The 144,179-nt window shown below is 35.1% G+C and overlaps 3 protein-coding genes, 1 non-coding gene and 1 pseudogene across 9 annotated transcripts; 4 read left to right on the forward strand and 1 right to left on the reverse strand.

Annotated features, from left to right (window-relative positions):
- Positions 1–12,071: 12,071 nt before the first annotated feature.
- On the forward strand, positions 12,072–58,822 carry EMB2771 (E3 ubiquitin ligase). Of its 3 annotated transcripts, XR_005482799.2 has the most exons (38): positions 12,072–12,407; positions 12,583–12,646; positions 13,168–13,252; positions 14,069–14,355; positions 15,460–15,565; positions 15,651–15,811; positions 15,981–16,168; positions 16,263–16,332; positions 19,663–19,830; positions 19,932–20,422; positions 21,204–21,663; positions 22,068–22,406; positions 22,962–23,045; positions 23,396–23,488; positions 23,618–23,677; positions 24,006–24,104; positions 39,777–39,917; positions 42,808–42,888; positions 43,046–43,117; positions 43,269–43,340; positions 43,568–43,661; positions 43,739–43,821; positions 43,938–43,988; positions 44,094–44,171; positions 44,283–44,404; positions 44,489–44,649; positions 45,006–45,082; positions 45,160–45,273; positions 45,356–45,457; positions 48,172–48,312; positions 49,292–49,465; positions 49,714–49,777; positions 49,942–50,081; positions 50,153–50,310; positions 56,468–56,546; positions 56,788–56,886; positions 57,688–58,415; positions 58,499–58,822. XR_005482799.2 is itself a non-coding variant. In XM_039036221.2 (37 exons), the coding sequence occupies exons 1-37, from the start codon at positions 12,181–12,183 to the stop codon at positions 58,072–58,074; spliced, it is 5,472 nt and encodes a 1,823-aa protein (XP_038892149.1). In that variant the 5' UTR covers positions 12,072–12,180; the 3' UTR covers positions 58,075–58,822. The 3 variants fall into 3 exon arrangements, 1 of the variants encoding a protein (XP_038892149.1); XR_005482800.2 differs by having other exon boundaries at positions 50,153–50,334; positions 57,688–58,822; XM_039036221.2 differs by having other exon boundaries at positions 57,688–58,822.
- Positions 19,294–19,398, forward strand: LOC120082292 (U6 spliceosomal RNA). Its single transcript, XR_005483123.1, has one exon. It is a non-coding gene; the product is annotated as a U6 spliceosomal RNA (small nuclear RNA).
- Positions 24,479–24,631, forward strand: LOC120082277 (U1 spliceosomal RNA; annotated as a pseudogene).
- An 831-nt stretch (positions 58,823–59,653) lies between the features above and the next one.
- On the reverse strand, positions 59,654–70,452 carry LOC120081772 (2-oxoglutarate (2OG) and Fe(II)-dependent oxygenase superfamily protein). The gene is made up of 2 exons (XM_039036932.2): positions 69,522–70,452; positions 59,654–60,183 (listed from the first exon to the last, which is right to left on the reverse strand). The coding sequence occupies exons 1-2, from the start codon at positions 70,368–70,370 to the stop codon at positions 59,848–59,850; spliced, it is 1,185 nt and encodes a 394-aa protein (XP_038892860.1). The 5' UTR covers positions 70,371–70,452; the 3' UTR covers positions 59,654–59,847.
- A 46,439-nt stretch (positions 70,453–116,891) lies between these two features.
- LOC120081378 (transducin family protein / WD-40 repeat family protein) lies at positions 116,892–136,877 on the forward strand. 4 transcript variants are annotated; one of them, XM_039036202.2, is made up of 24 exons: positions 116,892–117,334; positions 117,866–117,990; positions 118,599–118,683; positions 119,182–119,235; positions 119,389–119,480; positions 119,593–119,696; positions 125,548–125,623; positions 126,126–126,555; positions 127,347–127,679; positions 127,870–128,070; positions 128,212–128,310; positions 128,397–128,469; positions 129,455–129,582; positions 129,987–130,278; positions 130,384–130,619; positions 130,702–130,823; positions 133,221–133,341; positions 133,878–133,933; positions 134,065–134,155; positions 134,247–134,436; positions 134,516–134,584; positions 134,660–134,763; positions 134,847–134,909; positions 136,272–136,877. In XM_039036202.2, the coding sequence occupies exons 1-24, from the start codon at positions 117,269–117,271 to the stop codon at positions 136,377–136,379; spliced, it is 3,318 nt and encodes a 1,105-aa protein (XP_038892130.2). In that variant the 5' UTR covers positions 116,892–117,268; the 3' UTR covers positions 136,380–136,877. The 4 variants fall into 4 exon arrangements, 3 of the variants coding, with proteins under 3 accessions (XP_038892130.2, XP_038892131.2, XP_038892132.2); XM_039036203.2 differs by having other exon boundaries at positions 129,473–129,582; XM_039036204.2 differs by having other exon boundaries at positions 127,900–128,070.
- Positions 136,878–144,179: the final 7,302 nt, after the last annotated feature.

The following is a 144,179-nucleotide window of genomic DNA, read 5'->3' on the forward strand; positions in this document are numbered from 1 at the left end:
GGAGTGAGATGTAACTACAGGGACAAAATGGTAAATTGGCCCAACTGTACTTACGAGCATTTGTGAAGGGTCATCGTACTCATGATTGGTTATATCCGATGGACACAGAAATATATTTGTGGTAAGAAGAGTTCAATTGTTGGTCTTTAGTGGCATGCCTAACAGTTAATGGATGGTGGATCTCGTGGCTAAAGGATTTAGTCAGCTATTCACGTACCGTTGAAGCTTCGAGCCACAGGTCCATCAGGTCCCCTAGGTAGCTTGGATAAAGTCGAGAATCAGTTTTTGGGTCAGTTTGAAATGTCTAAATTGAAAAGAGGGAGTTCGATTATATAATTGAACTGATTAATTATATATGATATAATTGACTAAATGTATGAGATACATTTTTTGGAGAAATTTAGATATAAATATGATTTAAAAATGGAGGAGAAATTACTATAGTAGATATATGATATTAAACTATAGGGTAAGAATATAATATGATTATATTCATTTATTAATTATCTGATAATTGGCTGGAAATATCTCCTCAATCGTGCGTTAGTGGGAGAATCCATATTCGGTTATTGTAACTGAAGAATAAAATGATTTTTTTTTTTCATTTTGCAAAGGGTTCGAAAAAATCGCAATCGGTGTGAAAACGTCTTGATCGCTTAGCGAGAGCCTATACGATAGAGCTTCATTACTTAAATGATAGCACACCCGTGTCTAAATGATCGCATGCTTTTCTCTAAACGATTGCCTAGCATGCCGCATTTTCTAAACGATCGTTTACCTATTACTAGATTATCTAAACGATGAGCATCCCCGCTATACGATAGCTTTCTCTCCCACTTGCTTATCGTCTACATGATCAGCCCATTCCTCCAACCTCTACCAAATTCAACAAAGACCACGCTTTGAATCCTCACTCTGAGAATACCAAGGTCTCCAAGTGGTGGTGTCATCCCCATTCTTCCTTGCTCGTGCTTGTTCATGTTGCTACCGTTCGTGTGAACGATCGTGATGTCATAGCCGACTGTTTTGCTGGGCGATAGAGAACGTAGAGGTTGCTTCCGCTGCATTGAGATCGAAATTGAAGAGAGTCTTCAACTGGTATGTGAACTCAATATTTTTTTTATTTATTTATCAAAGCATGTCGTTAATTAGTGTAAATTGCATAACTGTCTATTAGAATGTTTGTGTTGTATTTCAGTCATAATGAAATCGGAAAGATCTGAACGTGCTCATGGATGCTTTTCGTAAAGAGTTCCTTCAGTTTAGTAGAGCATGCTATAATTTCGGTTTTGCGCATAGCTTGTTGTTTTCGTTTGTGTACTGTTTTGTTTGTTGTTCATATACAAATGAAATTTGGAACGAACCTTCCGCTGCTCATGGAAATCCTCATGTCTGATTTCCTTCAATTGGTATTAGAGTCAGATTGTTCTGATTTCCAAATTTCACTTATGTTTTGAACTTCTTTTACAGTCGTTGTGGGTTTTCTGCATTATGTTTAATGGTTAAATGCATTTGTGGATGGCGTTGATGAATGTTTACGGGTCTAATTGCCTCTGTTTAAAGCTTTCTTTAAATTACGAAGTGTTAATTTTAAGGGCCCATGTGTTTTTGGGCATAATTAACCTGCAATCGATTATGTAGTTCAAAGTGTTTGAGTTAGTCGAATCGTTCGTGATGAAGTTTCAAAGCATGAAGATGCGATTCTCAGCGAAAAAGAAGGTAAACGATCGTTGGGATTTATCTAAACGATTGTGTATATTTTTCGATACGATCGTGTAGTATTTACTAAATGATCATTTAGCTAATGCTAAACGATGAGGTAAATCGTTTACTTTATCGTGTAGCGTTGGTTGCCCGATTGTGTAGACACTAGAGGTAGACGATCGTAGTGGGAGCATATGATGCTTATCGTTTAAAATAAGGTGTGCGCTAAACGATCGTGTAGTGAACATGCTCATCGCATAGCTACTGACTACACGATCACGTGGTATACGATTCAAAGGTGCTCGCTCAGCGATTGTTAGGACGATCTTGCTTCATCGCATAGTCGTCATTTAATCGATCGTATAAGGCTTGTGTTATGCGGAGCGCGCTGCACGATCGCGTACCTCATGCTTCATTGCATAGTAAAAGGTACACGATCATTGCTAAACTATCATTTAGCTCTGGAAGTGTAGGTAAGTAATAGAGCAAAACGTTTGTTCTTTCATGTAGACAGTCGCGGGGAGTATGGTACATGATCAGTGGAGACGCATTGCTTCGCCCGGACGGTTTAAGACCTGGTTCGATTGTTTGAATCGGAGACTCCTTGTTTTGTAATAGTTAGCTTTACTTTTGAGGATTTGAGGCAATTTTACCTGGTTCATCAACATTTGTTTATTATACATATGATGTATGGTGTTTATATGGAAAAGTGTTTGAATATAGTTTGAAACCCACCTTAGGTTGTGCACTTATTCATGCATCATGTATTATAAGTGTTATAATATTGCATGAAGAAATTATATGAAAGCATACGCATGCATCATGAAATATAAGAGTTATATTTTTGGCATGCAGTGAGCATATTCATGCATCGTCTTTATATAATAAGCGTTATAGTATAAGGGTGAATGGAAGCATGTTTTGCTTGATTCATTGCTTGTTTGTACAAGTGTTATATAAAATAAATAGCAATGAATGAACAATTTATGGAGCATGATACTTAGGTTGTTTATAAACGTTATGAATGTCTTGTTTGTGTTAGCTTTGCGTTGTGGTTTTGGTTGTTTTCGTTATAAGTGTTATAAAGGAAATTAGAACTAAAATCAATAAGAAAGAGTTGCATGCGGACTTAGGGTGATCTCATGTTCTAAAAGGGTTTTAAAATTGGATTGAGATAGACCTAAGTTCACAGGTTGTAATGGAATTAGCAACCTAGATTAATCTTTTAAAATCGGTTTAATAGGAATAAATTGATTGGCATAAAAGATTAAAATTGTATTAAATCTATGGGATCTTTTGTCTAAGGCGGGTTATGTCTAGACTGGGGTTTTTAAGCTGACGAAAACAGAACACCCCTACCTGGGAACCTACTGAAAAAGTGAATTAGATAGATTTTCTACAATCATGCGAAAATTGGTCAAAGACTTCGTTGAAGAGTTTAATGGATAATGATCAAAATTTGTTTCAACTATCCAAGGTAAAAGTTACTCTTGGGCAAACCTAAAAAGTGATTTAGTTAAAATTATTAGTCGTGTTTTTCCTAAGTAAACTAAACCCTAGGTTATAAAGTACTTAGTGAGAGGAAGAGATGTATTTGATATGTCAATGATTCTACTTACGTTTCTCCCTGAATGTTCACACCGTGTGATTCATGCTTGGCCTCGTGGTGCCCTGGGAGCATCCCCCTTCAAATGGTGTTTGCATGAGTCAATATCAAGGTGGACGGAGATAGTGTTTATAGTAAGTGGGTGAAGGGTGTGTGTCAACACGTCCTACAGTCTTTGTCATTAGTTCACATCGTGAGATCATTCTGTACTCCCTCATGGCATCTTAGGTACGTCCCCCTTCGGATGGGTTTTGTGCAGTTGGTCAAGATCAAGGTGAACTCTAGAAATGGATAGGGTCCCCTTAGGTTTTGACCCAATCAGACTTTTTCCTTTCGAATTGGCTGCTTGGGGCGGATCTCTAGGGCCTAATATGGCGGATCACACTTACTGGAGATTGTTAAGTAAGTTAATGATCTATTGATCAAATTAATGATGGTTAGTCGTTATAGAAGCAAGAGTTGTTTTGGTATTAATGACTGGTTGAGAACTTCTCAATTCAGAGGAGGGATAATTGACCTTCTTCAGCGACTTTTGTCCTAAACCTTTGAAGCGTCATTGCAAAACTAGATGTCATACGAGGTTCATGTTAGTTTTGCTAAACCTTATTGGATGTTGTATGTTTTTCAACGGGTATTTGCTTAAAACTTAACATAGGTCAATGTGTTTGTTTATATTTCCGTTTAAAGCCTTTAATTTGATCGAATACATATAGTGGAAAGAGTCTTGTAAAATGTATTTCGTGGTAAACGACCTCGAATTTGTCATGGTTGAGGAGTGTCCTCAACTCCCGACTCTTGATGCACCGTGAAGTGTTGGCAATGCATATGAGGTGTGGATGAAGGCTAATTCATTGGCCAGACTTCACATTTTGGCTAGCATACATGATGTTTTGGCCAAAATGGTTGAGAACATGGTCATTGCATGCGAGATCATGGCCTCGTTGTAAAATTTGTTTAAATGTTAGTTCTTACTTTTCCAGCACAAAGGGATGGATGACAAAACCACTAGTGTCAGTTCCCAAGTTAAACTCCATGAAGAGGAAGCAATTGTTGCTGACTCTGTTGAGGTTTATAGAAGAAACGTGTTATCTAACATGCAACTTGAAGCCTATTTAGGTTTTGATACAACTCCCATTACTCTTCAAAAGAGAAGGATGTCTAAAGACAGTAAAACTGATTTATTGGTCTTGGAGACGTGTTTAGTAGATAATGATGATTCTGTCTAGATCCTTGATTCGGGTGATACCAACCATGTCAGTTCCTCTTACCAAGGATTTGGTTCCTGACAAACGTTGCCATAGGGAGAAATGACTCTTCGAGTTGGTATTGGTGAGGTTCTTTCAGCTGTTGCTGTAGGCAGACTGAAGTTATTTTTGGACAAGAAATGTTATCTATTATTGCATAATGTTTTCGTAGTTCCTCATATCAAGAGGAACTTAATCTCAGTTTCTTGTCTCATTGAACAAGGGTATATTGTCTTCTTTTTTGAGAATAAAGTGTTTATTTTCAATAATGGAATGGAGATTGGTTTTGGTTCAATAGATTGTATGTACTAAGACCGTTAGTCATAAAAGCCTTGTTTAATACTGAAATGTTCAGTACAACGACCACAACTAAAAGACCAAAGGTTTCTCCTAAGGAAAACACCCATATTTGGCATCTAAGGTAAGGTCATATCAACCTCAATAGGAATGAGCAATTGGTGAAAAGTGGACTTCTAAAGAGTTTAGAAGAAAACTCTTTGTCGATGTATGAATCATGCCTTAAAGGTAAGATGACCAAACGACCTTTTACTGGAAAAAGTTACAGAGCCAAGAAAGTCTTGGAGCTTGTACATTCTGACCTTTGTGGTCCAATGAGTGTTAGGGCTTGAGATGGATATGAATATTTCATCTTTTTCATAGATGATTATTCAAGATACGGGTATCTCTACCTAATTCAACATAAGTGAAGCCCTTAACAAGTTTAAGAAGTATAAGGATGAAGTTGAAAGCTTGTTAGGTAAAAAGATAAAAACACTACGATCTAATCGTGGTAGAGAGTATATGGACATCCAGTTCCAGAACTATATGATAGAACATGGGATTGCGTCCCAACTCTCGGCCTTAGGTACACCTCAGCAAAATGGTGTGTCAGAAAGGAGAAATAAAACCTTGTTGGACATGGCTCGGTCTATGATGAGTTGTGCTCATCTTTTAAACTCGTTTTGGGGTGTTGCAGTGGAGACTGCATGTTACATCCTGAATAATGTTCCCTCGAAAAGTGTTTTTGAAACACCTTTTGAGTTGTGGAAAGGCCGTAAAAGTAGTTTTCGCCACTTCAGGATTTGGGGGTGTCCGACACATGTGCTTGTGACTAACCCGAAGAAGTTGGAACCGCATTCGAAAGCTTACCTCTTTATAGGCTACCCCAAGGAAATGAGAGATGGGTACTTCTATGATCCAAGCGAGAACAAAGTGTTTGTTTCTACAAATGTTATCTTCTTGGAAGAAGACCACATGAGGGATCAAAAGCCACGAAGTAAGCTTATTTTACGTGAGATTTCTAGTGAGACTGGGACTGTTGAGGGTTCAACAAAAGTTGTTGAACAGGCTGATAGATCAACAATAGTTGTTGAGGTCGGTGCATCTGGTCAACCAGCTCAAAAGTTGAGACTGCCTTGACGTAGTGGAAGGGTTATGAATCCACTGGATCGCTACATAGGTTTGACTGAAGCCTAGAAATGTCATTTCTAATGATGAGGTCGAGGATCCATTGTCTGTTAAGAAACCAATGTAGGATGTTGACAAAGATGAATGAATTAAAGTCATGAACTAGGAGATGGAGTCTATGTACTTCAATAACGTCTGGGAGCTTGTGGATCCGCCTGATGGGGTAAGACCTATAGGGTGTAAGTGGATCTATAAGTGAAAGAGAGGTGTGGATGGAAAGGTGTAAAACTTTAAGGATAGACTCTTGATAAAAGGTTATACCCAGGTCGAGGGAGTTGACTATGAGGAAACTTTCTCACCTGTTGTCATGCTCAAGCCTATCAGGATACTCCTGTTCATAGCCACATTTTATGATTATGAGATATGGAAAATGGACGTCAAGACTACCTTTCTTAATGGTAATCTTGAGGAGACCATCTATATGACTCAACCAAAGGCTGGTTCGTAGTTCCAGATCAAGAGCAAAAAGTTTGCAAGCTTAATAGATCCATTTATGGGCTGAAATAAGCATCTAGATCATGAAACATTAGATTTGACACTACGGTCAAGTCATTTGGCTTTGATCAGAACATTGATGAGCCTTGTGTATACAAGAAGATCAACAACAACTCAGTAGCTTTCTTGGTATTGTATGTGGATGATATCCTATTCATTAGGAATGATGTAGGGTATCTGACTAACATTAAGAATTGGCTAGCTGCTCAGTTCCAAATGCAAGATTTGGGTGAGGCACAGTATGTTCTAAGGATCTAGATCATTCAAGATCGTATGAACAAGAGGTTAGCCTTGTCTTAGGCATCGTACATCGATCAAATGTTGATCAGGTACAGGATGCAAGATTCCAAGAGGGGTTTGTTACCCTTCAGGCATGGAATCGTTTTGTCTAAGGATCAATGTCCTAAGACACCTCAAGAGGTTGAGGAGATGAGACAGATTCCCTATGCTTCAGCTGTTGGAAGCTTAATGTATGTAAGACCCCACATTTGCTATGCAGTAGGGATTGTCAATCGATATCAGTCCAATCTAGGATTTGATCACTGGATGACGGTTAAGATGATCCTCAAGTATCTTTGGAGAATGAGGGACTACATGCTCGTGTATGGAGATAAGGATCTGATCCTTACAAGATACACGGACTCTGACTTTCAGATTGATAGAGATTCTCGCAAATTGACATTAAGGTCAGTGTTCACTCTGAATGGAGGGGCTGTAGTGTGGCAAAGCATCAAACAAGAATGCATCGCAGACTCCATTATGGAAGCCGAATATGTAGCTGCTTGTGAAGCAACTAAGGAGGCTGTTTGGCTGAGGAAATTCCTTACAAATTTGGAAGTTGTTTCAAATATGGATTTGCCTATCACTCTCTATTGTGATTACAGCAGGATTGTGGCAAATTCGAAGGAGCCTCAGAGTCATCGTCTGGGCAAGCATATAGAGCGGAAAAACCAATTGATCAGAGAGATTATGCATCATGGTGATGTGATAGTCACGAAGATTGCATCGGAGCGCAACGTTACTGATTTTTTTATAAAGGCTCTCACGACTAACATGTTCGAGGTCACCTGAAGAGTTTGGGTCTGCAGGACATGCGGCATCTTGTCTAGGGCAAATGGGAAATGATACTGGAGTATGCCCTAGTTTATTACATATTGTACAGGTATTTTTTCTTGTGTTGTACATTAGTCTCCCAAGGCATTAGAACAAGTGGGAGATTGTTGGGATTGGTGTCCTAATTCTCCTAGAGTCTCGTTGTTTATAATTATACACGTTGTTTATGAATAAAATAAGAGTTATTTCATTCTGACATTTACACATATCCAATAAACAAAGCTCCATGGTTATCATATATAAACTTAAGCATGTATATGAGATACACAAGTAGATCATGCCTTAAGTGATAACCTAAATAGGTATGTGGTATAAGGATTAAGGTGGATACTTGATCCTAGTGACACTACAGATACGGTCCATTTTGTAGAGGTTTACAAGTGTTGTAAACTACTACAGATGGTAGATCCTGACCATTCATGTAGAAACATGCGAGCGGAGGTGTCCTATACAAAGATTTTGTATAAGATCGGACCACGAGATGATTCGTCTCTATATATAACGTTGTTGATATTGGAGACTTACAACTCACCTAAACGACCATAGGTGACATGACCTCAATCCTGAGTGTTTTGGGAACTTCTACCTTTAAGGGCGGTCCTTTGATTAGTATGGGTGAGAGTGGCCAAATTGCCAACTCAACGTGCCTACCTTTTTGGGGATTTGTCTGATTTGGGAGCTGGGAACTCCGTTACACAAGATGAAATTCACTTCTTCCCTAAAGCAGGGGTAAGTAGATAGATTACTCCCTTAAGGGCTGATTCTGAGGCTTGAACATAGTGGCCATAGCTTCTCTTTGGAAGAGAGGACTCAGTCATAGTAGGACTATGACTTATGTTCATTAGAGGGACCAATGGTACTTAAGGAGTTAGATGTAACTACAGGGGCATAACGGTTATTGGCAGAGCTGAACTTACGAGCGATCTGTGAAGGGTTATCGCACTGTTGATTGGTTAAGATGGACTCATAATATATCTGTAGTAAGGAGAGTTCGACTGTTGGTCTTTAGTGGAGTGTATGGTAGTTAACGGATGGTGGATCCCGTGACTAAAGAGTTTAGTCACTTATTCACGTACCCTTGGTAACTCAATGGATTCAAGTTGAGAATCAGTTCTTAGTGTTGATTTGAAATGTTCAATTTGATAAAAGGTAATTCGATTATATATGATATGATCGGTGTGGTGTATGAGATACATCTAGTGGAAGGTTAATGTAAATGAGATTTACATTAAGTGCCATGAAATAGAAAAATAGCTATAGTTTGTATGTTTCATGAGATGAAATATTAAAACTATAGGTTATAAATATAGTATGATAAGTTGGTTATTATTTATATTTATAATAATATTAATTATTGGATAATTATCTTTTTTTCTCTAATAACCAATGGAGTGAGAGGTTATTGGTGGTTTCATGATAACTGTGAGATAAAAGGAAAAATGTTTTTCTAATTAAGTAATGTTGATTTGAAATTTCCACTCTCGAAAATTATTCACGGAAAGGTTGTCAGGTAAATATGATTTACTAAACGACAGCTTGGAGAGACTAGACGATCATAGAGTGTTTCTACATGATAGACACTCAGCTAGCTGATGAGCTAAACGATCGAATAGGTTTTGATAAGCGATTGGGCATCGTCCTATACGATAGGCTTTGATATCTCCCACTTGCTCAATCGTTTACACGATTGTTCTCCTCCGGTCTCATCCTCTAACCAAGGCCACACAGAGCCCACACTCTGGATTCTCACACCAAGAATATCAAGGTAACCTTTTTCGTGGTGTCATACTCAACTCGACATAGTCGAGGTTCTGTGGAGGCCATTGGTGGCGTTCGCTGTGTACGTGATTTGGGTGAACGTTGTGTTCGAGATCACTGTGATCGTGTAGTGTAGCGGTCGAAATGTTCGAGCATTCGAGTTACAGTCTTGCTGTTTGTTCGAGCGTTCGTGATCAAGGGTGTTGAAGATGAATCTTCAAAGGTATGTTAATTATATCCCCTGATCGTTTAGTAGAGCATGTTGTAATTTCGGTTTTGCGCATAGCCTTTTGTTTTCGTTTGTGTACTATAATTGTGGTTGTTCATATATAATTGAAATTTGAAACGATCCTTTCGCTACTCATGGAAATCCTCATGTCCGATTTCCTTCAAAATAATATTACCATTAATATCAAATGCTACAAATTCTAGTTTTGTAATATTTTCACAGTACCATTATTACAAAATATTATATTTATATTAGAGATCTAATATATATCAAATATATGTAAAACAACATTTAATTTATTAATTATAACGAATAGAGAGAAAGACCAACATACCGTTAGGACATACCTTTAGCAAGGAAAATGATAGGAGCTCGTGCTGATAACGTATTGTAAATTTGAGGTGCACAACGAGAACATAGATATAAAGAAAATATAATATAATAATAATATATAATAAAATAAAGAGATATTAAAATAAATAAAATATAATATATAAATAAAATAAAATAACAAAATATGAAATAAGAAATTTCTCTAAAATCTCCCGCTTTTCCAATTTTAATGGATTTTGCCCAATGTATGTCTTTCAAAATCCACTAAATACTACATGGACATCACTTTGGGAAATGAGGGTATGACATAGACGCTAAACATGCCCATCTAATGGGCATCTATTATTGTAATATTTATAATAATATAATTATTTTAAATCAATTTATAGACCTAAGCACTTAGGGGGTGTTTGACAACCAAGAAAAGTTGGGTTGAGTTGGTATTTTTTAACCAACTCAATATTTGACAACCAACTTTAAATGTTGGTGGGGTTGAGTTGGTTATTTTACCAATTCACCCCAATTCTCTCTCCCTCCAATGTTTTTAATGGTTCCACCCCTTGGTCTCTGTTGGCGATTATCGCTACCACACTCTGATGACCACTTTCGGGTGGCCAACTCCGGCGACTAACTCCGAGCTCCGACAACCACCTCCGATGACACACCGGCAACCAATTCTGATAACCACCTTGATACAAAAAAACTCTGACTTTCACATTCGCACGACCAACTTCGACGAAGAACTCTGGGCTCCACCAACCACCTCTGATGACAACTCGGGCTACTAACTCCAACAACTACCTTTGCACAAGCAACTTTGGTGACATACTCTGTGTACTACCTTCATGTGCCCAACTTTGACAACCACTGATAAAAATAAGACGGTGGGTTTAATTACCCACATTTTATCACTCTCACTCTCACCGTTTTTCCCATGCATTTTCATCACTCTCCCAACTCCCTCAATTACTTTGTCGTTTCTCTCTTTCTCGTGCTCTCTTTACATTTACTCCCCTCATTTCATCTTCTCTCTTCTTTCGCCGTCGGGTTCGTTTTTCTTATTTTCTCTCTTCTTTCTTTGTCTTGCTCGTATGAGTTTTATTTTCCCTTTTCTTTCTCAACTCTTTTCTCTTTTTTTATTTTCTTTCTATGACTGTTCTTTTAGATCTAATTATTCTTCTTCTATTTCATTTTTTTTCTTATATCTAAAAAATATTACACACGACGTCCTATTATTGTTTCACTAAACAAAAGTTCAACGATATGTTTTTAAACAACTCATCTCTTTGTTTTCAAATATTACATAATTCTAATGAAATAGGGGAATTTAAAATTATGGCTCAAGTTTTTTTTTTTTTTTTTAATGGTTTGTACACTAATGCAACATAATAGTAGAAAAAATAGACATCAATATTTCTAATATCATTTCATTGGTTTTAGAAAAAGATAAATTCATATTCCACAAATTGGTAGAAAAAGACTATCTAATAGTTGGTTTTATGATTTAAATTGTAAGATTATGTCAATAGTTTCATTTGATGGCACTAACCCTTTATTTTTTTTTTAATTTTTATGATAATTAATGATTAATTTGGGTTTTAGAATGGAATAATAATTTCTATTTGAGTGTTTAAAAAATTGAATTCAAAATTTTGTATTCTGTATATGAATACTTTGTAGAGAATTTCTTATGTATTGTGAATGGAAAAGAATTGAAAGTTTTTTTTGTTTTTATCTTAGAAAAATTAGAAAAATATATGTATAGTTGAAAATTAAAATTAATAATAATAAAAAAAGAAAAAAAAAAGGCAAAATCAATTTTATTTACAAAAATAGTACCAGAAACCCCAACTCAACTTTGCATCCAAATGCAGATAATAATTAACAACTCAATACAGACAATCTCTACTTTTATCTAGTGTCAAACACGCCCTTAAAAAGATATTTAGAAGATTTTTTAAGCATAGATATTTAGTAAAAATATAACATTTAAAATTTATAGGTCAAAATATAAATTTTGTGAGGGATAGAAGTATAATAGTGTAGAAGTTAAAAAGGACTAAATTAAATTTAAAAGTAAAAATTTGGTGATAAAATTGTAACGTTTTAGAACATATTAAAAACCAAAATCAAAATTTAGGGAAACGAAAACAAATTTTCCAGAACGCGGGAGAGAAGACGACACTCCACTCTAGCGGCCATTGTTGCTCTCAACGAAGCTCCACAAGGAAATGTCGCCGGGCGTTCGCCAGCTGACGGTGCTTGGCAACTTCAAGCCCTTTGGTCTCATCGCCGAAGCCCTTGACGGAAAGCCCGCCCACAGCGTTCCTAATCACTACGATTACTTCCTTTTTGATCCAGAGATTGCTCGGGAGCGCGATGAAACTGACGGTACCATTGCTTCCTGCCTTTCCACCAGCAATCAAAGTGATCACGAGCTGTTTATTAGAGGAAACCGGTAAATTTTTTACTTCTATTCACAGTTTAGTTCCTGGCGAATTGCAGTGGAAATGTAGAATGCTGAATTTGTTGCTTTCGTGAATGATATTTGTTTGACTAGCTGTCTTATGTTGAAGTTCTGATGAAATACTGTTCGTTATTGTTTCTTCATTTTTGGTTCTTGTTCATGGCAGAATCATTTGGTCTACTGGTGCGAGAGTGTTTAAGAGGTTTACTTTACCGTCGCCAATTATCAAGGTAATTCTTTTTGTTTTGTTTTTTTGGTTCTCTGTTTCTCCCTACTCTTGAAATCTAATACAGATTTTCTACTGGGCATTGATTTTATTCCCTCTCAAATTTGCTATTCTTGGACGTTCCTGACATACTCTGTCTTCTCCATTCCTTTTCTCAAGATACAATTTTGAACGGGATTAGATTTTCATTTTTGGTGCCTTGAGTTTCTTCCCTCTCTCTTCTCCTTCATCTTCTCCTTCATTCTCCTGCTTGCTGTGGGATCAGTTCTTATGAGGTCATGTTTCTAAGACAAGGGCCTTTACTTTACCTTCATGGTTGTACTTTAAGGCAACAGGTTCAACATTTTGTGCTAATACTTAAATATATTTCTTGGAACTGACGACAGTGTCACACGTTTTCTTCTGATGTAATATAATAGTGAGGCAATGATCTAAGCCAAATTTCCTAGCTGCCTGATTTTATACCTCTTATAAATGCTTAATTTTCTTCACACCACTTCTCTAATTTTTTGCTCAAAATATTAGGTTTGCTGGTGTCGTTTGGGGGATTTGACTGAAGCTCTTCTTTGTGTCCTGCAAACTGCTTCTTTAACTATTTACAATACTTCAGGTGAAAAGACCAAGAGACATCCAAATACGATGAATGTTGCTTAAGTTTTTGATGTATCCTTGAGCATTTCTTTTTATATCTTATCTAAAAAAGAAAAACTATACACACACACGCATTTATTGATTATAAGTGTTTATAACTTTGCTGCATTTTTATGGCAACATAATATATGGTTTGAATGGAATTCAAGAACGATGACAAAATTATGGGTGCATCAATATTCAACTCGACATCCTTGTACTTAAAAGTGCTTCTTGTATTGTGTGTGACGGTTTTTTTAGGTTCAACAAGAGTCCTTGGCATTGAGCTAAAATTCTTCTGTCACCTTACATGCTAGTTGTATTTGTTCACGCCAAGATTGGATATTCTATGCAACTTTTATTGGATCTCATTCTTTCGTTTGGAAAGTTCCTGTTTTATCCTGTTATCCTTTTTTAATGTTAAAATGAAAGTCAATTTACAGCGGTTCTTTCTTTAATTATTCTTTTCCTTATTTTTTTAAAAAAATTATAGAGTCAAGTGATAAAATCTCACGGGAATTGTAATACTGATGTAGCAAACATAGAGTTAGATCCTAGAAAAAAACAGTTCTAACGTTGTATGTCTCGTGGAAGAAGAAAATTTCACCCTTTCTGCATGGTAGGTAGTCCAGTCCGGCAGTCCCTATATAATAAGGGCACCGTGTTCCTATATAATAAGTTATAAAGTGGGAACCTATCATTCTTTTTTATTTGATTGGTTTTCTTCACTCTCTAAAGTTACTAGGTGAAATCTCAATGACAATGAAAATGAGATGCTACCTTCTTTTTTTGACAGGTGAAGTTGTAACCATTCCTGTTTCTCGTACCATTACATCAATATGGTCATTTCCATTTGGTTTATTGATGGAACAAGCAGTTGAAACAAATTCACCTGTTCATGTTCCATTTTTATCCTCAAGCCCGTTAGTAGGCATACGTGATATAGCTCGTGCTCGAAGAGATACTGGACATAGTCCACAAAGCAATGCTTGTTTTACTAGTACATTTGAACATGTTTTCAAAGGTGACACAAGTTCTGTATCCACACATCTGATCCTGAAGGATCCTTTAGAATCACCACAGGTCTCTTACAATGGCTATCCTTTTCTACTTGAAATAAATTTATATTATTAGGGTTTTCTTCTCTCATTTGGTGATTTTCTTTAATTTTTATTCTATTTTTGCTATTTTATAATTTTTACATTATAATTGTTTATATTTTCAAGATTTGAAGTTACTTGTCGACTTATACTCCCAGGGATTCATGGGTTTACTATCTCCTCTTATTTATCATTATTTCTTAATAATTTATTGTATGTGATCATGTTTGCAAAAAATATTTATTCATTTACAAGAAGATTAACTTGTACCAGGCATGAGGAAATTCAATTTTTTTCGTAGAAAACTTAGGTCATTTAAAAAATTCTTTCACTAATGGGAAACCTACTTGGTCAAACATGCATGGTGAACCAACTCAATCTTGCTTGAATAGGATCTTAGTGTCAAATGAGTGGTCTTCTTGTTATGGGATTCAATTTAGCTTGGGTCCTTCCCATTATCAGTATGTCAACACGTGGCTATAAATCAAGAAATTGGTGCAAGTGGTAAGGGTAGGTGGCTAATAGAGCACTAAAGGTGTGCTTACTTGAAAATTTTGTGGAAACTGAGAATTTTGAAGGGTCGCATTAGGGGGTGAAACTCAGCCCTTGGAAAAGTAAATATTAACAGGAGAAAATTTTCAAAGATGACTGGTAGTTATGGAAATTAAAGTGCATGTGAGTTTTATTATAGAGGAAAAAGTACTAAGAAAGATACGAAGGAAAATCTCTCCTACACTCAAGAGGGCTGGATTATTGCCATTAAAACAACCATTTTGGTGTTTTGATATAGAAACCAAAGAATTTTTAAAGGAAGGTTTTCTAACGTGGAAGGCAACTTGGGAAGGATAGATACTGCTAAATTGTAAGCTCCTTCTCAGTGTGTGTTTCCTAGTAAATCTTGTAATTATACTGGGTTTCTTTGTGTAAGCTTTCAACGTGATTACTTTTGGTATACATACTCTTATTGTTGGTTACTTGTTGTGCGGTTTTTTGCCAACTCCTAAAAGAATATGACTTTCTAAATATCACTGAAGTTGTTTCCTGTTCCAGAAAACAGCTTCCTAATCAACTTTATTGATTATTGCAGCCAGCTTACATCGAGGAAAGAGGAAAATTGAACATCATGAAGGAATTTGATGAAAGAACAATTTGGACAAGTGATCAGATTCCTTTAATGGCATCTTACAATAGAGGTTTATTAGTTTCAAATGGTTTATTCCTTCCAAATTGTAGATATCTGTGCTTATGTATACCAGTATATTGTCATTTTATGTGTAGGAAAAATGCAGCACTCTGTATGGGTTGCTCATTACATGAATTCTAACCACGTAACGGAAAATACTAGCTCATCAGATGCAGTCCCTGATGGTGTATTACCAAAATATTTATCTTTTCAAAGAATATGGCAAGGGAAGGGTGCCCAGACTGCTGCTTGTAAGGTACTAATTAACTTAGTACATTCTCTACTTAGTTAACATATTTTACATAATGGCCTCCATATGTGTATATTTTTTTATTTCAATGCTCGATCTCTATGTGTGTATACTTTCATTTTTATAATTTTGTTATCCCTTCTTGCGTTGACTTTTTGTGCAAATTCTCAACTAGGTCTTTTTGGCGACTGACGATGACACTTCTCCTATTATATGTTTTCTTCATAAAGAACAAAAGAAATTGTTTTGTATAAGGCTTCAAAGCGCTGAAATAAATAATGAGATTCCCTTCGACATTAAACCTGACATCAGTTGGAGCATATCTGCCGTTGCAGCTGCATCTGTGCGTGTAACGCGTCCAAGGTAGAGTAATTACTCTTTTTTGTTTATTTTTCCTGTAACAATTTGCATTACCACTATGTGGAGATTAGATTCTTCATGTTTCTTCCCTTTTCAGAGTTATGGTGGGCCTTCTACCTTATTCAGACGTCATCGCTTTGGCCCCGGACAATTATCTTTTTCTCTATGTAAGTTCTACTAGTGCTTATGATACTGGATAGTTTGGAACATTTTCCCTCTCCTCTCTCCTTTCCATTATGTCCTTTGATTTAGTCGAAGCAATGTTTTCGGTTATTTATTTGTATTCTACTTGCGTTGCATCTACTGTGTTTTTTTTCTTAATGAAAATTTTTGGAAAAATTTCTTCATCCCTACTCGTGCTTTGTTGTATGTTAGGATCTCTCCATTGCTAAGATGGAAGCATATTTTTCTTTCCTTTGATACAAGGAAGGAAGGCCATCAACCACCATCTCCACGCATGTTCATTTTTTATTTTGAGACTAAGATAGCCTATTGGAAAATGGCAGGCAAGAGATGTTGGAAATTTCTTCTAGCTAAAACGAGCATCACAAAATTCTTGGGTGGGCTGAAAGTTGGAGGCAGGAATGTCATTGTTGTGACTAGTGAGCACATCTTAAATTATGTAGACATTGATAGTATCAATGTGGCGGATCTAGAACTTTAAGTCGGGGGCTTAAATTCGTACCCATGAACAGAATTTTAAACACACGATATATAGTAGACAGATTCAAAACTTCAAGCACAAATTTGTATAAAGATAATTTTGAATGCATAAATTTATAATGATATTAATTTAGTCTTTACAGGTAAAAATACCATTTTTGTTCATGTGCTTTGGATTTTGTTCCATTCTAGTCCTTGTACTTTCAAATGTCCAATTATGGTCTTTGTACTTTTAGTAAATCTTAAAACTGTACTAGTTGTCAGTTTATTGTTGATTTTTTTTGGAAAAAAGTTTAATTTCTATTAGCACAACCTTTATAAATTTTGGAAATATATTTACATTGTATTTTTATATATTAAAATTATTATTAATTTTTAATGCATTTTCTTGCATGAACATTATTATTATTATTATTTAACTAATTTCATAAAAATTAACTTTGAAGGACTAAATCTAAAATCTATTGAAACCACATAAACTAAAATGGAATGAAACCTAAAATATAGGGACCAAAATGGTATTTTAACTTTCTTTATATTAGTTTTTTAGTACTAAAAAGGACTATTTCTACTAAAAAGGATGCTGTAATTGCGGATTGTTGGAATAGTTTGAATCAGGCATGGGATTTGGGGTTAAGGAGGACTTTTTAACAGAGAGATGGGTAGCTCCATTGCTCTTGCCCAGTTGCTAACCGATTGGGTGCTAAGAGATACTAGGGACAGTTTGCGTTGGAATCTGGAAGCCTCGGGCAGCTTCTCTACCAAGTTCACCTTCCTCAAAATGACTATGGGTGTCTCGAAAACTAAATTGCCATTGGTCAACCTTATTTGGAAATTAAAAATTCCTAAAAAAGTGAAGATCTTCCTTTGGTCCCTTGCCTATAGAAGTCTAAATACTCACGATAAGCTTCAGAGGAAGTTCTCTCATTGGTCCGTCTCCCCTTCCATCTGCCTTCTTTGTCTTAAAGAGATGGAGTTTGTGGACCATTTGTTTTTACATTGTGATTTTGTGTCTAGAGGTTGGAATTGTCTTCTTGCCACGTTTGGGGTGCTTAGTTGCCTCCCTAAGCAGATTGATGATTGGTTTATAGATGGCCTGAATGGTGGAAACTTTTATGCTAAAGGTAGAATTCTTTGGCAATGTGTGACCTACGCGTTTTTATGGCATTTGTAGAATGAGTGGAATAGTAGGTTGTTTGATGATAAGTTTACTACTTTTGATTCTTTTTGGGCCCAGGTTCAGAACACGGCTTCTTGGTAGTGTACAAATTACACTAGATTCTTTTGTAATTATAGCCTCCTTATGATTTTAAACAATTGGAGGGTCTTCTTGTTTGATTTCTTTTCTTTTTGTTTTTTTCTTTGGGGGGGGGGCTTGCTGTTCCTCTCTTTCTTGGTTTAATGGTATTAATTTGTTCACTATAAAGTATGATTGGTTTTTCTACATATATATAAAAAAAGATAATGTTACTTGAAATAATAAGTAGATTTTCCTTTTGTTTATGTACCCTGTAGTTTTCGAACTCGCAACCTCGTGTATGTTGACATAACCACCCACCAACCCAGCAAGTACACCCTATAGTTTCTTCCTAAAAATAAGTAACAAACAAATTAACATCTAAATTTGTTTTAATTTTCATTTATATTTGATATCAAGAACAAAATCCAATTTAAATAAAAAAAAAGTATAGTTTATAGCATTATATATTTGCTATTATCAGTACTAAATATAATATTATTTGCTATTCTCTCGTACTTTTAGAGAGTTTAATTTTTAAAAAATGGGATAAACAATATGAAATTCAAAATTACTTAATTTAAATTAAAATGATATTTCTAAATAAATAAAAGTAAACCAATTATTTTCAAAAGTATAATAAATAAAGATTGTCCCCATTTAGATGATTTCTCTGTAGCTAAAGTCATTGATATCTAGTCTCTCCCCCATCAATGAGGGGGGAGTTATCGATGTGAAACAGAAAATAAAATGATCTGGAGGGCCGGGGATGTGTTAGACCTTTATGGCACAAAGAAGAAACTGCAAAAGGCACATCCTTAGACTTGAACTCGGGACGTCTGGGGGTTGCTGGTGTATAAACTTAGGTCAGCAAGTTGGCTCAATTGGTATCATAATAAGGGAAAGAATGATTTGGCCGATTAACTGGAACGAGAACTTATCTTGAAAAAAAAAAACAATTCCCTCTCAGTAGACATTTTTGTGCACTTTAATCGTTTAGAAATTGTCTTCCCTCCCGGTTCCTCCTTTGTGTTGAGTAATCAGTAGGTGATTCCCCCAGGTTTATGGGGAATGAGTCACGTGTTGCAATGACTTCTGGTTGAAATTTTGGTTCAGTTAATGCTAATTATTTCTTCTTAAACTAAAAGAAAGAGATTTAATAGTGAGATTTAATAGTATTAAGTTTTTTCAACATTTAAAACCCGCTTTTCAACATTTAAAACCTCTTGTCCCCTCGGGATATCCGATAAAATTGGAACGATACAAAGTGAGTTAGCATGCCCCCTGTGCAAGGATGACACGACACGCACAAATTTAAAAATTCAACATTTAAAACCTGTTTGCAATAATGTGAGTTTTACTTAAAAGCTAAATGGATAAATGATCAGCCTTGTATTGAAGTACTCGTTTTTCTTAAGAAGAATTTTCTGACCACATAAAAAAATACTTTTCAAGCAACATTTTTTCAAATTTACCTCATCTTTTGATAATCTTTTTCCCATCCCATCTTTCTATTTTCTTTTGTGGATTTTCATTTCTTTGTGGGTTAAGGTTTGCATTGAAGTGAAGCTCAACCAAATGTGTTTGCAATATGCAGTCAGGGAAGCAATGCTTGTGTCGTTACATGCTACCTCCTATGTGCAAAGGACCGTTAACACACATTTCAGAGCTTCCTGATACAGCATCTGTTTCCCACGAGTCCAAAATAATTGGATTGACTGATGCTGTCGAGGAGCGTCTCAACATAGTAACAAACAATGGTCAGGTAGGCTGCAATGTTTTTAACTTTTACTATTTTTATCATTTCCTTTTCCCATTTCTCTGGGGCCTTTGTGACTTTAGAAAATCAATATTTTTGTTTTCCAGATATTTAGGTGTTCATTACGCAGAAGTCCTCTGTCTTTGTTGGTCAGTGATTGCATTACAGCGTTGGCTGAGGGGCTTACTACTTCCCTTTACAACCACTTTTTTGGTCTTCTTTGGGAAGATGGAGAATCTTCCAGTTCAGCAGAGGGAAACTCTATTTTAACCACAGAATGGGACTCCTTTAGCAGTGTTATTATGCAAATATGCAAGAAGTATAATGGTCTTCAAAAAGATCTTTCTAATTTGAAGCCACGCACATCATGGGAGTTTCTTGTGAGCAGCAAATTTCACAAGAGCTTTGGGGAGCGTAATTTTATTGATAGTACATGGCATGAAACGTCAAGTGATACACACAAATTGGAGCCTTCTTACAAAACTCTAGACACTACTCAGATTTCAGAGAAATCATTTTACTCTCAGTTATTGGCAGATAGTCTTGATTGTTTGCATGCAGTGTATGAGAATTTGAAACTCGAGAAGCTTCGCAAACGGTAACTTTTTTTTTGGGTGAATGTTACTTCTTTTACTGACTCTCCTCTCTATGCATATTATCTGTCTAGTTGGGTTTTTCTTTAGTTTAATATTTGAATAACCTGCTATCCAGTTAATGAGAGGGAGTCACTCCCGCAAAGTTTTATTCATACATTACAGTGCATGACTCACAGCTTCTCGTTTCAGGACTATCAACATAAAGCACTAGTTTTGTGTGATTTCTTAGTTTGGAATGCTAATAGCTTCAAATCAAATCTTGTTATTAACTACAGTGAGTTGGACTAATGGTTATTTCTTATGAGAAATGAAGCTTTTATTGTGAACAATAAAAATAAATACAGTAGAATACAAGGATTCATGGCCACTTATCTAGAATTAAGATTCTTATGAGTTTTCTTGGGAACCAAGTGTTATAAGGTTATGTAGTTGTCCCATGAGACTGGTTGAGGTGTGTGCAAGCAGGCTTGACCTTGACTGCTCATGATATTTGATTAAAAGAGAAAAAGTTCAATGTTTGTTATTAATAATCTGAATAAACTGGCTATTTTATTCATGCCTAGGATGCTGGCTGTTATCTTTGATATGCGCATAAATCAATTTTTTTCCCTGCATCCATATAATTAGTCATTCTTGCACCAGCAAATGAAATTAGGGTTTTGTTCTTTTAAAGAATTCTAGTTGCATTTTTATTGGGACCTTTTATATGCACGAGTCATAATATTTTTTTTTAGTTCCATGCATTTGTTCTATTTCATTTTTACCTAATTATTTCTTTCGTAGGGATTTGGAACTTCTGTCAACATTGTTATGTGATATCTCATGGTTTCTCGGTCAGCAAAGCTATTTGGATCACTACATTCGTGATTTCCCTTGTCTTGCTAGACGAGTTGGAGTCTGCATAGCCACAAATTCTCAGAAAAAACCTCCTAGTTTATTCAGATGGCTGGAGAATTGTTTGCTACATGGTCATTGTTCTGCTAAATTAATTGACCTACCACCTTTAATTCTTAATGAGGAAAGTTCTGTGGTAAGCTGGGCAAGGAAAATAGTCGTGTTCTATAGTTTGCTAGCTGGTTCAAAGCAGACAGGGAAAAAACTTTCTACTGGTGTTTACTGTAATATTGCAATGGGATCACATAGCACAAATGAGGAGCTTGTGGTTTTAGCAATGGTTGGGGAGGCATTTGGGCAGCAGCAGCTGGACCTATTGCCTTCCGGTGTATCTCTTCCCTTGAGACATGTAAGTTCTTCAATAGGAGCAGCTTCTTTATAAGAGATTTTCTTACTGCTGTTTTATGGAAATTTATGCATTTAATTGCTTTGGTTCAATGATGCTGTTAATACATAATGCATTAACCGAAAATGGCGTGTAATGCTGTCAATGGGATTTTAATATTTGTCATGTATGCATGTATTTATTCTAGGTAACAAATGAAAGATGAATTTCTTTTGGCATTAGTGTTCCCACCCACCCACCCCCTCCCTCCCTCTCTCTTTAAACGTTTTATAAGGTATGTAGTGTAGTGTGAACTCTATATCCTAGTCTCTATTGAAAAAAATTGAGTTTTGTTCCCAATTGGTTTCTTTATTCTCTTCTATCACAATATTTTACTTATCTGAAGTTCTTGCTTTTAAATTTCATAGGCATTGGATAAGTGCCGGGAATCTCCCCCAAATGATTGGCCTGCAACTGCTTATGCACTTCTTGGTCGGGAAGATTTAGCCATGTCCAGTTTGGCATGTTCTTGCAAACATAAGGAATTTGAAACACAAACAAATATGAATTTAATTTCTATGTCCACTCCATACATGCTGCATCTACATCCTGTAACAATTCCTTCAGCAGTCTGTGATACAATGGGATTGGATGCGGGCAAGATTGAGGATGCAGATTCTATTGAAGGATCTACAACCGATGGTATGGAGCATATTTTTAACTCTAGCACGCAGTTGCAATATGGTCGGGACCTAAGATTAAACGAGGTATGTGTTTTAGTCTCCAATGTTGGATGCATTGTGTATGAGCTCTTATAAGAGCTCCCCAATTTGTTAGAAGCAAAGTAAAAGGATAATTAATTACAAAATGATTTTTATTTGAGAGCCCACACAGTTGTAAAGTAGTTAACATCTTCCCTAAGTTGATCAAAGGAGTCCTCTATGCCACAAAAATCGTGCCTATTTTTTTTTGAGCCAGATAGCCCAACGAATAGCAGCAATTGAAAGGAGCTACAAAGTTTGCTTCTAGTCTGACTGAGAAAAAGAGTGGGAGAAGTTCTGGAACAGGGCAGTCTTACTCTGTGCTGGACCCAAAGAATATTGAAATCTACAGCAGGAAGAACAATTGCTTAGGACTTGGTGGCCACTTAATGTTTATTGATGCGATAATGTTTGTGTTACTTTTCTTGAATTAACGTCATTCTTGTATTTGTGGTTACCAACAATTCCATTGACTAGTTGGATTGAATCTTTCTTGGCATTGGAATAATATTCCAATATCATGATCTCTTCTTGGATTTTCATGGCTGTTCTTACTTCTAGGTTAGAAGACTTCTGTGCTCTGCAAGGCCTGTTGCAATTCAGACATCTGTTAACCCTAGTGCTTCCGATCAGGACCTGCAACAGGTAATTCTTTGTTTGACCATTGATCTCTTCTTTTAATTGATAGAACTCTGCATCAGGTATAATGGAATATGATAATTAAAGTGCTAAAATAATCAGAGAGTTATTTATCTGTCAGAGTATAGTTTTCACTGTTGTGCATAGGTCTGTTTTTCATTATTCTGAAATTAAAATTAATTGTCATTTGTTGATCCTTAGTTATATTATTCAGCAGTTAATGATTGCTGAACGACTTGTAAATATCTCTTGCAATTTTTAGGTTCACCATGATCTTTTCGATTTTTATGCATGCATTGATGATATCACCATCATACTATTTTCAGCTTGATTTTTATTCTCCTTTGTTTCTAAAGGCTCAGCTTTGGCAACTTGCACAAAGAACGACTTCCCTTCCATTTGGCCGTGGTGCATTTACTCTTGCAACCATATATACTCTTTTAACAGAGGTTTTCCCCTTTTCCATTATGTATAAGCTTGCTTGGATGGATGTGTTTTTGTAATATATGCGAAGCTAAATTTGTATTATGTTGTTTAAGATGCATATTTCTCATAGATCTATCAAAATATTTCTGTAGGCCTTTGTAGTCCCAAAGCTTGTATTGGCAGGGAGGCTGCCTGCACAACAAAATGCAACGGTACGAATATGATTATCTTGCATCATGTTATTAGTTTATCCTCTGCTTGAATTATATGCCTGGGCAATTAAGAGTAACTACAAAAGTTACTTCTACATCAGTATGATAGGCATTACTCATAAATTGTAAATTTTCATCCGCTACATTCAGCGATTTTTCCTTATAAGAAACGAGAGAAATATATTGTGAGAAGGAATCCTCTTTACCTTGCATTTATTTCTACAGGTGTTAGTCATATTGACATATTTATATTATTTATTTTCCTTTTGATTGGAATATTTTACAAACATTTTTTGTCAACATATGCTTCCACCCCTGTCCTCGGCAGGTTAATCTGGATCCAAATGTCAGGAATGTAGCAGAGATCAGAACATGGCCTGAGTTTCATAATGCCGTTGCTGCTGGGCTAAGATTGGCCCCTCTCCAGGTTGAAATTAAATCATTTAAGAACTTAAGAGTAAAATTTCATTTATTTTCTACCTTCCATTGTGTTTCATATTTTACCTCATTGTGAATACATTACATGTAGCACTTGCTGAGGACTAAGAAATTTGTGCCTATTAGGCGATTTTCTTCTTTCCTCGCCTCCATTTATAATTTTATATATAACTGTCCCTTTGTGAGAATATTAAGAGACAATTTCCTTTATATTATTGAAGTTACTGCATATTCTTCTATTCGATAGAATATCTTTTATGCCAGTTGGCTGGACTTCCAAAGATGATTGGCAGATTTAACTTACCTATGGTCAATTTCAATTGCAACGGTAATTTAGAAGGGATAAAAAATTTGAAATAGAATATGCTTAACTGGATGGGGATTTTGGGTGATCAAGAAGGCCCATGGCCTAGGTCGGTGACCTCCACTGCACATTTGGAAGGGGTGTCTTGTTCAATGTGGCAAGCCTACGTCATAATTTATGGCAGTGGGTGATGTAGTATGTTAGGCCTCTGTTCCTGCTGGAATCTTATTTGTAAAGATTAGTTGTATAGATTAGTTTTAATATTGTAACTGGCTGCCTAGGTCATTAAACCAAATTACTGGTTTAGCTGGTCACTTTGTTATAAATAGGCTTCTGGCCTTTCCATTTAATGAGATTCAGATTATTTCTCTTAAACTTGTGGTGTGTTGCATCATTTTGGTATCAAAGCATTGTGATCCAAAGCATGCATTCTCTTCATCGGCTTGTTACCTCAATGGATGCGGAAGCTTCCTCATCAGCCAAAGCCTTGGAGAATAGAATGGCCTCGGTAGAATCGGCCATTGTGGACACGAAGAATGAGATGAATGACCCTCGAGTTACCCAAATTCTGCAATGATGGGACATTCAAAACCCAGTGGAAGTTCAAGGACAGCAAGCTCAAGGAAATCGGAAAAACAAGAATGCCTTGCAAATCAATGAAAATCTTCAAGAAAGAGCACAGAAAGAGTCCAAGAACCTTTCAAGAACCAAGGAAGAACTAATTCGGGTGAACAAATCTGGGCCGACACACATAATTCCCCTTCAAGAAGGTGTAATTGGCAACCAAGATTGTGGGCCCCAGATGCTCAAATCACAGGATACATGATGCAAGACTCAGACTCCTCGGATGAGGATGAAAACTGCTACTTACCAATTCAAGAAAGGAGAGGATTTCATCAAGGCAGACCATAATACCTTCACGAACATTAAGATTACAGGATGAAGGTGGATCTTCCTAGCTTTGATGGCAAAATGGATGTAGAAGCTTTCTTAGATTGGATCAAGAAGGTTGAAATTTTTTCGAATACGCCAATACCCCTGAAGATAAAAAGGTAAAATTGGTTGCATTTAAGTTTCAAAGAGGAGCTTAAGCTTGATGGGATCAACTCCAAACCAACCGAAGGTATTATGGCAAGCCACCAATCAAGTCTTGACCCAAGCTTCTAAGACTAATGAAGAAAAGATTCCTCCCCCTCAATTATCGACAACTCTTGTACAACCAATACCAACTTTATAGGCAAGGGGACATATCTATTCTTGATTACACTGAAAATGTAATCAAGAATAGATATGCATTGGGCTTATAATCAAGAAAACTCATCTCAAGATTCATCCTTGGCTTATAAGAAGATGTTAAAGTTCTCAAGTTACATCTAGTGGGCTATTTGGCTGATGCCATTACCTTAGCCACCACCATTGAGGAAAGTCAGGATGCAAAACACCAAAAAACATAACAAAGAAGACAAAATTGGAAGCGACAACAATCCTCCTTTTGTAGAACTACAACAAAGCAATCTAAAACAGCTGATCAAGCTTCTTCTTTGAGTCAACAAGTCAAGAAAGATGACACAACTTCCAAGCAATCGAAGCCTAAGCATGTCGAGACCACCTCAAACAATAAGAACGCGAATCCTTACAATCGGCCAACACTGGGAAAGTGCTTCCGATGTGGGCAACAAGGCCATCTCTCCAATGAGTGTACTCAACGAAGGACTTTAGCCATTCAAGAACATGATTTTGTAGGGGATGATTGTGCAGATGACAACGACATTGAACCTGCTTACATTGACCCGACAATGGAGAACAATTATTTTATGTTCTTCAACACGTTTTCCTCACACCTAAATCTGAAAGCCTCCCCCAATGCCACTCTTTCTTCCACACTCGTTGCACCATCAATTGTGCCAAGTAATTGTTGACAGTGGGAGCAGTGAAAACATAGTGTCAAGAAAGTTGATTGCCGCCCTCAATCTAAAGGCTAAGGTTCACCCAAATCCTTTTAAAGTCAATTGGATTAGAAAAAGGGGGAAGACAATAGTTCAAGAAATTTGCACATCCCTCTTTCAATAGGTAACATTTACCAAGATCAAATCACTTGTGACGTTTTAGAAATAGATGCCTGTCACTTACTTTTGGACGGACCAAGGCAGTATGACAACAACACCCTTCACAATGGCCATGATAACACCTACGAATTTACGTGGATGGGCAAGAAAGTGGTCCTCCTCCCTCTCAGTAAGAATGAAACAACAGAAAGGTATCTTCTAATCTCAAAAAACAACTCTTTTTCCTGATGAATGGTAAAGATTTCATACAAAAGAATGATAACCATCCTGTAGCTTTCATAGTTAAACAGGATGCTTTTGATACCCCCAACCCTGCCACTCTAGATCCTCGTATTTCTAAGCTTTTAAAAGACTTTCCTACTATGATAGAAGAGCCTAAACCCCTCTCTCCCCTTTGCAATATACAACATCACATAGATCTTATTCTTGGAAGTTCATTACCAAATCTACCCACTATAGAATGAGCCCAAAGGAGTATGCAACCTTAAATGAACAAATCCAAACTCTCAAGGCCACATACAACCAAGCCTTAGTCCATGTGTCGTCCCCGCCTTTTTAGCACCAAAAAAAGATGAATCTTGGAGACTATGTGTTGATAGTCGGGCCATTAATAAAATCACAATCAAATATAGATTCCGTTTATTCAATCTATTGGATCAACTAGGAGGAGCTACACTTTTTTCTAAGATAGATCTTTAGGAGTGGATACCATCAAATACAAATTTAGGCAGGAGATGAGTGGAAAACAGCTTTTAAGACCAATGAAGGCCTTTTTGAATGACTAGTTATGCCTTTTGGTCTTTCCAACGCACCTAGCATGTTTATGGGACTTATGAATCAAATTTCGTTACCTTTTTTGATTAAATTTTTTGTCATTTACTTTGATAACATCCTAATTTATATTCCTAATTATGAGGCACATTTAGAACACCTACATTCTGTTTTACTGTTTTAAAGGAACATGTCTTATATATCAACCTAAAGAAATGCTCTTTTCTTCAAACTGAATTGTACTTCCTAGGCTTCTTCATAAGTTCACATGGTATTCAAGTAGATCTTAGGAAAACCCAAGCTATTGTTGATTGGCCAGAACCTATATCAGTCAAAGAAATCCAAAGCTTCCTAGGATTAGCATCATAAAAAATTTCAGTACCCTTTCAAAAAACTAATAAGCCTTTTACTTGGACTGATGATCAAACATATTTTTCTACATTAAAAGAAGTTCTTAGTTCCACACCAGTTTTAGGATTTCCAAACTTTAATAAACCTTTTGAAGTCCCAGTAGATGCATCGGGGATTGGGATAGCTGCTATTTTAAGCCAAGACAAACATCCCATAGAATACTTCAGTGAAAAATTAAGCCCTTCTAGACAAAAGTGGTCTACTTATAAGCAGGAACTTTATTCTCTTGTTCGGTCCCTAAAACAATGGGAACACTATCTTTTGGGTAGAGAATTTGTACTACTAACCGACCATTTTTCTTTGAAGTTTTTACATTCTCAAAAAGGGGTGAGCCGAATGCATGCTTGGTGGATTCAATTCTTCCAACGTTTTGATTTTGTCATAAAACACACACTAGGTAAGATCAATAAAGTGACAGACGCTTTAAGTAGAAAAGGTACGCTCCTAACTCTACTTCAAGGAGAAATCCTAGCTTTTGACCGTTTACCTGAACTTTATGCAAATGACTCGGATTTTCAAAACATTTGGCAAGCATGTTTAAATCATATTCCAGCTAAAGATTTCCATATTTTTGATGGGTTCTTATTAAAAAATGACACTATGCGTTCCTCAAACCTCCTTTCATGAATCTTTATGGAAGGAAGCACATGAAGGAGGCCTTGCAGGTCATTTTGGCCAAGATAAAACATGGGCACTCTTATCTTCAAAAATTTTTTGGCCCCAACTCAAAAAAGATGTAGCTAATTTTGTCAAAAGATGTTACATTTGTCAATCGTCGAAAGGATCAAGTTCTAACCAAGGACTATATGCCCCATTACCTATACCCAATAATATTTAGGAAGATCTCTTTATAGACTTTGTCCTTGGTTTGCTGAGGACCCAACGAGGTTATGATTCGGTCTTAGTAGTAGACCGCTAGTAGACCGCTTTAGCAAAATGGCATATTTTTTGGCTTGCAAAAAGACTAGTGATGCGTCTATTGTTGCAAATCTTTTTTCAGGGAAATTGTTCGACTTCATGGAATACCTAAAAGTATAGTATCCGATAGAGATGTTAAGTTCATGAGTCATTTTTGGCAATATCTTTTGAAAAAAATTGACCTCCTATTTAGCACAACAAGCCATCCGCAAACTGATGGCCAAACAAAGGTTACAAATAGGACTCTTGGTAGTCTTCTAAGATCCTTAAGCAAGGACAAACCACGTCAATGGGACATTTCCTTAACCTATGCCGAATTTGCATTCAACAACATAGTCAACCGTTCAACAATGCTGAGGTGAGCATAATGGATGATCGGATTAAAGCAATTCATGATGAAGTTCAACAACACCTTGAAACAAGCGACTCAACATACAAATCCAAGGTCGATGAACACAAACGAGCTATTGAATTCCAGATTGGAGACCTAGTGATGGTTCACTTGAAGAAAAGCAGACTTCCTACAGGTTATCATTCCAAGTTAACAAACAAGAAGATCAACCCATTTCCTATCCTAGAATGACTTGGACAAAATGCCTACAAGATCGATCTACCTCCCAATATGAAGATTAGCAATACTTTCAACGTATCTGACATATTTCCTTATCACACTCGAGACCAATTTCAATTATCTCAGTCAAACTTGTAGCGAGTTTGATTTTGGGTCGGGTAGAACTGATGTAGTATATTAGGTCTCTGTTGTAGTAATATTGCTGCTGGAATCTTATTTGTAAATATTGGTTGTATAGATTAGTTTTAAGATTGTAACCGGCTGCCTAGGTCATTAAACCAAATTACTGGTTTAGCCGGTCACTTCTTTGTGTACAAATAGGGTTCCGACCTCTCCATTTATTGAGATTCATATTATTTCTCTTAAACTTGTGGTGTGTTGCATTAGTGGGGACATTCGCTTAGTTCCTATATATATATATATATATATATATATATATATATTTGTTGAAATACGTTAAATTAGTCCTAAGGGCATTTTTGTCTTTTTACTATATTTGCTAAATTAGGGTTTCACATTATTCTATTTATATCTGAGGTTGGGTCTATTGTAAAAATGACATAAAAATAATAAGTTCTTTTCTACCGTGGTTTTTCTTCCCTGAATTAGGGTTTTCCACGTAAACTCCTTGTGTCATCTTCTTTTCCTATTTCAATATGGTATCAGAGCAAGGTGATGAAACCCTAGCCCCGGTAGAAGAAACTCAGTCATTAAACTTGATAGGTGAAGGTACGCTGACTAATGAGGCTGTGATTCAAGCAGCGGTTGACCGCTATCTCCGAACCATCATCCCAGGTGGCTCAGCCGAACAGCAGGTGGTGGGATTGCTCCAGCTGGCGCGCCGATTAGCTTCCAGTCTCAACCGTTCCAACTGAAGACCATCGATCGGACCATTCCAGCTGAACAACAGGTGGTGGTGGAAGGTCACGCTTTCTAGCCGGCGCACGCGAACGGGTCACAACCGATCGGACTCTTGACTTCGCTCCAACCGACGCACGCGAACGGGTCACAACCGATCGGACCCTCAACTTCGCACACAACCGTCTCAGCCTCGCACGTTCTCCAGCTGGCGTACGCGATCGATCTACAGCCGGTAGGTATCTCGGCGTCGCACAGAATCGGATCTACACCAGACGGTCATGGGTTTGCTCCAGCTGCCGGGTCGGGTCAGATCGGCGCGATTTCTTCAGCTTCGCAGTAGATCGCCGAGCCGTTTGTCCGTTACCCACCATCACAGTTGTCTGGGAGCAGCGCCGGTCACGGGTTGCCGAACTTTGCCGCTGGTGGACTTCTGGCAGTAGCTTCTTCACAGTATCATGGTGGACAGCCTCTTCCTCATGTATATCCAGTTCAGACCCAGTTTCGAATGGGTGAGTCCATTGAAGAAAATCCTAGATCTGAATCTCATGGGGAACTCCAACAACAATTAGTTAGTCTTCAGCAACAGATGGTCGCCCTGGGAGCCAGATTGAATGGCCATGATTCTTCCCCGATGTATTCAGAAAATCCGGTGTCAATGTTTCCTACTCCTCCAACTTCTAATCTTTTATCTGGAACAATTGGAAATTCTGCAGGAATGATCACGGGAGAGAAGTTGAATGGGCAAAATTACTTCTCTGGGTCCCAAACCATTAAAATGGTTCTTGAGGGACGCCATAAGTTTGGATATTTAACTGGAGAGATACCACGACCGAATCCTGGGGATCCTCAAGAGCGTGTCTGGAAGGCAGAGGATTCTTTGCTCCGCTCAATGTTAATCAGTAGTATGGAACCACAAATCGGGAAACCCTTACTCTATTCAGCCACTGCCCGAGATATTTGGGATGCAGTCCAAAGGTTATATTCGAGGTGTCAGAACGCATCCCACCTGTATACTCTACGTAAACAGGTTCACGAATGCAAACAAGGGAGCATGGATGTAACGTCATACTTCAGCAAGATGTCATTGTTATGGCAAGAAATGGATCTATGTCGGGAGATCATCTGGACCTGCCCACAAGATGGAATTCAATACTCCAAGATAGAAGAAGTTGAGCGTGTGTATGATTTTCTTGCCGGGCTGCACCCCAAATTTGATACAGTTCGCAGTAGAATACTAGGGCAGAAACCAATTCCGTCTCTCATGGAGGTATGTTCAGAAGTTAGATTGGAAGAAGATAGATCGAGTGCAATGAACGGGCCAGGTGTTACCACTGTAGAGTCAGCTGCCTTCGGGGTGAAGTCCGCTGGAGCTGATGGTGACAAGCAGAATAGTAAAAAACCCCCAGTTTGTGAGCATTGTAAAAAACAGTGGCACACGAAGGATCAGTGCTGGAAATTGCATGGTCACCCTCCAAATGGTAAACGTCGCCCTCCGAATGACAAGTCGAAATCTGGGCGTGCTCTAGTGGGTGAATCAGTTGAGGGGGCTGCACAACCTCAGACACAGCCTCCAGTGACTAATCCTGGTGATTCAGGTACCGTAGGAATCGGAACAGTTGCTCAATCAGGTAACCCTCAATCCTTTAGTTTCCTTGCTGAAGGGAATGAGTTATGGATTCTAGATTCAGGAGCAACCGATCACTTGACTGGCTCATCCGACCGGTTTCTCTCATACTATCCAAGTGCTGGAAATGAGATGATTCGAATTGCGGATGGGTCCTTCGCTCCTGTTGCTGGAAAAGGCAGACTGTCACCATTTCAGGGATTAACTCTGCAAAATGTCTTACATGTGCCCAAAATTTCTTACAACTTATTATCAATAAGCAAAATAACAAAAGATTTGAACTGTAGAGTTGTCTTCTCACCAGATACTGCTTTGTTTCAGGACTTGAGCTCGGGGAGGACGATTGGCACTGCCCGATATGACAAAGGCCTATATTTCCTTTCTACAGATGCTTCCTCCAGAAGCTTGTTTAGGACTAGTCTTTTATCTTCGTTTACTATATCTGAAACAAATTATTTATTGTGGCATTTTCGTCTTGGACATCCTAGTTTTCAATATATGCGATATTTGTTTCCTCATTTATTCCATAATATGAATGTTTCTTCATTATCTTGTGATGTCTGTATACGTGCTAAACAACCTCGCGTGTCATTTGTTTCTCAGCCCTATAAGCCTACCCAGCCTTTCCACCTGGTCCACAGTGATGTTTGGGGTTCCTCGAGCATCGCTACCCTGTCTGGTAAACGGTGGTTTGTAACTTTCATTGATGACCATACCCGACTTACATGGGTATATCTCCTTGCTGATAAGTCCGAGGTTTTATCTACCTTCAAACAGTTCTATACCACTGTATTAACACAGTTTAACACAAAGATTGCCATCCTTCGAAGTGACAATGGTCGTGAGTTTGTCAACCACACCTTCCAGGAATTCCTAGTGTCAAAAGGGATCATCCATCAAAACTCGTGTGCATATACTCCACAACAAAATGGGGTAGCTGAACGGAAAAATCGCCATCTCATTGAAGTTGTTCGTTCCTTGATAATTCCAGCGTCTCTTCCTTTGTACCTGTGGGGAGATGCGGTTCTTACCGCAGCTCATCTAATTAATAGAATGCCTTCACGAGTTCTAAAGTTTCAAACCCCTCTTGAGTGCTTCAAAGAGTCCTATCAGTCTACCCGTCTTATTCCTGAGGTTCCTCTTCGTGTGTTTGGGTGTACAGCCTTTGTTCATACTCATGGTCCACACCGGACTAAGTTTGCTCCACGAGCTAAAACATGTGTGTTTGTCAGGTATCCCCTTCATCAGCGAGGCTATAAATGCTTTCATCCATCTTCCAGAAAATATTTTATCACTATGGATGTCACGTTCCTTGAAGACAAATCGTTCTTTCCCGTTAGTCATCTTCAGGGGGAGACCACGAATGAAGAGATTAACAATTCCACGTACTCCATACCCATTAGCCTCAACCTTGAGCCTAGTCCGAATATTCCTGAACCTGAGCTTAGTCCCAATATTCCTGGACCTAGTCTACCTAGTCTTGAACCTAATTCTGCTCCTGTTGTTCCTGTGTCGGTTCTTCCTACTAAACAAGTGCCCTGGATAACATATTATAGGAGGAATCTCAGAAAGGAAATTCAGGAAACCTCTGGTGTTCCATCGGAAAGTGTCCAAGCGTCGGAACCAGCACAAGTTCAAGATCCCGTTGTTTCAAAGGAGAGTCTTGAAAAAAAGTCTGGGAACATAGAAAATGACGAAATGAGCTCAGAGAAGGTTGAAACTTCAGGAAGGGATGAGATGCTGAAAGATCCTCAAGAGGATGCAGAATTGTCTCAAAAGTCTGATACTGAAGAGGGACAGACGAAAACTGACAACTATGATACCACTCTGGATATGCCAATTGCTCTGAGAAAGGGAACCAGGTCATGTACAAAATACCCTTTGCATAGCTTTCTGACCTATAGTAACTTATCTCCTGTTTTTAAGGCTTTTACTACTCAGCTAGATGCTCTAACAATACCTACCAGTGTACATGCGGCCATGGAAGTTCCTGAGTGGAAAGCAGCAGTAATGGAGGAAATGAGAGCTCTTGAGGCAAATAAGACTTGGGAGTTAGTAGCTCTCCCTAGAGGTCACAAAACAGTTGGTTGCAAATGGGTGTTCACAGTGAAGTATAAGTCTGACGGAATACTTGAGAGGTATAAAGCCAGGTTAGTTGCTAAAGGATTCACTCAGATGTATGGGATTGATTATTCAGAAACTTTTTCCCCAGTGGCTAAGTTAAACACGATTCGTGTTCTTCTGTCTGTCGCCGTGAATAAAGATTGGCCCCTATATCAACTAGATGTAAAGAGCGCATTCCTAAATGGTGAGTTGGAAGAGGAAGTTTATATGAGTCCACCTCCAGGTTTTGAAGCTAAGTTTGGGAATCATGTTTGCAAACTCAGGAAGTCTTTATATGGGTTGAAGCAGTCTCCTAGGGCCTGGTTTGACAGGTTCACCGTGTTTGTTAAGTCCCAAGGGTTTGTTCAGGGGCATTCTGATCATACCTTGTTTACCAAAAAATCACCCTTAGGAAAGATTGCTGTGTTGGTAGTGTATGTTGATGACATCATCCTATCAGGGGATGATACGGCAGAAATTGCTAAGCTAAAACAAAGGATGGCAAGTGAATTTGAAATTAAGGATCTTGGTAGTTTAAGGTATTTTCTAGGGATGGAAGTGGCAAGATCAAAAGCAGGAATATCTGTTTCTCAGCGGAAGTACACTCTGGACTTGTTAAAGGAAATAGGAATGACCGGATGCAAACCTATTGACACTCTTATTGAGGTCAATAGCAAACTGAAAAGTGTTTCGGAAGGAGTTCCTGTGAATAAGGAGAGGTATCAATGCCTAGTAGGAAAACTGATTTACTTGTCTCATACTAGACTCGACATCTCCTATGCTGTGAGTGTAGTAAGTCAGTTCATGCAGAGTCCATATGAGGAGCACATGGAAGCTGTGACTCGAATTTTGAGATATTTAAAGTCCACCCCTGGGAAGGGCTTGGTATTCAGGAAACATGACACACGAAGCATCGAGGCATATACTGACTCAGATTGGGCCGGATCTGTGACTGATAGAAGGTCAACCTCAGGGTACTGTACCTTTGTATGGGGAAATTTGGTAACTTGGCGGAGTAAAAAACAGGGTGTAGTGGCCAAAAGTAGTGCTGAGGCAGAGTATAGAGCTATGAATCTGAGAGTGTGTGAAGAAATCTGGTTGTAGAAAGTTTTATCTGATCTTCACGAGAGTAGTCCAGGGCCTATGAAGCTGTATTGTGATAATAAGGCTGCCATCAGTATTGCGAATAATCTCGTGCAACATGATAGAACCAAACATGTGGAAATTGACAGGCACTTTATTAAAGAAAAGTTAGACTGCGGAGCTATTTGTATTCCCTATGTACCTTCAGTCCAACAGATTGCCGATGTTTTTACGAAAGGGTTATCGAGACAGACGTTTGAAGCTTGTATTAGCAAGTTGGGTCTTGCCGATATCTATGCCCCAACTTGAGGGGGAGTGTTGAAATACGTTAAATTAGTCCTAAGGGCATTTTTGTCTTTTTACTATATTTGCTAAATTAGGGCTTCACATTATTCTATTTATATCTTAGGTTGGGTCTATTGTAAAAATGACATAAAAATAATAAGTTCTTTTCTACCGTGGTTTTTCTTCCCTGAATTAGGGTTTTCCACGTAAACTCCTTGTGTCATCTTCTTTTCCTATTTCAATAATTTTGAAATAGAACAATTGTCTGAGAACAAAGAAGAGGGAACAAAGTAATGACCATAGTGGAAAATTTCGGTCGAAATTTTGAGATTTTGATATGCTCGAAATTTTGGTGAATTTCCCCCCTCAAAATTTCGATATTTCCATCAAAACTTCTAGATGACACCCCCCCCCCCCTAAATTAGCCATGCTAGCTCAATGGAAGTTTTTTCTCTTTTACCATAAGTATTTTTATTTTCTTTTCTTTTTTCGTTGAATTTTTACATCATTTTACCTCAAAATTGAATTGATGCGAGTTTTATTTCTTTTACCATCCAAAACTTTCATTTTCAATATATCAAAATCGAGAAAAATAACATATATTTATTTTTAACTTCATTCGAACTTTTTCTATTGAATTTTCACTTCATTTCACCAAAAAATGAATTGATGTGAGTTTTGTAGTTCTTTTACCATTCAAAGCTTTCATTTCCAAGGAATCAAAATTGAGAAAATAACATATTTATTTTTAACTTCATTCAAATCTTTTCCATAAATTTTTTACATCATTTCACCTCAAACTTGAATTGATGTGGGTTCTCTAATATTCATCTCATTTTCTCTCGAACTCTATCTACTTGTAAAGTTTTATTTTTCTTCTTTCTTTTCCATTATGTTGTGTTTGTTTAATGTTATGCTTTTTGTATCCCTCTTATGTTTAATTTGATGATTTTTATATCCTTATTATGTTTTGTTATGTATTTAATGCTACGATTTTTCATTTTTTTATCCACTTTATTTTATAATAAACAATTTACAATTATTTTGTATGCAAATTTGATTTATCACTTGTACTTGGGATTTTAAGTCTGACCATTTCAGAGGCTCAGGGAGCTTTCCTGGCTGGAAGACAGATCTTGGATCAGGCTCTTATAGCCAATGGGGCCATTGAGGATGCTCGTATGAAGAAGGAAGGTGTTATTCTCAAATTGGACTTTGAAAAGGCCTACGATCATGTTGATTAGGGTTTCCTGGATAAGGTTATGATGAAGAAGGGATTTGGGTTTAGATGGAGAATGTGGATGTAGGGATGCATCAGGAATGTGCAGTATTCCATCTTAGTCAATGGTACTCCAAAAGGGTCGATCCAAGCTTCTTGAGGTTTAAGGCAAGAGGATCCTTTGTCCCCTTTCCTGTTCTCATTGGTTGTGAATGTTTTAAATTGGCTCATTTCTAAAGGGGTGGAAGGAAATATCATTGAGCCCGTTAAGGTTGGTTCGGACGAGGTGGCCCTATTGCATCTCCAGTTTGTGGATGATATGATCTTGTTTTGTTCCGGAAATAAGGATTCTTTTTTCATTCTTAATCACATGGTGAACTTTTTTGAAGTTATGTCTGACCTTAAAATTAGTAGAAGTAAGTGCCAAATTTTGGAAATTAATAGCAACCAGGCCAAGATTGAGAGTTCAGCGGTGGAGTTTGGATGTGAGGTAGGTTCTTTCCCTTCTTCCTACCTTGGTCTCCCCAATGTTTTAAAAAGCCCTCTCGGGCGCGCACCTAGGCCCAAAGCACAGGTCTGGCGCCTTGCCTTGGAAAAGCGAGGCTCACAAAATAAGGAATGCCTTAGGCGCACGCCTTTTGTGAAGCCCCAAGATCAAAGCCCTGCGCCTTGGGGCTTTTCAATTATTTTTAAAAAATAGTAATAATTAAGGATTTTCCTTCTTTATTAACTAAAAGGATCAAGTTTACCAAACCTAAATGTAAAATTTCTTGTGTTTTGGGTCCCTTTTTTCCATATTTCCACTTCAATTATACTCTCTCTTTTTAATGTAATATTTTTATATATAGTGCGCTTCACAAAAAAAAAACTCGCGCTTTTTTGTGCGTCTTGCGCCTAGGCTCCAGAGGGCCATTGCGCCTTAAGGTGCCTTGGGCATTTAAAAACACTAGTCTCCCCTTGGGAGGTAATCGGAGGACTAGGGATCCCATTTCTGAGAAGATTCGAAGGAGGCTGGCGAAGTGGAAGAAAAGTTTCTTCTCCAAAGCTGGGAGGTTAACGTTGATAAGATCGGTTTTAAGTGGTATTCCTGTGTATTTCCCTCTTTAGAGTCCCTAGTTTGGTTTGTAAGAATCTTGAAAAATTCATGAGGGATTTCCTTTGGGATGGGGTGGATAAAGGAAAAGGCTCTCACCTTGTCAGTTGGGAGATGGTTGGGAGGCCTATGAATCGGGGGGGTTGGAGATTGGTAACTTAAAGGATTCGCAACAAAGCTTTGTTGGCTAAGTGGCTTGGCATTTCACCCTTGAACCCGAGGCTTTGTGGCGTAGGATCATTGCGAGTAAGCATGGCAACCATCCTTTTAAATGGGTGGCGAAAGGGGTTAAAGACACACATCAGAACTCGTGAAAAGACATTTCGTTTGAGTTCCCTTTTTTTTTTTTTTTTTTTTTTTAACTTTGTTCGGTGTGTTGTGGGGGATGGCAAGAATACGTATTTTTGGAGGATCAGTGGGTGGGGGATAGTGCTCTTTCTTCTGTCTTCCTACATCTTTATCACTTATCTTCCTTAAAATATCACCCAATCTCTGATTTCCTAATCTGGACTGAGAGCTCCGTGTCTTTTTCATTCGGGTTCCGTCATTATTTGACTGATAGGGAAACGACAGAGGTTGCCTCTCTTCTTTCATTATTTTGGAGGCGAGTACTTTTAGGGAGGGGAGAAGGGATATACATCTGGAATCTGAATCCTTGCAAAGGGTTTTCTTGTAAATCCTTCTTCCACTTATTACTGGATCCCTCTCCCATTGGGTGTCTATGTTAAATGTGATTTGGAGGATTAAGATTTCCAAGAAAGTTAGGTTTTTTATCTGACAAGTCTTACTTGGTCGTGTGAACACTTTTGACAGACTTGTTAGGAGAAAGAACTTTGCTTCTGGGGCCTTTTTGCTGTATCCTTTGTCGGATGATGGAGGAAGACCTGGATCATCTCCTTTGGAACTGCCAGTATGTGAGGACTTTGTGGAGGCTTTTCTTGCTGGAGTTCAATGTTTGCTTTGCTGGGCGGAGAGACTTTCGTGCGATGATCGAGAAGTTCCTTCTCCATCCGCCTTTTAGAGAGAAGCCGTTTTTTATGGCTGGCTGGGGTGTGCTATTGTTTGGAATATTTGGGGGGAGAGGAATGATAGAGTGTTTAGAGGTAGGGACAAGGACCTTGGTGAAGTGTGGTCTTTGGTGAGATTTCATGTGTCCCTAGGCTTAGGTTTCGAAGTTTTTTTTATAACTATTCCATAGGCAACATTTTACTTAGTTGGATCCCTTTCCTTTAGTGGAGGGTGTTTTTGGTGGGCAATGTTTTTTTGCCTTTGTATTCTTTCATTTTTTTTTTCAATGAAAATAATTGTTCAAAGTTAAAAAAATAAAAATAAAAAGTCTAGTTGTTATTAACCTGTTACTTGTTTATAACCAGTCAAGATTAGTTGGTTAGAATAAGTTGTAACTCTTACCTATAAATAAGGGCTGGACCATCCATTTGAATACATATTCAATTGATTTCATAGAACTCCTTTGGTTTGCACACCAAAATATCTCATGTCCTTTAATTTTGTAATTAATTACCAATATTTGATATTATTTTGTAATTATTTTCTCGTTTCTTTTTTAAATTTCTGTTCTCGCATTGACACTTACACATATTTTCTAACATACACCTAAATGTTACCTTACTTTATTAAAATACTGATTAAAAAATGTTCATTTATAGTCTAATTGAGTCACAATCAAAGTTTCATTAATTAATTATAACGGTTTCGATCAATTTCCATAAAATTTCTTGAAATTTCCATCGATATCGATATTTCGAACCCTGATCATGACATCATATTCTATTGCTTCCCATGCCCTCATTGAAGATAGCTTTGGATTTTTTTTTTCCTCCTCCAAAGAGCTTGGAATTATTTCTTGACTGGCTGATTGTAACAGTGGACGGGGCTCTAAGCTGAACCACTTTAAAAGACTGTACAAACTCTTTTCCTTACTCTTTTCTTTAACCCTCTTGCTATTTTTCTGGTTATAGTGTAGAACTCAGTTTCTTTCTTTAGTTTTTCTTTTTTCTTTTTCTTTTCCTAGCAAGAAAAGGACCCTTATGAGGTATCACTTCAAATCTCTACCAAATTTTTTTTATAGTATATCTGTATATCTGATTTCAGCTTATTGGAGAATTTCTATGTGAGCTCCATATCTTGAGCTTGGGCAGAACTTATGGCCTCAGCCTTTTCTCCATGTCTTGAGCTTGGGAAGAACTTATGCCCTTAGCCTCTTTTTTGTAAATTTCCATGTTAATGCAAATATTTCTTATGAAAAGAATTTGAAGTTTCTTGATCAAGTCTTTGTTATATGCTAATAGTATATCATAGACTCCAACAATTCTTCAACATTATTATTTCCAGGGTAAGATGTCGAGGACGTGGATTATTTATAATAGACCTGAGGAGCCCAATGCTGTTCATGCTGGACTTCTTCTTGCTCTAGGATTACATGGTTATCTGTGTGTTTTAACAATTACTGATATATACCAATACTATGCACCGGTAAGGCATCTTGTGGTTTTTATTTTTATTTTTATTTTTAACTAGAAACAACTTCTGATTGACATGTCCTGTGGTTTGTATAATTTAAATTCCTACTAATGTATTAGTCAAACCAATCATCATCTTGAATTGATTGATCATGTGTGCACCCGAACTCCACCCTTCAGATTCCCACCTTCTACTACTTATATGGTTATGCCAATTGCTGTGTTGCCATTTGTTCATTTAAGAAGGGGAAAAAAAAACTTCCATTGAAAGAAAAACAAGGAAAGACATCCTTCCTAACGCCTTGTCAGGAGGTTGCGAGACCTCTAGCTAGGAGAATAGTTACAAAGTTTCCTATAGAAAGAGTATCGTTGGGAGGCAGTAAAAAGTAGATCATATATTAGATTATGTACGTGTAATCTTTCCACTCAAAATCTCTTGAACTCCTCAACCAAGTTTCCATAAGAACGCAAGAAATTCATGTTGGTCCACGGAATTTTGACATTTTCCCTACAAATTTACACCTAAGTCTCGTTTGATAACCATTTTGTTTTTGGTTTCTTGTTTTTGAAAATCAAGCTTATGAACACCACTTCCAAATATAGCTTTGGGAAAATCCGCCGAAGAGGGCTGTCACCAAACCAAACATTAGACCAAAAAGGCAATTGAATCACCCTTCTCAAGCTTGGAATGTATTTTATTGAGAATGAAGTATTTATGATTTAAAATGTATTTCCATGGGTTCCTGGAGGATACTCTGGTTTTCTGCAGGCCTTAAATCAAAACAATGGGAGCCAAACTTGGCTTTGACGACCTTCCTCCATATAGAATCCTTTTTGATTCCGTAACCTCAAATTCATTTTGCAAGATGAGCTCTATTCCGCATGTGATGTCAACAATGCACAGACCACCCTCGTTAGTGGCTATTTTAAAATATTCCATTTGAGAATATGACTAGTGTTGCTGCCTCTGTTGCCCGACCATAAAAAATTACGATGTGGCCTCAATCTTTTCAGCCATAGTGTTCAGAACATGCAAAAGGGACAAGAAATAAGTGGGTAAGTTGGATAAAGTGGCATTGAGGAGTGTTAATCTACCAACTTTAGAGAGAAAATTAAGCTGCCAGGATTGTAATTTCTTGGTAATCTTATCCAAAATAGGTTGCCAAAAGGAGACATACTTTGGCCTGTTGGCTTGCCATAAAGGGGTAACCCCAGATAAGATGTTGACCAAGAACCCACCTTGCAATCATATTTTTTTGGGAATGAACTCTGATGCCTAAAAATTTAGATTTGAATCTATCAATATAGTTTTCTTACTTTATCACTTACTTTTTAAAAATGTTTTAAGAAAAGCATGTCGAAATTTGAAAACTAGAAAAAGTAGTTTCTAAAAACTTGATTTTTGAAATTTAGATTAGATCACAAATGAGTATGTGTTTTGGAGAAGGTGAGAAACTTACCAAAAAATTATGGTTGTAAAATAAGTGTACTTTTCAAAAACAGAAAACCAACAATAAAATGGTACAAACAGGGCCTAAATAATTTGGGTGGATAAATATTAAGGTCGCGGAAGTGCATCAATAAAGATAAAGGACATTGACACCCAACTTTTCAAGCATAAAAAAATTTGAAAGTTAAGTTTCTAAATAAAAAGCTCAGCCACAAGCAGCCATGGCTATAAGGAGAGAAACAGATGTTCTAGTGTGGATGAACTTTGTTGCTTTCTGATCACCCTTTCAAACATCACTGAACGCAATATGACTTCATTTCAATCGAGTTACAATATGGATGATTTGAAATGAAAGGAACATTAGAATCTTTCAAAGCAAGGAAAGGTCTCCAGAAGAAGTGCTCGACTCCTCTTTTTTTGACTCTCTATTGGTGTAAAAATAATCTTTCTTTTAGCAGTTATTACTTATATTCACTTTTATCCAGCCGGAGAAGTTTGTAATCTCTATGGATGGGCTTAAAATTGTTTCCTATAAAAAAAAACAGCTGTACTCTCTTTCCTCACAGTGATAAGATTTTTCTTATTTGAAAAAGGAAAAAAAAAAACCTGCTCGGATCTAGCATGGTCATTAACACATTTCCATTCATAATCCTGATAATTATCCGCTACTTGCCAAATTATTTGAAGAAATACTAACATCAAACTAGTCAAATAATCCTGCCTTGTACACATCACCTTTCATTTGCTCTCTTACAGTTCACCTTTCCTTTCAGTTCATATAATTGAGCATCATTTTCTTTGTTAAACTTAAAGTAGGCATAATCGCCCTTAGATCAATTGATTTGTCTCGAGGAAAATGAAGCTTTTGTTGATTTGGAATTCTATGGAGTTCATGGACGAAGACATGGGAACGAAATTCTCAACATTTCATTTTGTATAATTTGGATTTTGGTAGCCGGTGTCGCTCATGATCTGCCATGGAGATACAATTTTCCTTTCCCACCTATAAAAAACTTTACTATTTGAAACTATGTAAGAAAATTTGAGAGATTCGGCTTGTACATGATTTACTGACAGAACAAACACCCTGGACTTTTGGCATCAATGAATTTGTATATAATTATGCTTTCTTCTAGAGTATGATTTGGCCTCCTAAAGTAGGACTCCTGGGTTTGATGCTTAATATTTAGAAACATGTAGTATAAACTCCAACTGTTGCGGCTTTATCTTGTTTCTTCTCCTGATTTATTTTCTTCTGAAGGATAATTTCTTCCTTGATCTTTCTTTTTATATGTATCTTGTTTATGTATTACTACATTTCGTTGTTTTTAAAAAATGAGTACACTGCGTATGATAAGTTTAATGCTATAATTGCACTTAAATTATGGTTGTGTTTTGACCTGCTTGATTATTCCTAAAATGCTATAATTTGTTTTGTTCACCTTTCTTTTAGCAACATGAAGCCACAACAGTGGGATTGATGCTTGGCTTGGCTGCCTCTTACAGGGGCACGATGCAACCTTCAATATCTAAGGTGTATGCTCGGTTTCAATTGATGATTCAGATTTTGCTTTAGTCTTTTTGTCTGGCCTTTTTATTGTCAATCTTCTTCTATATTCTTCAGTTGTATTGTTATTTCTACCCATATGTTCTACTTGACAGAGTATGACATATTACCATATTTGTGTCAGTCTCTTTACGTTCACATACCTTCGCGCCATCCATATTCCTACTCAGAGTTGGAGTTGCCAACACTTTTGCAGGTACGCATGTGATTATCTATAAATATTAACCCACGATTAGTGATTGTATCTCTTTCAATGCCATGGTCTAAAGTTTATGAATCTGTTTTACTTGACAACATGTGCATAGAAATTAGTAGATTTTGACCATGTATTCTCTTTTCTTTTCCAGTCAGCAGCTCTAATGTCCTTGGGACTTCTTTATGAAGGATCAGCACATCCACAAACAATGCAGATACTTTTGGTATTTTCTGGGATTTCTTTTAAAATACATTGTTTCCTTTCATTAATGAGAGTGTTATTTTCATTCATTGAAAAAAAAATTTAGTTCCATGTTTGGGTGACTTAGTTGCCATGCGGCTTATACCTAGTTTAATTTTTTCTCTTTTAATTATATATATTGAAAACAAATAAAATATTACTGTACTATTTGATTATTATTCTTTTACCTATTTAATATTTATGTTACAGGGAGAAATAGGCCGACGAAGTGGGGGTGATAATGTTCTTGAACGGGAGGGTTATGCTGTTTCAGCAGGCTTTTCCTTGGGTCTTGTTGCACTGGGTATGATTAATTTTCATTGTTAATTGGACAACTGAAGCTGTAAATAGAAAGGACTAATTTTTGTCTCTGAAATGAAGGTCGAGGCAAGGATTCAGTTGGTTTTACAGATTCAATAGTTGATCGGTTATTCAACTACATTGGTGGAAAAGAAGTTTGTAATGTACGGTTTCATGCACTTGATCTTTTATTTTGTCATTTGTACTTCTCGTAAACTATAAAATTTGCAAGGTACTGATTTCATAGTTTATCTGAATTGGTCCCTGCCTTATTTTTTAGCCAGAAATTTCACTTTTCTCTACCGAGGAGCATAACCGTATGATCACGCAGGTTGATTCTTACCCCCATTGTTCTCTAAAATAATCCTAGAGTACTTATGTGAGTAATTACTACGCAAGCAATATGCTATATTTTTTTTTTCTTGCTCTCATTTAGATGGTGGATGGAACTGTGGTCAATGTTGACGTCACCGCTCCTGGAGCTACAATTGCCCTTGCGCTAATGTTCTTGAAAGTAACTATCCAAAACCATCTTCAGTTTGCTGATTTGAAACAATAAAATAAAATCATTTGTATTCTTAAGTTGAATTAAAGTTGTTTTCTCCTTTGCTTGTTTGTCTGACAGACTGAGTCTGTTACGATTATGTCAAAGCTGTCTATCCCTCAGACAAATTTTGACTTGCAATATGTGAGACCTGACTTTATCATGATTCGTGTCATAGCTAGAAATCTTATAATGTGGAGCAGGTAACAATTTTATTGAGATTTGCACCAATCAGATGCCCTATTTCCATCATTAAGATCATATTTTGATGACATGAACTATTATAGGGTTCATCCATCCAGAAATTGGGTCGAATCTCAGATTCCAGAAATTGTTAAGAATGTTGTCAAGTGCCTCAAGGGTGATGATAATGATACTGATGAATTGGATGCCGAGGCATTTGTTCAAGCATATGTCAACATAATAATTGGAGCATGTATTTCTCTTGGTAAGATGCCATTTTTATGGATTTATTATGACTAACAATTTTCACGTGTATGTGCAACTGAGACTTATAATATAATTCACACGGAAGTGCACCTCTGGGCAGTATCGTATATTGCATGGAACATGCTGTAACTACAAACATATGTATACCTTATTTTCTTTTCATGTGCTTGTTTTATGTTATTCATGTTATTCTGTATTGTTGCTGAATTTCCATGTCAGAGCTTCTCATTCTAGCTTGTTTTGATCAATGCATATTCAAGAATTTTAGAATATGACTTCTTACTTAAAATTACTGAGACAAAAGCATTCTACATCGTTTAAACTTGGAATTCATAATTGTTAGTTCCGGGACAGGTTTGAGGTTTGCTGGTACAAAGAATGGAGATGCGCAGGAGTTACTTTATAACTATGCTGTCTACTTTCTAAATGAGGTCTGACACAGAACTAACTGTTGCATCTCTAAGCCTTCAATTCCTTTTCGACATTTTTATTTTTTCCTGTTTTGTAGATCAAGCCTATATCAATAGAAAAGGAAAATCCCTTCCCAAAGGGACTGTCTCGCTACATTGATCGAGGCACTTTGGAGACGTGTGTCCATTTAATTGCTCTTTCTTTGTCTGTGGTATGCAGAATCTTTCTTCGTTTCCAATCCCCTATCTAAATAAATGTAGAATTTAAATCCCAGGGGATGACTTTGTGGACAGGTAATGGCTGGCTCTGGAAATTTACAAACCTTTCGTCTCTTAAGGTTCTTGCGCAGTAGAAATTCTACCGATGGTCATGCTAACTATGGCATTCAGATGGCAGTAAGTTTTCTAAGTTAATTTGGATCTTGACCTCAATATAAAAGATCCTTGTGATCAGTTATGTAAAATTTTACTGATAAGGGTGTAAACTAATTTAATCATGCAAGTGGTCAAGTTAAGTCATCAATCAACCCAAACGCTTAAGCTAGTGGGTTACGGTAAATATAAAACTATATCATTACTATAACACTTCTCTTCACGTGTGGGCTTGAAAATTTGTAGAAAACCCAATAGAGGATCGAACACAAGAGCCCCTGCTCTGATATGTTAATTTGAATAGAATAAAATATTTATATTCCAATGATGAAATAAGTAAAACGTGTAGCCTTCTTAGTTCTTATAAAGGAAAATGCCACTATAAAAGAAAGAAGAATAAGAATAAAAATAAAACAATCATTAATAATTACACCTAATTAAAATATTTATAGCTAAGATAAACCAGCCCAAGTCATTATTACTAAAGCTTTTCTTTCCAAAGCATTAGTTGAAAGAACTACTAGAATGTGTCTCTCAGCGAAACAAAAACTTGCTTAATTTTGACATTTTCTTTAAACATCAATCAATAAAGTGCTATGTTAAACAATAGGGAAATGTCAGTTGTTTCTGTTTGCTCTCCTCTCCCACTTGTTTCTCTTTAGACCCGGAACGAGAAATTCTTGCCTTTGGAATTTGTGTCCAAAAAGTTTTTGTAGCTCCTTTTGGTGCTTATCCAATCCTTCCTTAGTGAGGGATTCTATTTTTTCTTTCCTTGCTAGGTCCAATAGGCTGTTAGAAAGCGTTTGTTTACCCCAGTAAGAGAGTAGTATGATCAGCAGCCGGGCTCTTACTTTCACTGCTAACCCCAAGAAGTTTCAACATGCAGAGCTGCCTTGCTCGTAGCTCTTTATTGATATAAAAAGGGATGAAGAAATGCCGGTTTGGATTTATCGAGAGAGGGGCCAAAGTAAGACAGTGAAGAAAGCCAGAACATTCGCATAGAGGAGTATCTGTATCACGCATGCTTCTCCACTGATGACAAAATGACCTTTGAGACTCTTCTAGGAATTCCTACCCCTATCAATTTGAGGTGGTGCTCGAATCCTCTTACCTTACTTTGAATGGAAGCCGGTATAGAAGATTCTTACTATGAATCAGAGTTCCACCCTATTCTCAGCTCCCTTTTTCTTTCTCATCAAACGAATGGTATCTTCTGATGGAAATCCTAGGTTTGGAAGGTGAAAATCTTCAAGAAGGTTAAGGTCTTCATGTGGCAAGTATTGCATGGAAGAGTCAACACCTTGGATTGAATTTTCGGTAGAGGGTCTTTAGTGGCTGGTCTGTTGTGTTGTATTCTCTATAGGAGGGCTACTAAGGATCTGGAGCATATCATGTGGAGCTGTAATTTTGCTTGCAAAGTTTGGAGCAGTTTCTTTTAAGTATTTGACTTCAGTTTTATCCGCCATGGGAGATGTAGGGAGTCAATTGAGGAGCTTTTCCTCCATCTACCTTTTTTCTTTTTCTTTGGATAAAGAGCGGTTTTTGTGGCAGGTTGGGGTGTATGTTATCATGTGGGGGCTTTGGAGATAGAAACAACAAAATCTTTAGAGGTGAGAGCAAATGTGTGGACTCTTATTAGATTCTCTGTTTCTCTCTAGACCTCTGTTTCTAGGCTCTTTTGTAACTACTCACCTGGTATTGTTGCTCTTGGCTGGAGCCTCTTTTTGAATTGTGACTCCCTGTCATGGACTTTTTCTTTTTTGCATGCCTGTGTATTCTTTCATTTTATTCTTAATTAAAGTCAAGTTCTTTTATCAAGAAAAAAAGAGGCACCTTAGTCAGATTAGACGTTGAAAAAGCATTCAGCACGGCAATTGGTCAGAGCTTTCTTGTGGTCTATAGATTGAGCGAAATGCACATCTTCAATGACATAGCTCAACATTTTGACATTTTCTTAGAACAAATATTTTCATTGCTATCTCCTAGAGTAAATTGTCCAAGTACTTCTCTTCATCTATCCCCTCTCTTATAATCGTCAATGAAATTTTGTCTTGTAAAAAAAAAATCAGTAAACTGCTATGCTGAGGAGTCGAGTCCACTTCAGTGCTGAATCAACGGGAACATAGTAGAGTATCAACAGATTGGCTATTTTGTTCTTCAAAAAGGAATACCACCCTTCTTAATCTTAACTGGCATGTTCTTTGCAAAATGGAAGAGACAGCCAATCATTTCTTACTCTTCTGCCCCTACTCTTGGCTTTGGGACAACTTGTTCAAGTTCACACCTGCTATCTAAGATGATAAATTTTAGGCGAAGCTTTGTATTAATTCAATGATGCTTAATTTGCAACTTCAGAAAGGTTGGAGATTTGTTTTCAATATTGAGAGATAGGAGATTGGTTGGAAAGTTGAATAATTGTACCATGAAACAATGAGATTACTTTTTGGATAAGTCTTGTGAGTCGAGTTTTCTCATCTACAATAGTTTGTTATTTGAGTGTTGCACCGTGATGTGGATCATAAGTAAAGGTCTTGGTATTCCTAGGATTGAAGGCTTCAGTTCTGATTAGGTAAGATCCAACTACTGATTCAAGATCTAAATTTAGGATGGTTCTTTTTACTTTTTATTTTTTATTTTTTATTTTTATTTGAGATAATATGGTTTTATGGAAGAGTAAGAATGAAACTGTATAAAATGAAATTCTCTTTATAGAATTTGAAACTTTAGATTATCTTCAGGTAAGCTTAGCTATTGGATTCTTGTTTCTTGGGGGAGGTAAACGGACGTTCTCAACTAGTAATAGTGCTGTTGCTGCATTGCTGATAACTCTTTACCCACGCTTACCTACTGGTCCAAACGACAACCGATGTCACCTCCAGGTATAATTATTCATAGGATCATATTTACTAGCTTATTATTATTTAATTTATACAGCTTCTAAATGGCTGCAGAGTGAGAAAGGAAAGTACAATTTTTTATGGAATTATTATATGTTTACAAAAACCTTCTTTCCCTGATCCACTTTGGTAGTGCTGCTGTTTAAAAATAATAATTGGCCACCAATTCAGGATGGAAATTACCATAGTCTGGCCAAAAATCAATATACATATTTATTATGTAAGATGCAATATGGAACCTGGAACATGGGTATTATTGTGATCTTTTTTTCTTATATCCGTAAGTGTCCGGGTCAACTTGTGTGACCCAACTAATCTTAGGGTACAAGACATTCCAAAAGTATGATATTTCTCACTTCCAAAAATTAATTTTTTATATTTTTTTTTATAAATTATGCCCATCAAAATTTTCAAAGAAGCATAAATAAAAGGAATAAATAATAAATTGAACACTCTTAGTTCAAGTGTCTGATACTTATCTGACACGTGTGTTCTCCAAATTGAAGTATTCATTCTTTGTTAGTTTTCTCATATCTGTTGTTAGAACATGTATATTGATGTATTGTCCATTATTATACTGTTGCACTCTATTAGTTTTGGGTATAGGCATTGCATATGTAACTCAAGTGTTAGAATGGAATGAATCTCTCATGTTGTCTCTCATTATGTAACACATAGAAATTTATATTATAGGAAAGGAGAAATTGAAGCCACTTTGTAGATTTATGTTCAAAATACAAGCAGTTCTCGTAGGTATTAATTCAATGGAAAGAGGCTCAAACTTGTTACGGCGTATAATGAAGTCACTTAAAAAATCTCCCTCGAAGTGGTTGTCGTGTATCTTTCTCCCACGTTTTCTAACTCTGTAGCAATTGTCCACTTTCCCTAGCAATATATGTTCAGGTTTCTTATAAAAAAATGTTTATCAATAGTGTCTTTTACTGAAAGGTTCTCTTGTTAGGCATTCCGACATTTGTATGTTCTTGCAACTGAGGCTCGCTGGATTCAGACCGTTGATGTAGACACTGGTCTGCCGGTCTATGCTCCTCTTGAAATCACTGTAACAGAAACTGAACATTATGCTGAAACTACATTTTGTGAGATTACCCCTTGTCTTCTACCCGAGCGTGCTACTGTAAGTTCTAATGTTTTGTATGGGTACTGACTGATCTGCACATTTTACTTTTCAATTGTCTCCAGTCACTTCCCTTCTCGATGTCTTGATATGCATGCCACACATAAACACATGTAGATATGTCCGTGTAGGATGGTGGATCATTAATAATATCATTGTTTTTGTGGTTTGTTGAATAAGTTGTGTAAAAGCACCTGCATTGCCCCTTTCAGTCGAAATTAAATGTCCATTTTTATTTGTTCTCACAGTTAAAGAACCTACGCATATGTAGTCCTCGGTATTGGCCTCAAGTTATGGAACTTGCGCCAGAAGGTTGGTGGATGACTTCATTTCTCTCTTCTGTACACATCAATTCATTTTTTTTTTTGTGCAAAATTTACCTTCATTGTTGTCCCATGACTTTCATTCATGGTATTTGCTGTTTTATTTTCTTCTTTAATGTATCAGATACTTAGTTTTCGATTCTTTTCCACTAGATAAACCTTGGTGGAATGTTGGGGATAAGAATAATCCATTTAGTTCTGGTGTTTTATACATCAAGCAGAAAGTTGGAGCTTGTTCGTACATTGACGACCCTATAGGTTGTCAATCATTGTTGTCACGAGTGATGCACAAGGTTAATTCATCCTTTGCATTTGGCAGTTTTAGTGGTATATTATTTTGGATAACTAAATTCTCTCTGTCCAGGTTTTTGGGTCCAGAGGTCTTTCATCACGCAATTTGAGTAATAATGGCCCTACCAGACCTAGCTATGCAAGTGTAGATCAGCTGATTGGTACCTTCTCTTCAGATCCCAGTTTGATTGCATTTGCACAACTGTGCTGTGACCCTTCATGGGATGGCAGGCAAGTAGGCCAGTTAGTATTATGGTAGATTTCCTAACTCTGTTTGTATTTAGTATATCCAGATCTTCACATTTTGTTTGTTTTAGGTGTCTATGTTCCTTGGTTATGCAACTGATTTTTATCAAACGAATCATTTCACTTATTTGCTTTGTTACTGTCGAAAAAAAAACAGCTTGTAACCCTAGGGGTATTTTAGTAATTGTGTGTACCCTATGGCTTCCCATTAGTCTATTTATTTGGCCTATTCTCTTGTACTTTGTGAATTAGAATCAATAATAAAAATCAGTGTCTATCGTAGTTTTTCTCCTTGTACTAGGGTTTCCACGTAACTGTTTTTGTTATTCTCTTCCCTACTCTTTTATTTTTAACATGGTATCAGAGTATGGAGACGAAACCCTGGCCACCATTGAGGAAAATCCAACAGGAAAATCCCAAACCAATAACCAGTATTATCCAAGCCATTGACAGGTACTTCGAATCTCTTCTTCCCCACTTTCGTGAAAACCAGCCACCGCCGCCCTACCCACCGCCGGCCGACTCCTTCGCAAACAGAATGACCAGTCGCCAGACCCAGCAACCGGCGACCAGCGAACCAGCAGCTAGGCCGCTCTCAGACACTGCCGAACGACTCCGACCAACCCCGATCTGCGATGCCCAGGTGCGCAGACGAAGACGACCAGCGACCGGCCGAACGAAGTCGAGATCTGTCCGGCCGCTCTCAGACACTGCCAAACGACTTCGACCAGCCTCGATCTGCGATGCCCAGCGCCGACCAGTCCATATCTGTGATGCCCAGCGTCGACCAGTCCAAATCGACCGTGCCCAGCAGTTCCCGTCTGTTGCCGTTGCCGCCGGTCTTCTCCTCTCAGATCGGCGTCTCATCTCAGCCACTGTCGCACCAAAAGACAGATGGAAGAAGTGTGGGTGTTTTCCAGCCGAGTATGAGCAACCGAATGGGGCAGTTTTCGCCGATCATGGATGAGTTTGGAGGGGGAGATTCTTCTTCATACCACCAGGACCTGGGATCGACATCCAAGATCCAACCAGATCTTGCTTCTTTTCCAGTCGTGCCCAATCATGGTGGCTCGACAAAATACCCAGATGAAAACCCAGTAAATTCTTTCCCTATTTTACCCACTACAAATATCCTGCATGGTTTTTCCTCAGTTGATAGTACCACCAGCCCGAGTACAGTTGGAATCAGTACTATCGCCCAGTCAGGCAATATACAATCTTTTGGTCTTGTTAGTGTGAACGGTAAAAAACCTTGGATTGTTGACTCAGGGGCGACGGATCATCTTACTGGTACCTCTGATCAGTTTCTCTCATATTATCCAAGTGTTGGTAATGAACGAATTAGGATTGCAGATGGGTCATTCGCACCTGTTGCAGGAAAAGGGGATTTATCTCCGTTTGAGGGTTTGGTTTTGCGGGACGTTTTGCATGTTCCTAAAATTTCATATAATTTGCTATCCATCGGTAAGATTACAAGAGATCTGAATTGTCAGGCAGTTTTTTCACCCGACTCTGTTTTGTTTCAGGATCTAAGCTCGGGACGACGATTGGCATTGTCTGACACGATGGGGGACTCTACTTCCTAACTGATGATGCTTCCTTTAGGAATGATTATAGGACTAGCCTTGTCTCCTTAAATTTTTCTACCTCTGAGAATGATTTTCTGTTATGGCATTACCGCTTAAGGCATCCAAACTTTCAGTATATGAAATACTTATTTCCGCATCTATTTTGCAATATTAATGTGTCTTCTTTAAAGTGTGAAGTGTGTATTCATGCCAAACAGAGTCGTGTCTCCTTCCACTCCTAGCCCTATAAACCATCCAAACCCTTCACCTTAGTCCACAGTGATGTTTGGGGTCCCTCACCAACCACAACCTCCACAGGGAAACTCTAGTTTGTCACTTTTATAAATGACCACACTCGACTTACTTGAGTCTTTCTTTTCACCGATAAGTCTGAGGTGTTATCTATATTCCAGCAATTTTATGCCACTGTGGAAACCCAGTTTAATGCCAGGATTGGTATTTTGAGAAGTGACAATGGGCGGGAATTCTTTAACACTTCCTTCCAGGAGTTTCTTGCCTCCAAAGGGATTATCCACCAGAGTTCGTGTGCCTACACTCTCCAACAAAATGAGGTTGCCGAGAGGAAAAATCGTCATTTGGTGGAAGTTGCTAGGTCCTTAATGCTATCCACATCACTCCGGTCTTACCTATGGGGTGATGCTATCCTTACTGCTGCTCACTTAATCAACCGAATGCCTTCCTAAGTCCTTAATTTTCAAAACCCCTTAGACTGTTTAAAAGAGTCCTACCCTACGACTTTTTTAGTCTCCGATGTACCACTTCGAGTTTTTGGCTGTGTTGCCTTTGTTCACTCCCATGGTCCAAATCGCACGAAATTTACCCCCCGTGCTAAAAAATGCGTCTTTATTGGGTATCCACTTCATCAGCGTGGGTATAAATGTTACCACCCACCCTCTCGCAAATATTTTGTTTCCATGGATATCACCTTCCTTGAGGATCAACCCTTCTTCCCTACTATCGGAGACCTCTAGTGAAGAGACTAACTGGTCCACATATATAGTTCCCTTGGAGTCTGCCCCTATTCCCGAACATGTTGGTCCTATCCTTCCTACCAATCAAGTCCCATGGATAACATACTATAGGAAGAATCTCAGTAAGGAAGCAGCGTCACCTGTTGCATCTTTGGCTCCGGTCCATGAATCAAACCCGACATCAGGTACGTCTATTCCTGAAATTAATGAGATTGATACTTGTACTAACAAGTGCAAAGAGGAAAAAGGAGGAAAAGGTGCTGACATCACCACTATAGCATTTGGAAAGACGACAGTGAATGACGATTCAGACACAGCTCTAGAAAATGTGAGTGATACTAAAGATAATGGTGAAAAGGGTGTGATTTCTAAAGATGAGAAACAGGAAAAGGAGACTCGTGATCACAGTGGAAATTCTGACAGTTTGAAGGAATATGATGCTTCTCTTGATCTTCCAATAGCCCTGAGGAAAGGTATTCGGTCATGTACAAGGTACCCTATGCATAGTTACATGACATACAGTAACCTGCCATATGAATTTAGGGCCTTTACCACTAGTTTAGATGCAGTGGTGATACCGAGTAACATACAGGAAGCAATGGGAACTAAAGTTTGGAAGGCTGCTGTTATGGAAGAGATGAGAGCTCTGGAGAAAAATGAAACGTGGGACCAAGTGATTCTACCTAAAGGGCACAAGATAGTTGGGTGCAAATGGGTTTTCACTATAAAGTACAAGTCAGATGGGACTGTTGATCGGTACAAGGCCAGGTTAGTTGCCAAAGGGTTTACTCAAACCTTTGGGGTAGATTACTCTGAGACATTCTCTCCCGTAGCTAAACTCAATACTATCCGAGTATTGCTATCAGTTGCAGTTAACAAAGATTGGCCTCTGCATCAACTGGATGTAAAGAATGTCTTTCTCAATGGAGAACTTGAGGAGGAAGTCTACATGAATCCTCCTCCCGGATTTGAAGTTCAGTTCAAACAGCGAGTCTGCCGGTTGAGAAAGTCGCTATATGGGTTGAAACAGTCTCTGAGAGCCTGGTTTGACAGATTTGCCACATTTGTCAAAGGACAAAGATATACCCAAGGGCACTCAGACCATACACTTTTTACAAAGAAGTCAATTTCAAGGAAGGTAGCAGTTCTCATTATGTATGTTGACGATATTGTGCTCTCTGGTGATGATGATGATGAAATTGTGAAACTCAAAGCAAAGATCGCCAAAGAGTTTGAAATTAAAGACCTTGGGAAGTTAAGATACTTTCTCGGAATGGAAGTAGCCCGGTCTAGGGACGGAATCTCAGTGTCCCAACGGAAATACACGATTGATCTTCTAGCGGAAACAGGAATGATTGGGTGCAAACCTGCTGACAACCCAGTTGAATATAATTCAAAGCTCAGCAATACTAGTAATAGTGTTCCGGTCAATAAAGAAAGGTATCAGCAGTTAGTTGGGAAATTGATATACTTATCTCATACGAGACTTGATATTTCATATGCAGTGAGTGTCGTCAGTCAGTTTATGCAAGCTCCTTGTGAAGAACACATGATAGCAGTTGAACGCATCCTACGATATCTGAAAGGTACACCAGGTAAGGGGTTAATGTTCAAGAAGTCTGATAAACGCTACATTGAAGCCTACATTGATTTTGATTGGGCAGGGTCTGTTGTTGATAGAAAATCAACATCAGGGTATTGCACTTTTGTTTGGGGTAATCTTGTGACCTGGAGGAGCAAGAAACAGGGAGTTGTAGCCAGAAATAGTGCAGAAGCTGAGTATCAGGCCACAAGTTTAGGGATATGTGAAGAAATCTGGTTGATGAAAGTGTTGTCAGATCTTCATCAAGACGATGAGATCCCAATGAAACTGTTTTGTGACAATAAGGCAGCAATAAGTATTGCAAATAATCCTGGTCAGCATGACAGAACAAAACATGTTGAGATCGACCGACACTTCATCAAGGAAAGACTTGACAACGGAAGTATATGCATTCCTTATGTTCCCTCAAATCGGCAAATTGCAGATGCGCTCACAAAAGGGTTACTGAGACAAAGCTTTGATTACTGTGTCAGCAAGTTGGGTCTTATTGATATTTACGCCCTAACTTGAGGGGGAGTGTCGAAAAAAAAAAAAAAAAAGCTTGTAACCCTATGGGTATTTTAGTAATTGTGTGTACCCTAGGGCTTCCTACTAGTCTATTTATTTGGTCTATTCTCTTGTACTTTGTGTATTAGAATCAATAATAAAAATCAGTGTCTATCATGGTTTTTCTCCCTGTACTAGGGTTTCTACGTAACTGTTTTTGTTATTCTCTTCCCTACCCTTTTATTTTTAACAGTTACCATGATCATCCTGAACGAGTTTACTTCAAAGTCTTTAACCACATGGGTACATTCAGATCACGAAGAATTTGATTTGAGATGATTCAGAATAGATTTTTATGAAACACGAATAGAACTGGAAAGTTTATTATTGGCCTAATTTTGTATCTTGCCAAAAAAAGAACTGTGAATAAACAGTCCATAAACTAATCTGAGCATTAATGGTTTTAAAAAGAATGGCTCTCACATCGTTCCTATGGAATGTGGTCATTAGGATGGCTCGCACAAGCTTTAGGGTTAAAATAATTTATATATATATATATATATATATATATCTTTTCCATCTTTAGTTGTGGTTGCAATTAGTTGCTTTGTTTTATGTTATTTTATTTTTCTTTTAATTTTTTATTGTCAAAGCTAGCAAATAGGCTCTTTGATTAATTTCATAGGAATTAATTATCTAGCCCTTCCACATTTGGTTACTAAAAGACTATGAGAATCTTAATGTGGATTTGATGCAATAGGATTGTGAATAATCTTGTGATTTTGGTTCTGAGTTGTTAATTGTTTTTTGGGCTTAGTTATAATTGTTTTTGGGTAGTTGGATTGACATATTTATTAGTTTGTTGTTTCTTTAGTAATTGAAGTTAGTTTAGTTTATGGGCGGACATCCTCCACAAAGGTGGTTTCTGATATTTTCAATAAGGTTGGATAAAAATAAACTTTGTTCGAGTGATCTTGGAGTTCCATCTCATAGATGCTAGGGTGCATCATCAATAGTTGGACTTTTCACTTAGATATGTTATGATCATGAAGTTCATGCTTGTGTGGCGTTTCCGCTGTGGGATTATTTTGGGATAACTTTGTGATGAGTATGTGTGTAAGTTACACCTCCAAATTGAAAGAAAATTACAAAACATGCTTTAGTTGGCACGTCACAAAAATAACACATTTGCGTTATTATTTAGACAAGATGCACCAGCTAGGAAGAAAACAAGATCCAAATTACACATCAGATTTCATTTGGAATTATGGTTTTGAATAGGATCAGCTACCCATCTAACAACCAGGTTGTTTAGCTATCTGGGAAAAAAACATACAGATTGAATGCGACAATAATGCTACTTCATGTAGATCCCTGTTTTCTGTCTTTTAATCTCATTGATCTTCTCTGCTGAGTACTTTTTCTCCTTCCAAATTATTATGTTTATTGAACCAAAGGTATCTATAATAAATGGGATGAACAAATGAATGCAGATTGGACGTCGATTTTCAGGAATTTTGCTTGCAAGTTCTGTTTGAGTGTGTGAGCAAGGACAGACCAGCTCTTTTACAGGTAAGGGGACAGTATGTTGAAAAGTTGAAAACTTCACCGCTTCTAGTGGATCTGTATGTATTTTGTCTTCCAATTCAAGTAAATATGCAGAAGGTGCATTACGTCTTATTTGAAGTCCTATTTTGAAACACATCTATTTTGTAGAAAAGTGCTGTTTGGTAAAGCTGTCCAATGAAGTGGTGCTGCAACACGTACTTTGAAAATTGTCTTCTGAAATTGGTTTTCTTTTACCCCAATGCAGGTTTATTTGTCATTATACACAACAGTATCCTTGATGATTGATCAGGCCAAGGGCGGTGAGGTTATTGTTGGTGACTCACTCTGTATTTTTGACCTAAAGGTTGGCTTTCTTTATGTGATAATCTACTCGTTAAACTCAATCATCCATTAGACTTGTTTGTCTATAAAAGATTGAAGTCAGATTGTATAAACTATCAGTGTCTTGTTATTGTTTGATTGAAGTATCCTGTATCTGATGTTGGATGGATTAAAAGTTGGTTGCAATTTGATAAAAGGAATGGAAGTTTCCATCGAACCCATAAATGGAGAATTAAAAACTGAAAGCATTTGAGAAACTTCCCACTCTCCCTAGAAGTTAGGCTTCCTTCACTTCGCGGCTGCTGCCTTAACTCTTTGTTTTCTTCTTTTTGCTCATAGTTTCAAATTTATTAAACTTGTATTCAGCCAATGATTGCTTATGCTTTTTGCTCCAAATTTCTTTTAGCATATTTTAATATTATCACTGTGCTATCACTTGTGATCTAACTGTTTGTTTAACCTCGATCTAACTGCACTTTATAAAGACAACACATCAAATGAAATAGGGAAGAAATAATCAGAGAAACATAAATATACTCCCATTTGATTCCTACAGGTTACTATACTAAATCCCATAAAGTAAAGTTTTCTTGTATTTACATTTTATAAGATTCCCTCCTAGAAACTGTTGATCTCCTATCAGGCTATCATTACTTAAAACTTACATAATGTATGGAACTTCTACAATTTATATTTGCTGCAGATGGGTATCCTTAAATTGCTAATTCTCCCCCAATTAGTAAATTAATTGTGTTTGGTCTCTGATGGATAACAGCTCTATATGTATGAGGGAATGTGATTTCTTATTTCATGTTTCTTGCAGCTTGCGATAGCGTATAATGAGGCTCTGTTGAGTGGAAAATTGACCAGTTCAAGAGGCAGCATTGTGCAATCTAATTTTTTGGGGTCTCTCAGAAAGCGAGTAGAAGAAATACTAAGTTATTGTCAGGGCTTGAAAAACGATTTTCACAATTACTTGGATTCTGGAAGGTGGCCAAGTGGAGATATACAGGGAGTTAGAAGTACAGTATTCTTATCTTGGTATCTTCAGTGGTATAGCATACCAGACTCATCTTTAATCAAGACAGCCATGGGAAAAATAAAACCAAAATTTCAATCATCATCTGTAGTTCCCTTGTTGCACTTGCTATTTCCACGAACCGATATAAATGCAATTCTCGAGATGGACAAGGCTTTATTTTCTGCGTAAGGCGCTCAGATGCTTCCTGAATGAGGTTAATGGAAAAGAGAGTTGCGAGTAGACATTCTCTCCAGGTAGATTAATGATTGCATTTTGTTCTCAGATGGTGAAGAGCTAATTGGTTGTGGTCTAAACCAACCGAGTACGAGGCATAGGCAATCTGAAAGCAGTTTGACCCAATGAAATATAAGATTATAAAAAAGCATAATTGAGTGGTTTGGATGCTTGGCCTGCCATTTGAGTTTCAGACTTTTGAGATTCAGCTCTGACCAAGAAATGGTAGTGTGAGCAATTCAGGCCTCAATAGAAATATGTATCTCTGTTTTTCTGTGAGCAACATCATTCTTAAGGTAATGTTAGCAAGCCATTAGTCAATGTTGGTGGTAACTGTTGACTACATGTAGAGTATACTTATTTCTTAGAAAACTAGCAGGTTTTGTGTAGTGAATTTGCTCGGTATGCTCCGTAAACTGGGTCTACGAGCTTGGGCGGAGAAGTAGCGGAACCCTTACTCAAATTCAGTGAAGACTTGGGTTCCAAGCCTGGTCATTCAACAGGGCACAAGTTGTAGCTTTGATGTGTAAATTAAAAAGCATAGAGTTGAAATTTCCTGTCAAAAGCAATATGGTTTTAAACATTTCATTCATTTTGTAAGTTATGATTTTTCTCTCTAGGTTCTATTTAAATCAAACAATGAGTGTTCCACATAACTATTATAAGAAGAAAAATTATCTTGAATACATTTCTTAATTTCATAGAGTGTGGATATGAAGACTTCACTAAATTTGTTGCATTGCACTTGTAGTCTTACTTGTAGGTTCATTATGGCTTTGAAGGTTCACCATTTGGGAAGCCCTTTATTAAATCTCTTTGCTAACAAGTAACAATAATATTCGCATTTATAACGTTTGTAGAAATCGAGGATCAGGTTTTCGACCTATAAGAAAGGTCATGTCAATTTTCATTGAATTAAACTTACTTTGACAATAATATTAACATTTGATTTCCCGCTTTTGTAATTACTTGTGTTAAAAAACTTCTAAAAAAATCATTCTTTTATAGTTATCTAGGAACAAATTTCTAATTTAAATTGTGTTTACTATAACTTCAATAATGAGTGGATTGAAAGTATTCTTTCAAAAATCGTAATAAAAAAATATCTAAAAAAAACTTGATTGATTATCAAAAGCTATTTTTAAAGAAATAGACATTTTATAACTTATAAATTAATTCAAGTTTTCTAAAGTGTTTTTTTAATTATTATTATTAATTTACTAAGATATTTTTAAACAAAAAACACTTTTTGATCCTTAAAATAATTTAAAGAAAAACCATTGAAATTCTTAGTCAACGATATGTGTCAACTAGTAGAGTTATGTTTATTTTAAATAAACTAATATCTATTCCCCAAATTCTAACCATTTTAATATCCTTCTAAATGGGGTTTTGTTGTAGACCTTCAAGCCGTCAAGGGGTATTTGACAAAGTGGTCGTTTGTCTCCTTTTCTGTTCGTGTTTTAGTCGGCTTTAGAATAGGGCTCTTTATCAGAAATTCGTGCTTTTACTAAACTCAGGTTGTAAACTCAGGTTGTAAACTCAGGTTGTAAAACAACATTAAATATTAGTCAAGATACAAAGGTTAAAAGGTCCAATGGACTTGTACTACATATAACTCTCAACACATTGTTGCTTCATCCATAATACTCCAAAGTTGTGCTTTAAATTAAAAAAAAAAAAAACAAACAAAAAATTAGTTGCAACTCAATCCATCCATTGATGGATTTAAATTCGATATCTGTTGAGCGGATCTTTAAGCAGAAAACATCGATCGTGATACACTCTCCATGCATACTCTTCAAAGCTAAATGAATGAAACATTGCCTTTTCCTTCCTCTCGTCGTTGTCGTCGTCTTCTTTTTTCTTTTTAGCAGTGACACTTCTGAATTGTTCCACGTCGGCATTTACGCTTGACGGCAGAAGAAGAGGAGAGACTTGGCTGTCAACAGGAAGAGTAATGAGTAGCGATAATGAGATTGCGTGTGAATTGGCACCGTTGGTATTCGCCGTTGGCACCGGTCTCCCTCTCACTTTCTTGGGTAGTTTTCCATTGCTCCACACCTGTAAATTTTGAGTGTATCAAATTTAAATAGCGACCATAGAAATTCAATTCAAATTAACAACTGGTTTCATTTTTATAAATTATGTTTACCATAATTTGCTCGAATACTTTCAAACTCCAACAATAAAAACTAGTTTTTAAAACTACTGTTTATTCTTTTTTTAGGTTTTTAAAACTTGGATTTTTAATATACTTTTAAAAATATATAACAAAATAAAGAAATCAACAGGAAATAGTATTTTCAAAAATCACAAACTAAAAATCAAATAGTTATTAAACATAGCCTAAGTTTCTAGAATCCAAAAATAGAAATTAAATTCAAATATTAAGTATCTAAAACTTAAAAGCAAGATGAAAACTATGTTTAAATCTCACAAAACAAATGTGTATTTTGATTTTAGAAAATTACAAAAATAATTGTAAATTACATAATCAAACAGAAGGAAGGTTTTTTTTTTCCTTAATATTGCAAAGTTCATTATAAAGTTGTTTTCAAATAAAAGAAAATAAACTAATTTTATTTACAAATATAAAAAAATTTCACTGTCATTCATGATAGATCGCGATAGACATCTATCAGTGTTTGTGATAGATATCTATCGTGGTTTGATATTTTGCTATATTTGAAAATATTTTTCAATAGCTTTACTATTTAAATAATTATCCGAGTAATTATAACTGGTAGCACAATTTTAATTATTATATTCACAAATAAGTCATATAAATAAATAATTTGCAAATGAGATAATTTTTTGAAATTTCTGGTCCAGTGACCATATTAATAGTCTATCACTGACAAATAATTTTTTTATTATTATTTTTTTATTTTTTTATTATTATTTTTTTTGTCTATCACTCATAGACCATTCAATGTTGTTTATCATAAATTTCTATCACTCAACTATTTTTATGTTGATTGTTGATGAACAATTTTTATGAACATTATCGGTTAATCATTAATATGTTCATTAGTGATGTCTTTTTATTACCAATAGACTATCTTTATGTCTATTAGCAACAATTTCGATATGTTTGGAAGACTACTTTTATGTCTATTATTGATACTTAATATTTTCATGTTTATAAATGGATAAACTGTTTCTCTCTCTCTATATATATATTACAATTACATTTACAAATGGTTAAATATCAATTATATATCCCTTTTAATCCTATTGATATTCTATTTCTATTTTATTGATATATCCATAGTAAACATAAAAGAAAATAAACATTTAATAAATCAACTAATAATACGATTATTATATACCATATTTATATTCTAGTGATATGATACACCAACATAATAAACAAATGAGCATCCAAACAATGATAGACATTTTATCAATCACTGATAAATCTCGATCAATTATAGATCCATCAATGGTAGGTAAAGATGGAAGTTAAAATTGTGCCATTTTTGTAAATAATGTTAAATTGTGCTAGATCTGCTATTATTTTATGTTAGATTGTCATATATGTCTTGCATCTTTTTTACGACATGATTTTGTATTTTTAGTCTATTGGGGGGTTTTGAGTTTTATGTCTGTTATTTAGTATTATTTTATTTGTTTGATTTTGTTAGATCAGAGTTCATACTTCTCGTAATAATTTTTTTCATTAGATTTTATTTAATTTAATAGTTTAATTATCTTAAAACTTTTTTTTGGTACTTTTAGAGATATGAGATTTTTAAATTAAATGGATTATATCTTAGGGTTTACTTCTAAATTTAATTATATTAATTCTAGTTTGGGGGCTAATTAAATATTTAGTTATAAAAGGTTAGGTACTAATTTTAGTTTATTCTATTAATATGATTGAATAATTAGTTATGGGATTTTTTATAAGTAATTAATTTTAGTTAGATAACAAGTTAAATAATTAGTTTTTGTACTTTTCTTGAATACTAGCTTATGAAATGTTTGGTGTTTAATTAATTTAATTAATATCATATATCAAAAAGTTAGTGTAACACCTCATTTACATATTGTTATTTTTTTATATAGACAATGGGAGACAAGTATTTGACCTTTGTTTTTTTTCTATATAAATGGTCTTATGATTGATAGAGTTGTTAATGGAGTTGAATATAATGATCCACTCGTATGGGGTGATTTCATTGTGAACAAATGGGCTTGTGTTTGAACATTTCATTGAAATGATTTAAAATGATAGGATTGTCACTTAGTTGAAATGTAAAAGTAAATAAGCTAGAGATAATAGACAACTTGCTCTAACACCATAAAGACCAATAAGGTTTATAACAATACAGTTCCTAATAAACAAGCGATGAACCATTTTCGATTTTGATGCACGTCTCAAATTTAGTACATTTCCATGCCAATGTGAAAAAGACAAGTTTGGAAGCAGATTTAAAAGAAACACTTTGTCAGTGGGATGATCCTAATTAATATTTTGACTCTTGAACCTCAAACCATTGCAGTAGATAATCAATTTAAAGATCTTATAAGAAAAAAAAATGGTGAATTTGTTCGGTTAGAATTGTGATATTGGCTAAATATATTTGTTCAAATTTTCTGGCTTTGTCTCTTTGGGTTGTTTAGGAGTTGTCTCAGATTTTGTTTTTGTGGGTACTTGTTTTAGAGGTTGTTCTTCAAGGTGCTAACTCTGCAGAATATTTCTTTCCTTGTTTAAATTATTCAGCAGAATATTTTCTCCAAGATGTTTTCCTTTTTGGCAAATTCTCGATATCATGTGAAGATTATTTCCATCATTTCGTTGTGCTATTTAACCCCAAGAAATTCTCGATAGGGTTGCCGTATATATTGTTTGTGTGATCATTGTATGAACCTGTCAAAATACTTACAACACTACACTGATTTCGAGAAGGTTTTGGGTTTTGTTCGTAGTGGCATTTTCTGCATTTGTTCCTACTATATACACGAAGGTTTGTTTGGTCTTAGGGAGAGTCTAAGACTTAGTTGATCGAAAAGGATTTCTCTAGTCTTAGGAGGAGCCTAAGGTATCATTCTTTAAGAAGAAAGTTCTCAAGACTTAGGGGGAGCCTAAATTCTCATGTGAATAGACTACTTCACAAACACAAAGAAAGACATCATTAAGAGTGAGAGGGAGTCTCACGCACTTAGTAGGAGTCTAAGTGTTTCAACACTAATATTCACATACTTAGGGAGAAACTAAATTTGTATGAGAGAGAGTCCCACATCTAAGGGGAGCCTAGGTGATTAGCTAAGTTGAACTCTACATGTGTCACTAGAATCTTCTCTATTTACAAATAAATACAACATTGTAATCGCTTGATTTTTATATATTAGTGATCTATCTTCCATATATGAAATAAATCCGTTCATGAACTCTTGCAAATGAATTGATAATTGATCAATATGTTGAGTCATTTTTCCTAATGAAGGTTGCAATTCTTTTGTTGTTTTCTTTATTTCTTCCAATGTTACGGGATGAAAGTAGTCATTTTGTTGGATTCTTGGATATATTCCAATCTTGTAGTGGGTATAGGACTCATCCATTGATTTTCTTGAATCAACCTTTCTTGATTATGTTTCATAACCAAAAGAGTAATTCCGAGTCTTTAACGTTCTTCTCGAGTTGTAAATATCCATTCTTGATGATTCTTGATGATTCTTTGATTCATCTAACTCCCAATTATTATGCCGATTTCTTGAAAAATGGGTTCGATTGGATCATTGGGCCATTTTTCGATATTGTTGCTTTCTTATTCCATCCCAGACTATCTTAGAAACATCATCGGAATTAAAGATATTCAATTTCCCCATGGGGACGGGGCCCCGTAGGGCCCAGTTCGGGGAATTCCCCGATTAGGTAGAGAATGGGGGAGGGAGTGGGAGAAAAAAATTCCCCGTGAGCTAAACGAGGAATGCATTCCCCATTCCCCGTCCCCGACCCCGTTTCTCGTTCCCGCTCCGATTAGCTTTTACATATTTATTTAGTATAGTTATCTAATGTTATGTTATTATTATTATTATATAAATATTACATTTAAATTTCAAATTTGATTATTTATTGAGAAACATAATGAATATGTTTAAATTGAATGTTTAAATTTAGATTATATATGTGAATAATTTGATTTATATTTATTCTTTCTACTAAAAAAATTAATTAACTTTTTTAGACCAAAATTTGAATAATTTATCTTTAAATTCAAATTGTCATATAAAACTAACAATAATAAACAATTTAGTGATAAAGATTAATTATTTAATTAAAATTTGCTCACATTTAGTGATTTAAATTAATTATTTTTTTACAAAAAAAAAAAGTAACGGGAAAAAGTTCCCGTGGGGAACCTGATCCCTATGAATTCCCCGTGCGGAATCCTCGCCCCGATCCCCGTGGGAAATTTCACGGGGATGGGGAATGAAATGAGGAACGGGTACGGGGATGGAAAATGGCATCCCCGGCCCCACCCTGCCCCGTGAACATCTCTAATCGGAATCACTAGAATCACTAGATTTAAATTTCCAATATGGATAATAATAGATTCCTTGAGAAAATCGAGTATGGACAAAACTAGTATGTTGGAATTCTTCTTAATCACTTGAATCAGAATTCTAACATTGTTTTTTTTTTTAAGTAAATTTGATTTTCCTGCCCATACCAATTGCTATATCTTTTCTTCGACATCTTCTTTAATCGGTAATAGTCCATTTTTGCAAAATCTTGAAATTTTTTTGGTTTCTTCTTCCTTTCTTGGAATTTCAAGGTTCCCCCTAATTAGATGTGGGTTGTCTAGCCACGAGCACAAGTCGAGGAGCTTCACCAAGAGTTTTCCGATCTTCCATCGGCGACAGTCAACGTTTGTCCAGACAGTTGCTCTAATACCAAATTGATGTAGTCTAAGTAGCCTCAAGGATTAATCCTCCAAAAATCAAGATTGTCAATCTTTTATTAGAATGAATATTGTGTTTCATACAAGAGGGGAATATCCCTATTTATAGAGTTACATTACAAGTGGGGCCAAAAAAGAATTAACAAGAACATTGTCTAATTTTCCAATTAGCCCCTATTCTTCTTACATCATTCAACCTTAGGGGTTGTCTGGGACACAGAGTTGAGATAGGATGTCTGAAGTTCATATATGTCTGTGAAGTTCATATGTTTGTATTTGAGGTGTAGAGTTATTTGGTCTGAGTTCATGTCTTTGTTTGGGATGCATAGTTCATATTTCTGGTATCTGATGCAATTTTTTTAAAACTTTTTCATTCAATAATATACTTTTATGATTACTATTTTTATTTTGAAACTTTTTTATTCAATAATTCTATCCATCTTCGTTTGAATAAAATATTGCAATTTTTTTCTTTTAATTTAAAAATTTTTTCTTTTCTTTTCTTTCTTTCTTTTTTGGGCAATGAACAACAATTAACCAATTACATTTCTGGTAGAAATATGTTTAAATAAAATGAGAAACCAATGCAAAATCAAAACTTTTGATTCTAACTAATTTTTCTCCATGAATTTCATTATCATCTTCTTCTTTTTCTTCTACTTCCTTGTTCTATACTTTTACTATGTCATGAATTTTTTAAAATTAAATCTTCCCCATCCTCGTAACAGCCACTGAAATGTCACCACATTTTTTCAACAATTTCACTTTCATTTCCTCTAAATTTGGAGGATCATCAGAGAACAAATCTTTATTTTCCACTATTTTTTGCTAGAAAATGTTTCAAGAAATTTTTTTTTTTTTTTCATTTTATGGTAAGCTAAAGTTATTATACGGGTTAAAACAGTCTCCAATGGTGTGGTTCAACAGTTTCACTACCTTCGTTAAATCTCAAGGTTATACTCAAGGACACTCTTATCACACTTTGTTCACAAAAAGGTTAGTGTCGAGAAAGATTGTCGTTCTCATTGTATACGTGGATGATATTGCGTTATCCGGGGATGATAATATTGAGATTGACAGACTGAAAAAGAAAATGGTTGAGGAGTTTGAAATTAAAGACCTTGGGAGATTAGGGTACTTTCTTGGGATGGAAGTAGTACGATCAAAAGAGGGAATTTTCGTCTCTCAACGGAAATATACGCTTGACTTACTAAAAGAGACAAGTATGACTGGATGCAAACCCGTTAATAACCCTGTAGAATTCAATACCAAGCTTGGCGAGTCTATTAACAGGATTCCTGTTAATAAAGAAAGATAGAAAGATATCAATGTTTAGTAGAGAAACTAATTCACCTATCCCATACTAGACCAGACATATCCTACGCTGTCAATGTGGTCAACCAGTTTATGCACATACCTTATGAAGAGCATATGAAGGTTGTTGAACGCATCCTAAGATATTTAAAAACTACTCCTGGTAAGGGTTTGATGTTAAGGAAAACTGACAAACGAGGTATTGACGCTTATATTGACGCTGACTGGGCAAGCTCTAGTGTAGACAAAAAGTCAACATCTGGGTACTATACCTTTGTGTAGGAAAATCTTGTCACTTGGAAAAGTAAGAAACAAGGGGTGGTTGCTAGAAGCAATGTTGAAGCAAAATATAAGGCTATGAGTCTAGAAATATGTGAAGAAATCTGGTTAAAGAAAGTTCTATCAGATCTGTGTCAGGATTGTGATTAACTGATGAAGCTCTACTGTGACAACAAAGCTGCAATAAGTATAGCAAATAATCTGATTCAACATGATAGAACCAAACACGTTGAGATCGATAGACACTTCATCAAAGAAAGATTGGATAGTGGCAGTATCTGCATTCCATACATCCCTTCCGGTCAATAGGTCGCAGACATCCTCACAAAAGGACTTCTCAGATAGAGTTTTGATTTTTGTGTCAGCAAGTTGGATCTTATTGACATCTATGCCCCAACTTGAGGAGGAGTGTTGAAAATAAAAAGGCCTTCACCTTTGAACCCTAAGTGCGTTTTAGTAATTTCATCTTGCTTTAGTCTGTATTAGGGTTTCCTACATCTCTATTTATATATGTACCATGTTCTTGTATGAAACATAGAAAAGGATAATAAAAATAGTGATTGCATCGTGGTTTTTTCTCCCTGTTTTAGAGTTTTCACGTAAAACGTTGTGTTCTTCTCTTCTCTTTTTCATCAAGTATGTTAGCATATAATCTTCTATTTAAACCAACCTTATATTTTACTGTAAATCAATTAATGAGAATATCTTTTCATTGTGAAAAGTTTAAAAAGAACCAAATACTCAATAATGTTATTACAAGTCGAATTATAAAAATATTATATACCACACATGGGCTAAGGTGTCTCCCATTACCTCGAAGAACATATTCTTCGATTTTAACATAACTGATTACGCAACTCACATAATTATTGAGTACTTGGTTCTCTCTAGTCCATCTTATTATGGTAGCGAGAACTCTTGACCCTTTCAAATATCCTCAACACTATTGGGTCAATATGTAAGATAAGAATCTTAGGAGGAGAGATCCAATAATCTTCCATGAGGTATAGTTGAAATTGAGATGGGTAGCATGCAATACATTGAAGGCTAATTATAGTACTCCTTAATGAAGTCTTCATAGTCCATATTAAAACATAACCAAACTACCATCAAATGCAAACATGGAATGCTAAAATCTCATCACTTATGACATAAACGATAGTGCTCACTTGCAGTTAACCTTAACCTTTGAATATTTTCTCCTTTTACATTAAAGTAATGAAGTCAAGTTTTCAAGAAACATACCAGTAAAAGATCATATATTTATACTTCATGCTTACTAGATTCTGTCAATCTTTGTAACTAAATTAATTATTTACAAACATTATTTGAATTTTTGAGTATATTTTCTTGTCGCTCGAAAGCATTTCTCGTATTTTTGTTTATCTTCTTCTTTCTAAACAATTTACATCTATAGAAGGTAAGTTGGGCAAGTGCAAGTCACTGACAACTTGCAACCTCTTGACTCCATTAAGGCATTTGAAAGGTTAGTGGTCATCCATCCCTATTTAAACCTTTCATCGTGTGACTAAGTCCATTTCTCAATACCAAAATCATTAAAAAAAAAAAAAAAAGTGTTCATACAAGTGCTATCGATTGCTTCAACCATTTCAATAATCTTGTACTTACGAACTTGGTATTGACACTTGACACAATTGCTAACACTCGTATTTTCTTTTTAACTGAAGTTTCCAACAACACGATGGAAGCAAAATCTATTATGAGATTTAAGTTATGCCCAATCACTAGTTGGATTGTTAACGGCAAAACTAATGTTATCATGTCGATAAAAAATCTAACACACATTTTCTTGTGTAATCTCATCTCTTTTAGAAGCTTCAAAAACCATCTTCATGTTTCACGACGCTTCTAAGAATTTCTTTCAAGTTATGTACATTCAGACCAACCATTCTCACAGTGACATAGAATGTACCAAACTTGTGATAAGCATCACAATTGAAACATTAGATTACTTGCTTATTCAATAGAAATTGAAATTGACAAAAACTTTATGGATCCTTATAGTGCTAAAGCAGGGTATTTGTATACTATGACCTGACCTGTTAGATTTTTCTCAAATCTACACCAAATGACAAACCTACCATTTCAACAAAATGTTCAAAGATAAGCCTGCAGCTCACATTAACACTAAAGAAACCTCCACATTCTGATGAGGCCTCTCAGGTGTTGAGACTGTGAGGGTTTAAAGAACCTCAATTGGAGATCATCTTAAATGAGGGTAGGTGCCACTAGCCGTGTCAAACCCTAATCTTACATGTTTAAAAACCGAGTTGGTTGCATGTAGCTATTTCTTTCTAAATGAAATGCAGTTGTTTCTCTTGAGAATGTGTGGTTTTAAGAAGGTCGCATGTGGTCCAATGCGTGGTTGTTTACCTCGAAACAAAAAATGGGTGTCCCCAACTGTACCTAAGTTTTTTTTCTGTTTATAAATAATTTCCAGAGCTATGTATTTTTATTAAAAAAAAAAAATTAAAATTTACAATATTTAAAATCTAAAAGAATCCCAATTTAATTCCATTGCCTTTTTTTTTTTTTTTAAATATCTTGTTTTTTCTTTTGAGAATATTGCATCAATCATTTTGATAAATAATAATGAAAAGAGAGGTTGCTATGCTTGTCTAGGTTCGTGAAACAAGCATATTTGTCACGAACGCACGTGATCAATGCCTCGCTACTCGTGCAATCCAATATCTTTCGAATTATTAATTATGGCATTTTAAAAAAATATATTAATTATGAAAAATGCTTAGCCACTAATTAATTAAATAACGTAATTATCTTTATCTAATTATCTATCTAATGATATCAACTGTACTAAAATAAATAAATAAATAATACAAATAAAACGACAGCGTATTGAAATTGATTACTTACTTGCGCAATATCGCCGATGGAGACCATCACAGAATCCGTCGCCGCCGCCGCCGCCGCAACCCAGCCGGAATCCCCTAACAGCGAACATCTCTGGTTTTTGCTCTGATACTGCAATCCAACAATGTATGGGTAAAATCCATCGGCCATTGCCGGTTCCGTGCTCCGACAACCTTCCGATATCCATATAAGCGACCGGAATCCGGTACGATCTTCACCGATTGGATTCTCGAAGCCAATCGCACGAAACAAAAACTCAAGGATCTTCAATCCGAGGCTCTCCATTTTAAGAACGAACTCCTTTAACGAATGTAAAGAAATTTCTGCCGAATCGGATAAACACGGCCTCAAATCGAAGCAGAACGATTCACCAATTCCGTCCGATTCTTCGTCTCCATCGCCTTTGTATCCGAGAGGCCAGTTCTTCGGAAACAGAGACTCCTTCTTCTCGGCCGGAAGATCGAACAGAGCGGCGGCTTCCGACTCGGCGGAGAGAGCGAGATGAGAAGAGATTTTATGATCGGTGAGTTGGAAGAAGCCGAGTTCGGAGGCGGCGGAGAGAAGGCGGTCGAGAAGGTCAGGATTAGGAGATTCTGAGAAGGAAATCGTTGGCGGTGACCTAACGGAGGGGAAGCGGCGAGTAGGGAGGGAGAGATTGGGCGGTAGGCGATGGAGGAGCCTGGAGAGAGCGTCGGCGGCGGCGGAGGTGGAGAGGTGGTTGGTTTGTGAGGAGGGAGTAGGCGGAGGAGCTGCGGTGGCGCCGCCGTGGATGTTTGGTAGCTGATTGTGATCAAGTGAGGAAGCCATTAGAAGAAGAGGAAGAGAAGCGATTGAATTTGCACATTTAAACATGCATTAGAAATTGATGAATATTTGTAATAAATTAATTATTTAATATTAAAAAAGGCTAACTGGCGATAAAGACGAAAATGTCAATATGGATGATTATTACTAATGGACGAAAATTGTATACTATATGATCTGATTAAATTTTGTTGATTTAATTACAAATTCCACGTGTAATATACTCACGAAACCTGTTTCAATTACGAAGCTCGGCCCTTTATGACGATTTAATTTTTCTGCATAATTTGATTACATTATGTTTTATTTCTTTATAACCATACCGAAATTAAGAAATATAGGAAACCTCCCTCTATAATCAAATAATTAAATTTTCAATTTGATCGATTATACCCTCGTTTCTTTCTTAATGGTACAATTAGATCCTTTTATTAAATTAATAATTTTTATTGGTGAAAATTTGTGTTTCTCCCTCCTCTCTTTTCATCAACTCTCCTCCCTATTCATCATCCTCTCTCTTTCACAAATGCCTAAATCCTTTCATGGGTTTGGTAGCAAATTATGTTTTCAACCTCACCCAACAAGCTTACTCCAATTCATTTGCAAATGTTTGTTCACATACAGTGAAGACTACAATAGATCTTGCCCAATAATTTTATTTTATTTATAAATGAGAAGCAAAGAAGAAGGAAGGAAGCTGTCTTTTTGACACATATAAATAGCCCTTTAGAAAATGACTAAGTAGAGTGATTCCCATCGAAAGATAGGCCGAAGTTCTGCCATGAGAGTTCCATCATCACTAGAACCATAGTGAAACAGTTACCAAACAAGCTAAAGGAAGCAAGAGATTGCGACCAGCGACTTGATATCCCCATTCTCTGTTTTTTGTCATACTTCTATCTACATTTACGTTTGTATTAAGTAGTTGAGATTGAAAAGCTCTTATTCTTAATATAAATAGAATGTCTTTCATATTTCATCCATTTACGTGCTCTGTATCTTTAATCATGTGCAACTAAATTCTACATGGATTTTAGTTCTCTGTATTTTCAAATCAGTAGTTCATGGATTCTATTTTAGATCTCTCTATGAGGATCTCTGTTTCCAACCCAAAAGTTCTTTGTGTTTAGTTCTTCATGGGTTTGTCTCCAACCTAGAAATTCTCTTTGTTTTAGCTCTTATTAGGTTCTGTCTCCAGCCTAGATTTGTCATAATATGATTCCAGAGTTTTCTTCAGTTTCCATCATCAGCTTCACTCAGTCGCTTCACAAACTCAAGTTGGTTGTTACTCTATCATCTTGAGTTTGTGGGAGGGTGTTAAAGTAAATTAGGGTTCATTCCTAATTAGTATTTTCCTTTATAATATTTTTTCTTTTATGTATTTTTCATTTCTTGATTTCTTTGTTTTGTTGGGTCTCTTAGTGTCTATTTATCTACCTTTGTATTATATTCTCATTAAGCTGATTATTTAATAAAATATACAGAATTAACACGTTTATTATATACTTCAATTTAAGAAAAAGATTATTTTATAATTTAGTGGTTTAATATAATTTTATATTTAGATGAAAACAGAAAAATCATATGCACATATTTATATGTATTTGAACATATAAAAACCAAACTAAAATTATAATGAACATCCATGGAGGAAAAATACACTATTTGTTCGATATAGTCAACTATGGGTTTACTATAACTAAAGATGATATCTAAATAATGGTCACTATAGTTAGAGAGGGGTTTCAAAGTCTTTTCTGTAGCAAATTGTGGGTTAAACAATTTTACATCTTCAAGTCCACTCCAACCAATTGAACTTGCGGCTCGAAGCCTCAAAGCTCCCTTAATCACTACTTTTATTTATAATTTTTTTATACATAATTTCAAAAACTAAAAATGATATATTTGTTGTGGTTTTTGTCTATCTTACGGAAACACTTCAATTCCTAATCAAATTCTAAAATAAAATATATTATAAATTTTTAGTAGAATAGATGTTTATAAACTTAATTGTAAAAATTAAAAACCTAAAAACCAAATAATTATTAAATAGAGCCCAAATATTTTCCTATTAGCTAAATTATCCCAAATATTCTTGAACTTTGTATAATGTCCCTCAACACAAAAAAGGAAAAAAAAAATCATCTTTTGGTTAAATAGTTTTTGAATATTGATGTTTGCGTTTACTAAGTCTCTAAATTTTTTCTAAAAAATATATGTAATAGATTCACGAATTTTCGATTTTGTATCTAATAGATCCATAAACTTCAAAAATGTCAAAATGGATTCCTAATGCTCCATTTGGTAACCATTTTGTTTTTTTTTTATTTTTTTAAAATTAAATCTACGCATACTACTTCTACCTCCGAATTTCTTTATCTATTATCTATTTGTCACCAATGATTTAAAAAGCTAAGCTAAATTTTGAGAATAATAAAAAAGTAGCTTTCAAAAAGTTATTTTTGGAATTTGGCAAATAATTCGACCATTGTACTTAAAAAAGATGCAAATTATTATAAGAATTATTGATGAAATAGACTTAATTTAAAAAAAAAAACCAAACGAGCCTAAATTTTCGATTTTATATCTAATAGATCTCTAACATTTTCAACATTTTTTTAAAAAAATAATGAATATATTATACACAAAATTAAAGCATGTATTTAATAAGACATTGAACTTTAAATTTTGTGTTTATAGATTCATCAATTTTATAAAAGATCAAAAACAGATTAAAGATCTATAAAACACAAAACTAAATGTCGAAATACTTATTAGCTAGATATAAAATCAAATATTCTCGGGTTCAATAAACACATTTAGGGCGCGTTTGGGGCAGAGATTATCATAAGATTATAATAACCACATCTTGTTACAGTAAATATTATTTCAAAACCCCAATTAGTTACAGTAAACATTATTTCAAAACCCCCCGTTTACTGCAATATTTACTATTTATTACAATATTTACTATTTTACATTTATCATTTTTTTATTCTTACTACAATGCTTACTATTTTATTTCCAAACTAAAATAGTTTACACCTCAAACATATACTATTATAATCCAAATTAAAATAATCTACACCCCAAACACAAATAATTAAAACTCATCTATAATAATCCATAGTATAATACCAATTTTTTTTTTGCTCCAAACGCCCATTTAGTTCAAATACTTGTTAAAAATAAAATTGAAATAATAATAATAAGTGGGTATGTTTAAAAAAAATAAATAAATAGGAGTGACCATGACTTGTGCAGGCATTATTGGGGCAGGGTGTTGGAGGAATCTGAGTCAGTGGGTTTCTTTTTGGTGCAGGTTTTGTACTGCACGGCTGTACCCAACCCTTATCTTTTTATTCATGCCTTTTCTTTTCAACTCTTCTTCGAAGATGGCATTTGTGTTTGGATTTTCACCAAAACAGTTAAAATATTGATGTCGATGTTCATAAAGTATTGATTTTGATGGATATTTTTATAAATAAAGAATTTTTTAAAAATTATTTATATTAATAATTAAGTTATTTTTACTTTTAAACGAAATTATAGATCCTGTTAATCGTATTCATATCCATATTGAAATTAATAGATGATAATTTGTTATGTTAATTTGTATTCATACAATATACAGAAGAGATATCTATCAATTAATTCTTAATATATTTATGTTGAACTATCTGTTTTATAGACATATCGATGCATGGAATGATGTTTCAATCTCTTGGTTTTCACATGGATGAAAATTATCCACGTTTCGTGGGTTAAAATTTTAAACATGGATGATAAATATAAAGAAGTTCATTGAAACATGAGATTTTTTAATTCTTTTAAAAGGCGAAACTTTTTTGAATGAGATGTTTTTTGTTATAGATTCGGAATGCCCGTTGTTTTGTTTTTGTTTTTGTTTCAATTATGGGGAATGAAGGAGGAAAAAAAGGAAAGTAGGAGGAGAAAAACTTTTTTTCGTATTTGCACGGTTGACGGTCAACAATGATCTCCAACGATCACCAATTGTTTATCATTGAAGATGAAGGAGAAGGAAGAAGAAAGAAGAGAGGAAAAGAGATAAAAATAAAAATAAAAACATTTTTTTTAAAAAAATTAGAAAATGATAAAAATATAAATTATTTTAAAAATTAAAATATATTTTTAATAATTAAACAATGTCACATAAATTTATGTTACATAATTAATAGAAAATTAGATGGAATGACAAAGAGTGCTATACTAAACTCAATCTACATAACTAAAATGTTGCCTGTAATGATCCAAATGTAACCTAACTTAAACCTCAATGACTAAAAGTATTTTCTTTTTCGAATTTGAATATTTTTATTTATTGTTTTATATAAATTTTGTACATGTTTCATTTCTCCAATAGAAAATAAAGAATAAGAAACAAGTAACCATTTTCTTCAATAATAATAATAATAAAATCACTGGCAAACCAAATTAATTATGTTTTTTTTTTACCATACAGATAATGAACGTTGCAAGGGCTTGAACACAAGATATCTTAAACTAATTTGTTCTGATACCATCATAAATTATCGATTCACCCAAAGACTTGAGCTAGTAGGTAAAGGTAAATTTAATCTTATATTATCCAACAACATAGTTTATGTCAATTGAATTATATTCATCATGACAATATAAATAATGGATTAGATGAACTTACATTTTTAGACCGTAATGAAGAATGACAATAATAATCATAATCTTTTTAAACAAATAATTTTGATTCCTAAATATGCAAGCATTGAAACTTTTTTTTAGTTCATCTAATTGGTCAAATGTCTAAGTTTAGTTTTTGTACTTTTAAATAAATCATAAAATCAATCTTTTTTTTTTTTTTTTTGCAAAGTATTGTAATTAAAGTGTGGGGTAGGGGAATCGTACCTCAAATCACGAGGTTGATAGTATAAATACTATGCCAGTTAAATTATGCTCTTGTTGGCACAAAAAAAAAAAAAAAACCAATTTTTACGGATCAAAACGTTACTCTAATATCCTTTTATAGTAGATTTTGAAAATATATTTACATTGTATCTCTTTTTCATCGGAAGGTTATGATTATTACATTTGACAAATTAAATTTGATAAAAGTTTAACTTCAAAGCAATTTGCAGTGTTGCAGCTTTGTTTGGCTCCCAAAAAATTCGGCGCTTCTTTTCAACTTCTCCTTTGCTTGTGGGCATCACATTGTGCAATGAAATTCTTTTGGAAAAGAAAAAAAAAAATCATTAATACTATTTGGATAATTCACTAAAAGCATTAACTAATAGTAATTATATAAATATCAAAATAATAATAATGATAATTATCGACTTCATAGTTTCTTACACACCCGAATGTCAATTGAATTATAGGCTCGATTTGACATATATGTGTAATGTTAGGAGTTAATCAGAAAATTGAGGTACTTTTAGAAATAAATTGGGTAAAAGGGGTAGTTTTGAAAAATTAGGCAAAAGGTTTTTGTTTTTTTTTTTTGTGTGTGTCTTTTATGGTCTAATTACCGCATTCAATTTTGGTCTAATCACCCGCATTCATTGATTTTTTTCCCCTTTTCTTTGTTTTCCTCAATTCCTTTCCTCTCCCTTATTTGTCGTTTTTCATTATTCAACCAAAATTTGTCTCTTTTTTTATTTTTTATTTTTTTTACACTTTAAATTACTTTCCTCTTTTTTTTCTTTTTTTTTTCGTTTTCTATTTTTTTTTATTATTCAATCAAAATTTTCTCTTCTTCATTTTTTCTTTGACATTTAAATTGGTTATCTTTAAATTTTATTTTCAATCCGTATTTATTCTCTACTCGGATTAAAGAAAATAATTTTATTGAATTTAAGTTTTTTAACTTTTTCATTTGTCTTTGAATACTTTTTCATTTGTCTTCCCTTATTTTTTTTTTTTAAATTTTATGTTGAATATACTTTTTTTTAGTGAATAATTGACAAACATTTTGGAATTATTTTCTTTATTTTTTCACTAAGATATTTCAAGTCTTCTTCATTATTTTGGATTTATTGAATTCATATTAGTTTGATTAGTCATTTTTTTCTATGATTTAATGGCTCAAATGACTAACAATCATTCATTCAAATGATTACGCAAAACCTTTGATGATGTTGCATACTCATTTTGAACATTAGGTTTAACTAGAACATTATGATGTCTAGTTGTATCACTTTGTCCTCCATCGAGAACATCACAATCAAAATATTGCACTCTGTATATAGATGTTAAATTACCAGTGTCGCTGTTGTCGTTCTAGCCATCACATGCGTTCTATTAGATATTTTGATATTTGCAAAATTTTCCTACAAAAAAGAATATTAAAATGTCCTTGAACAATTAAATTGTGTAATTAAACAATAAAATTAAGTCATCTAATTAAATAACAAATTCATACAAAAAAGTGATATGATACTCCTGCTTTTGTTATGTATCCCCTGCTAATATATCGTCCATCTAGTGTCATTTAAACAAGAAGATTATAATTAACATTGACACAATGTAAGAGATTATAAATAACATTAACATGAGCATCAAATTTCAATTAACACTAATAAGTAGTTAGAGACTACAATGAAAATGAACAATTAGAAAGAGATTACAATGAAAATGAACAATTAGAAAGAGATTACAACCAACATAGGATACATGAGGTTACAATTAACACTAATAATATATGTTAACTATGTCGCGTTACGACCTCAATTAGGATAATTTCATTGATTTTGTCCTTCTTGTCTGCAAAAAGTACGTAAGGGAACCACTGTCTCTCTCCAATTCATCTCATTTTGTATTCGGGAAGTACATGGTCTACCAACATTCCTTACCTTTGTCTTGTCTGAATAAATAGTGGGAAAGTTAGGATTAGACCAACATTGTCTATCAGGAATAGGCTTAAGGTGAATAACAGGACAAATAGGTGAAAATCTTGTAATAATCTTCTATGAAGTACAAATAACCCACACCAACAGTTTTATATGTTACACTGGCATGGGAACATGGGATTCTGTAACTTTGTCACTTATTACATATGCATGTTCGCTGACTCAACTTTACTCGATGTGTGGATCCACCTTTTAGTGTTAATAGGTTAATTGTAGAGGTAATATCACACAATCTTGTCCTATGGTCGAATATGTTAACTTTATGAGTATTTGCACGTCTTTCCCAATGACGTAATTTCTTAATTGCATACCTATGACATTAAAAACAACTAATTATTAAACATTAACAATAGTTAGATATAAGATGAGTAGTTCAATATGAGATGAATTTACCTTGTAAAAATCTCTCCAGATTCAAGAGTAACTTCTATTTCTACACGACGAACAAAAAAATATGCGACAGATCGATAGAATAATAATTGTGTTAATGTAGTTATGGGCAGCTTCCTAGCTCCTTTCATAACAACATTCATGCATTGTGCCAAATTTGTGGTTAGCCATCCATAACGATGACCACCATCATGTGACTGAGTCCACTGTTTAATATCCAAAGAAGCAAAAAATCTTAAGCAATTGGGGTTTGGCATTTGAAGTTACATCATGCATTCGTTAAACTTTTGAAATTGATATTCTAGTCCTACACGATATACCAAGCTCTTCAGCATACTGTTCTTATATCTGTTGTTGAAATTGCTTGCGTAAACAAAATTTGTGATGTGCATCTTGTCAACCATTATTAGGATTTTACAGGGCAGATATAATGCCTTTGTGTCTATCAGAGATTAGACACATTCCAGACCTTCTATGTACCACATGCTCCCACATATTTTCCAAAAACCAACCCCACAAATCAATGCTTTCCTTTGGTACAATAACATATGAAAGTGGCTAAACGTGTGAATTTGCATCAACTGAGGTAGCTGCCAACAATTTCCCTTTGTACTTTCCATACAGATGCGTTCCATCGATCTGAAGTAAGGGTATGCAATGCTTAAACCCCTCTATAACAAGTCCAAATGACCAAAAAACACTATTAAATATGTTGAACCTATCATCACCCTCCACCTCATTTAGCCTCCTATTGATAATTGTACCGGAATTCGTCTTGTCTAATATATTCATCCATGTAGGCAACAAATTGTACGATTCCCTCCAATCACCAGATACCTTTGTAATTGCTTTCCTTCTCTCATCCCATACTTTCCAATAACTAATAAAATAGCCATATTTTTCAATATCATGTCCTATATTCTCTTAACATTGATAGATGGATCTTTTTTTATGATATTACTTATCTCAGCTGCAATCAACTTGAGGTCTAATTGATTGTGATTTTGACTCAATCTTGCATAGAAACAAGAATGCGGGCCATTGTATTGTGTGATTTTGAATTTACCATGTTTTTTCTGGTAGTAGGCACGAAGTCTCCACGTGCAACAATTGTCGTATCTCTTACACCTAACAACCTAAATATCCTTTTTTGACTCAATGACCTCGAAATTTTGATGGCGCTTAATTGTACACTGCATTTTATAAATCCAGTTTTGAGTTAAATACTATCCCCACCATCAAATTGTCAGATCTAGTATTTTCTCTCTCAAAACTTGAATCAGGTTCAATATTCATCTCATTCAAGACTATCTGGTTGAAGGCTTCGGGGATATCATGAATATTGGAACCGTGAGGTCCGTAGCGAAAGCAGGATCGTTCCCAATTTTAATTATTTTACATAATCAAAATTTATAGAACATTAATTATACATCAATCTAGAATTTACAGCATGCTTAAAAAAGAATTAGGAATTAGAGTTAGAAATTGACTTACCCTTGAAGAGCAACTTCTTCACGAAATTCCTCCTCTCCAAATGGTCATGAACAATCATGATCAAAACATACAGAAAACTGATCTCAACGTGGATACCACCATAAGTTGAACCTTCTGTATTCTCTGTAGGGGATGAGAATTTCAAAAGGTGTGGGCTCTGAATTCTTTTGGGAAAATGGAGAGAATTTTTTTTAAGAGAGGAATAATTCTTTCTTTGAGTTCTTGGAAAAAAACTACTGAGACCATTCTGTGTGACGCCAATCTTTTTCAACTCCCCATAGTACACGTCTTCCACCAAAGAGAGAAAGAGGGAAGGGAGTTACAACCCCCTCCTAAAATTAATTTTAATATATATATATATATATATATATATATATGATAACTATCTTATCATATAATATATATTAAACTATATGTTATATAAAATATAAAACATAACCCAAAGTTTTTATATTGTATCAAATACGATATAACGTATAGTTTTTATTTCTCTCAATAATGAATAGTATTTAATATAAATGACATTTATACTAAATATAATTATATGATTCCCATCCATATAATTAATATTTGAATCATATTTCAATACTTAATTCCTCTCAAAATAATCTTTATATTATAGTATATCAAATACATTACATTAATTATATCACATATAATTAATTTAAATTAATTATATCATATATAATTAATTCTCTCAACTAATTTAAAAAATTCAAATTAATCCAAAATTAATTCTCAATAATCTCTATTGAGCTACAAAGGGGACCTTATGGACCTGTAGATTGAAGCTCCAATGGTACTCGGATAATTAGTTAAATTATCCAACATCCATTAACTACCGATCACTCTACTAAAGATCGACAACTGCACTCTTCGTACTATAGATATATTTTGTGTCCATTGAATATAATAAGTCAACAGTGCGATGACCCTTCATAAATTGCTCGTAAATACAGCTGGGCCAAAATTACCGTTTTGCCCCTATAGTTACATCTAATTCCTACTGATCCCTCTAATGAACAATAAGTCATAGTCCAACTATGAACAAACCCTCTCGAGCCAAGAGAGAGTGTAGCGCCACATTGTTCAAGCCTCAGAATCAGTCCCTTAAGGGAGCAATTTATCTACTTATCCCAACATTAAGGAAGAAGTGAATTCTGTCTTATGTAGCTATGTTCCCAACTCCCCAATCAGACGAATCCTCAAAATGGTAGGCTTATTGAGTCAACTATCTGGCCACTCTCACCTATACAAATCAAAGGACCACCTTCATAAGTAGGAGTTCATAACTCATTAAGAATTCAGGTCATGTCACCTCTAGTCATCTTGGTGAAATGTAAGTCTCTACTATCAACGACGTTATATAAAGAGACTATTCATTTTGTGGTCCGGTCTTATACAAACCCTTTGGCATCGAGTAAGGGCCATCGTACATTGAGTAAGGGCCATCGTGCATCGAGTATAGGCCATGCATGATCGAAGAAGCACTCGGTTGCGCACAAGGATGAGCATAAGGCGTTGAACGCATGGGCGCTGGGCGTGCGTTGAAGCATGCAACTGATGGGCTATGTGATGCCAAAGAAAAGGCGATGAGGCTGGAGCTATGCGATAAAGCTAGAAAGTTATGCGATGAGACTAGGTTGATGCGTGTAGCAAGAGGCCTAAGAAAAGGAGCTTCTGCAAACGTTGCCACACATAAAGTAAGCGTTGGATTATGCGTTGGTTAAAGAACTATGCGCCAACCATGAGGCTAAGCGTTGAAAGTAGAGTGCGTCCATTGAACTATGCGTTGAAAAGCTTGTCAAAGAGCCAAGGTTGTTTGAGGTTAAATGTGTTGGCCAAGCCTTGCTAGGCATGGATGGGAGCCATGCTATACGTGGATAAGCTTTTCCATGCGTCGATGGTGTGCTATGCGTTGATGGATGCTATTGCTATGCATCCAAGAAAGGAAATGTTCGTTGAGATAGAGCATTCTTGGATGTTAAGGAACAAAATGATAGCAAGATAAGCTACGTGGCTCAACCAAGTGAAATCTTAGATAAACCATGTAGGAGGTGGACCTATACATGTATAGGACAAAGACAGAGAAGACACCTCAAAGTAGAAGGTGGTGGCAAAGTAAGGAGAAGACACTTCAAAAGTTTAGAAGAAAGAGGTGCCATGCATTGAGAGCCTTAAGGGATGATGAGGATGGTCTCTTAAAGGCCTATAAATAGCATCCCAAGGCTTCACTTCAGCTCATAACACAAATTCCCTTTAAAAATACGTTAGAAAGAGTTTTTGAAGGCAAATTTAGAGAAGGCCTTATTGAGTTTAATGTCCTAAAACTCGTGGTTTGTAAACAATATAACTTATTCTGAAAATTCAATAATTTTATTGAATAGATCTATTGCAAGATAGAAATCCAATAAACCTGAAAGTCCCTAGACTATTGGATGAGTACTTGAACTTTATGTGGAGACATAAAGGTGGATCAGGTTTGAGTAAATAGTCAAAATGATCTATAGTATATGAATAAGGTTAGGTATCTTATTCTAGTAACACTACAGGATACGGCCTACTCTATAGTTGTTACAAGGAGTTATAAAGTGCTACAAACGAAGTGATCTTAATTCGTTCATGTTGGATATGAGAAGTGGGGGTGTCTTTGTGCAAAAGGGTTTGTACAAGATCGGACCACGAAATGAGTCACTCTTACTTTATAACGCTGTTTACTGTTTAAGACTAACTACTTCAAAGCGATGACCTAGGTAACTTGACCTTAATCCTGAGCTAATTATGAACTCCTATTTATTTGGAATTATCCTTAGATTTGCATAGGTGAGGGTTGGCTCAACAGCATCGACTTAATAAACCTTCAATTTCAGGGGTAAGACTGGATAGATAGCTGGGGACATAGGGTGTAAGACAAAATTCACTCTTACATACTTTAGGGATAGTAAAGAGGTTGTTCCCTTAAGTGCTAATTCTGGATCTTGAACAAGGGGCCCCGCCCTCTCATTGGCCCGAGAGGGACTTGGTTTTGTTGATTGGATCATAAAACATTTGTTCATTAGGGGATCAGTGGGGACTTAAGGAACAAGAGGTAATTTCGGGAGTAAAACAGAGATTTGACCCAGCCGTTATTACAAACAACCTGTGAAGGGTTGACTTACTAATCATGGTTATATCGAGTGGATATAATATATCTATAGTGAAGGGAGTTCAACTATGGGCTTTAGTGGAGTGACCCATTAGTTAACGAATGCGGGTTAGATCGATCTAATGAGTTTAGCCGATTAATCTCGGATCATTGGAGCCCATGATCTGTAGGTCATGAGGTCCCCCTACTAGCTCGAAAATGGATTAGCTCTAGAGTAGCGTGAGAAGTTAATTTGAAACGTTCAAATTAGAATCAAACAGAATTGGAGAATATATATTTAAATATAATTTAAATATATGAAGATGAATTTGTGTAAAAATTAATTTAATATTGGATATTAAATTAATTATTTAACTTGTTTAAATAATTATTTATTAATTTTATTAGAAAATTAATTTATGAAATTAATTTGTAAAATTAATAAATTTTGATTTTAGAAAAAAAATATGATTTTAAAATCAATTTTAGATTTTGGAAATAGAAAATTACACAAAAAGGAAAAATGTGTTTTTTCATCTTCATCTTCAAGTTGCTCACAAAGAATCCACTTCTTCAACCTTCATTTACTCCAATCATGAGTTGCTTCCCATGCAGCAAATCTCTTTGCATGATAGTCTGCAATATATTGAAGAGATTGGAGTGAAGTTTTGGGCAACTAAATGAATTTTTCTGAAAAATTCGAGTAGAAGAAGATGTTCTTCATTTGGGTTGTTGTAGTGAGCATTCTCCAAGTTCCCATTGATTCCAGCTTATTTTGAGTCTCACAACTCAATCTAGAGCACGAAGAGAATAGTAGGGAAGATCTTGTGGTGGTCTGTACAAAGATTTGGAGGATTTTGCTGCTAGAAATCAAGATTTCAACGGTTCTTCAAAGGTATGTCTTGAAACCCATTAAACTTTGTTTGAGCATGTTTTTTTTTTTTTTTTTTTGCCAAAATTAATGAATTGGAGTGCTTATTGGTCCTTGTTGCTTCTGTTGTGTGCTGGTACCTTTCCAACAGGCCTTGCATTGATCATGAAGAGCATACGTTGATAGCAAGAACCATGTGTTGATAAAAAAGACAGAAGGTGCAGGTGCTGTCCGGGCCTTGAGGGCAGACTGTAATACCAAGTTCAAACGAGAAGTTCTCCCAAACTACTCATGCAAATAAGGTGATTGTTGAGCCAAAATCTCATAAATTGAGTGTATTTTCTGTATGAGGGCTGCTATAAGAAAATTCTAAGTTAAGGGTTGTCAAAATTGGAGAATAAGGTGTTCATAGAATTGGGGACAGTCGAGCAAGGTAGAGAAATCTTGAGATTCTGAGCTCTTGAGTTGGAATTTGAAGCTCAAATTTTAAGGTAAGTAAATAAATTTCTAAACATATTTGTAGATAGAAGTGTCTCAAAATAAGGTCTAGAATAATGAGTAATATAAGCTTCAAAAATGAATCTGGAAATTAGGATTCAGGGGAAACCAGGGAACTTGGTAAGAGAGAAAGGTTCCAGCAAAACAAGGTGAATGGTTTATACTTTTGAATGTTTGGATGTATTATATATTGGTACCAGTTTGGTAAATTTGGCATGATCTGAAAATATGTTTCTTGGTTTGGATGTTTGTTCCTATTGGTTTGACTGGAAATTGGAAATTGTACCCCAGATATTATTAACATACTTCGTGATTTGGTACGTAATTGGAGGATTATGTGATCATGCCAACTTCAACTCATTTATTAGATTGAATGTATATATTTGATGGTCGTATATGGTATGATATTGCTTTCCCAAAAATGTTTTGAAAGTAAATAATATTTTAGTTCGAACTTACCACTCACTGAGCACTCTCGCTCACGTTTTTCAAATTTTTTTTTTCTAAATTTCCCCCTAGGTATCAGAAAGAGGGCGGTGGATTTTGCTTAGAACTAGTCGACGGAGTGATTGCGAAAATCATCCCATTTCGACAGCTGTATTAGGAGGGTTCAGACACATGGTAGCAGTGTGAAGTTATAATTGATAAACGATAATGTATTGTATAAAACACTTCTAGCTAAAATAGCTCAGTTATGATTTGAAAAAAAAAAATCCTAGATAGTAGAAGTCCCTAATATTTGTAGTCTCACACGCCTTTTCGGGTTAGAGAGGAGAGCTCGGGAGGGGGTGTGACAGTCCTAGTCCTACCACGTGACCCTCGAACACTTTAGCCGTGAGTGCCTTCGTAAATGGATTAACAAGATTATCTTTAAAGGTTATTTTCGTGACTATCACGTCTCCTCGATGTACTATCTCCGTAATGAGATGGTACTTTTGCTCGATGTGTTTTCTGCGTTTATGGCTTCTAGGTTCCTTTGAGTTGGCAATTGCTCCACTATTATCACAATACAGGGTGATTCGCAGATGCATATTTGGAACCACTTCCAAATCAGTCAGTAATTTTCTGAGCCATACTACTTTTGTTGTTTCACATGTAGCTACATATTTAGCTTCCAGAGTGAAGTCAGTAATACAACTCTGTTTGATGCTCCTCCACACTATAAGTCCTCTATTTAGAGTGAATACTGATCCTGAAGTAGATTCTCAAGACTCTACATCAGTCTAAAAATCAGAATCAGCGTATCTTATAAGGATCAAATCCTTAGAACCATACATGAGCATATAGTCCCTCCTTCTTCGAAGATACTTGAAAATATTCTTAATAGAAGTCCAATGGCTCTGTCTAGAGTTGGATTGAAACCTGCTGACTGTTCTGACTGCAAAGCATATATCAGGACGTATACACAACATAGCATACTTCAAGCTTTTGACTTCCAATGCATAAGGAATTATTTTCATTTCCTCAACTTCTTGAGGTGTCTTAGGACACTGTTCTTTAGACAAATGAATTTCGTGTCTAAAAGTAGCATACCCTTTTTGGAATCTTGCATATTATATCTGGACAACATTTTCTCAATATAAGATGCTTGAGATAACGCTAACGTTTTGTTCTTGCGATTCTGAACAATTTGGATTCCAAGAACATATTGTGCATCTCCTAAATCTTTCGTTTGAAATTGTGATGCTAGCTATTTCTTTACATCAGGAAGGAATCCTGTCTCATTCCCAATGAGCATGATATCATCAACATAATATACCAGGAAAGCTATAGTCTTGTTGACTATTTTCTTGTAAACATAAGGTTCGTCAATATTCTATTCAAAGCCATAAAATTTGATCACAGTGTCAAATATTATATTCTAGGATCAAGATTATTGTTTCCATAAATGGATCTATTAAGCTTTCAAACTTTTTGCTCATGACCCTGTGTAATAAACCCTTCTCGTTAAGACATATAAATACTTACGTCAAGATGACCATTACAAAAGGTTGTCTTGATATCCATTTTCCATATTTCATAATCATAGAAAACAATAATGGATAAAAGTATTCTAATAGATTTAATCATGGCAACAGGAGAGAAGGTTTCTTCATAATCTACCCCCTCTCTTTGGGTAAAACCTTTTGCCACGAGTTTGATTTTGTAGGTTTGCACCATACCAGTTTGGTCTTGCTTTATCTTGTATATCCATTTACAACCACTTGGTTTTACCCAATCTGGTTGATCTACAAGTTCCCAGATAGACTTGAAATACATTGACTCCATTTCTAGGTCTGTGGCTTTTATCCGTTGGTTTCTATCTACATCTTCCATTGCATGTTTAAAGGTTAATGGATCCTCTAAAGCATCATCAGGTATGATGACTTGAGTTTCTATTAAACCCACATAGCTGCCAGGCTGTTGAACAACCCTTCCACTACGTCAAGGCATTCTCAAGTCATGATAAGGATGTGATAGACCAACAACTTTCGTTTAAGGACCAGCTTGATCAACAACCTTTGTTGATTTATCTGTAGATTCTTTGGACATTTCATCTAATACTAGTTTACTGCGAGGTTGATGATCTCTAATGTGATCTTCCTCTAAGAATATAGCATTTGTCGATACAAATACCTTTTGTTTCTTTAGGGTATCCTATAAATAGGCATAATTTTGAACGTCATTCCAAGTTCTTAGGGTTTTGCACCAACACATGTGTCGGGCATCCCCAAATTCTAAAGTGATGTAAACTACCTTTACATTCTCTCCACAACTCATACAGTGTTTCTGAAACACTTTTTGAGGGAACCATGTTCAGAATATATACGATAGCTTGTACTGCATACCCTCAAAAGGATTGAGGTAATTGTGTGTAACTCATCATTGAACAAACCATATCTAACAGGGTTCGACTTCTCCTTTCTGCTACATCATTCTATTGTGGTGTACTAGGTGTTGTGAGTTGTGATTGAATTCCATACTCTATTAAATAATTCTGGAATTGTAAATCCATATGCTCACCATCTCGATCTGATCGAAGTGTTTTAATCCTTTTACCTAAAAGGTTCTCAACTTCATTGAACTTTTCAATAGTTTCAAACTTATGATGCATTAGGTAAACATAGTCATATCTTGAATAAACATCAATAAAACAAATAAAATATTCAGATCCTCCTCAAGCCTTAACATTCATTGGACCACAAAGATCTGAATATATAAGTTCTAGAGGTTCTTTGGCTCTAAGACCTTTTCTTGAGAGAAATATTCTAGTCGTTTTTCCCTCAAGACATGATTTATTTGGAGGTAAAGATCTGTCTTCTAACTGATTTTGATGTCCATTCTTTACTAATCTCTCAATTCTGTTGAGATTTATGTGACCAAGTCTTAAGTGACAAAGATAGACGTTAGAAGAAATCTTCCGTTTCTTATTTTGAGTTTCTACTGTTTTAAACATCTCTATATTTAAACTAACTTGTACCTCAGTTAGTTTTAACACATACAAGTTATTTTTATGTTTAGTAGAACATATATGAAGACCTTTGAACTAATGAACACTTCATTTAGATCAAAAGTTACTTTATACATATGTTCCAGAAAACAAGATATAGAGATTATGTTCATTTTTATTTTAGGTACTTGATATACATTTTCTAGTAAAATGTAGGAATCTCCAAAACATAACTTGATGTCTCCCACTACTTCTGCTGAAATGACTTCATCTGTTCCCACCTTGAAAGTCATTTAGTTTTCCAACAGCTAGTTACAGGAACTAGTTTCCTGAATGAAAGTGAAAATATGATTAGTGGCGCCTGAATCTAGCATCCAGGTCAAATGAAAACTTTCCACTAAACTTGTTTCTATTACAAGTAAATCAGATTTACCTTGATTTGCCTTCTCACCTTTCTTCTCCGTAAGATACTTAGGGCAATTGCATTTCCAATGGCCATCAACGTTACAATGGAAACATTTTCCTTTTGCAACTTTCGTCTTTCTCTTAGTAGTAGGAGTCTTTTTCTTCCCTTTTCCCTTCTTCTTCATCTGGATACTCTTATCCTTTGAAGGTCCAAACTTCTTTTCAGATGTGTTTGATCAAATATTGAACCTTTCTGAAATTTCCTTTTGGAAACAACACTTGCTTCCCCTTCTTTATTTTTCATTAAGTATTGATAAGTCTGGAATTAATTTAGGAGAGTTGTCAAGTTGTAATCAATCTTATACATTACTGCGTTTATATGAAAGGTCAGAAAACTCTTCGAAATATCATACTAACTTGACTCCTCTCGTCTATGACAACACCGTTTGCTTCCGCTATGTTGAAGTGGACCATCATGTCCAAGACTTGTTCTCTAACAGAGGTCCCTTCCTTCATACGCGAATTTTAAACGTATTTTATAGCATCGTGCCGTACCGTTGAGGATGACTGTCCAAACATCCTTTGTAACGACACCATGATCTCTCTAGCAGTGATTATGGTTTCATGCTTTTTAGTAAGCACATCAAATATGCTTGCCAAAATGTAGGCTCTGGCTTTTTCATTAGCCCTGACCCATCTGTCATAGGCATCTCGAAGATTTCGATTTGCATTAGAACTAGGAAGAGGAGGAAATTCCTCTGTTAAAACAAATCTCAAGTCATCAACGACTAGTACCGTGTTTATATTTGATTTCCAATTTGAAAAACCTTCTCCATTGAACTTATCAGAGGCTAAGAGTTTAATAATCGAGTTCGACATGCTAAAACATAAACAAATTCTATGAGAAAATTGCTTCCAAATCCAATTTTAGCAAAAAGTAATAATGTACTCATATATCTTTATTTATTTGAAATGATACTTTAGTGAGTTAGAATAGATGTTACTGAAGGGCAGTCAAATACTCTTTCACTAAAGCAAGACATTCTTGACTAAATACTATATCCAAAATAATTCTTATTCCTATAGTCATTTAGTTACCATTTTCGGTCAAGAACTTACTAACACTTAGTAACTCTTGTAAGTGTGACCCTCCATTTTCAGATTTCATAGAACGGTATGAATATGCCCCCGAATTAGAAGACAATGTTCAAGATGGAACTAAGAAGCCCTATTCACTTCTGAAGTTTGAGTTGTTCCAAATTCTATGTTACGACCCTTCGAAGGGATAGCCGTGGAAAATAACTAGCTTATGCCGCCTAAAAACGACAGCGGATGAAACATAAGAATCTCACAATTCAAACTAATGAAAGAGACCGTAGGATATGTTGAGATATTACCTACACCCACTTACTATGAACTACTTCCCCTATTCACCTTGTTGTTAATCCATGCAAACACTTTCTAAATGGAGTAGTCGCGGTAAAAGTGACACATAGTCGAGCATGGATCTCATAATGTGAACTCTTAGGGGCGTGAGAGCTAAAAACAATATATCGTATATATTATTAATCTCACACTGAACTGTTCTAATTGTTTAGGTATCTCTTGTACTTAGGTATATTTCGGCTAAAAAACACCCTAAGTTTATGTAGTTTATCCAAGTATAACGTTTGTATTTGGATTTAACCTACGATGTCTGAGTGATAAAACCATTTTATTACCCCACACCGCTCATGCATGCTCATAAAACTAGTTAACAACGCTCAATATTTCGGCTATAATCCCCAGGTAGCAGGTGTTACGCAAACTGTCAACTTAAGTACCTCTAGCCTTAGATAGGATTATAGTCCGATTGAGTTTGTAACCATATTTTATAAGATAACGACCTATTTTAACTATTAAAATAAGTTTTTATTAAACCTAAGTGAGCATACATCTTATCTTTGTTATAAATTTTAAATATCTAATACATTTTATAACACTAATAAAACTAAAGACATGCTATAACATACATTGAACATTCCATACTTTAATATGAAAATTATATTAAACTTATAAAACCCTAAACATGCATACTATATATTATTACTAACTTATAACATATGTTAATGTATGAAACATGCTTTTCTATGGTGTGATTTTAATCTACATGGCACATATATATGCACATACATGTTTAATTTAAATATAACATACATTACATACATAAAATATTTAAATAACACTGACGTGGACCAACTTTGGCATTCTAAGCAAAAAAATAGGCTAAATATTACAAATTTAATATAGAAAAACTTCAAAGTGCCTCTGGACCGCTTGACCCCAACCACTCGAATCGGCTCTCTAATGCTCCAAAAGATGCTAAACCGGACCAAAACGGGTTGAATTGGACTTCAAGCCAACTGAACCGGTTAAACTGGTCCAAATCCGCGAACCAACTCCTTGCGCACGCGTTCCTTGGCTGGGATAAGTAGCGTTGCAACGCTCCATCCTAGCGTTGTATTGCCTCGAGCTTTAGGAAGAACAACATTGCAATGTTGTATGGGCAACGTCGCGACGCTGCTTGGCAGTGGCATCTTTTTTAGTTTTCTCCAACTGACGTTGCTTGCTTAAAACTTCAATTACAACCTAATTTCAACTCTATTAACTCCAATAAAATTACACACCCTTAAACACACATTAAGACCCAAAAATTAAGAGACAATTACAATTAAAGCATCATAATCAAAGAAGAATCTAATGCCAAACCTATAAGAACATTCATATTAGTCACATAACATGCATCTCAAGAAATTCACCCACCAAACTCAAATTAACGTTAATTGAGTGCTTAAATCATGCTCTAATACCAATTGATAGAATAAACAGGCAAAATACGGAAGCTAACAGAAGCATTAAGCACTCTAATTACATTAATTTGAGTAATAAGCATGCTAAAACACATGGTTTCAATAAAAGGGTTTCAGCTTGAATACCTTTGTAGATTTCCACTTAATCCTTGCAAGTTCCACGAAATAGATCTTCAATTTCCTTAGTAGATTATCAAGAGAATCTTCTCTACTAATCCCAACCTTCGATTAGTGGTGGAACTCTAAATTGAAAGGGAAAATAAGGTGGATTGGAGAGGGTTTGAGAGCAAAATAATTTTATGCAAAATTTTCTCTAAAATTCTGATTGCATGCCCTTCAAACTGATCAAATTGAAGTATATATTCAAGTTAATCATGGAAGCACTAATTCAATCAGTTATTTGACACTTCAAATAGCACTTAATTAGTGGGCTAGGTGTCGAAAAAATCTAGCTAAATTCAAAATTTGGGACAAATCCACTTTGAATCACTTTTTTTTAAAAAAAAAAAATTATTTAACTTAATCTTTAATTTAATTAAATTAAACATAAATTCAATATCAGGAAATTGAATTTTTCAAAATTTCAATTGATTTAATTTAAATAATTAATTAATTATCAATAATTTAATATAAAATATTAAATTAATAAAACACCTAGTTCAAATATGAATCCCCATTCATGTAATCAATATTTAAATATATTGAACTCTCCAAATACGTTTAGTTTCAATAAATTTAAGCATTAATTATATTGAATATAATTAACCAAACCCTAAAATTGAATTTTAACATTTCAAATTCATTCAATATTTTAACCCAAGGTTTAATCTTTTATGATATAGTAGAGGGACCTTATGAACCTACAGATCATGAGCTCCAACGATTTGAGATTAATTGGCTAAACTCTTTAAACTGAATTAATCAATATTTGTTAATTATCGAGTCATACCACTATAGCTCACTAGTTGCACCTCACTGTAGATATATTTTTGTCCACTTGATTTAATTATTATCAATAAGTTGATCCTTCACAGGTCGTTCATATTTACAGCAAGGTCAAAAATATCGTTTTACCCCTATAAATACATCTTGTTCCTTAAGTCTCCATTGATCCTCTATTGAACAATTGATTTATAGTTCATCTCATAAACCATATCCCTCTCTGTCATGAGAGGACGAGACCTCTTTGTTCAGGTCTAGGAATCAGTATTTAAGGGAACAACCTATCTGCTAACCCAAAAATGGGTAGGAGTGAATTCCATCTTGTAGGACTATGTACCCAACTATTTATCCAGTTTTATCCCCAAAATGGGAGGCTTATTAAGCGGTGATGTTGAAACACTCTCACCTATGTAGATCAAAGGATAATCCCTAATAAACAGGAGTTCATAGTTAGCTTAGTATTAAGATTGAGTTACCTTAGTCGATTTGAAATATTAGTTTTAATAGTAAACGGCTATTATAAAGAAAAGTGACTATTTTGTGGTCCGGTTTTATGCAAACATCTTTTGCATAAGATGCCCCCACTCGTATGACTCTACATGAATGATTTGGGATCACATCATTTATATCAATATATAAAATGAGTCGCATCCATAGTGTCCCCAAGATGAGGTACCCAACCTCATCCATATACTTATAGACCTTTTTGGCTATAAACTAAAACTTTATCCTCTTTTATGTCTCTACATAAAGTGAGGATCAAGAGAGACCCTAAGTGAGTATATTACGTGATTTGATAATGAAGCTTTGCAGGTGGACAGATACACCTCTTTGATAGATTTACTAGCCATAGTCAATGGACTATGGGATAAGAAATTTTTTAGGTCCTTAAGGAAAAGAGACGCAAAAACCTATATAGAATTGGTGACTCGGACACAAAAATACATGAGCATAGAGGAATTGATGCGATCCAAAGGGAGATCAGAAGAAACTAGGAGGCAGTCACCTCAGCATCAGCCTTGGGAGAGGGACAGAATGGTGGAATGGGTGCAACCTGAGATCAAGCGATGCCGAGTGGAAGACCAGGAGCCGATGAGGTTTGGAAACATACTATGGCTTGAAAAATACACCCCAACCACCCTACCAGTGGCACAAATCCTCATGAAAATAAAACAAGTGAATCTCCTAAGAGAGCCAGAGTAGATGAAGACAGGGCCATACTGCCGAGATAAACAAAGGTATTATTTCTTTCACCAAGATCATGGGCATATGATGAAAGATTATGTCTAATTGAAAGATGAAATTGAAGCCCTAACATGTAAGGGGTTCTTAAATGAGTTTATAAGAGATTTATTAGAGAAAAGGTCAAAGTTGACCTAACAATTGAGGAGCCAAGGACAACTAGAGGTAGCATGGGATACGATGGGCAGTGACATCCCATAAGAGAAATCCGGGTAATCCTTGGAGGACTTGCCAAAAGAGATTCCAGTAGAAAGAGGAAAACAATAGCTCGGGAGGTAGATCAAGAGGTAATAGGTTTCCAAATACATTCATTTTAAACCAAAAATCTAAAACCTACCTTAGTATAAAGAGGAAGTGTAAACACTCCATCAACCGTACAATGATTAAAGGATCGAATTCTTCAACAAAATCATGTGAACGTGTGTGTTAGTGAAATTCATTTTGGAAAAACCAAAAAAACAGAGAAACATACAAAAAAAAAGGATAAATATATAACACATTGGCATGCTTTTCAGGAGAAGAGAAGAATGAGAAGAACTAACATTTGAAGACCTTTCTTCTCATAATTCATCTTCTTGAAACGGAACATCACGAACGCAAGTTCTCCCTCGAATTGGAAAACGCCTCTCACGAACAAACAAGTCACGAAGAGGAGACACCACCACTTGGTTCCGTTGCTATTCTTAGGGAAAAAATCAAGGATGTGGGCTCCTTAATTTGGTATGGAAAGATCTTGTGAGAGAGGTTTAGGGAAGAAGATATAAAACACAAATCCAACTCTTCTCTTTTCTTGTCTTTGATCTATGTGTTAGAATCATCAATCAGAAACAAATATTCCCTTTTTCTTTTATGTGAGAGTGAGTTGGTTGATGAGGGAGTTAAAACTCCCCTCCACCAACTCAGAATTGTTGGGATTGGTATCCTAAATATCTTATATTATCATAGTTTGTAAACTTGTATAAACAAATTGTTATTAATAAAATAAGCGTTACTTTATATATGCATTAACTCAATCCAATAAACTAAGATCCTAGGTTATTTTATGTAGCTTAAACATGTATGTGCTGATACAGGCAGGTCATGTTTAAGTAATAACCTAAATGGTCATAGTATATGAATAAGGTTGTGTACCTTATCCTAGTGACACTATGGATAGGACTCACTTTGTAATTGTTATAATTATTGTAAAGTGTTACAAATGATCCGATCCGGATCATTCCTATAGAGACATGTGAGTGGAGGTATCCTGTACAAAGAGTTTGTAGGTTGGACCACGAAATGATTAGTCTCTCTTTATAATACCTTTACTTGAAGAGACTTACATTTCACTAGGATTACCATAGGTAACTTGACCTTAATCCTGAGTGAGTTGTGAACTCATAATTTTGATCCAGCTGTACTTATGAGCAATTTGTGAAGGGTTAGTGCACCGTTAATTAGTTATATCCAATGGACATATAAATATATCTACAGTACGAAGAGTGCAGCTGTCGGTCTTTAGTGGATTGACTGACAGTTAACAAATGTTGATTAATTTAATTAAAGAGTTTTAATTAATCTCATATCATTGGAGCTTCTAATATGTAGGTCCATAAGGTCCCTTGCTAGCTCAATAAGAAATTAATGAGAATCAATTAATTTTTGGATTAATTTGAATTGTTCAAATTAATTAAAGGGAATTAATTTATATGAGAAGAAATTAATATAATGTATGTGATACATTATAATATAAAGTTTAATGAGAGAAATAAATATTTGTATATGATTCAAATATTAATTATATGAATATGATTCATATAAAAATTATAGATTAAAATTAATGTGAATATGATTCATATAAAAACTATAGGTTATATGAGAGAATATAGACTACAAGTTATATTATATGTGATATAATATAAATTATAAGTTATGTATTATATATGACATAATATATGGTTGTATTTAATTATATATGACCTTCCGAGTGTTGTTATGCTTCGAATGTGACTCGCACGCGTGTCAGTTACCTCTAGATTGTGAGTTCGAGTCCTGAGGTAGTTTTGGAGCAATTTTTTTATGTATTTTTATCAAATTATGTAATTTTATTATTTTTTAGTTAGTTAAATTAATATGTTATATTAATTTAATTAATTTCTTACGAATGTAATTTTTTGGTCTAATGTTGCTGTTTAAGTAATATACAAGCAATGTATGATTAATTTTATTATATTGCATATAGTTTAAAATCCCACTATAGGGTAAACATTTTATAATGCATCATATTTAATATAATTTTTATATTCTATAGTTGCATGATATATTAAGTATGTTCATGCATCATATTAAATATAAATGTTATATTATATGATTGCATGCGTAGTAACATGTCCATGCATCATACTATAATATAAAAGTTATATTATATATAGTTTGTAATATAAGTATTATATTATATGGTGGATGTGTTATTTATTTTCATTAATTTGTAATATCAGTGTTATATTATACAATGGAAATAGAAATGCATGAAGCATGACATTACTTAGAAATTATAAATGTTATATTTCTTTAATGTCATCTAGATGCATGATTATAAGTTTTAATTATTTCATTAACTTTATAAGTGTTATAAGTGTAATGAATTAAACTTAAAATTTATAATTAAGAGTTGCATGCAGACATAGGTTAAATTAATTTTAAATGATTTAAAATTGATTTTACCTAGACCTATGTTCATATATTTCTAATGTGATTAGAAAATAGGTTAATCTTTCATTTTCTTTTTAATAGGATTAAAATGAAAATAATAAAATATTAAATTTATAAAATAATTATCTATAAGGAATCTTTGTCTAAGGAAGGTCCTATCTAAGGTTGGGGTATTTAAGTTGATGGAAATGGAACACCCATACTTGGGAACTGAAGATGAATTAGACAAATATTTTATAAGCATGCAATACATGATTAGGTTTATTAAAGTGTTTAATAAACAAGAATCACATATTGTTAAACTATACAATATAAGTGTTATATTGAGCCATTATTAGTCGGATTTACCTACGTAATTATACCTAGATTTTAAAATACTTAGTGGGAGTAAAAAAATATGTATATGATATGTTATTTTTTCACTTACGTTCTTCCTTAAAGTGTGGTTCATTAAAATTTTGCTGAACTTGATTGAATTTATAAGAGTTATACTAAAATCTAATGTAGATCAGTTTGTTTTATTTTAACAATATGTCAAGTACAATTCTTTTAATGATAACCTCTATAAATTTGACCAAAGCTAATTATACAACATGAAGAAAAAAATTTACTTGAAACTATTTTCGTGGTTCACGACCTAAATTTCGTCTTGACTGAGGAATGTCCTCTAGTCCCAACATCTGATACAACACAAAATATTCATGATGCATATGAAAGGTGGACAAAGGCTAATACTAAGGCCTCGAGTTTACATTTTGATGAGCATACCTGATGTCGTAGCCAAAAGATACGAGAGCATGGTCAATACAATTCATGTTATGCAATCATTGCAAGAATTGTTTGAGTGGGAGTCCTCATAATTCAAGTAGGATGCGGTTGATTTTGATGAAACCAATAATTTCTATTCCCTAAATGAACTCCAACTTGTATTGAATGTCAAGGGACTAATAGGGGAGGCAAATATTGCCAACTCTAGTGAAGTTTATCAAATTAGTTCTGTTGGGATTGATGTCCTAATTCTCCCAGAGTCTCGTAGTTTGTAAACTGTACACATTGTTATGAATAAAATAAGAGTTATTTTATTTTACATTTACTCATATCCAATTAACAAAGCTCCATGGTTATTGTATGTAAACTTAAGCATGTATATGAGATATACAAGTGAATCATGCCTTAAGTGATAACCTAAAAAGTTCTATAGTATAAGGATTAATGAGGGATACCTGATCTTGGTGACACTACGGATACGACACGTTTTGTAGAGGTTTACAAGTGTTGTGAACTGCTACAGATGATTGATCCTAGCCATTCATGTGGAGACATGCGAGCAGGGGTGTCTTATACAAAGAGTTTGTATAAGATCGGACCACGAGATGAATAATCTCTTTATATAACGTCGTTGATACTTGAGACTTATATCTCACTTAAACGGCCATAGGTGACATGACCTTAATTTTGAGTGTTTTGGAAACTCCTGCCTTTGAGGGAAGTCATTTGATTAGTATGAGTAAGAGTGGCCAGATTGCCAACTCAATAGGCCTACCTTTTTAGAGATTTGTCTGATTTGGGAGCTGAGAACTCAGTTACACAAGATGGAATTTACTCCTTCCTCGAAGCAGGGGTAAGTAGATAGATTGCTTCCTTAAGGATTGATTCCGAGTCCTGAACATAGTGGCCACAGCTTCTCTTTTGAAGAGATGACTTAGTCATAATAGGACTATGACTTATGTTCATTAGAGGGATCAATGGTAGTTAAGGAGTTAGATGTAACTACAGGGGCATAACGGTAAATTGGCCAAGCTGTAATTACGAGCGATCTGTGAAGGGTTATCACACTGTTGATTGGTTGATATGGACACAAAATATATCTGTAGTAAAGAGAGCGCAGCTGTCGGTCTTTAGTGGAGTGTCCGACAGTTAATGGATGGTGGATCCTGTAACTAAGAGTTTAGTAAGTTATTCACGTACCATTGGAGCTTCAAGCTACCGGTCCATAAGGTCCCCTTGGTAGCTCAATGGATTCAAGTTGAGAATCAGTTCTTGGTACTGATTTGAAATGTTCAAATTGACAAGAGGAAATTCGATTATATATGATATAATCAGTGTGATCTATGAGATATATCAAGTGGAGGATTAATGTAAATGTGATTTACATTAACTACCATAAAATAGAAAAAGTGCTATGGTTTATATGTTTCATGAGATGAAATATAAAAACTATAAGTTATAAACATAATATGGTAAGTTGGTTATCATATTTATTTATAATAATATTAATTATTGGATAATTTTATCTTTTTCTCAAATAACCAATTGAGTGGGAGGTTATTGGTGGTTTTATAATTCAGACCTTTGTGGTTCGATGAATGCTAAAGCTAGAGAATGATATGAATATTTAATCAGCTTTGTCAATGATTATTCAAGGTATGGCTACATTTACCTAATACATCATAAGTCTGATACACTTGAAAAGTTAAAGGAATATAAGACAGAGGTTGAGAACCAATTAGGTAAAAAGTTTAAAATGCTTCGATCAGATCGAGGTGGTGAGTATATAGACTTGAAATTCCAGGATTATTTGATAGAACATAGAATCCAGTCATAACTCACAGTACCTGGCACACCACAACAAAATAATGTGGCAAGAAGGAGAAATAAAACCTTGTTAGACATGGTTCGTTCTATGATGAGTTATGCTAGTTTCCAAATTCTTTTTGGGGTCACGCAGTTGAGACTGCGGTGTATATATTCAACATGGTTCCCTCGAAAAGTGTTTTTGAAACACCTTACGAGCTATGGAGAGGATGTAAAGCTATTCTTCGTCACTTCAGAATTTGGAGATGCCCAACACATGTGTTGGTACAAAATCTTAAAAAGTTAGAACATCGTTCAAAGGTATGCCTATTTATAGGTTATCCTAAAGAGACAAAAAAGTGGTTTCTTTTATGATCCTCATAAATTTGTATCGACAAATGCAACTTTCTTAGAGGAAGACCATATCAAGAATCACTAACCTCCCAGTAGGCTAGTAATAGATGAAACGACCAGATAAACGATAAATGCATCAACAAGAGTTATAGATTGTGCAGGTCCATCAACAAGAGTTATTGATGAAATTGGTACTCCATGTCCTTCTTAAGAGTTGAGAGTGTCTCGACATAGTGGGAGGGTTGTACAACAGCCTAATTGGTACATGGGTTTAACTGAAACTCAAGTCATCATACTTGATGATGGCTTAGAGGTTCCATTAACTTTCAAACAAGCAATGGAAGATATGGATAAAGAACTGTGGGTTAATGCCATGAATCTTGAAATGGAGTCAATGTACTTCAATTTAGTCTTGGATCTTGTAGATCAACCATAAGGGTAAAATCCATCGGTTGTAAGTGGATCTACATGAGAAAATGAGACCAAGCTGGAAAGGTATAGACCTAAAAAGCTAGGCTTGTGGCAAAAGGGTTTACCCAAAGAGAGGGGGTGGACTATGAAAAAACATTCTATTTGGTTGCCATGATAAAGTCTATTAGAATACTCTTGTCCATAGCTGCATTTATAATTATGAAATCTGGAAAATGGATGTCAAGATAGGCTTCCTAAATGGCTATCTCGAGGAGAGTATCTATATGTCTCAACCAGAAGGATTTATTGAACGGGGTCAAGAGCAAAAGGTTTGCAAGCTTAATCAATCCATTTATGGATTGAAACAAGCATCTCGATCCTAGAATATAAGATTTAACACTGCAATCAAATCTTATGGCTTTGACCAAAATGTTGACGAACCTTATGTTTATAAGAAAATTATTAACAAAACTGTCGCTTTTTTGGTTTTATATGTTGTGATATTCTATACATAGGAAATGAAGTAGAATTTCTGGCTGATGTCAAGAGATGGCTTACTATACAATTCCAAATGAAATATTTGGGTGAAGCGCAGTATGTTCTTGTGATCCAAATAATTTGGAACCGAAAGAACAGAACTTTAGCATTATCTTAGGCATTTTATATAGACAAGATGTAGTCTACATATAAAATACAAAATTCCAAGAAAGGAATGTTGTCTTTCAAACATGGAATTCATCTGTCTAAGGAACAAAGTCCTAAGACACCTCAAGATGTTGAGGTTATGAAATGAATTCCGTAGGCATCAGCAGTAGGGACCTTAATGTATGTCATGTTGTGTACTCATCCCGACATATGCTATACAATCAGAATAGTCAATAGATTTCAATCCAATCCAGGATATGATCATTGGACCGCCGTTAAGAACATCCTCAAGTATCGTAGAAAAACAGGGAATTATATGCTCGTGTATGGTGCTAAGGATCTAATCCTTACTAGATACACTGATTCTAACTAGAAAACTAGTGTTGATTCAAGGAAATCAACTTCGGGGTCAGTATTCACTCTGAATGGAGGAGGAGTAGTGTGGAAGGGTATCAAGCAAAGTTGTATTACTGACTTCATAATGGAAGTTGAGTATGTAGTTGCAAGTGAAGCAGCAAAAGAAGCAGTATGGCTCAGAAAGTTCCTGACTAACTTGGAAGTGGTTCTAAATATATGCACCTGTCGTTCACTCTATACTATAATAACAATGGAGCAGTTGCAAACTCAAAGGAACCTAGAAGCCATAAACGTGGAAAACACATCAAATGAAAGTACCATCTCGTCAGGGAGATTGTACACAGAGGAAACGTGATTGTCACGCAGATAGCCTTAGAAGAAAACTTAGCTGATCCATTTACAAAGGCCTCTTAGCTAAAGTGTTCGAGGGTCACCTAGTGGGACTGGGACTACGAGATACTTTCTACTAGGGAAAGTGGGAGAAATAATGGGTATCTGATGCCCTAGTCTATTATATTTATTCTTTTTGTTTCTCTTATTGAACTCAACATCGTATATATTTATCCACTGGAGTTTTAGTCCAAGTGGGAGTTGTTGGGTTGTATGTTCTAAAACTCGTAGTTTGTAGAGTTAAACATTTTTTATTATCAATAAAAATGTTATTCAACATTTCTTCAATAAAGTTTTTATTGAATTTGTAAATTACACTTGTAAAGACTAGATCCAATAAACTAAGATCCATGGCTATTCTATGATTACTTGATCTTTATGTGGAGACATAAAAGTGGATCAGGTTCAAGTAAATAGTCAAAATGATCTATAGTATACAAATAAGGTTGGGTGCCTTATTCTGGTAACACTATCGGATGTGACCCACTCTGTAGTTGTACAATTTTTTGTATGGTGCTACAAACGAAGTGATCCTGATTCGTTCATGTATTGACATAAGGAATGGGGGCGTCCTGTGCAATGAGTTTGCACAAGATTGGACCAAGAAATAAGTCACTCTTACTTTATAATGTTGTTTACTGTTTAAGACTGACTATTTCAAAACGATGACTTAGGCAACTTGACCTTATCCTGAGCTAACTATGAACTCTTGTTTATTCAAGATTATCCTTAGATTTTCATAAGTGAGGGTTGGCTCAACGGCGTTAGCTCCATATACCTCCCATTTCAGGGGTAAGACCGGATAGATAGTTGGAGACATAGGGTGCAAGATGGAATTCACTCCTACCCACTTTTGGGGATAGTAGAGATGTTGTTCCCTTAAGTGCTGACTCCGGGTCTTGAATAAGAGGCTCCACCCTCTCATTGGCCTGAGAGGGACTCAGTGATCGGATCACAAACCAATTGTTCATTAGAGAATCAATGGGACTTAAGGAACAAAAGGTAATCTCGGGGGTAAAACAGCCTTTTGACCCAGCCGTTAATACGAACAACCTGTGAAGGATTAACTTACTAATCATGGTTATATCGAGTAGACACAATATATCTACAGTGAGAGGAGTGCAACTATGGTTTAGTGGAGTGACCCGGTAGTTAACGAATGAGGGTTAATTCGGTGTAAAGAGTTTAGCCAATTAATCTCGGATCAATGGAGCCCATGATCTGTAGGTCCATTAGATCCCCCTACTAGCTCATAAATGAATTAGCCTTAGAATGACATGATAAGTTGATTTGAAATGTTCAAATTAGAATTAAGGGAATTAGTAATTATATGTGATATAGTTACACGTTTAATTTTGGAATTAAACAAAATTGGAGAATCGATTAATATTTAAATATGATTTAAATATTAAATTCATGAATAGGGATTCATGATAATGGAATTGGTAATTAATTAATTTGATATTTGATATTAAATTAGGGTAATTGAAATTGGTAGCATTGTTAGGAATAATAACCAAGTGTATAACATCATTTAAAAAAATTGCAAATATAGCCAAGTCTATCGATGATAGACTTCTATCGTTGATAGACTTCCAAGTCTAATCAGCGATAGACTTCTATCGTTGATAGACTCTTACCAGTGATATGGTCCATCACTGATAGACTCCTACCAATAATATGGTTTATCACTGATAGACTATTTAAATTTGGTCATATTTGTAACTTTTTTACATTATATGATATCTGCTAATATTTTGGGTCTAATGTCTGTATTTACAACTGTCCCATTAAATTAATTAAATTATTTAATTAATTATTAATTATTAATTTTATTAGAAAAATTAATTATTGAATTAATTTTTATAAAATTAATAAGAACTCAATTTTAATTAAATAATTAAAATGGAAAAGTTAATTTTAATTTTAATTTTAATTTTAGAAAAGTTTCAAAATTGAAATAAAAATTTAGAAAATTAGATAAATTGGAAAAGTGGGATTCCCACTTCTTCACCTATTAGGTTAGTCACCAATCCATTGTATTTCCAGCTCAAATTCTCAAGGTGGAGCTATAATTCATACTTGCTTTCTTGATTGCATGATAGTCATGCAATATATAGTTCAAATTCTAAGTGGAATGGGCATGCATGGAAGAGGTCTTTCTTGTTGAAAAAATCTGTTTGAATAAAGTCTTCATTCTGCTGAAAACCAGAAAACCTTTCTCCTCTATTTCCCTAATTCAAGCTTATTTTGAGTCCCACAACTCAATCAAAGGCACCAAGGAATGGAGGTTTGTAGTTAAAATTCATTATTCAAAGGTATCTTCAAAGGTTAGTGTTGAAACCTTCTTTTTAGTTTATGAGCATGCTGAATTTGAAGCCAAAATTAATGAATTAGAATGCTTAATGATTCCATTTTTCTTCCGCTGCTTGTTTCTATATTCCAACATTATCTATATTAGTGTATTTTGCATTAAACCACTTAGAAAAACCAATTAATTTAGCAAATTAATCTAATATACTCTAAGTGACATCTATTTTGGAATGATGCTTCAGTGAGATAGGAAAAAGGTCACTATAGGGTGATCATGTGCCCCTTCACTGAAATGAGACAATCTCAACCAATAGGCAGAACAACTCCTTGTTACTGTAAATATCAGTCACCATTGTTTGGTCTAGAAATTGTTAAACTCGCTTAACATTTCTTGTAAGTGTAATCCCTCATTTTAGATTCTAGAGTTCCACTCCAATGAGCCAACCGCAGGAAAAAACCGATTGGGGAAAAAACTAAAATAAACCTTATCCATTTCTAGATTTTGAATAAAGAGTCATGCAAAAATGCCATCTGTAGGGGGACACTCAAGGTGCCACGAGGCTGTACATGAGACTTTACTTCAAACTAATGAGAGAGATTGAGGGATGTGTTGTCACACATCCTACTCTTACTTACTATAAATACTCTCTCCATTCACCTTGATATTGATCTATACAAACACCATCTGTAGGGGGACACTCAAGGTGCCTCGAGACTGAGTATTGATTTCATGGTGTGAACTTTTAGGGAGAAGCGTGAAGAGGATAAAATGAAGTATCATATACCCTATTTTCCTCCCACTTAGCGTTTTACCTAGGGTTAATTAACTTAGAAAAATCCGGCTACTGATTTTAATTAAGTGATTGTTTAATTTGCCCAAAAACAACATTTTCTTTGGATATTAAATAATTTTTTATTGAGGTTTATTAAACACTTTAACAAACGTTAACCAATAATTGCATGCTTATAACAAATTTATCTAATTCATCTTTTCAGGTAAGTTCCCAGGTAGGTTGTTACGTTTCCGTCAACTTAAATACTCCAGCCTAGACAGAAACTTTAGATAAAAGGTCCCTTATAGATACATTTGTTACGATGTTAATATTTTAAAAAAGAATCAATTTAATCCTATTAAACCGATGAAAAGATTAAACTAAATTTATAATCTCATTAGAAATGTGATCTTAGGTCTATATGATTCATATTTTAAAAAATGAATTTAACCTAAGGTTTGCATACAATTCTAATTTATTAATTTTAATTCTAATTTCATTTTATTATAACAATTATAAGAAAATGAAATAACTAAAATTATACATTGCAAGTAAAGCATACGCAGGTAATTTTATAACAATTATAAAGTACCCTAAAGTAGTGACATGCTTCGTACAATTTCATTTCATCACTAACATACATAACAATTATATACTAAAGTAATGAAATTAATAATAACATTCATCCATACATACTCAAAACTATATATTATAACATTTATAATATAAATGATGCATGACAATGTTATTAATGCATGCAAACATATAGAATAACATTTATATTATATGTTGCATGACCATGTTATAAAACTAAATCATGCATCTAAACATATATTATAACAATTATAATATAAATGATGCATGAAATTAAATGCATAATCTATGGTGGGATTTAATATTATATGACATACAATATGACATATATATAATAACAATTAAATCATACATCACATGCATAATTTAAAGGCAATTAATAGACCGAGATTGGACACCTAAAACAAAATAAATCTAACTATTACAAATCAATAGTCATCCGGTTCGAAACAGGTGAACCAGGTCTTGAACCGCTCGACTCGAATCGTTTAGCAATGTTCGCTCACAGTCATCACAAAGCAACGATCATCCAATGACACGCCTAGCATCGATCGCATAGCAATAATCGCTCTTCTTCCATCGCCTAGCAAGCATCACCTAGCAAAAATCGTATAGTGTTATCACATAGCAACGATCACCCAGTGCTATCACATAACAACGAATGCCTATTGCTATCACATAGTAACTATCACCCAGTGCTATTACATAGCAACTATCGCCCAGTGCTATCACATAGCAACAAATGCCTAGTGTCGTCGCACAGCAACGATCACCCAGTGCCACGCCTAGCAACGATCACCCAGTAATTGTTCTGAAGGAAATCAGATCTGAGATTTCCATGAGCAGTGGAACAAGACTATTCCAAATTATAATCATGAATGAACAAATTATTTACAGTCAACTTCAAACATAAACGGTTATGCAAATCATATAGAAATTACAGCATGAAAGTTTCAAAAGTACAAAGGGAAAACTGTACAAACAATGGCAGAAGCGTCTCCACACTCTAATGCGCACGAACGCTCGAACAACAGCAGCCTCAAACGCCCGACACAATCGCAACATCGCACGAATACTTCGCGCTCGTCCTCAATGATCTCCTCGATTACGAACTCCTTCGCAACAGCGAACGGCCTCCACAGCACCACGAATGACCTCCAGAAAACCTCGACGGTGTCGAGTTGAGTCTGACACCACCAATAGGGCGACCTTGGTATTCTCGGTGTGAGAATCCAGAGGGTAAGCTCTGTTCGGACTTGGTATGAGACAGACAAACGGAGGAAACAACGATCGCGTACACGATTGGGCAAGTGGGAGATGGTTGAAATCTATCGTATAAGTCAATGCCCAATTGTTTAGATAAAGCTATGCAATCGTTTAGTCTATCGTTTAGATTGGTTTGTCGCCTATAGACTCTATACGATCGTTTACCTTGGGCTAGCGATCGTCTAGCAAAACTATGTGATCGTTTAGTAAATACTACACGATCGTTTAGCTCGCCCAACCGTCGTTTAGTAAATTCGAATTTACTTGATGACTTCGTGAGTTTCTTTTTCGCGAGAAAAAACTCAAAAACCTTTTCAAATATTTGTAAAAGCTTCCCTTTTCAAAATAGGAAACCAATTTCCTTTTAAACTCACGATTACCATGATTCAATAACCACCCACTACTTTGGTTATTTAAAAGAAAAAGAATTAATTATCCAATAATTAACATTATTATAAATATAAATGATAACCAACTTATCATACTATATTTATAACCTATAGTTTTAATATTTCATCTCATGAAACATATAAACCATAGTTCTATTTCTATTCCATGGTACTTAATGTAAATCTCATTTACATCAATCCTTCACTAGATGTATCTCATATATCAAACCGATTATATCATATATAAACAAAATACCTATTGTCAATTTGAACATTTCAAATCAACACCAAGAACTGATCCTCAATAGAATCCAAGCTACCAAGGGGACCTTATGGACCTGTAGCTTCGAAGCTCCAACGGTACGTGAATAACTGACTAAACTCTTTAGTCACGGGATCCACCACCCGTTAACTACTAGGCACTCCACTAAAGACTGACAGCTGAACTCTCCTTATCACAGATATTATGTGTCCATCTTAACCAATCAGCAGTGCAACAACCCTTCACAGATCGCTCGTAAGTACAACTAGGCCAATAACTGTTATGCCCCTGTAGTTACATCTGTTTCTTTAAGTACCACTGATCCCTCTAATGAACATAAGTCATAGTCTTACTAGACTGAGTCTTCTCTTCCAAAGAGAAGTTGTGGCCACTATGTTCAAGCCCCGGAATCAGCCCTTAAGGGAGCAATTTCTCTATTTATCCCTGCTTCGGGAAAGGAGTGAATTCCATGTTGTGGATTGAGTTCCCAGCTCCCAGATCAGGCAAGTCCCCAAAAAGGTAGGCATGTTGAGTTGGTAATCTGGCCACTCTCACTCATACTAATCAAAGGACCGCCCTCAAAGGCAGGAGTTCATAAAACACTCAGGATTAAGGTCGTGTCACCTATGGTCGTTTAGGTGAGATGCAAGTCTCTAGTATCAACGACATTATATACAGAGTCTAGTCATCTTGTGGTCCAGGTCTTATACAAACTCTTTGTATAGGACACCCCCGCTCCACATTTCCACATGAATAGTCAGGATCTACCATTTGTAGTAGTTTACAACACTTGCAAACCTCTACAAAGCGGGTCGTATCCGTAGTGTCACCAGGATCAGGTATCCCACCTTAATCCTTATACTACAGACCGATTTTGGTTATCACTTAAGTCATGATCCACTTGTATATCACATATACATGCTTAAGTTCACATAAGATAACCAAGGAGCTTTGTTTATTGGATATGAGTAAATGCCAGAATTAAATAACACTTATTTTATTCATTGAACAATGTGTATCTTTACAAAACAATGAGACTCCGGGAGAATTAGGACACCAATCCCAACAATCTCCCACTTGTTCTAATGACTCGGGAGATTAATGTACAATACAATATAAATAAACTAGGGTATACCCCAGTATCATTTCCCACTTGCCCTAGACAAGATGTCGCATGTCCCGCAGACCCAGACTATCCAGGTGACCCTCGAACACTTTAGCCGAGAGGGCCTTTGTAAAGGGATCAACAACAGTGTATCCCGTAAGGATTCGATCCTTAGCTCCATACACAAGCATGTAGTCCTTCGTTCTCCGAAGATACTTGAGGAACGTCTTGACTGTCGTCCAGTGATTTTTGTCAACATCCTCCATTGCTTTCTTAAAAGATAACGGATCCTCGACCCCATCATTTGTAATGACGTTATGGGCCTCAGTTAAACCCATGTAGCAATCCGGTGGGTTCATAACCTTCCCACTACGTCGAGACAGTCTCAACTCTTGAGTTGGTTGACTAGACGTTCCAACCTCAACAACTCTTGTTGATCTGTCGACATGTTCAACAACTCTTGTTGAACCCTCAGCAGTCTTAGTCTCACTAGAGATCTCACGTAAAAAGAGTTTACTTCTGGGCTTATGATCCCGCATGTGATATTCTTCCAAGAAGATAGTATTAGTGGAAACAAACACTTTATTCTCACTCGAATCATAGAAGTATCCTCTTCTCGTTTCCTTGGAGTAGCCTACAAAGAGGCAAACCTTCGAACATGGTTCTAACTTCTCTGGGTTAGTCGTTAGCACATGTGCCGGACAGCCCCAAATCCTGAAGTGGTGTAAACTACCTTTACGGCCTCACTATAACTCAAAAGGTGTTTCAGGAATACTTTTCGAGGGAACGTTATTCATGATATAACATGCAGTCTGCACTATATGACCCCAAAATGAGTCTGGAAGATGAGGATAACTCATCATAGATCGAACCATGTCCAACAAGGTTCCGTTTCTCCTTTCAAATACACCATTCTGCTGAGGTGTACTTGGGGTCAAGAGTTGGGATGCAATCCCATGTTCTATCATATAGTTATGGAATTGGAGGTCCATATACTCTCCACCACGATTAGATCGTAGTGTTTTTATCTTCTTACCTAACAAGTTTTCAACTTCAGCCTTATACTTCTTGAACTTGTCAAGGGCTTCAGACTTACGTTGCATTAGGAAGAGGTACCCAAACCTTGAATAATCATCTATGAAAGAGATTAAATATTCATACCCACCTCGAACTCTAACATTCATCGGACCACAGAGGTCTGAATGTACAAGCTTCAAGGCTTCCCTGGCTCTGTAATCTTTTCCAGTAAAAGATCGTTTGGTCATCTTGCCTTTGAGGCATGATTCACATATCGGCAAGGAGTTTTCTTTTAAACTCTTTAGAAGTCCACTTTTCATTAACTTCTCAATCCTATTGAGTTTGATGTGACCTAACCTTAGATGCCAAAGATAGGCGTTGGTCTTTTAGCTGTAGTTGCCGTACTGAACATTTCAGTGTTAAACAAGGCTTTTATGACTAACGACCTTAGTACATATAAGTTATTTTCCATTGAACCATAACCAATCTCCATTTCATTCTTGAAAATAAACACTTTATTCTCAGAAAATGAGATAGTATAGCCTTGTTCAATGAGACGAAACCGAGATTAAGTTCCTCTTAATATGAGGAACTACAAAAACATTATCCAGTAACAGATAATGTTTCTTGTCAACAAATAACTTCAGCCTACTTACAGCAACGGTTGAAATAACCTCACTAGTACTGACTCGAAGAGTCATCTCTCCCTGTGATAACATTTGTCAGGAACTGAATTCTTGGTAAGAGGAACTGACATGATTGGTAGCACCTGAATCGAGGATCCAGGCAGAATCATCATTCTCTACCAGACATGTCTCCAAGACCAATAAATCATATTTACTGTCATGTCTCCTCTTTTGGAGAGTAGTGGGATGGAGGTCTTTTGCCACGAAATGTGTTTCACACGATTCTGTCCACTGTAATATATCGGTCATTTTTAAAAGCTTTAAACGGAAATACTAACGAGTTGCTGAAAAGAAAAACACATTGACCTACGTTAAGTTTTAAGCAAATACCCGTTGTAAAACAAAACAACATCCAATAAGGTTTTAGCAAAACTAACATGAACCCCGTGTGCCATCTAGTTTTGCAATGACGCTTCAAAGGTTTAGGACAAAAGCCGCCGAAGGGAGGTCAGTTATCCCTCCTCTGAATTGAGAAGTTCTCAACCAGTCATTACTACTAGAACAACTCTTGTTCCTATAACGACAAGCCATCATTGATTTGGCCAAGAGATCATTAACTTATTTAACAATATTCCGTAAGTGTGACTCGCCATTTTAAGCCCTAAAGGTCCATCCCAAAAGGCCAATCCGAAGGGGAAAATCCGATTAGGACAAAACCTAAAGCGACCCTATCCATTTTTGGAGTTCACCTTGATATTGACCAACTGCACAAAACCCATCCGAACGGGGATGCTTCCAGGGCAACACGAGGGTGTACAGAATGATCTCACGGTGTGAACCAATGACAGAGACCATAGGACGTGTTGACACACACCCTTCACCCACTTACTATAAATACTCTCTCCGTCCACCTTGATATTGATTCATGTAAACACCATCCTAAGGGGGATGCATCCTGGGCATCTCAAGGCCAAGCATGAATCTCACAGTGTGAACATACAAGGAGAAACGTGAGTGGAATCATAGACATATCTGATACGCCTCCTCCTCCCACTAAGTATTTTATAACCTTGGGCTTAGCTTACTTAGAAAAAACACAGCTAAGGATTTAACTAAGTGACTTTTAGGTTTTCCCAAGAGTAACTTTTACCTTGGATAGTTGAACAACTTTTGATCATCATCCATTAAACTCTTTAACGGAGTCTTTGACTAAATTATCGCATGCTTGTTGAAAATCTATCTAATTCACCTTTCCAGGTAGGTTCCCAGATAGGGGTATTACATTTTCGTCAACTTAAGAACCCCAGCCTAGCCAGAACCCGCCTTAAACAAAAGGTCTCTTATAGATAGGTTTACAACAAATTTAATCTTTTATTCCAACCAATTTAATCCTATTAAACCGATTTTAAAATATTAATCTAGGTTATTAAACTCTTTAGAACCACTTGAACTTAGTTCTATCTCAATCCAATTTTAAAACCCTTTTTAAAAAAATTTGAGTTCACCCTAAGTCCGCATGCAACTCGGAATTATTGATTTTAGGTCTAATTTCCTTTATAACACTTATAAACGGAAACAACCACAATGCTAAGCTAACACATGCAAGGCCTTCATAACGATTATAAACTACCTAAGTGTCATGCTTAATGTATTGTCCATTCATCGCTACTTCTTTTATATAACGCTTATACAAAACAACAATAAAACAAGCAAAACATGCTGCCATTCACCCTTAGACTATAACACTTATAATAAAAGGATGATGCATATAATACTCACTGCATGCAAAATATAACTCTTATATTTCATGATACATAAACGATAGCTTGATAGCTTGCTACATGATAGACACTCACTTCTAAATGATCAAGTACCCAGTCTATACGATAGACTCCAAACTTCTCCCACTTACTCAATCGTCTATACGATCATTCAATTCCTCATTCCCTTTACCAAATCCATACAGAGCCCACAACTCCTGGATTCTCACACTGAGAATACCAAGGTAGACTCGTGATGGTGTTTGCTTGCTGTTCGAGGGTCGAGTGTTGCTCGTTACTGTTCGAGGAGATTGCTGAGGTGTGACGTTAGTGCAGTTGAACGTTCGTGTTATTAGATCGAGGGGAACGAGAAGAAAAGTTCTTCAAGGGCATGTTCACTCGATCTTTAGTGATTAATTTTATGAAGCATATTTTGATGTAAAGTTTGTGCATAATTATTGATGTTTGATTGTAAATGTGTATGTTCTGTCACAATGAGGTTTAGAACGATCTTGCTTCTACCCACTAGTTCTCTTTGTTGAGAGTTCCTTCACATTGGATATAACCAATCAACATAGGTTGACCCTTCACAAATTGCTCGTAAGTACAGTTGGATCAAAATTACCCTTTTACCCCTATAGTTACATCTAACTCCTTAAGTACCACTGATCTCTCTAATGAACAACTAGTTATAGTCAAACTATAACCAAACCCCTCTTGGGCCAGGAGAGGGTGTGCCTCATATTGTTCAAGACCCAGAATCGGCCCTTAGGGGAGCAATTTATCTACTTACGCTAACAATAGGGAATAAGTGAATTCCTTCTAGCTTTGTTCCTAGCTCCTTAATTAGACGAATTCCCAAAATGGTAGGCATATTGAGTCAGCGAAACTAGTCACTCTCACCCATGTAGATCAAAGGACCCCCCTCATAAGAAGTAGTTCACAACTCACTAAGGATTAAGGTCAAGTCACCTATGGTCATCCTAGTGAAATGTAAGTCTCTTCTAGCAACGGTGTTATAAAGACATATGAGCAAAGGTAAATTGTTTCTAGTGAAAAGACTCTTCATTTCGTGGTCTGGTCTTATACAAACTCTTTGTATAGGATACCTCTACTCATATGTCTCTACATGAATGATCAGGATCATATCATTTGTAGCACTTTACAACAATTGTAACAACTACAAAGTGGGTCATATCCGTAGTCTCCAGGATGAGGTACCCAACCTTATCCATCTACTGTAGACCATTCAAATTATTACTTAAATATGATCCACCCGTATGTCTCCATATACATGTTTAAGTTACATCTAATAACCATGGATCATAGTTTTTTGGTTTTTTGGTTAATGCAACTAAATGTCAAATAAAATACAATTTATCTTATTAGATAAATAATATGTTTGTATAAATACAATTTACAAACTACAAGACCACGAGATTTCAAGCATCAACCCCAACAATCTCTCACTTGTTCTAAAGCAAGCAAGTGTACAAATATAAAGTAAAAATACAAGGTACAGTACACAAAACAATGAACTAAGGCATACACTACACCCCCAGTAAAATCTCCCACTTGCCCTAGACTAGATGCGACATGTCTCATAGACCCAAATTCTCCAGGTGACCCTCAAAAACTTTAACATAAGTGACTTTGTAAATGGGTCAGCAACATTGTACTCTCGAAGCAATCTTCGTAACGATCACGTCCCCTAGATGCACAATCTCCCGGTTGAGATGATATTTGCATTCTATGTGCTTTCCACGCTTGTGACTTATAGGTTCCCAGGAATTTGCCACAACACCACTATTATCACAAAAAAAAGTGGTGGGCGTCGACATGTCTGGAACAACTTTCAGGTCAGTCAGAAACTTCCTGAGCCACACGATCCTTGGCAGTTTCACAAGTCGCTACATATTTTGTCTCCATGGTAGAGTCAACTATGCAACCTTGCTTAATGCTCCTCCAGACTACAACTCTTCCATTAAGAGTGAATACTGATTCCGGAATGGATTTCTTAGAATTCCTATTAGTATGAAAATCAGAGTCAATGTATCATATAAGGATCAAATCCTTAGACCTACACACAAGTATGTAGTCCCTTGTTCTCCGAAGATACTTGAGGATGTTTTAACAGTTATCCAGTGATTTAATCCTGGATTAGACTGATATCTACTGACCATCCCCACTGCATAGAAAATGTCAGGTTTAGTACATAACATTGAATACATTAAGCTGCCAACAACCGATGCATGGAGGATCCATCTTGTCTTATCAACTTCTTGAGGTGTTTTAGGATACTGTTCCTTAAATAAGATAATTCCATGCTTGAAAGGTAATAAACCTTTCTTGGAATTCTGCATCGAATATTTGACAAGCATTTTGTCAATATATGATGCCTTAAACAAGGCTAACGTTTTGTTCTTATAATCCCTGAAGATCTGGATCCCTAGAACAAACTGCACATCTCCCAATATTTCATTTGGAATTGGATCATTAACCATTATTTAACATCAATCAGTAGATCTACATCATTCCGAATGAGTAGGATATCGTCCATGTACAACATTAGAAAAACTACTGAACTGTTGATGATTTTCTTGTAACTATAAGGCTTATCAACATTTTAATCACAGCCATAAGATTTTATTGCAGTATTAAATCTTATATTCCAAGATCGAGAAGACTATTTCAGTTCATAAATAGACCGATTAGGCTTGCAAACCTCTTGTCCTCGACCTTGGGAAATAAATCCCTGTAGTTGTTGCATATAGATGGTCTTCTTAAGATTGGTCTTGACGTTAATTTGTCAAATCTCATTGTCATAATATACGACAATGTATAGGAGTATCCAGATAGACTTTAACATGACACCATGTGAGAAAGTTTTCTCATAGCCAATTCTCTCAACTTGGGTATAACCCTTTTCCATCGATCTAACCTTAAAGGTCTGCACCTTACCATCTGCACCATTTTTTCTCTTGTAGATTCACTTGTAACCTATAGGTTTAACCCCATCAGACTAGTCTATAAGATCCCAGACTGAATTGAAGTACATAAACTCCATTTCAAGATCCATAACTTTGATCCATTCATTTTTGTCCACATCCTCCATTGCTTGTTTATAGGACAATGGATCCTCAATGTCGTCATGTAATATGATGATCGGAGTTTCTATTAAACTCATATAACGAATAAGTGGGTTTGCAATCCTCCCACTATGTTGAGGCTCCCTTAACGGTTGAGGTAGATGTAACCGACTAGATGAATTGACATCAACAACTCTTGTTGATGTACTAAGTTCTTCAACAACTCTTGTTGAAGTTTTAGTAGTTTCGTTGGAAAGCTCGTTTAACACTATTTTATTGCACGGTTTATGCTCTTTGATGTGGTCTTCTTCTAAAAATGTAGCATTTGTCGACAAGCACACTTTTTTTATCTTTAAGATCATAGAAGTAACCACCTTTCGTTTCTTTGGGATAACCTATAAATAAGCATAGTTTTGAACAAGGTTCCAATTTCTTAGGATTAGCCTCAAGCATGTGTGTTGGAAAACTCCAAATCCTGAAATGACGTAACTTTTACGACCATTCCATAATTCCAAAGGTGTTTCTGAAACACTTTTGGATGGAACATAGTTCAAAATATAAGCTGCAGTCTATACTGCATAATTCCAAAACGAGTTAAGTAAACGGACATAACTCATTATAGACTGAACCATGTCCAACAAGGTTCTATTTTATTACACGGTTTATGCTCCTTGATGTGGTCTTCTTCTAAAAATGTAGCATTTGTCGACAAGCACACTTTTTTTATCTTTAAGATCATAGAAGTAACCACCTTTCGTTTTTTTGGGATAACCTATAAATAAGCATAGTTTTGAACAAGGTTCCAATTTCTTAGGATTAGCCTCAAGCATGTGTGTTGGGAAACCCCAAATCCTGAAATGACGTAACTTTTACGACCATTCCATAATTCCAAAGGTGTTTCTGAAACACTTTTGGATGGAACATAGTTCAAAATATAAGCTGCAGTCTATACTGCATAATTCCAAAACGAGTTAAGTAAACGGACATAACTCATTATAGACTGAACCATGTCCAACAAGGTTCTATTTTATTACACGGTTTATGCTCCTTGATGTGGTCTTCTTCTAAAAATGTAGCATTTGTCGACAAGCACACTTTTTTTATCTTTAAGATCATAGAAGTAACCACCTTTCGTTTTTTTGGGATAACCTATAAATAAGCATAGTTTTGAACAAGGTTCCAATTTCTTAGGATTAGCCTCAAGCATGTGTGTTGGGAAACCCCAAATCCTGAAATGACGTAACTTTTACGACCATTCCATAATTCCAAAGGTGTTTCTGAAACACTTTTGGATGGAACATAGTTCAAAATATAAGCTGCAGTCTATACTGCATAATTCCAAAACGAGTTAAGTAAACAGACATAACTCATTATAGACTGAACCATGTCCAACAAGGTTCTATTTCTCCTTCTGATATACCATTCTGCTAAGGTGTACAAAGTGCCAACATTTGGCAATAATTTTGTTTTTATTTTTTATTTTTTTTTTTAAATTTATGCTTGTTTCTGATAACTTGTAGAAATACAAGTTATTGTTCTCTTAAAGCTTGAATAATTAGGGTCAAATAATGAGAAACATATTCATTTTAGTAGAAAACCACATAAAATTACTTATATGTGTTCGATACATGCAAAAGCCTTTTAAGAGTAAAATGCACTGCTAATGCTTGATAATGCAGGAGTCGCGAATTTTTCACCAAGTATTGCAGAGAAACCAACGTAGGAAGCATACGTTGAAACCAAGTAGACACAAGAAGATACATTTCGCTCGTGCACTTAATGTCAAATCTCAACTTATGGGCAACCTGACAGGTGGTGTCTAAGCGAATGGCAGGCCGCTATAGTAGGCCATAGAATTTAATGTCATTATATCACAAGTTATTGAAGTCCAGCGCCTATAAAAGGGGATGTTGCCTACCTGAGAAAGAATTAATTAGTTAGTTAGAAAGTCATAACATTTAGGAGTAGGCAGCAACTCTCTGTACAAAGTAGTCCTCAGCTGCCTACAAGAAGAAAAGGAGTCCGACCACCATTTCCACCATCGATACGGAGGTTCTACTGGAGTTAGAGCTCGAGAGAGACAACCTTTAGCACATCCTTACCCCAGTCACAACAACAAACATTTAAAATCGAGCTAAAGGGAACAAGAGATTGACCCCAACGACTTAACACACTTTTTTTTCTTACTTAGCATTGTCTTCCATTATTTGTCTTGATTGAACTGGGATTCTGTAGAACTATTTCATTGATATTAATTCAATCATGATTTCATCCATTTTCTTACTTTCCTTCATCATGAGTAGCTAAATCCATCGTGGGTTGGGTGGAACAAAATGATAATCTATTTAGTCCCATGTATGTGCGTCCAGCTTGCGTGTTGTACACTTAAATATTTTATACTTGAATCCATCTGATGAATCGATTTAAGTAGAAATAATTAACTACTCGAGAGAGTAAGTAACTATGGAATGCATCAAGTAAGAATATTGAGTAGCTTTAAAGATAAAGTTAGTCATATTGATTTGTTATATTAGTAAACACATGTATCTTAGAGATAAGATAAGTGTGGTAAACGCATCGAGAGATGTTCAAGGAATTAAGTAGAAAATAGAACCCATATACATCATACATGTATACTTAGGGATTACCAATTAGTCTTCCCAGCCCCATTTCATTGATTTCATCCAAACTTGTTTTCTGTACTTAAGAATCATTACATTTACATTCCAATGCATTCCATATTCTGTCAATGCATACCATTTCTCCACCCTCTTTATCTTGCATGTATGCTGGCCTAGTTTAGTTTAAAATATCAACACATATCTATACTTGGAATCATACTGCAAAAGATCATTTTACCCCCGAACGTTAGCATGAACTAATCCCTGCGTTCGACCCTAGGCTTGCAAGGGAACTTAAGCTAGGTTTATACTTGGATCTAACTCAAGAAAACTTGTACACAACTAGAGCTTTGCATGAATCATTAATCTCTACATCCTAACGCATAGTCTCATTTTTAAGTTAGAAAACGACATAAGCTTAATGCAAAGACCAGAAAGGCAACATTTTCTCCTTTTTTATTTTTTTATTTTTATCATGGTTTTCACATTCCTTGGAAAATATTTGAATTCTTAGTAATCTAATTTTTTTTTTAAAAAAAACTAAGACTCGCTTGGTAACTATTTGGTTTTTGGTTTTTGGTCTTTTGTTTTTGAAAATTAAGCCTATAAATACTCATTCCACCTCTAGGTTTCTTGATTTGTTCTCTTTCTTTACCAAAATATTTTAAAATGAAGCCAAAATTTGAAAACTAAAAAAAGTAGTTATTTTTCATTTTTTGTTTTTTGTATTTGACTAATAATTCAACTCTCGTACTTAAGAAAGATGCAATCATTGTAAGAAATCGCCAAATTGAGCATAATTCAATCGACATATGAGTGTGTTAGTAATTACTAGGTGTATGATTTGAGTCCTCGTACCTCAATTACACTAAAGAAAACCATTGTAAGAAATCGAGAGAAAATGAGCTTAATTTTTAAAAATAAAAAAATGAAAAACAAAATAGTTACCGAACTAATTTCTAAAACTTGACTTGAGTTTTTAAAACATTGTTAGAAAGTATACAACATAATATAGACATTTAAAGGTGAAGATAGAATTTAGAAACTTAATTTTCAAAATAAAATAGTTATCAAATATGGTATAAAAATCAAAATTTTAATCGATACAACTCTAAAGTTTAGAATATATATTGATATGTATTATAAGCCTATGTTTTAAAACAAATTAATTTCATAGTCCGACTTGGTAAAAAATTCAAATTTTCTCGTTCTCTTTTTCTTAAGAAAGTTGTTCAAAGGGTTGGACGTGGACCAGGCAATTCAGACTTCAGACGGCTATGGTTGTGCGTTCTAATTTCTTTTGCCGGGAGATCAAGCAAAGCTTTGTTTATGCAAAAATGGCCACCTTCCAACGATCCCCAAGAACTCCCTCCCCATCTCCATCCAAATCCATTATGTTCTTCTGAGTAATTTCTTCATCTGATGCCTCATCTCCCTCGTTTGAACAATACCCACCACCCAAAAGAGGTCAAGAAACAAGAATCAAGTTACATTTCGGAGAAGGTTAACGAGAAAAAAAAAAAAAAAAACCCAACACAGCACCTGTTTTTGGATAATCCGCCATGTTTTCCAAATTCTTTCATAAACCCGTCAATCAACAATCTCCATCGTCGTCAGCTCCTTCTCCGGTAGAGTAATTCCAAAGTTCTTCGCATTTTTCTTCCACCCCCCCTTTTGGGTTTTCACATTTATTTGTTTAAATCAACAATCGTTGATGGGTACCTATGAATTCAGCTTGAACTCTGGTGCAATCATGAGGAAAAGTTATAACGAGATCAGTTATTTCCTTTTTGCATTGTTTCTTACGCAATGATTGATTAATTTGTGATTTGGGGCTCAGTAGAATTAGTTTATTCACATGCCTAGGTGGCTAGCATATGGTTTTTGAGCTATATTCTAATTTACCAATTGGGTTAATGTTGTTCTGAACCTACGATCACCATTATAGTTTCACTTTCCAAAATATCAAGTTTCTGATTCTATATTTGGCGGCGTTTAATGGACCATATAATGGAAAAATTGACTTTTTGAGCATACGTATATCTACTCCGTGAAATGCTCTTTCACTAGCTAATAGACTAATCAGTCCAGCTCTGAAATAATCATTTCTTGTACTTTTGCAAACGTATCGATTGCACTTAATGTTCTTTTGATGGCAGACACAGAAGGGAGTATTAACTGGAACTGATTTGGACCCACGTGTTACTGTTCACTATGGGATCCCACCTACAGCATCAATTCTTGCATATGATCCCATACAGAGTCTTTTAGCTGTAGGAACGCTGTAAGTTAGCTTGCTAACTTCTGGAAGATTATTTGTCACTAATCATTGGTTATTGGTTGCTTTGAGGGTTCTTTATTTTCTTCATGTGTTCAGTTCCCATATCTTTGGTTCACTTTAAGTTGATTAGATGATTTTCTATTTGCTAAGAGATTTTATTGATAATGTTATGCTTAGAGAAATATATTTAATACTTCAATTCTTGTGTATTTCAATACTTCAGAACTTTTTCTCTGTATTATTTTTATGTGTTTTGAAAGAAATTGTGTTCCAATATCATTGATCTACTTTCAAATTATTGTGGAGAATGTACACAGAGAAGGTGAAGGACGTGCATATTCAACTTGCCTAACCTCGTCTTAAAAAAAAAAAAAAAACTTGCCTAACCACTTTATGATTTTCACTAATTCCAATTTGTTGAGATTCTGGCGAGTGAGAAAGTGGCTTGGAATGATTTATGGTTCTGTGTTTCAGCATTTGAAGAGTAAAATGGTTTTGAATTCCAGCTATCATATCTGAAAGGAAATACCTTTAACTTCCTATTTTAAATTTTGGTCTTATCTCCCAATTTGTTTTTTTTTCTAAAAATATTTTGGTCTTTCTTGCTGCAGGGATGGCAGAATAAAAGTTCTTGGTGGTGACAACATTGAAGCTATTTTGACTTCTCCTAAATCATTGCCATTTAAAAATTTGGAGGTCTCTAGTTGTGGTTTAGAAAAAAAAAAAAGTTTCCTTTCCCCTGCCTGCCATATTAAGCATTTTCTCCAACCTGTTTGAGCGTCATTCATCTCTGCTTAGTTTTGATGGATCATTCATGTACCTCATGGCTTGCAAAACTTTCAATACATTTTTATAGCTCGAATGACATAGTATGTTTATTGGAGCGAACAATTGCATGCATTTTTGCATGTAAGTTTCTCGTCTGTTTGGTGCTCTCTTGTGATACAGACTACTCATGGATTGCTTTAGTTTCTGTTGGCTTTTAAATTCTCATGTTTTGTACGTCAGCTCCCAAGGAGTTACGTTCCCAGAGACATTTTATTGGTCATTTAGATTAAATTTTGCATACAAAGACAATGAACAATATATCTTGATATTTTGGAATTACCATGTACAGTATGACAAAAGCTCATGTACATCGCTGATATTCTGACATCATGACATTTTAATGTTTTCTTTTGTTCTTTTTCACAGTTCTTACACAATCAAGGTTTTCTAGTAAGCATATCAAACGATAATGAAATCCAGGTTTGACTCTTCACACTATTAAATTTTTATCAGTAGAAAGAGGCATTGGGTTTCTGTACTAGATTTGTGTAATAAGCTTGTTTCATTAATTGTTTCCTGTAGTTTCTTTTCCACCAGCTGCTGATCTGTTTCAAATGTCTTTGGTAATGATAGGTTTGGGATCTGGAGCATAGGCAGTTAGTTTCTACTTTACAATGGGAGTCCAATATAACTGCCTTCTCTGTACTTTATGGCACCTGCTACATGTACAGTAACAGCATGCATTATTGTCCTTGTTAAGAAAATTATTTTTGTTTATTTTGTTTTGAAGTTATTAATTTGAAAATAAATGAAGCTGTGACCTGTCATTATATTCAGGTATGTAGGAAGTGAATATGCTATGGTGGCTGTCTTAAAGTTTGATACTGAAGAAAGAAAAATCAGGCAATCACCCTACTATCTCACAGCAAATGTCATTTCTGGTAATACTTTCTTTTTATGTGGATTAGAGCCATCTCTAAAATCTCATGTGATATTCTCTTGTCTATATCATATAGATTTATAGTTCTGACCATAGTTGTCATCGTAAGTACTAAATTGCATCTCAAGTAAACAATAAAGGCCAAGGTAAACAGTAAAAGTCTGAGAGGAATCGAGCTCAACTTCTGGTGGCTACTTATTTGGATTTAATATCCTACAAGTTAACTTGTCAACCAAATGAAATAGGGTCAAGCAGTTGTCATGAAAATAGTTGAGGTGCATGTAAGCTAGTTCGAATACTCGTATATAATATATATAATAGTAGTAATAATAAAAAGCTGCATCATAGAGAATTTAAATGGTTGAAGAGAAAGAACTTGTAATGAATGGTTCATGGAATTTCTTTTCATCTTTGATTTTTTGCTTTATCATTTACCTTTGAGTGCTTTACAATAATAGTTACGTGATCATCTTTTAATCTGATAACTCCACGCCTCATCTTATTAGCTTTATGCCTTTACATATAAACTGATAAGGATAAAATGTAGCACATGATGTTTGCACATTCAGTTAAATATATTGAAAATAAAAGGGTAGAAGAGAAAAAACACCAAAGTTACGTGGAAAACCCTAGACTAGGGAGAAAAAACTACGATAAGAGTTTTTTTATTAATTTTTCTGATACACAGTACATACTACAAGGACAGGTATAAATAACCGAACAGTAAGAAACCCTAGACTGTAGACACCACATAAAAAGCCCAAAAAGCCCTTAGGGCTAAACCACAATTTCAACACTCCCCCTCAAGTTGGGGCGTAGATGTCAATGAGACCCAACTTGCTACTACAGGTGTCAAGTCTGTCTAGGTAACCTTTTGGTGAGAACATCCACAACTTGTTGACTGGACGGAACATAAGGGATGCAAATGCTACTGTTATTCAGTTTTTCTTTGATAAAGTGTCAGTCGATCTCAACGTGTTTGGTTCTGTCATGTTGAATCGGATTATTTGCAATATTAATGGTAGCCTTGTAATCACAGTAAAGTCTCATCGGGTCATGACTTTCCTGATGAAGATCTACCTGAACCTTTTTCAACCAAATCTCTTCACAAATACCTAAGCTCATAGCCCTGTATTCGGCTTCGGCACTGCTTCTAGCCACGACACCTTGCTTCTTACTTCTTTAGGTAACTAAATTTCCCCACACAAAGGTACAATATCTTGAGATGAACTTCCGTATCAGAACCAGCCCAGCCCAAGCCTTTTCCAGGTGAAGACTTCAGATACCTCAGAATTCGTGTAACTGCCTCCATGTGTCTTTCATACGGAACCTGCATAAACTGACTGACCAGGCTAACTGCATACGATATATCAGGTCTGGTATGCGAAAGATATATCAGTTTCCTCACAAGCCGTTGATATCTCTCCTTGTTCATAGGAACGTCATCTACTGATTCTATCAGATTGCAGTTGACTTCTACCGGCGTATCTGCAGGTTTACACCCAGTCATTCCAGTCTCTCTCAACAAATCTAGAGTGTAATTCCTCTGAGACACTGAGATCCCTTCCTTCGATCTTGCTACCTCCATTCCTAGGAAATATCTCAAGTCACCGAGATCTTTGATATCAAACTCATCTGCCATCCATCGTTTCAACTGTCAATCTCTGCTGAATCATCCCCTGATAGTATAATATCGTCAACATAGACAATTAAGACAACTATTTTCCCTGGTGTTGACCTCTTAGTGAACAAGGTGTGATCCGAATGCCCTTGAACAAACCCCTGAGATTTAACAAAAGTGGTGAATCGATCGAAGCAGGCTCTAGGGGACTGCTTCAGGCCATACAAGGATTTTTTTTAATTTGCAAACCTGATTGCCAAACTGTGTTTCAAAACCTAGAGGTGGGTTCATATAAACCTCTTCTTCCAGCTCACCATTCAGAAACGCATTTTTCACATCCAACTGATGTAGGGGTCAGTCTTGATTAACGACAACGGAGAGAAGAATATGAATGGTGTTAAGTTTTGCCACAGGTGAGAAAGTTTCTGAGTAATCCACTCCATATGTCTGAGTGAATTCTTTTGCAACCAATCTGGCCTTATATCTATCGAGAATTCCATCTGACTTGTATTTGACAGTAAAAATCCACATACACCCTACTGTTTTGTGACCGCTCGGAAGACTAACCAGATCCCACGTTTTTTTAGTCTCAAGAGCCCACATTTCTTCCATAATTGCAGCTCGCCATTCAGGAATTTCCAGAGCCTTGTGCACATTGCTTGGAATCATCACAATATCCAGGCTGGTGGTAAAAGCTCTAAATCTCGTAGACAGGTTATTGTAAGACAAGAAGCTTTTCATAGAGTGTTTGGTGCACGACCTTGTACCTTTTCGCAGAGCAATCGATAAATCCAAGGTAGCATCAATCTCACTGATCTTGTCTGCCTGTTCATCTGTATCCATCTGTTGTTCATTTTCAATCCCCTGAGCATCACTTGGCGCTTCATTACTACCATCATCCCTGACTTCGCCAGAGTTCACTACATCACCTTCAACATACTCATTATCATTAAGAATAGTGGTACCTTGAGCCTGAGCCGGTTCTGGTTCTGACTCTGGAACACCTTCCGGCAGAGCAACAAGGGGAACAATTTCGGGAACTATTTCCTTTTGGAGATGTTTCCTATAGTAGGTTATCCAAAGCACTTGTTTTGTAGGGAGGACAGACTCATTTGTTTCAGGAATAGGTTCAGGAAACAGGTTTAAAGGAACAGAGTAAGTGGAAATGTTAGCCTCTTCACTTGTGGTCTCCCCTTGAAGAGGACTAACGGGAAAGAAGGGTTTGTCCTCTAGAAAGGTGGCATCCATGGTGACAAAATACTTTTGAGAGGAAGGCTAAAAACACTTGTAGTCCCGTTAATAGATCGGATACCCAACAAAGACACATTTTGGGGCCCTAGGAGCAAATTTACTCTGGTGAGGACTATGATTATGAACGAAATTGGTGCACCCAAACACCCGAAGAGGAACATCTGGGAAAAGGCGAGTGGACGAGACAGATTCTTTAAAATGCTCTAAGGGGGTTTGGAATTTGAGCACATGAGAGGACATCCAATTAATGAGATGAGCTGCAGTAAGTACAACTTCTCCCCATACATACGATGATAAGGATGCAGGTATTATGAGGGATCGGGCTACTTCAATGAGGTGGCGATTTTTCCATTCGGCCACCCCATTCTACTGAGGAGTATAGGCACAGGAATTTTGGTGGATGATACCTTTAGAGTCTAAAAACTCACGAAGGGATTGATTAACAAATTCACGTCCATTGTCACTTCGAAGAATGGCGATTTTGGTATTGAGCTGGGTTTCGACTGTAGTGTAAAACTGTTGAAAGACCTTCGTCACTTCAGACTTGTCTGTAAGAAGGAACACACATGTAAGACGGGTGTGATCATCCATGAAGGTGACAAACTATCGTTTACCTGATACCGTTGTGACATTCGACAGACCCCAAACGTCACTATGTATCAAGTAGAAGGGCTGGGAAGGTTTGTAGGGTTGTGAGGTAAAGGACGCCTTAGGCTGTTTTGCACGAATACAAACAACACAAGATAAAGATGACATATTCACATTTCGAAATAAATGGGGAAATAGATATTTCATATAATGAAAGTTTGGATGTCCAAGACGAAAATGTCATAATAAGAAATCAGTTTCAGAAACAGTAAGAGAAGATAGTAAACAAGTGTTAGATAAACTCCTAAAAGAAGCATCCTCAAAGAGGAAATAGAGCCCCCTATTGTGCCGGGCAGTACCAATCACCTTTCCCGAACTCAGGTCCTGAAATAAAACATTATCTGGTGAGAAAACGACTTTGCAGTTCAAATCTCTAGTTAATTTATTAACTGATAGCAAATTATAAGATATCTTTGGCACATGTAAGACATTCTGTAAAACCAGTCATTGAATTGGAGATAAGTGACCCTTTCCAGCAATGGGGGCAAACGACCCATCTGCAATTTGTATTCTCTCATTTCCAGTACTTGGATAATAGGAGAGGAATTGATCAGATGATCCAGTTAGGTGGTCCGTTGCTCCTGAGTCAAGAATCCAGGACTCATCCCCCTCAACAAGGAAACTAAAGGACTGAAGAGTACTTGATTGTGCAACATTGCTGGTCCCAACTGTACTTGGATCCACATGGCTGGTCACTGGGGAGGCATCATCAACTGTTTCACCAACAAAGGCTTGATCGGATTTAGACTTATCATTTGGAGGGCGCCGCTTGCCATTTGGTGAATGACCGTGTAATTTCTAACATTGATCCACAGAACCAGACATAATGTTTGTAATAGGTAAAGTAGGGTAAGCGGTTACCGTTTCTGGTGAACATAATGGAAAGTCTAAATACGTATCTGGATGACAGTCAGCCGAAGGATTTGCCGTGGATCTAACGGCTGCCCCGAGTGCCGAAATCTGCTGATGCAACTGTGCCAGTTGCTGTTGTAAACCAATCTTTCCGCCAAAACCCATCGTGGGTTGTTGTTGTCCACAAAAACCCGAATACACAGACTCCATTGGCGTGGAGGAAGCGGTTGGCTGAGCAAAGAAGTGGCCCTGATGAATCGGCTGGGCTGACTAAATCGGGTTCGGCTGGACTGAATGGTTCAGTTGGACCGGTTGGTTTGGCGCCTGGTTTGAAGGAACGGTCAGTTGCGCGCCTAGGTAGGGTTGTCTGGTTTTAGGCGCTGCTTAGCTGCTGTCCGATTGGTTGTGACGGTAGCGCTTGAAAATTTCCGGCGATCTGCTGCGGCTTAGGTTTTCTGAAGGTGGCTGAGATGCTCGACGGCAGCAGTGGCTGCGTTTGAAGGCACGGGAGAGGCTGTTTGGTTGGTGGAATCCCACTGTAAGGCTATGCGATGGAGGGAAGGAGGCCAGTGGCAATGGGCTGTGCGATTGGATCTGATTGGTGGGCTGTGCGACGGTGGTGGCTGTTTGCAATGGCCCAAGTAACGATCGTAAATATTGGTCGACAACAACCCTAATTTCAGCACTTTGGAAATTTTCTACTTGATTTGCATCCCCTGCTAGGTTTGACGACTGAATTTCTTCAATCCCTGCCACGATCTCATCACCTTGCTCTGATATCATATTGAAAATAAAAGGGTAGAAGAGAAAAAACACCAAAGTTACATGGAAAACCCTAGACTAGGGAGAAAAAACCACGATAAGCGTTTTTTATTAATTTTTCTGATACACAGTACACACTACAGGGACATGTATAAATAACCAAACAGTAAGAAACCCTAGACTGTAGACACCACATAAAAAGACCAAAAAGCCCTTAGGGCTAAACCACAATTTCAACAAAATAAAAGTTGCTTTCACCTATTCAATTCACTTGCTTTGCATAGATTATGCTGTGGACAGTTTCTTAGTAATGATAAGTAAACTTATTACTGAAAGCTCAATTGACACATTTTTCCGAGTTTAAGACTTCCTGTTTAGGATTTAGAAAAAATCTATCAGAAAACGAATTTTGTATGTCTCATTGCAATTTACATGAATGTTATGATTTGGTAGAAATGTTTTCCTTTTTTCTGATATTAACTGCTGTGCGTAGTCTTCATTATTTAATGCCTTCAGGCACAATAATGTTGAACCATCTCAATCATGTGCATTTTAGAAGAAATGACTTCTAAGCTTTGAGCCAGTCAGAATACTCAATTTATTTCTCCTTCAATTTTTTTCCTTCTTTTAACTTTGTTATTGTAACAGACGTTGGGATAATAAAGTAGTTCTGCATTTATAGATCATACTAATATTTATTATATGTTTAATTTCTCAGAGGTAACTGGGGTGGAACTGCGTGATCAAACTTCAGTTGTTGGAGTTCTCCTTCAACCTTGTTCTCTTGGAAATAGGCAAGAAAATACTTTAACTTTGCCTCTTGTTTCCCTGTCTGATGTCAAAATTGATATTTTTTCCTCATCATAAGTTTTTAACCCAAAGAGTGATAAGAACTTCTCTGATGCTTCCAATTGAGTCTTTTTTTTCCATCTAGTTTACTGAGGCTGGAGCTTGGAAGTGCGCACTCAGTTTTTTCCCCCCTCTCTGTCTCTCTGTCTCTCTCTCTTTTTCTTTTTTTTCCATGTAGTTTATAGAGACTTTTCTGTGTGTGTGTGTGTGTGTTGGTGGGTGGTGGGGGTGGGTGTGAGGGTGAGAGTGAATGATGGAAAGTATTAGTACAACAATGAATTGACACAATATTATCTCTGTTATTGAGGATTCTTTATCACTTAATCATCTGATTGAATTAAGTGGGATAAAGGCAACTTGGCTCAATGCACATTTGGTGTTATAATTATTATGTTGATAAATTTTATTTTGTTCTATGTAAAATTAATGGAATGTCTTCTTTTTCAGAGTGCTGATTGCTTATGAAAATGGCTTGCTTGTTCTTTGGGATGCTTCTGAAGATCGAGCTGTGTTAGTTAGAGGTCACAAGGACCTTGAATTGACAGAGGGTAACACGACTAATCACTCAACAGATGTATCAGACCTTAAATTGGAGAAAGAAATAAGCTCTCTCTGTTGGGTAACTAGTGATGGGTCAATCCTAGCTGTTGGCTACGTTGATGGAGATATCTTATTTTGGAATTTTTCAAATGTTACCTCTTCCAAAGATCAGCAAGTTAATCAATCTCGTAATAATGTTGTCAAGCTTCAGTTATCATCAGCCAATAGAAGACTACCTGTGATTATTTTGCGTTGGTGTCCAAGTGAGTTGCAAAATCACAAGGGAAAGCTTTTTGTATATGGTGGCGATGAAATTGGATCTCCAGAAGTGCTTACTGTATGATGTGCATTACATTTTAGCCTTTCTACCTCTCCATTATAGTTGCATACCGTATGATGTGCATTAAATTTTAGCCTTTCTACCTCTCCATTGTAGTTGCATAGTTTCCTATTTCAATGTGATTTAAAAAAGGTGGAAAAAAATATGCTTCCAAGTTTATATAACTTGATCGTTAGTTGGAAGGCAAATTAACAAGCTTAAGAGGCTATTGGGTTGTACACATCAATGTAGCTTTGTGGGTCTCGTCCTTTTTGTGTTCCCTATTTGCCTGTTTATTCCAATTATCAATTTCGTACAAGAAAGGAAAAGCCTACAAAGATTGCATAGAAAATTGTAAACAAGACTTGCAAGTGAAGCTCTGTTAAAAGACATGAACAACTTAGTCTAGAAATCTTTCAATATGCATTATAAGCTTGTTTCTATATGATGCGACTTGCTATGTTGAACTTGTGTATGTCTGTATGTTTTGGGTGACTGTTATATCTGTTGTTGATAGAAATTTGGACTACTTTGCGATGCTTTGAAAATCTGAAAGGCCCCACGATCACTTGTTGGGGCATTATGATGAAAAACTACAGGAGCACTTCTGCATGAATAAGTCCATCCATAGAATGTAAACTAAAAACGAATATATTTTTCAGGTTTTCACTAACTTGAGTTCTATAATTAATATTAAGGAAAATTATGGTTTGTTTCTTCATCAACCCTTGCATATTTTTGTCAACTTTACCTTGTTTTGCTACTATTTATTGCTCCAAATTCATAATATGATTGTTGTTTTGTTACAGATTCTAAGCCTTGATTGGTCTTCTGGACTAAAAAGCTTGAAATGCATTGGACGCGTTGACCTTACACTTGATGGTTCTTTCGCGGATATTGTTTTAGCACCTAACGTTGGTGAAACAAAAAGAGGCACTTCCCTATTTGTACTGGCAAATCCTGGACAGTTGCATGCTTATGATAATGCTTACTTGTCTGGCCTAATGTCTCAACAAGAGAAAATATCTTCTGGTTCTGGCGTGCAATATCCTATGGTAATACCCAATATCGAACCACGTGTGATGGTCGCAAAGTTAGGTTTCATTCATAGAGAGGGAAAGGTCTTCAGGGCTCTGGATGAGGTACTCTATCTTTCATATGATTAGCCAACCTAATTTAATAATAGTGGAAGAAAATAATTTACCATTAAGATAAATTGTTTATTTATTCAGAATCTCAGATAGAATCAAATAATATGGTTTGAGTTTTTCAGTCATATTAACTGCAAATCATTGTGCATGTTAGTGTGATACAATGTTCTTTTTCCCATAGAGTATCCCTACTGCAAAACATCATACTCAGGTTCCAGGGGATACAACGTGGCTTTTGACTGGTGGTATACCATCTCAACTCCATGATGCTGGAGATTATCAGGTTGAGAGAGTGTATATAGCTGGTTACCAAGATGGTTCAATCCGAATATGGGATGCAACATATCCATCATTCTCACTTATCCTCTATTTAGAGCCTGAGGTTTGTATTTCATGCTATGTTCTCTTGAAGTTACAATTATATTATATTCTGCAGATAGCTCTTTTGTTTATGTTAGGTTATGAGCAAACTCATGAGTTCCATCAATAGAGCACACTCGAATATGGCATGTATTATGTACAGGTAATAGGTTTAAATATTGCTGGTCTAAGTGCATCAATATCAGCTTTGGACTTTTGCTCGGTCACTCTTACCATAGCTGTGGGCAATGAATGTGGCCTGGTAATGTCATTTATTCTTTTAGGTCTCTTCTTTCAAGAGAGTTGAAATAAATGATTGTCACTATATTCACATTTGGGAGTTTGTAGGTTCGTCTTTACAAACTAGTTGGGAGCTTGGAAGGGGCAAGCTTACACTATGTGACAGAGACTAAAAATGAAGGTATCTTCATCCGTAAAATTCCCTAAATTGATGACAATAGGTTTCTAGAGTTAACTTCAGTGATGTCCTTATGTACTGAGATGAACACAGCCATCATAAGGTGCCAGTAGGAGAATTTTCGAAGTCCTACGATGTATTGTGGATTAGAAGAAAATGGCTAATAAAGGCTTGTTAATGTATAATCTTTGAAATGCTTTTCATTTTTATTTTATTTTATTTTTTGGAATAAGAAACAAATTCACTGATGGAATGAAATAAACAGAGTTAAAAGCTCCCAAACACCCAAAAGACAATACACAAAAGATCTCCAATTAAAGAAGGAAGCAAAAATAGGGCTTCCATTTACACTAATGAAGGGTATTAAAAATAATCAAATCTAGAAGAACCTTGAGATAGGAACAGTTTTACGAATATGCATCCATTTCGATCACACCAAGGAGTCGAGAAGAACAAAAGCCCACCCTAAATACAAAATAGGAATTATTATGAATAATGGGGATGGCTTTAGTGATGAGGGAGTCCCCTCCTCCCACCACCCCTACCCCCACCCCTCATTGAAGTTTCTCTGAAGGATCCATTCCAATCACACCAAAGAGTCCAGAAGAACGAAAGTCTTCTCTAAATAAATAAATAAAAGTTCATTATGAATAATGGTGGTGGGCTTTAGTGGAGCCCCCAACCCACAACTGAAATTTCCATGACTGTGCATCCATTTCAATCACATCAAAGAGTTCCAAAGAACATATCCTAAATAAATAAATGAGTTAATAATGAATAATGGTGGCGGGCTTCAGTTGTTTGTTAGAGTAGGCATAAAAGATGTGACTAAGTGAATGAAGGCAGCCAGTTGGTTGACGAGTGTAAGTAGGAGACAGTGGGGCCTAGAACTTTTGCATTTCCTTTCTCCCAAGGTAGCATGATGCATATATTACTACTGTATTTCTATCATTAATATATGTATCTTTTACTTCTAACTTGCTTGTAGTTCATAATATGCATAAAGGAGAAGGAATCCAATGTGCAGCTGTGTTTTCTCTTGTAAATTCTTCTGTTAGCACTCTAAGTTTTGAGAACAGTGGAGCCATACTTGCTGTTGGATTCGAATCAGGACAGGTGAGCTTATCGTGCACATCATGTTTATTTGTTAAAGTGTCAAAAGTTTGTTGACCTACCATTGTTTCTATTCTGCTGCCTCGAGTATTCTTGAGCATAAGCACAATACTAATAGATCCCAAATCACGAAGCGTTATACATGTAAGAAAGTGAAAAAGGGAGAGCCATGTAATATGTAAGGGAGTCTGTGTGTCTGTGTGACTTTGCTTATTATTTAGGGGCGTGTATTTGGGGTATTTTGTGGGCTCCAATGAATATCGTTAGTTAGGTTGCAGGGCACTGTAAGTTTTTGTGAGACTCACAGGCTCTCTAATCCTCCCTTGCCTTAGCCAAAATTGTGATAAACAAAACGAAGTCCTATCAAATACATTCTAAATGCTTACTCTTGCGAATTTTTATGACAGGTTGCAGTGATTGATACTGACACATTATCACTACTATATCTGACAAATGATGTGTCCAACTCAAGATCTCCAGTCATATCTCTGGCTATGAAAGTATTTCCAGAGACAAATCACTTGGAGGCTAGTTCTGAGGAGTCGATACCTAAAATTGTCAATCCTCCCAGAAAGGGAATTTTGCTCGTAATGACCAAGAAATCAGATTTAGCTGTCCTCGATAGTACTAACGGCGAACTCATCAGCTTTCAGTCAACAAATGCAAAGGAGTTGACTTCAATATCCATGTATCTTATTGGTATGTGTTTCATTATAAAAAGAAAACAAAAATAATTCTGTTTCTTTTTATTTCTTTTCTCTGGATACTCTTAGAATTGTTTGTCACATTTAAGTTTTTGCTCAGAGGGTGATTACTTATCACCTGAAGCATTCGGTGGAACTCATGCACCAAGCACCCCGAAGAGCAATGGAGAAAGCTCTTCTTTACCTGCCAATGCCCACTCTGGAAGTACATCACATGAAATCGGATCTGAGACCTCAAGTGAAATTGCGAATGTAGAGTTAACAATTGCTAACTTATTCATTTTGCTTTGCTGTGAGACAGCATTATACCTGCAGCCCTTGAAGCTTATTAATGAGGTGCCCTCTGGTGTTTTTACCATACTTCCTTGATTTCTAATATGTTTTTGCTAATATGTTGAGCGTCCTTACTTTATTCTAGGGTGGGAATAAGTTTTTACAGAAAGTGAATCTTACAAGACCATGTTGTTGGACTACAATGTTAAAGGACGGTAAAGTGTCTGGCTTGGTAGTTCTTTACCAAAATGGTATGATTGAGATCAGGTGAAGTTCTGAATGTGCTTTCTTTTTTGCCAATTTTTAAGAATCAAAATTTGTGTTTTATTCAGAAATTATAGCCAAAGAATATTTTGAGAACTAGATTAAATTATTTTATAAACAATTGAGAGGAACAATTTTTCTTTACTGTGTCCTAAATTGGAGAGCTCCCCCCCACCCAAAAATAAATAAATAATAAATAAGAAGCTTACTTTCGTTCATAGGTGAAAAGTACACAAAACCGTGCAAAGATCTATCTAAGACACATTATAGCTATAAAAAGAACAATGCACCATTAAGGACTCAAGAGTTCAATGAAAATATAAGGCTTTCCCATTAGTATGGAGATGTCCACGAAGATTTTCTGTTCCACGGGTCCACACAGTTGTCCATAGAGTTTTGGCTTCTCCTTCGAGAAAGTACCTATAGGAGTAGTTCAACCTCTTAGAACTTCGTGGAAAACACCAATTCATCTAGCAAGTTGTTTCACATATAGTGAAATGTAGGGACCATGGAGGAAGTTGTTTTAGTAAAATTTTTGCTTTCTTCAGAAAGTTGAAATCTACTCCAGTCATTTGCAACTTGCTATCGACATCTTATTTTTCTTGGTATTTAACAAGCATAAGTTAACCCATCTTTTCTTTACCATCTACCTTTCCAACAGGGTTCTCGGTAGTCGAGTCAATAAAAGTTGGTCTTTCAAAATTGTTGGTGTCTGCTACATATATTTCTAGTAAAATATTGGAGGGAGCTTTAGAAGTTTGGAGTTGCAATAAGGGATGGCTGCATTTTGACTTCTTCATCCTCTTTGGCTTTTAAGAGTTTCTTTGGCGTGGGGGTGGCAAAACTTATTCAGGAGGAATTCATTGATCAAGTGAAAAACAGTTTCCCTTCCACTACTCATGGGAGGATTGGGACTTTCAAAACTAAGAAAAGGAGTCAAACTCTTCTTTCGAAATGATTAGGATAAGGAATTCTTCTATATATGGGACGAAGTGAGCGACTGCAAGCAAGCAAGGTAGGAGGATAAGTGGTCCACGGCAATTGCAACTACAAACATTCGATCGTCTGCCATTGATCGTCAAACTTAACGTCATTATTTAGGATTGAGAGACAGTGAGGTGGGTAGTGATTTAAAACTAGGTTTCGGAATGACATAAGGAAGAAGAGAACACACTCAATGTCCAGATTCTCTTTCAACATAAAAATAATACAATTAGGAAATTCTTGGAACTCTTCAAATGGGTTATTGGATACTTAATATTAGGAGATCCTTGAATATTCAAGAGTTCGAAGAGTGGGCTTTCTAAGCTCCTTTATAGGAAATTTGTAGATCTTACCTTATTACCTGTCCTAGATTTTCAAATTTGGAAAATGGTGTCATAAGCCTTTTCAGGTGAAGTCCCTTTTCCAGTAGCTAGTTGGGTTGGATTCTATATCTCAGATTATGAGAGCCAAAATTCCAAACAACTGCTAGGTATTCATATGGCTTTTATGCCTAGATGGTATGAATATTTATGATATAGTCGAAAACAAAAGTTTACTAGGATCTTTCCCCTGTGTGATAGGATTGTGTAAGGTTGAACATTAAGGGTATATTAGTCATGGTTATTAGTTGGTGAGTTTGTTTGAGTGGGCTATTATTATTTTAATATATATATATATATATATATTTGTTGGGGGGAGGGGGGTGAAGGGATATAGATAGTGAATGAGAGGGCAAGTAACAAGAGGGTGGTTATAAATTAGAGTAAGTGAGACGGTGCTAACCAAAGAGTTATATGGTTATTTGGGCTTAAGCGTGTTGAAGGGGGAGGTGCCTAAGTTTTTTAGAGCCACATGGGGTAATTTGTCTTTGTAGAATGAAAAATGTCTAGTACTCTTAGATTACCGATTGACCCAAAAGCTTAAGCTGGTGGGTGTAGGCAAATTTAATTTGATATCATCTAGCACTCCCCCTCATTTGTGGGTTTGAAATATGAAGAACAACTGGAAGTCAATATTCATTGGGGAGGAAATAATATTGCAGGGATTTGAACGCAGCACCTCCTAAACCAACCTACTTTGATACCATCTTAAATCACCAATTGACCCAAAACTTAAACTGATGGGTGAAGGCAAATTTAATTTCATATCATCAAACAAGTACAATCCTACCAAAGAGTTTTGGCATGTGTAAGCCGTTTTCAATGTTTCAAACTGAAAACAGTTTTTGTTTTCAACCCATACATCCTTTTGAATTACTAGCAATAATCTTTACATCGAACCAAATGATTTATTTTCTAGTTGCACCCTTTTACTTTTCCATTGGCCATGTGTTTGCCATGCGTTCTGTTTTAGTTCAAGCAATAATACGTTGACTGTCTTAATAATTAACTGCAAGTTGCTTCCATCTCTAAACAGATCCTTCCAAAATCTTGAGGAAGTGGTGTGGGAAAGTTCCTTGACGTCAATTCTACGGTGGAACTTCAAGACGAACATGGACAAAACAATCTGTTCTTCTGATGATGGCCAAATCATGCTGGTTCTCTCTCCCCTGATAAATAAGTTTTTTGAGTTTCTTTATTTTCTCAAAGACCATGGATACAGAATAATTGTCAAACAATTATTTACATTTTTTGTTGTTTTCAACTTCAAAAATGCTATAAAAAGAAAAAATAACAAGCTAGTATTCATATGGAATTTTATTTTTTTAATTGTGAAAACGAACATGGAAGAAAAAAGTCTAGAAACAAAGAAAGACGGATATAGACAATTTGAAATCATTATCAAACGATTTAAGAGAAATTAAGACTATGATTTTGACCCCAAATATACATATTTCTTGCACTGTATTCATTTGGATTTCCTTAATCTTCTCAAGTGTGATGCTTCCAGATGCGGAAGCATCACACAATTTGTCTGCACCTTTTTATTTATTTATTTATTATTATTTTTTTTACCATTTTGTTCTGGATAACTATCAAGCAATGGTGATCATGACTAAGTTAATATAGTTTGATAGCTTGGTATCATGAGTGATTTACATTTACTTATTTCTATTATGATTTGAATTTACAGTTAAATGGGACTGAGTTTGCGGTTGTCTCTCTATTGATCTATGAAAATGCTTTCAGGTTTTTCTCCCAATATTATATTGTGTGTGTTATGAGGGGATTAGTGTGTCTTCTTCCTATCAAGCTTTTAATCTCTAAGTTCACAGATGATGTTATTTCATCAGTTTGAGATGATATTCCTTACTTTTTAGGATTCCCGAGTCTTTGGCTTGCCTCCACGATAAAGTCCTTGCAGCTGCTGCAGAGGTGTCGGACAACTTTTATCCTAGCCAGAACAAACATGTAGTATTACTTTACTTTCTGGTCATTTTTCAATGTTTTTAAAATTCTCCTGTCGGGAAGTCTGATTGCTGTTTCGTTTCTACTGTCCAAGAATTCTACTCCTGGGATTTTAGGTAGTGTTGTTAAGGGCTTCATGGGTGGTAAAGTGGAACACGATGTGGACCCTTTTGGCCTTTGTAAATTGAATGATGCACATCTTGAAAGTTTGTTCTCATATCCTCCATTTTTAAAGCCCTCCAAAGGTGTGACTGATGGGGAAGACATTATCGAGCTTGATATAGGTTCTCTACATGCACTTTTATTGTACCCCTTTAGTACCTTTTTATTCTCTTTCTGAAATTGCGTTGTTTTCTGATGCAGATGATATTAAAATTGATGAACCTTTAGTTGTGCGGTTTTCACCTAAGACAAGCAAGAATGAAAACGAAGGTATTGTTACTCTCATCTGCTGGTAGTCTCTTGATTTCTATTACGTTTTACACTTATATTTTGACATTGATGAAGGCAAGAGATCAGAGAAGGAAAAGTTATTTGAAGATGCTAGTACTGACTCTCAACCGAAGATGAGGACAGCTGAAGAAATTAAGGCCAAATACAGAAAAGTTGGGGTATTGGTTATGATAATTTGGAATTGCTTTTATCTTTCTCTAAGGAATCATGAATGTTCTCTGACTGCTAAAAGTCTTTTCAGAGTACTTCTGCGGCAGCTGAAGAAGCCAGGAATAAGCTATTAGAACGCCAGCAAAAGCTTGATGTATGTTTCTTTAATAATGCCTTATTCTATTTTGCATCTTTCAATGCACATGATTGGTTTTGGTTGCTCATGAGATAATATGAATGTCACAAAATGATGTTGAATTGAGTGATAAATCGATTATTAACTGTTAGGTGTCAACTTTCAAATAGGGGAATATCGAAGTTCGAAGCCTAACTTCAAAAAATTTAGATTCTTATAGCAAACTACTGCATTTGCTCCATGATTATTGTCTACTTTGGACTTCTGAAACAACTTAACGTAGCCATAGCCAACAACGAAACACATTAGGATAATCACCACCATTGAACTAAAAAAATCATACCGAGACTTACCTTTGTTGTTTCTGCCCCTATTTCTGTAACTATAATCCAGTTTGACATGTCTAACCATATATGTGAGTCTACTATTTAGTTAATGCGGAATTCTAGGCATTCAGCATATCATATGAATTATTTGGGGGAAAGGTAGTCGAGTTTATAACGTGAAGAAAAAAAGAGGCTAAATTAAGTTGGCAAGAACTTGAAACATTGGTCTCTGATAGCAGTGTAAAATGTTATTAGGATGGAATTAGGAATATCACTAAGATATCAAGGATATGTTAGTAATTAGCTAAGGAGTTTGTCGGGAGGGTTTTGTTATAAATATTGGGAATGGAAAAGGATGAAGGTAGTCAATTGTTAGTTGATTTAGGCTCGAGTGAGGCGAAGTATCTCAAAGGGAAAGTATCATGAATACTTGTGGGCATCATATTAGGATAAAATTAGGAATATTATAAGAGTATTAAGGGTATATTAGTAATCTGTTGGGAATGTTGTCTTGATTTATTATAAATAGTGGGATTATGAAAGGTGATAGAACCCAAGTGTTTGAGGTACATGAACCTTCCCTTTCTTGAGAACTCTTTCAAGCCTTAAATCACTCACCAAAATATTGCACACCTCCTCCCATCCTCCTTTCTCCCTCATAGTATCTGCAACCTAACTTTTCTAACAAAGTTCTTAGCCAATTACTAACATACCTATAATACCTACTAATATCTCTATTTCTATTCTAATAACATTCCTATCAAAAGGATAAAAGCATGCCATTAGTTTAGTGAGCTTACCCGTGATTGAGATTGCTCAAGTGGGGCTGAGGGTGGGTCAAAGTACCTCAAATTACTCGATCATCTTGTAATTCTTTATCTTTCATATTTCAATATCATTCTAGTTGTTTCGATTGTTTCAATCTTCTTAAAATTAAATGACTGAAATAAAACATCGATATTTTGGAAAACAATAAATATATGCAGAGTCATTAAAGAATCTGCCATACAATCAATGCAACGACCTCTAACTTTTCTTGTTGAATTGATACCAGAAACTCAGTGAACGAACAGAAGAACTTAAGAATGGAGCCGAGAACTTTGCAGATATGGCCAAGGAACTGGCCAAGAGAATGGAAAATCGTAAATGGTGGCAATTGTGAGATAACAGGAATTTGGACTTGGACAGTATGAACAAAGTTGTGTTTTCTTGCTATATTTGAATCAGGTTGGTGCATTGTCTGAAATGACAAATCTATAATCTGTCAAAGGGTTTCCACTAGAGTTTCAGATCTGCATTGTGGCCTCTTCCCTCTTCCAAATTGGTATATAATTTATGAACAAAGGTCTTCTGTACATATAACAATTTATGCAACAGAGTCCTTTTTTATTGATATTTTTAGGAACATAGATGCATTGTCATTCATCTGAATTATAGGATGGGAAAAGAAAAGAAAAGAAAAGGATAACAAAGGTAGTTTTCTTCCCCTTCCATTGTATGGGTCACCCACTTGATGTAATCATACTCTTTGAGCTCGACTCGAGAGATGAAGACATAAAGGTACGATATATAAATGTAATTATCTTTGAGTTTGTATGAAAACAAATCTGTATAATACTTAAAAGAGTATTAATGAAAATATAAATTTTATTTGACTAAACTTTGAGATTGTTTGGGTGATATTATTGGACAGATTGTTCTTGTGTTGCTTTTGTAACCATAGCTCCATGAGCAGGGGGATTCTAGAGGCAAAAATAAATCACATTTTTATCTTGTTTCATTAGTCTTAAACTTACGAACATGGTCTAAAATTTCTATCAAAATCTCAAAATTTTGATCGAAATTTCAAGATTTCGATTGTCTAGAAATTTTGATTGGGAAAATTTTTATTTTTTCTCAATTTTGATGAAATTTCGAGATTTCTAGATATTTTGATTTTTTTAATTAATTGCATCAACTCAATTTAAGTTTTTCAATTTTATGGTCTTGATTATACACAATTCTATAATTTCACATGTCAGTGTCATTTTCAACAAAGAATTAAACCTTTTTTATGTTACTTTTTCTAATTTTCAACGTTTCTCAATTTTTAGTTTATTTTTTACCTAAAACTTTTACTTCTAAAGAAACTAAATTTGAAAAGACTACAAAAAATAACATATATTTATTTTTTAACTTCATTCAAACATTTTTCATTAAATTTTCACATTATTTCACCTCAAAACTGAATTGATGCGAGTTGTTTTCTTCTTTAACCATCCAAACCTTTCATTATTTTCACGTCATTTCACCCCAAAGTATTCCTAAATTTTATATTATTTTGTAATTATTTTTCATTTCTTTTTTAAATTTCTACTCTTGCATCAATATTTACACATATATTTACAATAAACATCTAAATGTTGTCTTACTTTATAGAAATTATGATTAAAAATGGTTAATTATAGTCTAATTAAGTCCCAATCAAAATTTTATTAACTGATTATAACAATTTCCATCACTTTTCATCAATTTCCATAATTTTTTTTCAAAATATCTATCGATATTGATATTTCTATTGATACTTTCATAAAATTAGGATCTCGATATTTTTATCAACATTGATATTTTGAACCTTACTTACAAAGGATCTATACATAAAGCTTTGAAACTAAAAATAAATTAATAATAAAATTAAACAAAATTTGTGGTATTGCTTTCAAAATATCAAACCGAATCTCTCAACTTTTAAAAAGCAAGCATTTTGAGGTGTAATTATTGTAGTGCAACTTGAAAACACCCACTTAAGCCATTAATATATGAGTATGTTACTAAGGGGGCGGACATATATGAAGTTATCTTTATCCATATGTTAACTAATGAACGATAAAATTACTATGAGAGTAAAATGGTTATTTAAAGGGAAAAAAAGAGAGACTAAAATAGACATTTTCCGAATAGATATTTGTTTGTTCCTTAATCATCCTAGAATTGGGGTTTGAAAATAGAACCTACTTAATTAATTTCCCTAAAATGAAATATAGCTATTAAATATAAAGGGGGGAATTTGAAAATTAAAAGAAGAGCTAAGGAGATAATGAAGATTAAAAAGAAAAAAGGAGCAAGATATGACATATTTCACATGGAAAAAAATTGACTAAAACTTACTATTGTTTTTTCTTAAAAAAAAATATAAAATAAAATCAGACGGTAAGTTTGTAACGTGGTTAAAGTATTATATTCTCTCAATAAAAAGAGGTAGAAGGGTATGTTTAGAATACATTTTCATATGTTTAATTTAAAAAATAAGTCATTTTAGAAAAAAATTGGAATGTTTAGTAACCACTTCAAAAACTATTTGAAGTGTATTTTAAACAATTTTGATCAATAGTATTTAAATAAAAATGAGTTTTTTAATTACAAAAATTGTTTTTTTTAGTCAATCCAAATGGGTCCGAAGTTTAAACCTCCACTCCACATGTCAAAGTCAAAAAAAAAAAAAGCAAAGGAAGGGTATGAAGTCTAGATCTCTTTATTGCATTTAAAATCGCATTGACTAAATTTTCATAATTATAAATTTAAGAGGCGTTGAAGTGCTGAATTGATTATTATAATATGTGGTTATTATTTTAACTTAGGTGAAAAGTAATAAACACAAGTTGGGGTAAAAATCATCAATCAAAAGAGGAAATTAAAAAGAAAAAAAACTCCCCCACATTTGATTAAACTAAAGAAAAATGTTTCCAAAAAAAAAAAAAAAATCAATTCATGCGGTTCAACTTGCAAAACGTGTCAAATATTTTAGAAAGTTATTTTGGCCGGTTATTTAAAAAATAAAAATTGTCAAAATGTCCCTAATGTATTTATTTGAATATTAAGACGGGTTTTGAATATTTTTCTTGATTTATTTATTTATATATATATATATATTTTTGAATGGAGGGTATTGTAATTAAAGTGTAGGGTGGAAAGTCGAACCTCTAACTCGAGGTCGATAATATAAATACTGTGCCAGTTGAACTACGCTCATGATTTATTTATATCTTTTATTAATATTTTCAGTACAGTAAATAAAGATAGAAGAATTTAAACCTTCAAATATTAAGTAATATATGTAAATTATAGTTGAAAGCATTTGAAATTTGTATTGATTTATTAATATTGCATCTAAAAATGAATATTAGATACTATTAATATTTTGAGCCACTATTGTAAAAGAAGAGAATTTAGTAATAAGAACTGTGTAGACCCATGTGACAAAATAATAACTTTATAAAAAAATTAATTATGTACTGGTCATACCTTACTTTTTCTATTCTTATTATGAAATATGTAATTAATATTTCAATTAATTGTAATCTCCTCTCTTGTATTTGGAATGGGTTCCACATGCTTTCAAAGGAAGAATGGGATTGTTTGAACTAATTAGTTATAATAGACCCTATTTCAATCCACATTCACTATGGGAAAACATTATTAAAAAAAAAAAAAGAAGAAAAAATTAGGTTAAACTGATTTCGGTCCTATACTTTGAAATTTGTTCAATTTTAGTTCATAAATTTCTAATTGTCCAATTTTGATCACCGTACTTTCAATAAATCTTAAATTTATTCTTTCAAAGTTAATTTTACATAAATTAGTTAAATAATAACGATAATTTTCATGCAAATAAATATAATATGTTAATACATTTTCAAATTTTATTGGAAAATGTTAATAGATAACAAAAAATTAACATTGGAGACTAAATTTAAGATTTATTGAAAATATAGGAATTAAAATTAGATAATTAAAAGTATGTAGATCAAAATTGAATAACCTTCTAGTATAGTAATCGAAATGATATTTTGATTAAAAAAATTAGAAAACAAAAGAAAATTTGTGTTAGAGAGAATAGTAAATATGTTGACTATTGATTTTGATATTCCAACTTTTTCTATTTTATTTAATGTAGGAATCTTCATATCTTTTGGTCCATTTCTTTTTTTCTTTTGACAATTATCTTTTGGTCCATTTCCGTGCAAGAGCCGACCATAAAGTACAATGTAAAAAAATCACTGGATAAATGGTAAAAACTACTGAAATGGTAATTATGGAGGGTAAGAATTGAGCTATCAAATTTATATGAGTAATAAAATTAGATCTTCAAACTTATATAATTATAAAAATAGTAGCAATTATATAAGCTTAAGGTTCAATTTGCATCATTTGTGGTCTAATTTTTACTACGATTCTAAGTTTGACGGTCAGTTTTTACAATTGAAAAATTAAGGATATAGTTGCAACTACCACCATACTTTATAGGATGTTATTTCCTATCAATTCTTGTCTCGATGATAGATTGATCTGGCACTATGATAAATTCTCATTGTAACTACCACCATACTTTATAGGATGTTATTTCCTATCAATTCTTGTCTCGATGATAGATTGATCTGACACTATGATAAATTCTCATTGTAACTACCACCATACTTTACATGATGTCATTCCTATCAATTCTCATCTCGATGACAGATTGATTTGGTACTATGATAAATCTGAAAAACACTATAGAAAATGGCTACAACTTCTATCTCAATTCTAAGATCCTTTTTAAATCTTTCAATTGCAATATTATGAGTGACTTTTGTAAAGTCCCTTCTAAAGTTAAACATTTCATACGACATGTCTTAAATGAGATTATTCCAACAGGCATTGTTTTATTGAAGAAGGGTATTGATATGGTACCTTTAGCCCTATTTGTTCAAAGGCTTGGGAGTCTATCAACCATGTCTCTTAATGCACTAAATCTTAAATTTTCTTATTGTTTCATGAGGATCTCTTGATCATTGGATATATTTTGAACAAAAGCCGCATAAAAGATGATCTAGAATTAATCGCTATTGCATGTTGGTCTATATGGTTGGATAGGAACTGCATTAGAAATGACAAGCGAGTCCTTGATGCTCATGTTTGTAGTCAATGGATTATCATTTACTTTTTAGAAGTTATCAATGTTGGAATGAGGAAATAAGCAGAATTTCCAATGGCGTTGAAAATATTAGCTTTCACATTGTTTGAGAGGCTGTACTGTTGCTGACAATTTAGCACAAAGAGCTTGTTCTAACCAACTTGTTTGTGAGTGGCTGAGCTCGTTCTGTTGTTGGGTCGCTGATCTGGTTAGAAATGATATTTGTCCAAAATTTTTCTTCATCATAGAACTTTTTTTTTTAAAAAAAAAAAAAAACCGACTATACTTTTAAATCTTTGCACAAATGATAATATTTTTAAAATTAAAAAAAGGATTTTATTTTTTTTCTAATGGATTAAATTAAAGTATTGGACATTTATCTTAAAAAAGTGAGATATTTGAATTCACGCTATCACTTTTGCCATGCTAAATGGCAAATACAAGTACTTAAAAAAATGACAAATACAAATTTATCCAAAAAGTTATCTCTGTCTTTATCAATTAAACTAAATCAACTTTATAAGTTTTGTTTCTCCTTTCTATTCCCTTGCTAATTATTTTCTATCTTTTCAAATTGTTTAAAAAACCAAACAGAAAATTGGAAAATTTAACCGCGTTGGGTAATTATTTTATTATTTTATTTTTGTTTTCAAAATAAGTCTATTTCCTTTTTATTTTTTTTTTACAATAATTTGCGTCTTTATTAAGTATTAGTTGAATTTTTAGTCAAATTTTAAAAATAAAAACAAGTTTTTAAAAGCTATTCTTTTAGTTTTCAAAATTTGGTTTGTTTTTTAAATCATTAGTAAAAAGTAGATAACAAAAGAAGAAATTTGGACGTAGAAGTAGTGGCTATAAGCTTTCTTAATTTTCAAAAATAGAAAACCAAAAACTAAAGCCACATTTGGTAACCATATGGTTTTTTATTTTTATTTTTGAAAATTAAGCTTATTTCATCTACATTTCTTACCATGATTTGCATTTTTCTTAAGTACAATGGTTGAATTCTTAGCCAAATTCCAAAAACAAAAACAACTTTTTGAAAGCTACTTTTTTTGCTTATCAAAATTTGGCCTAATTTTTTGAACCATTGGTGAAAAGTTGATAACAAATGAAGAAATTTGAAGGTAGAAGTAATGTTCATAGATTTTATTTTTAAAAATAAAAATAAAAAATAAAATGATTACCAAACGGGACCTAATGGTTATCAAAAGTGACCTTAATTTTTAATTTATTTATTTATTTGATTGAGCTTAGAATTTAAATACTTTTTGAAGTAAAGATGGAAAATTCTATTAAAAAACAAAAAAGAAAACATAAATTTTAAAAAATATTATATTAATAAGAAAATAATTATTAAAGAGCTAACTACACTTGATAAAAATAATTTATCACATGCATCCCATTTTTCTTACATAATAAAAATAAAAATAAAAATAAATTTTCATTAAATGAAATATTGTCTGAACTGTACAAAAGATAAGTACAGCTTAAATTGTACCGACATTGTTTTCATTATCAAATATGACGTAAATAAATACGATTTCCTTTTAAGAGACTATTAAACAGGTAAACATGTGAATTAAAAAGGATAATAATAAAAATACCCCACCGGCCAAAGCTCACCATGAAAGCACGTTAAACACATTGTTATTTGGTCCTTTTTCATACTCTTCAGAAATGTAATAATTCAACCTATACCCACTATATTGTACGGTCACATAAAAAAAAAAAAAAAAGATGACGCTTTTTTTCTTTTTTTTTTTTTCTCTTCAAGAGATATGACACAATTCTTTTAATTTTATTTATTTAGGTCCGTATGATAATTATTATATTTTTAGTTTTTATTTTTTTTCTTCCAAATTTTGAACCATGGTTTTCATTTTGCTTAAACAAACACTTGAATGATTTTTAGTTCAATTTTAAAAATAAAAACAAAATTTTAAAATCTATCTTCTTTTTTTTTTTTTTTTTTTTTCAATTTTCAATACTTGAACATAGTTTTTCAAAACAATAGAAAGTAAATAACAAAGAAATCAGAAGGTAAATTAATGTTTATAAATTCAATTTTTAAAAATAAAATAATTATCAAATGGATCTTTAATAGTTATCATGGTTATGAAAAAATTTCAAAATACTTAAAAAAGTGCTTCTTTTTAAGTTTCTTATTCTAAAAAACTCTATCTACATTAACGAAAGACTATATATAAATATATATATATATATAATATAAGGAGGTTATGAGGAGGAGAATCTTTATATCACCATTGTATCCTTATACCTGATTTGTGGGAACCAAATCAATAATGGGAAGAAGGGAGAGAATTTTTGGAGCATAGAACAGTTATATGAAAAGAATTGCTATCACCTACAAAACTTACGTTTTGCAAGTATATTAACCAATGGAGAGAGAGGAAACGTGGGAGCTATCTTAGATTTTGATAACTTCCTATGTGGGAGATAAAAAGAATTAATTTAATTAATTAATTAAAATAATTAATAATTAATTAAATCTAATTTAATTAATATTTTTATTTAAACCATATTTAAATGAAACATCTTTCACATAATCTATAGTTTTAATTCAATTAATTTAGTTAAATCAAATTTAATTAAATTAATAATAATTAATTCTCCAATTAATTAGTTACCAAATTAAATATCAAATATTTAATTTAGCCTAAATTTTAATCATATTTAATTGTATTTCTCTCATAACCTATAGTTTTAATGTGCATCAAATACGCATTAATTTTAACTTATTTGTTTTGATATGAATCCAATTCATATTAGTTTAATATTTGAACTCCTTCAAATATTTAATACTCCCATAAATTAATTTTGAATTATATCCAAAATTAAATTTATATTATAAAGTTTAATTAAAATAAATTTTATATTATAATGTACCATTATATGTTATACTATTTCCCTAAGTGAATTTAAATATTTCAAACTCTATTCAAGAAATAGTTACCTCAATTCCCTTTACAAGCTAGGAATGGGACCTCATGGACCTACAAATCAGAA

This window comes from Benincasa hispida, chromosome 7 (assembly GCF_027475165.1).
Source record: "Benincasa hispida cultivar pf3 chromosome 7, pf3_genome.v1.1, whole genome shotgun sequence".
Classification (NCBI taxonomy): domain Eukaryota; kingdom Viridiplantae; phylum Streptophyta; class Magnoliopsida; order Cucurbitales; family Cucurbitaceae; genus Benincasa; species Benincasa hispida.

What these genes read in the sequence shown, in the direction of transcription:
- LOC120081772 (XM_039036932.2), bottom strand. Translation starts at nt 70,370, where the DNA reads ATGTTTAAATGTGCAAATTCAATCGCTTCTCTTCCTCTTCTTCTAATG. An exon ending in CCATCGGCGATATTGCGCAA is followed by an intron (nt 60,184 to 69,521) that starts GTAAGTAATCAA and finishes CAAAATTTACAG; the next exon opens with GTGTGGAGCAATGGAAAACT.
- LOC120081378 (XM_039036202.2), top strand. Translation starts at nt 117,269, where the DNA reads ATGTTTTCCAAATTCTTTCATAAACCCGTCAATCAACAATCTCCATCG. An exon ending in ATCCTAGCCAGAACAAACAT is followed by an intron (nt 134,156 to 134,246) that starts GTAGTATTACTT and finishes CTACTGTCCAAG; the next exon opens with AATTCTACTCCTGGGATTTT. An exon ending in CATTATCGAGCTTGATATAG is followed by an intron (nt 134,437 to 134,515) that starts GTTCTCTACATG and finishes TTTCTGATGCAG; the next exon opens with ATGATATTAAAATTGATGAA.
- EMB2771 (XM_039036221.2), top strand. Translation starts at nt 12,181, where the DNA reads ATGTCGCCGGGCGTTCGCCAGCTGACGGTGCTTGGCAACTTCAAGCCC. An exon ending in GTGGAAAAGAAGTTTGTAAT is followed by an intron (nt 43,822 to 43,937) that starts GTACGGTTTCAT and finishes CTTATTTTTTAG; the next exon opens with CCAGAAATTTCACTTTTCTC. An exon ending in TTCTACCCGAGCGTGCTACT is followed by an intron (nt 49,466 to 49,713) that starts GTAAGTTCTAAT and finishes TTGTTCTCACAG; the next exon opens with TTAAAGAACCTACGCATATG.